This window comes from Thermobia domestica, chromosome 1 (assembly GCF_964235325.1).
Source record: "Thermobia domestica chromosome 1, izTheDome1.hap1.1, whole genome shotgun sequence".
Taxonomy (NCBI): domain Eukaryota; kingdom Metazoa; phylum Arthropoda; class Insecta; order Zygentoma; family Lepismatidae; genus Thermobia; species Thermobia domestica.
In genome coordinates this window covers 75,487,933-75,609,828 of record NC_137454.1, presented here as the reverse complement: position 1 = coordinate 75,609,828, position 121,896 = coordinate 75,487,933, and the positions used below count along the sequence as shown (strand labels likewise).

At 36.2% G+C, this 121,896-nt stretch overlaps 4 protein-coding genes across 14 annotated transcripts in view; 2 read left to right on the top strand and 2 right to left on the bottom strand.

Moving 5' to 3' along the window:
• Nucleotides 1-1,008: 1,008 nt before the first annotated feature.
• Nucleotides 1,009-30,481, bottom strand: LOC145686322 (2',3'-cyclic-nucleotide 3'-phosphodiesterase-like). Of its 4 annotated transcripts, none has more exons than XM_081759538.1 (4): nt 30,121-30,481; nt 17,603-18,036; nt 12,446-12,876; nt 1,009-7,839 (listed from the first exon to the last, which is right to left on the bottom strand). In XM_081759538.1, exons 1-4 carry the CDS (start codon nt 30,181-30,183, stop codon nt 7,184-7,186), a joined length of 1,584 nt encoding a protein of 527 aa, XP_081615664.1. In that variant the 5' UTR covers nt 30,184-30,481; the 3' UTR covers nt 1,009-7,183. The 4 variants fall into 4 exon arrangements, with proteins under 4 accessions (XP_081615664.1, XP_081615680.1, XP_081615656.1 ...); XM_081759554.1 differs by lacking the exon at nt 30,121-30,481 and adding an exon at nt 29,900-30,012; XM_081759530.1 differs by lacking the exon at nt 30,121-30,481 and adding an exon at nt 29,148-29,285.
• On the top strand, nt 28,715-45,755 carry JMJD4 (jumonji domain containing 4). Of its 5 annotated transcripts, none has more exons than XM_081759602.1 (6): nt 28,715-28,849; nt 32,029-32,295; nt 37,393-37,541; nt 39,376-39,524; nt 42,477-42,744; nt 44,590-45,755. In XM_081759602.1, the coding sequence occupies exons 2-6, from the start codon at nt 32,040-32,042 to the stop codon at nt 45,028-45,030; spliced, it is 1,263 nt and encodes a 420-aa protein (XP_081615728.1). In that variant the 5' UTR covers nt 28,715-28,849; nt 32,029-32,039; the 3' UTR covers nt 45,031-45,755. The 5 variants fall into 5 exon arrangements, with proteins under 5 accessions (XP_081615728.1, XP_081615693.1, XP_081615702.1 ...); XM_081759567.1 differs by lacking the exon at nt 28,715-28,849 and adding an exon at nt 29,076-29,209; XM_081759576.1 differs by lacking the exon at nt 28,715-28,849 and adding an exon at nt 29,434-29,598.
• A 7,652-nt stretch (nt 45,756-53,407) lies between these two features.
• Nucleotides 53,408-86,685, bottom strand: Amacr (Alpha-methylacyl-CoA racemase). Of its 2 annotated transcripts, none has more exons than XM_081759624.1 (6): nt 86,593-86,685; nt 82,817-82,967; nt 72,601-72,739; nt 65,534-65,677; nt 64,019-64,262; nt 53,408-59,699 (listed from the first exon to the last, which is right to left on the bottom strand). In XM_081759624.1, exons 2-6 carry the CDS (start codon nt 82,922-82,924, stop codon nt 59,189-59,191), a joined length of 1,146 nt encoding a protein of 381 aa, XP_081615750.1. In that variant the 5' UTR covers nt 82,925-82,967; nt 86,593-86,685; the 3' UTR covers nt 53,408-59,188. The 2 variants fall into 2 exon arrangements, with proteins under 2 accessions (XP_081615750.1, XP_081615742.1); XM_081759616.1 differs by lacking the exon at nt 86,593-86,685 and adding an exon at nt 85,894-86,258.
• Nucleotides 86,686-107,659: 20,974 nt separating this feature from the next.
• LOC145686314 (uncharacterized) overlaps nt 107,660-121,896 on the top strand; it is a 14,894-nt gene continuing 657 nt past the window's right edge. The window contains exons 1-3 of one of the 3 annotated variants that reach the window (XM_081759517.1): nt 107,660-107,684; nt 114,076-115,893; nt 119,871-121,896. The exon at nt 119,871-121,896 is cut by the window's right edge and continues 657 nt beyond it. In XM_081759517.1, the coding sequence (XP_081615643.1) occupies nt 114,128-115,893; nt 119,871-120,801 (2,697 nt within the window). In that variant the 5' untranslated portion in view covers nt 107,660-107,684; nt 114,076-114,127 and the 3' untranslated portion in view covers nt 120,802-121,896. Of the gene's footprint in view, nt 107,878-114,075; nt 115,894-119,870 lie in introns of all 3 variants that reach the window. The other 2 variants (XM_081759507.1, XM_081759496.1) reach the window with 2 other exon arrangements.

Here is a 121,896-nt window from a genome sequence, read left to right as displayed (position 1 = left end):
TAAAATAACATACCCCATTAAGAAAAAAAAACACTACAAAAAAAATTAATTTAAAATAAATGAACACAGAAGTCACGTCACAAACCTTTTTTTTAAAAAAAAATTGTCAATTATATAAACAGTACATACATATAATTTCACGAATATATTCGAATAGACCAGAGTAATAATAAAGAATAACTGTCCTTATTACTGCATCTAACTAACTGTTTATGTATTATTTCCTACATATCTATTAAAATTTTGTTTCAAGATGCCTATTTTGTACTTCCGAGTTGAAATACCTGAGGCGTTATTAATATACCGTAGAAAAATACTTTTTTTTTCTTTAACGAACAACTTCCGCATCTGAGAGACGAAATTAAATATACATACACCTTTTACATTCTTTAAAGTCTAAGGACTTCAAATATTCCCTTGCTAAAAAGGCTCACTATTTTCTTAAAGTATAATACAATTTCTTACATTCTATTATATTCATATCATATTAAGTCGTAACAATACAATAATGCATGATTTTTTTCTTTTTTTAAAATGAAATGGATAAAGAGGTTATATGCGAATACAATATAAAGAGCAGTATTGACCTCTGAAAAGAAAGCCTCACATAATGAATTTTAAAAAGTAAGACTTTTCACTGTACTAAAAATAAAATCCTGTGTTCACTTCTAAGTATGTGAAGCTACACATGAAGAGACTTGTAATGTTATTTTCCACGCAGCTCTGGCAATCTTTACATAAATATGACTAGTATAAGCAAGCGTCTCAATGCTTCCATTCCTTACTAAACATTTTAATGTGTTATTTAACTCCGAAGTTCTTGCATATAAATATATTGTGTACACACAATGAACTCTCTATACACACGTTGAGGGAATGTAAATCTTTCGCGGCAAGATCTCAATCCGGTATTATAGTATAACAAGGTTAATCTATAGTCTTATATATAACCAGTGTATATAATTGCATTAACAATGGCTGAGGTACTTCTATTTTTTTAAAAAAAAAGTACTTAGCAACTTTGAAAAATCAACTACATAACATTGGTTGACTGACTGCACTTTTAACGTCTCTTTCAGCACAGAGGCTACATGAGAGGAGATTTATTGCTTAAACAGGGATCTGAACCAGTATCATCTATTATAATAACCTCAAACATGTATAATCGCGGATATCAATTATCTTTTTTAGTTATTTACATATCATCATAGATATTCTGCCATTATTTGCATGTCACTTGCCGCATATCGCTCTTCGTCTTCACGTTCGATTTTTCTATTTTAATACCCTCCATTAACTGTCTTTCGCCCCTCCCTCTTTTTCCTGTCACGGGTCCTTCTAGCATGTCCTTCATAATACAGCGTCTTTTCAGTCCATGTCCCAAACAGTTTCTCTTCCTCTTTCTAATTACACTTAAAATTGTTATTTTCTCCCCTTCTATTTCTAACAACTCATTAGTTTTCCGGTCGACTCAGTTAATTCTCTCAATTCTTCTCCACACAGAAATTTCCAAAGACTATTTTTTGCGTAACAACCACGTTTCTGCCCTACAGAGTACAATACTTCACACGATACATTTTATGAGTACTTTTCTTATGCAAGGATCCACACAATAATGAATTTTTTCCCTCCTAAATGCTTCTTTCAGTAGCGTAACTAAAGGCTTGGGGGCCTCCGCGCAGACAGCGTGGAGTGGGGCCCCTTTATGGCTTGAGGCCCCCCGCAATGCGGGGTCAGCGGGGCCCTTATTTACGCCCCTGGCTTCTTTCGCCATTCCTACTCCTGCTATTATTTCACATTCGCACTTCATGTCCTCACTCACTTATAATACTCGCTAGGTATCAAAACTAGTCACTTTTTATATTTTCTCCCTTCTTTTTATACTTGACACCGACCAAACTGGCTTCGTTCCAAACTCGTAACATTAATTTGATAAGCTCTGATTTTTGCAAATGCACTACAATTTATTACATAGTGATGCAAGTGAAGAGCTAAAACGATAGACTGGTGTCCGAAATTATACGACAGATCTGGAGTAATCCTATTTGCCATCAGTAGGTTGATTGATTTGGAGTTTACTTTTCTTTTCAACACCAAAGCTATACGAAACGTGGACCTCCATGGAATCCGAATCACATACGGATCCACAGAAATCGAACTCAGATGTCCTGCATCTGTATCCTAAACGATAAACTTAATTTGACTGAGGTAAGTACCCACCCAGGGACCACGCCGTTAGCAGCTAGGCCAGATGATGGCTAAAAACGTTCGCAGTAGATAGTGCTACCAACAAGGGTGTTTAGAGAGTATCAAATGGGAACAGAATCTGGCTAACAATGGCTAAATATATATATCTAAAATTGTACCTAACAATAAGGCAAGCAGAACATTCCTTAATTTTAGCGCACTCACTTCATACACACTGTATTATTCTTTTTGATGCTTTCAAATGAAGCACTTTCACCACTCACACTTAATACAGTACTATTTTCTCCTCCGTTGACGAGAAGCACTAACAATTCCTTCAATTCTTTTATCCGTTTCCAATTCTTTTGGTAATATATTACTGGTGCAATTACTGACCATGTACAGTACTAAAATTACGCATTACGAGCCGAAAGTGCACTTGAAAACCCATTAATTATGAGCTCTCTCGTGACTATATGACTAGCATAGGCGCCTTTGGCACAGGAGACCTGGATTAGACTCACAGTGAGAGCTTAATGTGGTTTCAATTCCACGTTAAGTTGTAGGTTCCTGTCTCAAAGTCTTGGTGGTGAAAAGATAAAGTTCAAACCAAACCAATCGCAAATTAACTACGAGTTGAAGTTAACTAAAGTAAGTTTCCGGAACCCCTACTTGGCGTGAGACAGCACCACACAAGTGAAAATGATACAAGTAAATTGCCTATTGCGATGTGGCAATATAAATACTGTTGGAAGCAGGACTAGGAAAATAGGAAATCATATTTTGCTTCAATTCACAATTATGAATACAGATTTAGCCATGATTGTAGCTAATAGCTAAATAACATTTTTACTAGCTAATCAGTATGTGAAAATGACTAGATTTAGCCACAAAGCACTAGACTAAAATTCTTGTTCGATAAACTAGAAATAAACATGCTATAAAGAAAACATCTATGCGGTCCTGTTAATAATGTAAGCATCAAAGCACATCCTATTTTAAGAGATTAAAAGCAATGAGTCATACAGACTTTTACATACATACATATACAACAAATTGGCAGTCACGCAATTGATCGTCACTAAAACTTAAAAAGTTCTGCATGGATACAGTATCTGATCGTGACGGTCCTTTGATTCCAATATTTCTCTGCAAATTAACACTAGAAAAAGAAAAACTATTACTTTTCAATAAAAGAAATGATCTCTCTCGGGATGGTTGTTTCCTTTGAACTTCTCATTGACTGCGAGGATTTTGCCACAACAATAGCTTAGAAAGTTCTTCGTGGCTTTTTGTTACTTTATCTGTCTCATCTGTATATTTTACACGTTATGCCTCTATTTGTTTGAAGATTAACCTCCTTCTTCAGTACTGAGACTATATAGGACACGGACTTTCCAGTTTAACGTAGGATTTAAATCCATTGATCGACAAGGGACTTCCACACAACAGGTGATAATCATTTAGCCAGAAAGCAGTCCTGTTATTAGACTTTGGAACAAGTCGGGAAGTGGATTGGATTGTCCTCTTGTTTCTCGCTTGAACCTATCTCAGGTCATTCTTCAACAGGTGATCATAGTGTGCGGAGTTCAAATGTTATGATCATTTTAACTTATTCCTGCAATTAGACGTGGAATATTACGATTCCCTTAATAATTGAATGAGATAGTAATAAGCGTCATGTGCTACATGAACAGACCAGCAAGATTGTCTTTAGAGTGTGTAATTATTTTAGAATCTAGGCCGAGCAGAAAACCTCTGATCTCCAGCAGGCGCTGCTACACCCCAGGAGAAAACCGTAGCTCGTTGTGGGATAAGTTTACGAACGGTGTAGAAAATTGTGAACTAAGATAAAATTTGATGTCGAATCTCTGTCAACCCGCCTGGTTTCGATTCTGCTCAAGTGTATCTTTTAAACATGTGGTAGGAAATCAACATACTACTAACACACAAGATATAAATTTGGAGGAGATATCTTCATTTTTATTTAATTTCCAAATAATCGTAATAATTAAAAACAGCACTAAAACTAAATGTTTTTCTTTAGTTGACTAGGGGACTTAAACCTCCCTTACTTCCATGAATGTTTACTGCATATGACAATTCAAAATATACTGTAATGAAGCAAAAATCATTTAAGTTTATACACAAAAATACATTTCTATGATGCAAATGCATATTATGAAGAGACCAACATGCTACAATATGCTTCTACTAATCATTATAGATAGCATTCTTGTTATTTTTTACGTATTTTTTTTTTTAATTTAAAAGTTGATACCTAATAATCTATACATAACTTGTTATAGCTTTGATTATGTAATGTAAGTTCTATACTGTACTCGATAAATCTTGAAGAAAAAAAAAAAAACAAATTTAATACGCGGAATTGTGAAAAATATGAGAATTATTTTTCTTGGTTGCTTAGATGTATCTATTCGTAAATCTATTAGCTTCAACTTTCGTACTCCGCAGCCACACTGACGTGACAATGTTGGGTCAAGTTCTCACTGGCACTTTGCACAGTGCTAACAGACGATCCGTCATTCGAGGTGCTTTCAACTCTAGCATTAATTCGTGATAAATATCCAAATTCTTCTTCCAAATTAAATACAATAATTGAGAAATAAACAATGCAAACCGATATATTTTATAAACAAATCCTCTAGGTGTTCATAAATAAAATTTAAGGAGTGAAAATTTGCGATAGTCCGGTAGTCTTAGAATTTTATCATTAAAATTTAGTTGAAAACAATACAATCATGAAGATACTCACAAATCATTTATAATCAGTTGTGAAACTCACTTTAAATAGCTTGCCAGTTATTTAAAATTTTAAAATATGTTTTTCTTTTCTTTTGTCGATTTTGTTTACAAAATGGAATAAAAGCTTCTATACCTTTGACTAAGTGGATTAAAAAGTACTAGGTACTAGCTAACACTGTTCTTCCTATTAGGAGAGTTGAATACCTGCGACATCATACCCCCATTGATTTATATGGGGATTTTTTTTTTTTTTTTGATTTTCTCTGAAATTTCATTGGTCTGATTTTACTGATTTCGTCAATTCTATTTAAAGTCCCTTACATTGTAAAAATAAATTTTTTTAAATTAATATTTAATAATCAAATTTATTTAAATCAAGTTAAATTTATAAATAATATAAGTTTATTTTGAGTAACTAACTGGTTCATACTAGCTTTGCTATCTCAAATAACTTACACTATAAATATAAATCGCTGAGCAATGCAATGTTTAGTTAAAAATAATAAGTGTGTGACAATTTCGCCAACTAACTGAACATACTGACTTCATCAGACACTGTAAAAAGAAGAGAAGGTTGCATCTATATTGTAAAACTTTGTCCCATATAGGTATAGGTAGAGCGTTAATAAAAAGAGTGTCCGGAATCGATCTCCTACTACCAATTTTATTATAAAATTTCTCTATAAAAATTATTTTCACAAAATACTGTACAAATTAATCTCTCTAATACCAAAGGTTAATTATAGGTGGTCTTTGACCGTAAGGTCGCAGACAGGATCTCTACAGAGCCCCGTCCAGGCTAAGCGGAGTGGAATAAGGTGCCCAAAGCTCCGAAGCAAGCAGTGGGTAGGTTAATTGGCCAACAGAGCCCCGAAGCAAGCTAAGCGGCTGAGGTTGGGATCCCCAGACAGAGTCCCGAGCAGGTTAAGCCAGGAGAGAGGATAGGCGTAGTCCCGAAGCAGACTAGAGGAGAGTCACCAGAAAACTGGTACTGCATTGCCTTTGTCTATCCAATTTATAGGGTTCTTTGGGTGGCGGTGGCGCTGCTGCTCCGATGTCGTCTTCTGCTCCGTAGGAGGGGCTAGAAGCCGTCGTCTGCAAGTGACTGAAGATCCATCTGGTGGGAGACCTTCTTGCCGAACCACGTGATGGTGTTTGTAAACACTGATGCGTGGAATTGTTTGTTTACAACATCACATAGGATGTTACAATATACAACAACATCCCAGAGAATGGTTCTGAAACCTAACTGACTGATCAAAACAGATTCAGCCAATCATGACAAAAGTTGACAAAAAAGAAACTAAACACCGCACATCCATTTCCCTCCATGATCCAATGGGAAACTAAGCTACGAATTAAGCCTTTTCAATAACTTTCCCCACTGTTCGTCAATTTTGAGTCCTGTATTCCAATTCATAACACAGCTTTTGTCTTTTTCAATGAATCTGGCAGCCTTCCACTTCCTTATAAACATCCTTTGTTCCCGTCCTAAAGAAAGTGGAAGGAGGCCAGATTCATTGAAAAAGAGAAAAGCTGTGTTATGAATTGGAATACAGGACTCAAAACTGACGAACAGTGGGGAAAGTTTTGGAAAGACTTAATTTGTAGCTTAGTTTTCTACTGGATCAGGGAGGGAAATGGATGTGTGGTGTTTAGTTTCATTTTTGTCGACTTTTGTTATGATTGGCTGAATCTGTTTTGATCAGCTAATCAGCGTTCAGAACCATTTTCTGAGATCCTGTTATGTTTAGATGCAACTCTCTCTTGTTTTTACAGTGTCTGATGAAGCCAATATGCTCGGTTAGTTGGCGAAACTGTCACACAGTTATTATTTTTAAATAAACATTGCTTTGCTAGCAATTTGTATTTTTAGTGCAAGAAAATAAAAATATTAAACTAGTATCATTAAAAATTGCAGTTCATTTTAAAGAAAACACAAAAATAACTACATAAATCAATGGACTAGAAAACAAAAATGGCGTAGGTACTCAGAACTGTTTAATGTACACCATGTTCTTCCTATTGCCATTTTATTTTCAGAATAGTATAACTTCCAAATAAATGGAAATTATTACCTGGGTTTTTATTGTTCACATGCAAGAGAAGTAGTACAAATTATGTGAAGTATCTCTGTTAAAACATGAAATGAAATTAAATCAATTCCTTTAGCTCTCAGATGCTGGCTATAATTACCTTGGCATTAATCTCTGGCATTTTTCACATTGCTCTAATAATAACCACTGAAAACCGTATTAACGACTATTTTCTGGCGCATATACAAACACCATTTGCTGCCACCATAACTCCTAAGCCATCCTCGGGACATAGGATACGTCTGATGCGCCGCATCTGTGTCATCCTGCCTTTCTTCACAATCCACTATATCCAAAACATCCAATCCTGTCGCAACTGGTGCGATTCCATCTGCAGTACCCAATGTAATATGAGCCCTGCTTCCAAAGCCCGTAACGGGACGGAATGTGCGATTTTGCTCCATTAGTACTAAAGATGCCTGACAGTAGGGCGAATATTGCTGATGGACACCACGTTTTTTTTCACTATCATCGGGACTAGAATCGCGGCTGTCAAAGTTCCTCCTACTTTTCTGTGTGGTTTGGATGGAATCGGCTTCAGTACTGGTTAATTCATTGTCCCACAACTTTAACTGCTCTTCGTTTAATTTTACTCTTGCACCAAAACTTCGAGGGGTCATCACAATGGCCACAATGTTTATCATGAAACACTTTCCACACGCTTTCACTATACTGTCACTTGTGGCATATTCTCTTGACCCCATTATTTTACCACCCCGACAAAACTTTGAAGTGCAATGAAACATTCCGCCTTTAGCGAATTCTGGAGCAGAATAATAACGCAGCATTTCTGAAAAGGATGAAGTTAATAAGATCAAGTTACATGAAAATAATTGAACATTAAATTGGTCACGAAATTCGGAACTTTTTTTTTGTCATACTTTAAATCGGACCTATTTTAAATTCTACTTATTCGTGTTTGATACCATTCTTTCCTAGAATTTCAAATTCTTATGCCCTTTAAAACTAAATAACAATAATAATAATACGGAACTCGTAGTTCTACAAAATATTTTTAATGCAGTAAGTTTCTTTTATAGAAATGAACTATAGAAAAATCTTATTTACATCACTAATATATTTCATACATCGATACCAGGCAAGTATTCAGGAGGCTAATGCCATAAAGGTAAAGCCTTATTATCAGAAGATATATTTCGTTGGAACATTATAGCACTTGCAGAATTTCTGAAACTCTTCATTCAAATGATATTTATATTGTTAAAAATTAATTTAATTTCATTTAAAACACCATACACTTCTAAAACACGAAATAACAGAAGTCACTGTGTGTGAAAGTAGACATAAATGTATTCCTTAAACACGAAAATTAGGAAAACCAAAAATGGATCAACAGATTGCGATCTTGGCCAATAATTAGTTTTCGGATCAGGGGCCACAACATTTTTGAACGACTCCTAAATCGAGTTTTCATATTTTTTACGAAATAAGCACATCATAATGAGTTAAGTGTTAGCTTGGATTTGGCTACACTATATGTAGTTCTCCAGATATAAGGTAGAGACCTGCACGGGCCGAGCTGGGCTTGGGCGGGCCGACACTGATTTTTCTTCAGGTCGGGCCGGGCTGGGGCTGATTAATTGCAATTCTTTAATAATTATTGACTTTCGTTAAACGATAATTGAAATAAAGCCAAACGTTCAAGAAGTGTGCCCGTGAAAAATGTTACAAAGAATGCAATAGCTATTTACAGTTTGTGTTGCTTAGCGGCTCCACTTTCACTCTAGAGGATTGCAGGCATTCCGCGGTAAATTGAGCTCTGACCTTGACCTTCACTGAACCCGAAATATGACAAGAAGGGGTGGGAAAGTTTTGCCTGTCACTAAACAATATTGCCATCATCATTTTATGCTAAAAATCAATTAAGTTAGATTTTTGTTACAGGAAATGGAGTTTTTGTTCTTTCGATGACAGGCAAAGTTCTAGGAGGCAATGGTACCATTCGGGAGGCAAGCATCAGGTTGTGAACCAGAGTTTAGAAAATGTTTCTGAGGGTTAGGTCAAGTTTAATATTAAATTTTGAGAAAGATTGGGGCTCGAGCTAAATTTCTTAAAAATTTATCAGGCCGGGGTCGGGCCAAAAACTTTTAAAATTTATCGGGCCCGTGCCGGGCTTAGGCCAAGAATTTTAAAACTTCTCGGGCCGGGCCGGGCCTAGGTACATTCGGGTTGGATTGGGCTCAGGCCGAAAAATTCGGCCCGTGCAGGTCTCTAATATAAGGTCTACAAGAAAATTTTTGAATGAAATATATTGGATATTTCGATCCAAAAATTTTTACTTATTTATTTATTTGTTTTGTTTAACATTTCTTTTCAGCAGTGAGGCTAAAAGAGACGGGCTCTTACTGCTTAACAAGAGATATGAATCACAAATATCAAACAAGAAGTATATGAAAATTAAAAGTTGTTTAATTGAATCTATTATTTTCATTGATTTTTTTTTTTTCAAATTTCATTTTCCAAAATAAAATAAATATAATGTCCTTAATTAGTACAGCATAGATTACTAATTTGAAATAACTTTTTTTTTTTTAAATACCCTATCAAGAAAAATAAATTTAATAGAATGCTTTTATAGTAAACTCACTTTCCAATTTCAAATATATTTGTTATTTACGGGTCCATTTATCCTGTCAGAACTACATTTTGTTAAAAGATAAGTCTTCATGATGTGCTATATTCTTTGTAAAATCAATATTTGCATTCCTTCACAAAGAATATGAAAACTTGATTAGAACTCCATTAAGCAGTAGACGTGATTTCAAACCAAGACTGCCTAATACAAACGAACACGAACCGTTCGAAGTAACTAACATAAATACTTTTATCACTACGAAATCGTAGCTTTCAAGAGTCGTTTTGCTTGACTTTATCAGCTTAAGTTTCAGTAATTAAACTGAATTCTATCGTAAGCTTGGAAGAGTGTCAGCATCTTGAAAACTTAAATCAATAACGTCAACAACAAGAAGACCTGAAAGAAACAGTTTACTAGATTTGAAATTTTACCCCATGCATAATATAGACATAGACATACATCAATTTGAGAAAAATATATGAATCATTACAATAAAAGCACAAATGCTATCACTAACACCATCATCATCATCACTGGTATTCTGCCATTATTAGCAGGTCGCTTGCTGGAACACGGTCTTCCGCTAACCTCTTCGTCTTCGTTTTTATATCGTATAATAATAATAATAATAATAATAATAATAATAATAATAATAATAATAATAATAATAATAATAATAATAATAAACTCCTACCTTTAAATAACCACAAAGAATTGTTATAGATTGTAATTCTCATTCTACCAATTCTTTCATATTCGTTCACTTTTATTCATTATCCGTCTCCCTTAGTCTAAAGATCAAAAACGTGGGACATTAGACTAGAAATATCAGTCATTCCTTTTCTGAGTAGTGATTCGAAATGCAATTTAAACAGTACAGTCGTATCCTGTGTAATGCTACTGTACAAAAGAAACAGCACAAATCCAATAAACGAATCACTCAGTTCATCTTTAACATTAAAATGTATACATCCGAAGTGGGTTTTGCGTGAACCGTCAGATCTAGACATAATAATAATAAAAACGCTCCGAACTAAACAAATAAATTATACAATTTAGTTAAGTAAAATTAACCTGCGCCCTTATTGAGATACCTATCTCCATTCTACAGAGGTTGTTTCCGATCTATGGTGAATGATTTCAAACTGCACTTATCTAAGAGAAACCATATTACCACCATCGAGAGTGCTCTATTTGGTGGTGTATCTGGGTAATTGCCCGACAGCGAAGTTTCCAATGTAAGAGACTGGCTCGAAGTGTAGTCATGTCAAGCCGCAACCACTCCTCCTGACAGGCTTTCCATAGCCCTTCAACGGTGCGGGGTCTCCTGTGAGACAAGGCCGAAGGCTTAAATGTCCATTATGACGCATCAGGGGACTTCACTGGAATGTCTGTGAATGAAGTGGCACGAATTCCAGTTTCTGCTGCCATTTGTTGGAGGAAGAGGCGGGTTGAGCAAGATATGTGACTTGACGGTTTGTCTTCATGCATGGTTCTTGTTCCTCCCGTAGAGACGGGGAATGTCGCGGGTGTCAGGATGTTAGCTTGATAATATTCCGAATTCACCTTTGTATTTTTGGTTACACAATGTATGGTCAGCTTGCCCTGAAAATGAAAAATGAAATGAAATCTTTAAGTTTTACGTCCCACGGTTATGCCGGTTAGGCTAAAGGAGACGTTGATGATGAGAGATGAGCGAAATGGTGGAATGAAGAAAGTGGGAGGAAACGGGAGAACCCCGAGAAAACCCACGAGCACGGTGTTTGTCCACCACAAAGTCCACACGGCGCAAGCTGGGATCGAACCAGGGACCCCAAGCACCGCGGGTGAACGCTCTACCACTGAGCCACCGCGTCCCCCTCCAGCTTGTCCTGGTACGGGTATCCAACAATGATCATGAAACCAAAGCCAAAACTTTTCTTGTATTCAGTGAACCATCTTTGAAAGTCCTCGCACCTGTCGATCGACAAAAAACTGCAAGTAGCTTCTGACAGTTATCCAGATAAACATAGATAAACATATGCCTCGTCCAGTATTACAACAAATTCCCATTTATCATCGGCCAGGTACCGCTCATACAGCTTTCGACAGTTGGTGCGACTTTCCTGGATATCATTTGGCAACAAGTTATGAAAAGTCCCTTCCGTCACTTTACCAACCTCAAATCAAGGTGAATGATGGTGTGCACTGTCTTCAGTGATGTTTGTTGCTGGTTCACGGCACTCCTTTGTGTGGTGGATTCTCACTGGTGACCAGAACCCCGACTTACCGAATTCTAGCTCGTGTGTGGCTAGTAGCAGACCGGGGGTTGGCCTGTTTCTGCCCCATAGGAATCATTCTACACCTCGCCTTACCTGCCCCATTCAACACCCGTGATATGACATTTTTGGACACAATGAACCCACGCTCCTTGCACAGTTTGATAATGGCATTGTATAACTGCAGTTCACGACGGAAAGGGCAGTTATGTAGCCCTCCCAATAAGCACTTTTTTCCGGCGGCATTTGTATCGATATGCACTTGCCACACCTGTCACGCAGAGTCAATGGTCAAAGGTGCCCACACGACTGGCAGCTTCCTTCTCTTTCCGCTTGGTGGTGCTGCACAAGGTGTATAATTTCCTCACCATAGATTGGAAAAAGCCTCTGTATTCAGAACAGACGTATTTAAGTAAGATTTAATAAATATGTATAAAATTAAGGTGAAAAATTAAATACTAACTTTACCACAATTATAAAAAACACCCACATTGTAATATATTACGACAAAAATAGTGATAAAACGAGAGAAAAAAATATACCTTTCACGGTTTTCATATTGCTGAAATTTTTAAAGTCATTTAAAAATTGAGGAACTTGTAAACACTCTTCTAGCAGAGCTTGTCCAACAAGAGATAAAACTTTAGAATCTGCTTCGTTGAGAAACCAACCAAAGTACATGGGAATTATTGTTTCCCATTGGTTTGCTCGAGACACTAGCACCTGAATGTCCACCTGATGCTGATTCCTTTCAGCTAACTGATCCACATCGAATTTCCATGGCGTTTGAGGCTCTACAAGAACGACGATGTAATTTGTTTCGTTTGCTAAGCGAAAATAATAAGTCATCTCCCATTTTTTCACATTCGTATTGTCAATCACAACTATGTGTCTATTGTCTTTGCAGGCTTCTCTGGCTTTCGTCTGACAAAATTCGTGAGCGTCTTTTAGCTTGTTGCGATCAAACTCATACCTGCGAAGCAAAGAACACACACGTTAAAAAGTATAATATGAACAAACAGAAAATACAGTAAAGAGGATCACACGAAACTTACATTTATTAATTAATCTACGAGGTGTAAGCAAAAAGTATTGAACCTTACTGTCCCTCGCGTAAACCAATGAAGCGCGCAAGTCTTTCTTCAGTATAGACCTAGAGGAGAGACTCATGCGCAGTCGTGAATTTTCCCCGCCCGTAGAAAGGGTCAGTCGCCGGCAGTCGGACAACGAGTGAAGACGTGTAGTGGGCGGTCGTAGGATTTCAGTATTTTTGTAAACTGACAGGAAAACTTGAGCAATGATAGTGCATCAAATTTTGTTAAAAGCTTGGAGACACCCAAGCGGAAACCATTCAATCGTATCGGTACATTCAATTTTGAATGATAATTTGGGCATGTCCGCGAAATTTAATTCAGGCTTTCATCGCCAAACATAACATTCCTGTGCGTTGTCAAACTCTTCTCTCGGCCAACATGGCTCCGTGTGACTTTTGGTTATTTTCTGAGCTGAAAATGCCATTAACAGGGACCCGATTTGAGTGAAGAGAAGACATCATGAGGAATGTGACGGCATGGTTGCTCACCATTCCAAAAACTGCGTTCCAGAAGTGTTTTCAACAATGGTGGGGGCATTGGGGAAAGTGTGTGCATTACCAAGGAAACTACTTTGAATGGAATTAGTGTTTTGGATTTCCAAATCAGTAAATGTATTTTTGCCAAGTGAAGGTTCGATAGTTTTTGAACACATCTCTATATTGGTAGTTGAAGCGGTTAGTATTGTATACTCTCTCATACTCTTTAAGTACGTAAGAAGAGCACACTGACTCAGTGGTAGAACGCTTACGTCTGGGGCGTGGGTTAATGGTTCGATCCTTGCTCAAGTAAGTTTGTGGTGGACCACATCATGTCCGTGGAATTTCTCGGGTACTCCAATTTTCTAACACATTATCATTCCACCGATTCGAATCATTCGATTCCGTTAGCTTAAACAGCACAATAATAGGACGTTAAACTGAAAGATGTCATTTGATTTTCATTTCGAAGTATGAAAGGCTTCAACCTCATTAATACCTTTTTTAGGTTTAAAGAAAATAATCTCATATCTGAGGTTAAACTGATGCCAAACAATACTCTACCTTCTCATACCACAAACATGTTAAGTTTTAACTTCAGCAATATTTTTTTAGGGCTTAATTAAAAATCTCATATTTGAGATTAAACTGATACCAAATAACAATAATTCTCTATGCTTTATATGCACTCTCATAACCCAAGTATGTGTGGTTTTAACCTCACCAATTTTTTTCGTCCATTAGAAGACCTAAGCGCAGATGAAAGGACAATATCAAGATTGATCTCGCAGAAATAAAAATAATAAGTTTTAAGGCGAAAATTCATGAGCGAAGTTTTAAGGCATACGAGAACTGTACATAATTGAATAAGAAAATAATGATTCGTCTATCGACAAAAACACAGCAGGGAGAGAGAAGGGTTGTACAACTACCAATGTCAAGGTGGATCAACATTATAACATTCCAGTAGACTTTTTATTTTCTTGTAACCGTAAAATGAATTAAAACAGGGTACGAAATTTTAGCTCTCAATCCAGAATGAAGCCAGATCAGAAAGTTTTATCGCAATTTTTTTCGAAATATATCCCCAAGCTAAAATATTTGATACATGATAGAAAAATAATATATTATGATGTAATAATGGATTATTGTCTCAAAAGGAAATGAATAATTTTTATATAATATAATTTGGTGTATATTTACATGTTCCTTTATTTTGGTTGCAACTTTCCTAAGTGATTCCTCTTCGAGCAAGCTGAAACAAAGTCTAAAAAACAATATATGCACAATGAGTAAATAGTCTAAAAAACAATTTATGCGTAATTTTATTCAATATCGCCAACGCTTTCATTTTTATAAAAATCCGAGATCAGAGTTTGATTTTTGACGATATTTTTCAATTGATTAACACAGTTATTAAATAAACGATTTCTATTATTTAGTAGTTACGGAAAAATAACCGATATCGTAACTTCAACTTCATTTATAATAATTTATTTTAAAGTATTATACTAGGGTGCAGCGTTTTACCACTTTTTTTTCGGAACGAAATGTAATACCTGGCAAAAGTGGCCCACCCACATGGACATTACAGGTATATATTTTTTTCCAAATCGGATAATATCTTCTGTGAGAACTATTGCTTCAAAGTTTCAAAATATCACTGAAAATTACAAAAAATACCAAAGTTCTTCATGAATTTTAGTTATGTTAAAGTAAACATTTTTTGGTTAAATACATGTTAGTTGCTTAGAAAACTGACATTCAAGAATAAAAATGCCAGTTATATGCCCCTGCGGTGGGATAGGGGTGCCTACTTTGGGGCCAGAAAAGGGGGCAAATTCAGTACATTTAAGCGGTTGTGCAGGTCCTCGCTCACCTGTTTATATAGGCTGTCCAAGCGTAACAGAGTCTGCCACGTGGAGGTGGCTGCACCTAGGGCTCCTGCGCCAGTCCTACCCAACCAACTAACCATATATAGGGATGGATGAACTAATGCAATTCGTCACTGTCAGGAAAAATTGTCACAAAGTGGGACTTTGATTGCAATTTAGACACAACTTGCCTAGAAAGTAAGGTTGATCTGATTATCCCGTTCCTAGCATCACTGCCACATACTCGAGAGGCTGCTTCAGTGATTAACTTCACTATCCGTTATACTGCCATCGTGTGGCATGGATAGATGGTGGAGGATCATTCTGGCACAATGTTGTCAGAAAGTGAAAGTTTGTCCATGAGCTATTTGTTTGATACCGTTCTTAGAACTGGTGGTACAGTTATTGAAACATCAGTGCTTTCCCAAAAGATCATTTCAGTGTAATCTTTCGCCTCAAAATTCAGTCTGGGAATGATGTTATATCTAATAGTGTTATGAAGATTCTCTGCTTCGTGTTTTAGAGAACTAAGAATCTTATGTAATGCATTTTGTCGGACACCAAGTAGACCATCAGTCATCAAGGCGAAAAGAACATTCTCTGGGAATGCGAGAAATGCATTCGTCTGAATGGATGAACGGATTACAACCTGGTATTCATTTAGTAAGTATCTAGGCCTATGAATGGTCTCAAAGACGTGACGAGGACCATTAGCAATGGAAGACTTGAGATAAGTATTTCAGGTATTTACTGAGTTTTCTGAGCTCTTCTGACTATGATGAGGTAAGTCACATTTTATTGGTTTGAATGACACCACTGGAAGCTTTTCACAGTCAGATAGTTTTGAACCTATGGGGCCTGTGTAAGAAAAAGGGCTTGAATTAGCGCCAATATGCGTGAAGAGAGCTCGGAAAGGCAGTTCATTAAAATGCAAGAGACAAATAGCCTGTTAGTTCCTTTAATTTTCGACGAATACCTCCTTTCCAACCAGTGTTAGTGCTTGTTCCATCACACCCAAGAACCTCTACTTCATCAAGGCCACCTTCGATTTGGTTTATGATGTACTCGAAAATAGCCGTGGTCTTGTCATGGACAGAGCCAGAGGATGGTGTCACGTCACCAACGCATTGAGAGTTAGGTTCAGCCACAAGTGATAAGTGCTCTTCTCTAACGATGCCTGCGTGTGTTTTAGTGTCATCGTTTCGACCATCAAAGTATAGGCTTTTAATGGGATCATCATTTCTAGAACGTACTTTTAAATTCCGAGCAACTTTAAGTTTCGCACGTCTTATTTTGCTCCTGTTCACAATTAAAGCAGAGTTATGTTACTAGATTGTTGAGGGGTTATAATTCCAGCCTTTAAAGCTGCCTGAAGCACAGTTGATGTTATATGTGCCACAGCCCTTTAGCTTACATTGTATCTTTGAGCAATCATAGCAGTTTCAGTCAAATCTAGCTTCAGTTAGATGTTCTGTCTCTGGGTTTGGTCTCTTCCTCAGAAGAGCTTTCCTCTGCTTTCTCTTCAAGGTCTGCTTCATTGTCACTGAAGTCATTTTTGTGATATAATAAACAATATTGACTTAAAAAAAAAAGAAATACAGAATTTTCTGTGAAAATAGTGTTTAGCAAACTATTATCTGTAATGGCCAATTCATATAAGCTGAAGGCAACAGTAACCAAATATAGCGCTTGAGAAATGGCGCCCAATTTGAAGCATTCCGGCTCGTTCCTGATAGTGACGCTGAGTTACGCAGGTCGGGACAGGAGAAGGGCGTTGCAGTATTGTGAGGTGGAGGGTGGGAGTGTCATGGTGAAAAGTAACAATGCTCTGCTACCACTATGAACCACCAGTAGAAGGAAAAGGCAAGGACGAAAATAGCTGTAGAAACGCTTAATTGTACTGAATTTGCCCCCTTTGCCGGCCCCAAAGTAGGCACTCCTATCCCACCGCAGGGGCATATAACTGGCATTTTGAAACTTGAATGTCAGTTTTCATAGCATCTGGCATGTATAAATCCAAAAATATGTTTACTTTAACGTAACTAATCATAATGAACAATTTTGGTATTTTTTGTAATTTTCAGTGGAATGTTGAAACTTTGAGGCAATAGTTCTCACAGAAGATATTATCTGATTTGAAAAAAAATCTATACCTGCAATGTCCATGTGGATGGGCCACTTTTGCCAGGTATTACATTTCGTTCCGAAAAAAAAGTGGCAAAACGACCCACCCTAGTATTATACTAATTTCTTACCTTCCATTCCTCATAAAATAATCATCTGCTGTACACACAACAACATCCTCATAAATATACTTGATTGAGTTCACTATTGTGGACTTCCCACTACCAGGTAAACCTCTCATGATAAACATAATTTTTGATCCATTCAAGTGTTCCACTGTTGTTATCTCATTCAGAAAAGCAAAATCTAAATATTGAACGGAACCACTGTCCAGTAAAGTTGTTTTGCGTAATTGTGTTGTTATTTGTCGCACAACAGTAGCATTCTCTTGACCAGTTGAGTTAGATATTTGTGATCGAATCCCCGTCTCACCAGATGGACCTCCACTATCCGTTCTTCTTACTTGTCTACTAGTCTTCTGACCCATGGTAATAAATACGATTTTGTACAATCTATATCTTCTCACAGATTTCTTACGCTGGAATCCATCTGCTTTGCACTTGACCTAAAATGCAAATAAATAAGTCATATATGATAATTATACGATGCATTCTAAACGTTGCTCCGCAGTGGATTACGGGAAAGAGATACACAAAAACATTTCACTATAATGAACGTTGAAAATGGTTTATATTAACATAAAGGCACAAGTCAATCCTTCTACAAATGTTTGCAAACACCGAAGTAAAGATTGGTGATCGAATAAATTCTATCATATTATACATGATAGCGTCTCTCAGTACTTTAATAGTTCTAGGTCGGTCCTGATACTGTTGAACCATTTCTTAACAAGCATTTCATGTGTTCCCTATACTTGCCACCTGCACAAAACACGTCTTGTGGCGTGCAAGACCCGGGTTCGATTCCCGGCGGAAGCTCACATGGTTCGGATCTCACGTTAAACTGTAGATCCACGTCTCATCTAGCCTCGCTGCTGAACGTGACGCTAAACTCAACATCAAATCAAATCCAAACAAGACTTCAATAAAAATAAATAAAAACTCGTTGCTCTACTGATAACATTGTAACACGTATCTGCATCACTCATACTAAACAGAACTCGGCTCGACCTTTAAGCACAACTGTTACAACGTTCCAAATGTAATTTTGCTATCTTGAACAGTGAGGATCATCTATTTTTTTTTTTTTTTTTTTAAATAATTATCTGTACACCGCCAACTGAACCGAATTCAAGCGCACATGAACAGTAGGCTCCATCGTTCATAATGAGGAAAGTGCATTCGTACAGACGTAGAGCAAAATCACTCATTCAATTAGTGTTTTAAAGATGAAATTAGTTAATTATACGTAATATGAACATCATTTCCATTTAGCTCTACTTTTGTTATACCTACTCACTTCACCAAAGAGGGGCCGCGGTGGCTCAGTGGTAGAGCGTTCACCTCTGGTGCTTGGGGTCCCGGGTTCGATCCCAGCCCCCGCCAAGTGAACTTTGTGGTGGACAAACACCGTGTGCGTGGATTTTCTCGGGGTTCTCCCGTTTCCTCCCACTTCATTCCACCATTTCATTCATTTCTCATAATCACCGTCTCCTTTAGCCTAACCGGCCTAACCGTGGGACGTAAAACTCAATGATTTCATTTCATTTTTTTTCACTTCACCAAAACACGCTGAAGCATGACTAAAGTAAGACCTTCAGGATCTTTTCACATCCATGAGCACGAACTGAGAATATTTGAGGAGGAGTTTACTCAGTTCAATGTTCGATGAACACTTACAAAATAGAAAGTTCCTGAAATTTAAAATAGGGCAACCAGATGTACCTTTTTTGAGAAAGTTATTCGGTATCCCGAGAAAAATGCAAACGAGACCCAAAATGTTCCTTTTTTCAGAAAGCTGTTCGGTATCCCGAGAAAAATGCAAACGGGACCCCAAATGTAACATTTTTCACAAAGTTATTCGATATCCCGAGAAAAATCCAAACGGGACGCCAAATGTCCTATTTTTAGAAAGTTATTCGTTATCTCGAGAAAAATGCAAACGGGTCCCCAAATTTCTCTCTTTTAGAACGTTCTTCGGTATCCTGAGAAGAATGCAAACGAGACCCAAAATGTCCCTTTTTTCACAAAGTTATTCGGTATCCCGAGAAAAATGCAAACGAGACCCAAAATGTCCCTTTTTCAGAAAGTTATTCGGTGTTCTGAAGAAAACGCAAACAAGAAGTAAAATGTCCCTTTTTTTCAGAAAGTTATGGTGTCCCGAGGAAAATGCAAACGAGACACAAAATGTCCTTTTTTAAAGAAAGTTATTCGGTATCCAGAAGAAAATGTAAACAAGACCGAAAATGTCCTTTTTTGAGAAAGTTATTCGGTGTTCCGAGAAAAATGCAAACGACACCCAAAATGTCATTAAAAAAAAGTTATTCAGCATGAATAACGATATAACAATGGCTACACTTAGAGTGAACTATCAAATTAAGACAGTTTTCCGAATGTTTTTTTTTACTTTCCGAAATCTCGTCGCCCTAGCTGAAATCCAATTAATCGTATTTATGAGAAACGAAATTATAAATTACACAGGATTAAATCTTTTCAACTCAGATTTCAATCATATTGGTTCGAAAATTTATTGATTACTATTATGAGTAACATGACTGAAAATGTCGTACCATACAGAAATATACAAGTGAACCAGGGATTGATTTCTAATCCCCTGCATGTTTTCTTTCTTTGTATATATTGGGGGGGGAGGTGCCTCAGTGGTAGAACGTTAACCTCCGGTGCTTGGGGTCCCTGGTTCGATCCCAGCTCGCACCGTGTGGACTTTGTGGTGGACAAACACCATACTCATGGGTTTTGCCGGGGTTCTTGCGTTTCCTCCCACTTTTTTCATTCCACCATTTCATTCATCTCTCATCACCACTGTCTCCTTTAGCCTAACCGGCGTAACCGTGGGACGTAAAACTTAAAGATTTCATTTCATTTTTCTTTGTATATAACTGAATTAGTACACTATGTATTATATGCCTTTTAAGTTTGTCGGTCGACCTGGTATACAGATATTTTGAGGTGAAGTTTCCGACCTTGTGTGAGTAGCAGAATCTTGTAGTACAGACTGTAACATATATATATATATATATATATATATATATATATATATATATATATATATATATATATATATGCGCATTGTATGGTGATTATTTTGCACTGAAATCATATGGTTACAGGAAGTGGCGTAAGTAAGGGAGGGGGTTCGGGGTTTTAACCCTTCTCGTTAAGCAAGAACACGTGAAATTATACAAACATGGTGGCTTGAACCTCCTCCCTCCTTGACAAACTTCTGGTGGTGCCAATCCAGATTATGAGACCATATATTTGGAGAATTTAGAAAAGAAATACCTATTACTTCACAGAGAGGGTATACGTAATCAAAATACGAGAATCTTTGCAGCAATTTGTTTTACTTCAATATCTTGCACTTTTAAACGTGTTTTCTGTTTTGTTATTGCCGCAACTTAACGGATTTAGAAGCGGGCTACAGATTTTCTGATGTAGGTTGTATTGACATTTTGATCAGTTGCCCGTTTGCACATGGTTATCGTAGAGAATTGAGATTTGTTCTATCTTCTTTTATTTAACAATAACTTTCATACAGTATGCTACTTGAACCCAGGTTTCATTTGCAAATTTTGAGTTGGACCCTGCCTGGGACTCTGCGAATGCCCCGGGGACAAAAATTTTTCATTCAAAAGGTGCTGGGCTCCCCACACTAATTTGATATGTATTCACTAAGTTTCCTTACCTGATCGTTTCCGAAAAATCTGACCCGGAATCTGACTTTGTAATGTATAGTATGGAGCTCAATTTCTAACTTTTCACGCTTATATCTTCGCAACGGTTGCGATCAAGGATGTATCCCTTTTTGTGTTATGTTCTTTTGGGACAATGTATCCAACGACCATAGTCTCGACTCGAAGTCAGAATTACCCTTGGATAGGTTCCCTCGTTAGACTCGAGAAATGGTTATCCTTTCTTTTCCATTATTAATTGGCCATGAAACAAACGACTGAGACATATACAACCCCAATGTGCAAAAATGTGGTGTTGGAATGTATAACGCACAGGATATGATGCTTTAGTTTTTTTTTTTTTTTTTAATGTCAACGCTTCCAGTGTACCCTTAAAAATGTAATAAAGAAATAATGGCCATGTTTTTTTTAAAAAAAATATTCAATTAGAACTGGACAATCTACGCAAAATTTCCAATCGATCAGTGAAAACGTCATCTTTCTAGAGCTTGTAGTTTCCGAGATCTCATTGTCGAAAGGAGTGACCACAAACATATAAACGTCCTCAACATATAGTTTAAAAGAACTCGGAAGATGGAAGCACAATTCACATGCATTCATTTTAGAGAAGGCTTATTTAAATACAAAGGCTTTGAACAATAATTTTATATCATAAACTTTATGAAAAAGATATAGTTAACTAATTTAGACTATTTAAAGTACAAATACTTAAAATGTTTGTTTCTGTTACACGTGAAATCACGCATAACCGTAAATGAAAGATTTGACAGCCGCAGTTATAGGTTATAGCTCACGCGCTTTTAATTGCTGTTGTAGCATTTTAATAGATAGACAGTGTGACCATCGCTAGTATTTTCGTACTAGATTTAGTACCTTTTATAATATTTTAGTGTTCTAGTACGTTCACCAACAAATCTAGTACTTTTCTCCTCCTTTTCGTTTCTCATAAATACATTTGGGAGAGAAAAAGGAATCTCATAAAAATTTGGCAATATACGAAACTTTCTGTGTTCCTGGTAACATTTTTCTTCCTTTTTTCAACAGTGGTATTTACAAGAGCGGAAGTGAGACACAGGTGCCGTCCGATCGTTTCCTCCAACTAATAAATGACTACAGTAAACAATAGACCCTATTACAAATTTGGTGACCCATTTAAATAGTAGGCTATTAAGGAATTAAAACTCGATTTTTTCAAAAATATCATTTTATAATATTTCTTCTGTTTTCCCGACATCCTCTATATTCGTCATATCTGTGTTAGTTTACTGCTTTTACAGTGATTTGGAGGTGTAAGGTCCAAATTGGAAGATTGTAAGGTTTGCATGGTTTTTCTCGAATTTTGACTGAAAACAGAATAAAGAGGGAGCTGCCGGAAACCTTCTAATAAGATATTAATATCGTAAAATGTGATAAATAACGGGAGCTGATAAAATTTTAGTACTTTTTCTCCAGATCTAGTACTTTTCTTCTGCATAGGTTAGTACGAAATATTTTTGGTGGGTGGTCACACTGTAGATAGATAGTCCATAAGGAAGCCACGAATTCCTATATGAAAGCAATGTGTTGTCATGATCTGTACCGAAAGTGTCCGACGGTCCTGATTAAAATTTCCGGAAAATTTGGAAAATAACAAAAATCTTTGTATTAGGTTATTTAGCTAATAATAGAACCACTTTTTTTCGAACGCGTGAAAAATGTAAGTTGAGAAATTTCAATATTGTGAATATTTAAAAAAAGAAACATCGGAAAATAAAACTTGTAATTATTCTTGAAATTAATAGTGCTAATTCCTAATTTCCTTTATGTGCTTTTCAGTCGCTTATTAGTGCTTGTGCATTAATCACAGGACTTTTACAGTTGCATTTACATTTTCCACCATGAAGTGTTCCTGTTCTAACATATAGGGCTCTTGAATGAAACTGAGTTCTTAATGTGTACTTTGATCTGGGGAAATTTTGTTAATTTTAACCAAATTACTTCTTACAAAAGAGATCACTAATCAAATTTCACCAATACTCATGCATTAAAACATATAAGTACTATTATTTAATATTCTAATATAGACTTTTATATAAACTTCATGTACAAAATTTAGTATCTACACAAATATCTGTTTTTAGGTGTGACAAATTATCTATACATATATAATGAAAGTGCCTATATTTGTAACTTAACAACTCTTGAACCACTAGACCAATCTCAATAAAATTTCCAACATACATGAGGTTCGGGCCTGGGATGGTTTCTGTCACTATCATTTTGAAGGTGAAACTTGGAGGAAGAAAGGGAAAATATTGAAAATGACCGATATTAGTGTCGAATCCATAATTTTCGGGGACGCTGAGGCAAACTGTGACACCTTCGATGCCGTTTAAATCTAAATTCATCCCCGCAAATTGGGGGAGGGATGATATATATAGAGACGATGGAAAATGATCGATATAGTGTCGAATCCATAGTATTCGGAGATGCTCAGATGAACAGTGACATTTCCGATGCCATTTAAACCCAGATTCAGCTCCGCAACTTGGGGCGGGGAGATATATAAAAATGACCGATATTTATGTCAAATTCATAGTTTTCGGGGTCGCTGAGATGAAAAGTAACACTTCCGAAGCCGTTTAGATAAATCAAAATTCAGCGCCGTTGTGGGCCGGGGAAGGGGATATATATATATATATATATATATATATATATATATATATATATATAAAATGATCGAAAATGACTTGATACTAGTATCGAATTCATAGTTTTTGGGGTCGCTGGGATGAACAGTGGCACATCCGATGCCATAATCCAAATTCATCGCCTCATCTTGGAGAAGGGGTAGACATATAAAAATGACCGGAAATGAACGGTATTAATGTCGAATCCGTAGTTTTCGGGGTCGCTCAGATGAACAGTGACATTTCCGATGCCGTTTAAATCCAAATTCAGCCCCGGAACTTGGCGCGGGGAGATATATAAAAATGACCGATATTTATGTCAAATTCATAGTTTTCGGGGTCGCTGAGATGAAGAGTAACACTTCCGAAGCCGTTTAGATAAATCAAAATTCAGCGCTATTGTGGGCCGGGGAAGGGGAGATATATATATATAAACATCTATCCACCTGCGTATGCTACTAGTTACAGGGGAATTAAAGTTAGATTTGTGGATGAAAAGGCAAGGGAACATTCTTTTCGTTACCTGAGACATAGAGGAAAGAACTGACTATCCGAGAGTGCGTATACATAAATTTACAGAAAAAAATGTCTAATGTTATTTTAAAAGAGACATATATATAACCTGGGTAGCTGAAATTTTACGCAGCTCCAAAATCCCGTTCTTTTCTTTCTTTGGGGAGGGAGGGGAGTAAAAAACCACAGAAAAAACTCATCTCCAAATGTGTACTTCGAAACTTTGACTGAAATAATAATCTTAATGTCAAAGCCATTTCTATCATCCCCGGCTCCTGAATTTTTGACATCCTATCCTAATATTTACCTGGCGCATTGAGAGAAACTAAAGGAATCTTCAGTCAGGATGGCTGGCCCACGGATTCGTTTCTTGTATGTAACAGAGGATATTATTTATATTCTATACTATTTACAAATACCCACCTTTTTATTAGTCTATTAAATTGTCTACTTTCTTCTTTCTAGAAATCAAAATATATGGGAATGTCAATGCTGCAAATTGTCCCCCACGAAACGCGGATGGGGCTTCACAGATTCCTTTTTTGCGACTGCTTTTAAGATTAGTTCAATGTCTCATGATTATGCACCGAGGCTATGGGAATGGAGAAAAAGAGATGGTTCATAAAGGTGCCATGACGAAAATAGGAGGAAACAGGAGAATCCTCAGAAAACCTACAAAACACAATGTTTGTCCAACAGAAAGCTTATTTAACGGGAGCTGGGATTCAACCAGGGTCTCCACGTGCCAGAGGTGACTGCTTTAGCACTAAGCCACGCAGAACTCAAAAACAAATTTCGTAGCTTCATATGTACAATAGAATATGAATGTTTAAATGGCATTTTAACTAGAAATTCGGCTTTAAACATACGGGAGAAATTTAATGAAATCCAATAAAACCCACAACCTGTACTTACAATCAAAATGCAATATTTACATGGTATTTTAAGTAGAAATTCGGCTTTAAATGTACGGGAGAAATTTAATGAAATCCAATAAAACCCACAACCTGTACTTACAATCAAAATGCAATATTTACATGGTATTTTAAGTAGAAATTCGGCTTTAAATGTACGGGAGAAATTTAATGAAATCCAATAAAACATACTGGCTCTTTTTTTACCTTTTTTTTTTTTTCAATTGGGCTTTCCACAACCTGTACATATAATCAAAATATATGAGGATCTTACTTCTGACATCCTTAATCCAAAATGTACACTTCTTAGCACGTAACACTCTATAAGGAAGCCATGATGCACTGAATTTGTACGTAGATACAATGCGTTAAGTCATCATCCATAACGATAAAACTGTTTAACTCGTAAGGCATCTAGTAACATGAAGAATACAGTGTACTTCGACTATTCTCGCCTACGCGAATACCTATGATCGTTGACGCGCCTGTTCGATTTGGACGAACCCCTGTCTATCCCTATCAACTTTAACGTGTCCTGACTCCGTTAGATTGAAATCATGCTTTTTAGTAGCTAGCGCAACTTTTTTTTTTTTTTTTTTTTTTTTTTTTTTCAGTTTAGTTTAATTAGGATATTTCAAGACGGTGTAATTACAGCCCTAACGGTTAAGTCGTCCTAAATTGATTCGGCACCAAGGGTACAGAAGAATGGAACTTATTCCACACAAAATAATAAGATACTAGGAATGCATTTCCAGTTGAAAGAAGGGTGCTGATTTACTTTTGGCGCACCACCTTTTGGAACATCTACAGGTAAAATTAAATAGTCTGTATGAAAAGACATATTTATAAAGAACACATTTCTCCAAGCGACAGAATTAAATACAAAGTAATACACATGTACTTATGTTTAGAAGTGTAGGGTTACTAGTGTAAAAATTACTACAACTGCTTTACTACGGATAAAACTAGTGTGTACATATGAAAGACGACTGTAGGGCTATTAGAAACTGTTTCCACCGGCGATGTATTTCTGTACAGTGTACAGAAGTTGTACTACATGTTTACAAGTAGAACGCTTCTGGTATGAAACCACGATAAGTGCTACTGAAACTGGTATCATTGCCAAAACTCACTCGTTCTCACTTAGCACACATGCGTATACCCACCTTCGCTGACACGCCTATTCCCTTCAGACGTAACCCCTCGCTGACGCTCGGGCCCTTTAGCTTCTCCCAATTTTGACTGGAGTAGATAGCATTCATGCTTCTTAGTTGCCAGCCAGCACAGGTTGTTTTGTTTATTGCACTGTAGTTTTTATGTATATATCCAGACACAATATTTACACACAAATCGTAAAAGAATTGCAATTTATCAACAACTGCTTATGATGCCCCCTTTAATTTAACTATGCCATGTGAAATATTTTCATGTCGCCCAGCGCAAATTATTTAGGAAACAATAAGAAGGAAATTAGTGAAAGAATTTTTGAACAATTATTTCGAGTGATGCGCCAAAAGTAAACCTGCACGGAAACAAGTACATATTAGGTACATGAATTCATGCATGTATCCATAAACTGGGATACTTCGCAATTGATTTTTCTCACATGTAGATGTGAATCCAATGAAATTCGGAGAGCCTAAAAAAGGAGACTGTCCATAGCATCGAACTGTTCCAATATTCTATTTACCAGTTTACACAGAGCAGGGCTCAAAGATTCAGGCCACCATTGGCAATTAGAAATTTAGAGCTGGCGATCAGTGTTCAATGGTTTCTGCCTAAACTTATAGGGGTGCGTGGTTTTTACGCACGAAAATAATTGACATTGTGTGAGAGAAAATACGGGATGTGAAGTCTTCACAACGGACATGGAAAGTGACGTCTTCACAACGTTGTAATTCGCCCCTCCTTTCCCACCCTAAATCGAAAGATATATATATATATATATATATATATATATATAGTTACCTATGTTTAGCAGAAAGGGTCCAGCTCTTTTTTCTAAAAAAATTTTTACAATTTTGTTAATTTCTGTTTACATTCGATTAGTTTAGTTTATGTTCTATTAGTGTAGGGGTCCTGCTTGATTTTCCAAAAAATGATAGAATTTCGCTTATTTCTACTAATATTAGGTTAGTCCAGGTTATCTTAGATTTGGTTACGTTATGTTACATCTAAGTACTTGCATCATTCATTTCTCCTGTATTTTTTTTTTTTTTTTTTTACGTGCTTCTGGATCCCCTGTACTAAACATACTTCATTTTTTTAAACATGTATATGAACTGTCCAATTCAAAATTCATTATCCTGAATTTAATTGTCTGGTTTTGAAATTTTATGCCCCGATACAATCTCTTTGTCAAAGGCCATAAGGGAAGAGGGGGTATCTCTCATATTTTGTACGTTAAGAGATACTGGCGACCATAATTTTAGGATTGGCGAGTGTATCTGAGTTTGAAATTCTGCGCCCTGGCATAGAGTGATGTATTCACTGATCAGTGCTACACAGTATGGAACCTACCACACACCTTCATTCTTGAGGTCGGTGATTAGAAACTTTTAAACTTTTTTTCCCCAAAAGGTATAACATTATAAATTGACTGTAGTATTTTTGAAAACTACAATGCAAGTTTTACTATACGGATCCATAGTGTAAGTAGTAGTACCGGTAGTAGGAAAAGGAGTAGGAACGGGTTAGAAGCCCCGCAGAGATTGGTTGGGTTCTGTTCTCAACATGAAATGGACAAAAGAAAGACTTGCCCAAATTTTTCTGTACATTTTGCCATCTCTGGATCCGTATAGTAAAACTGCACAAAAACTACAATTCAATCGCATGACGAGATAATTCATTACATTATCAATTAGGATAGGAACATGTCAAATAATGAAGTGTAAGGTAGGTATCCATTACAGGAAATCCTGACTTATTCGCCTTGCACTACATACATCTGCCATTTTATACATATTAATGCTTGATAAGTAACTGCTATAGTATGACACCAATATAACATATTTTATCATACAACTTAAGCTATGATAGTTCTACCGGATATTATGTAACACCTATGACATTGTTTTTCCAGGTTTTGACATTGAAAATATACATTATTTTTAAACTTGTATTTGATATTAAACAAATACTTACACCATGGAAATACAACGTGTAAATAACACCAATCTGTATGTATATGTTTACATACTATGTATCCAATCGTCTTCAACCCTTTTTGTAAACACTCAACGCTAATCACGAAATGCCAATGAATATGGATATACTCTGGTGTTGTGTTGCCAACCGGCAACTTAAAATGTACTGCTACTTTCCACTATTCTTGTTAGGTTTTAGTGAATTGCCCGTGGTCTACAATAATTAAATTAAAATTTAGAGCTTAGCTTAACTCACAAATTTGGTGTACAAAGTGTCTTAGCTTTTCACATTTACCGTCATATGGTAAGACTGCGGAAATTGTTGGCATTATCTAACTGAGTACTATATCAATTATTTCCCGTGATCGATTTTAATGGGTGATTAAATGCCATGAAATTGCTATATAATAGAAATGCAAAGAACAAAAAATGTAAGAGTAAACGAAATCTGTATTTCATAAGTTAAATTATGGGTTCCAAAATAAGAAATATTTTGATTTTAAAAAATCCATTTTTTAATATATTACGAAAATATCTTGTAGTTGGATCTACTGTTGAGGGATGAAAAATAAATGAATCCTGTGCTGCGTTACTGTACTCACTGCTATCCTAGACGAGACAGATGATCTGATTTCTGATACTACATCATACAAATTATTTTCAGGTGCCTTCATTGTGCTGTGACATTTCGAATTTACATAAATAATAAAAACAGACAAAATAATCTAAATTTCATAAAGAGTGTGAAAGTATTGTCATGTTGATAAAGTGGTTGTTACGGAATTAAGATTCTCAACTATGAATCACTTCAAAGTACAATGTTATTGATTGTAGTTCGTAGTAGTTTTATAGTGCTTACTCACTTGGAGCGTCCAATCTAAGATTAACTGAGGGAAGATAAATAATCGTGCAGTTTTACTATATGGATCCATAGTATAAGTAGTAGGAACGGGTTAGAAGCCCCGAAGGGGTTGGTTGGGTTCTTGTTTTCGACATAAAATGGACAAATTAAAACCTCCAAAATTTTCTTTACATTTTACAATCTGTGGAACGGTATAGTAAAAGTGAACATTATTATTTTTTTTTTATTACAATTTATTTCTCTAGATTATTAAGCATTCAGTAATTCAGTGCATAGTCTACTTTCACTGGATTTCGTTATTCAGATCGCTTATTTGTATTTACGATCTTTGTCAGCAGCGAGATCGGCATAAGTGCACTTTGAGCAGAACATTCATAGGAATCGATTCACAATAAGCATTACGAGGAATTACTCTCCATTTTTACACAGAATGGGTCTAAACTTCCCTAACCTTAAGCTAACCCCACCCTACCCTACTTATCCCTACCTTACCTGAACGATACCACATTCTCTGACAAAATCACTTGTTCTGCTTGAAGTGGACTTCTACCGCGAGACCTATAGCTTAAGGTAAAGTAACGTTCTGTAGTAGTTTAGCATGGCCATATCAATGAACATTGCGGCATACATTCATTTAGTGGCCATCACTGTAGACGCTGACACCTACCGATGTTGGGTTGCGTAAAACATTTTTAAGTTACATGTTAAGATACCTTCGGTTCCGGATTCTGTCTTAATGTAATCGAAGTGTTTCTCCATATTATATATTTTGGCATTTATTCCGAAGTTGGCCGTCCGCTTGGTTTTCGACTAAAATCTTTAAGTTAGGTTAAGCTAGAGTTAAATTTCTGAAATTCGTCGTCCGCCAGATTTTTCACTTATCACCATATTGTTTCAAAAACTGTATCACTGTTAGCTCACATCCAGGACAACGTCTCTATACACATACAGCCATGTTCAGAATAGAAATGCTCGTTACTTTACCACAATCGAACCATGCAGTAACCTTGCGCCAGGTAGTTTTCTTCACTTGCCAAATAGTTCCATGTTTATAACCGCTTATATAAAAAAATATACAAAACTTCCTCTCTCCTTGCATATTATCAAGCAAACAAATGAGTAAATTATCCATTTCTTGCTGTAAATTTTCAAAATTTTGCTAGAAACGGACGACCAACTTTGGGACTTAATCCTGTATTTTCCTTACATGATTTCGCCACGCGCTGGCGTTCGCTTCTGCCACGCGTATTCATTGTAATAATCTTATACATTTTCACAGTTATTCCTTATGGCTGTCGTTAAGTAGAGGATTTAAGTTTTTTACCCTTATGCAATATCGAGGTTATGAAGGACAGTACCTACTTGTAACAGGGCTTCGAACCAGACCGGGGTTTGAATCCGGTGCATTGGCCCAGACCTTCATGAGCCATTCTATGTCAAATCAAGTCAAATTCCAGATATTAATTAAATTTGGTACTGTTCTTAGTGTTACTGGAAAGTTAAAAACTCAGATATATCAGGTTGGTATGTAAAATGGTTTCGAAATTACAGGCTCTCTTAAATTCTCAAAATTCACAAAAAAAAAAAAAAAAAAAAATGTGTGAGTGAGATTTATTCTATTAACATTTGCATCTGATCTGGCAAAGGACGTACACTGGTGAAAGTGTCATTTAAAAGCTTATGAAAAGAGCTTTAAGATTCTATATAACACTATGTAATTCTTTTTTTAAAACACTTTTTTCCGAAAGATTTGTTCTTTCTCGAAAAGTCGTATATTGAAAATGTTCAGAAAACGCATCATTATTAACAAAATATTCGGACTGTTATGAATATATCCCCCGAGTTTTATTTTGGGATCATTCGGTACAAGAATCGCTTTAATTTAGACTTCCGTTGTAATATGGATGGAAATAGTAATTTTGTATCATGGATAAAGCACAAAGCTATCACTGGACTAGTGAGCAAGCCACTGTCCAACCATTTATAATCAATGACGTCGCCAGTGGAAGACAAAGAATCACTCAATTGTTGTCTACCCTACAAATTTGTCTCTTTTTACCGTACTAAATATCAAAATACAAGCAAGTGCCAATTGTGCGAAACGCGGATGGAGCTTCGCGCATTCCCTTTGCTCAACAAGGGTATTCCGTAGTTTCGTGTATACAATAGAACATAAATACGTACATGTATTTTAAGTAGGAAGCTTTCTTAAATTTACATACAGTATTTAATAGAACCTAATTTTGCCCAATAAAACCCATTGGACTGTTTTTAATTTTTTTTTCACAACCTAGGTCTCACTCATGTCGCGTACGTTCGTTGGGGCTCTCTTATCTTTATTTTTTTCTAATTTAGTCCATTTTACCTTTTACACTTAACAGTATTTTCTTCTGTGCTTTTCATCATTAGGTGCTTTTCAGCACATAATCCAAATATGGGAAAACATGCTGCCGATTTTTAGGTTATTTACATTGATATTTCATTATAAGAAAACGAATAATTTCTACATTAAAATGTCTTTTAAAATGTACATTCAGTAAATTAGCATTCTTATATGTAGCTCTTTTTAACTTAAATTTAGAAAGTGCGTTTAATAATGTCTATTTTCGTTTTCCTTTCAGTTAGCTAATCAATGGCTGAAGAAAATAATGACACAAGTTTGTTAGATTTACCTGTTTTACCCAACAATGAACAATCGAAAGACGAAGAGCCTTTCGACACGATCCCTGTTATAGAAAGCAGTTTACCGTATGAAGAATTCTTCGAAAATTTTCTCTGCAAAAATAAACCATGTATTATCGAAAATAATATAACAAGCCTGTGGAAGTCCAGAAAAGAGTGGGTTAAAAACTTTGTTCCAAATACAGAATATCTAAAGGAAAAATATGGTAAGCATATTTATAAAATTTCTAGAGTTCTAATAACAAGTAATTTGGTTCATTTGAATTAATAACTACAAAAATTCACTTGTTGCAATGATAGCAATTGAAACCTTGATGTTTTACACGATTAAACATCTGATGATTGATAGTTTATTTCATCCTTGAGTGATACGTTCTTAATATTGTATATGTCAAGTTACTGCACAATAATGCATATTTAAATGTATTTTAATCTTACTATAGCTACAATGTATGTTGGTTGATTAGGTTTGTGTTAGCTTCCTTTTCAGTAGCGGGGCTAGTTCGTGTAGACATGGATCCGCAGCTTAACTTGGGATCCGAACCTCATAAGAGCTCCCACCAGCAACCTACAATGAATGTGTCTATAACACAACTACTGGTACATGTACCATACGTAACGAAAGTTTCCTGATATTTTCTTCAATGTTTAATAACAAAATAATGAATAGATAAATAAAAGCACTTCGATATTTCCTAATTTCTCCTAAATTTTTTCCCCATTTTTTACTATTAAGTAATAAATTATACAATTTATCTTCCATGTAAAAACACCTTTAAATACAAATCAAAATGGAAATTTTCTTTCTGACCAAAAGTTGTAATTTAAAGACACCATCTTGTAAAACTATTCTTCAGCATATCACCTTCCAAAAATCTGAGAAAAATATTTCTTAGTTATGAAGATACAACGCTTGAAACAACGCGAAAGTGTCCTGCTTACGTCACGGCAACAGAAGCAAGCATTTTAGTGTGAGTTCATACCGTATCCCTCTCTGAAACCATATTGTAAGCTTTAAGAAATGTTCTCATACTGCAGTTTCTTAACTATAAATTACAAGTAAATATAGTGAAATAGTAAAAAGAAAAGTGACAGACTAAGTATAAAAGTAACGTAATAGCATAAAAGACCTATTCTCCTAGTTTAATATATATTAAAAGTCATTTGTAATGTTCTATCATTACAAATGTTTTAAATACATATAAAAAGGATTACTTAATTATTGTTAAACCGAAAACGTTAGGAGTCTAAGTACTGTATCAATTCAAATTAGATTGAGAATATTTAAGCCACCATTTTGAAGATTTGTAGTGAATATCCATGCTATTACATTGCGGCTACAGATAAGCACTTTCACAACCAAAAAGCTGTTTTTTTTTTTTGTTTGTTTTTTAATCCATATCCTACTACATCCTTACACTGTTTATGCTATTTACTATACATATTAGCAGTTGGTCACCCCACACCATTGCTACAAGTGCTCTAAGAATCGCGTTATATAGCACTTTATTTTTGTATTTTTATTTATTTATTTTACATTTTTTCCTGTATTTCCACAAGGGAAATACTTCCGTGGTCATCGCGGTGGTTTGTAGCTGAAGAAAGTTGCAGCGAGTAGAGACAGATAGATGGTTAGGCTGCCGAAAGAGCATTGTGAACAAGAGAGGAGCTCAAAAATTTTTCTTCTGACCTAGGCGCCATTTCTCAAAACTAGGTACCACAATAATATTATTTAAGCGTGCCTACATAATTTTATTTTGGATTTAAATTATCTAGACGCCAGACTCGTATTTTCACTCGCCATGGGATTTTTCGAGCCTGAAATATTAGCAGAAATTCATTACATATGTGGTTACTTTGAAGCTTCAAATTTTTCTTTTCAATAACCTCACACGAAGTAGTGTTCTAAGTATACGAACATAAGTTTATTTATATTCTTTCTCTCGTCAGCTCTGAGTGTGAATAATGTTTGGTATATGCTGGTATACTTGAAAAAGATCATATCGTAAAAGTATTATGTTTTTTATGTTTTCAAAAGTCCACAAGTTTTTTAAGTTGAGTTCAACACTTTATTCAAGTTCCGTTGGTCTAGGTTGGTTTCCCCTTGTATTGCTTCACTCACTAAAACAGAATATTGTATTTATTACTCAGCATGACATATCACATATTACAAACGTTCATAATCAGGGAAGACGGTGCATCAGTTGTAGAGTGCTTACCTTTGGTGCGATGGGTTCCTGGTTCGATCTCAGGCTATTGAGTTTATGGTGGAAAACATCGTGGTCGTGTGTTTTCTAACGGTTATGACGTTTCTTCACACGACCATCCCGCCAATTCTTTTATAGTAATTTAATTTCCTTAATCTGCCGGTTCTCTTAGCCTACAGGGCTAGACGTGGGGCGTGAAACTAGAAATTTCATTCAGTAATCAGCTTACTTTGAACTAATTTATTGTCGTTACTTTGTTGTCATATTTATTGGTTATAGTTGAAATGTTAACTTATTTGTTCAAAACACTTCAGTTGATCTGTAAATGATCACCTGGACTAGTATAAACAACTTACGAGTATGTTTTGTTGGCTAAAGAAAACGACGGTAAGCGCGAAGGTATTATGGGGAAATAATATTGTTAATATTTAAAATGGTTCGATAATAGCACTGAAGAATTCTCAGAAAACTCATGGGCATTATTATCATCTTATGTTTATGCGTCCTAGTGTTGAATTCAGATTGAATTTAGATTATTTTTAATTGTGGAAATGATTTTTCATAAGTAAATTTCCTCTTGTTCTCCCTTGAATGCATAACTATCGAATTCACTACGAACTGCAATATGAGAAATTAGCACTCAACTGTCAAATTACTGTACTTTTATTTCTTTTTTTCTTTTTCTTTTCTTAAAATTGAATAAAGTTCGTATTGTAAAGTCAATTGGTGACCCAAACATGTGGTCATTAATTTGTGTATTAACTCAGGCTGCAGACAATACCTATTTACGTAAAGATACTAAATAAAAATACTATCACAACTGCCTTGGTGCGTTTACACTTGTAGCATACATTACATCTGTTAAAAGAACTGGAAAACTTGGATGAATAGCTGTATTCATAGACACTGATTGCGTTGTACTTTTAAGCAAGATAAAGCTTGTTAAATATTTAAGTGGTTTAGTAAATTCAATGTATTCACTTTATTACTGAATAATACTTGAGGAATATATGTAAAGATGAGTTGCCACGTTAGAAGAAATTGTAGCTGTCATAAAATAATAATAATAATAATAATCTTGAAACCCTACCATATTTCACCGTGTACACTTTTCCATCTTGCAAGGAGTCGAACAGTGTCCAACTTTCTGGGACGTCTTGCTTGCTGCCTGCTATCGCCCACCCGCTGACATAAAGGAAAAACCAGTTTCGCCGCTTCCGAAACAACGGATTCTTTTGTACAGGGAGGGGGAGTGCGCCAAAATACACGTTTTTAATTAGGAGGTTAATTGTTTGTCCACTAGACTGCAGTGCTGCATGGATGGTGATACCTTGCTTACAATAAGTTGTAAAATCTAAACAGTAGATAGAAAGATCGGGTAGCAAGGTCTTTTTTATGACAGCTACAAGATTCATGTAAAGTGGAAACGTGGCTTTAGATACTTTGTTCCATAATCTTGCAAATTAGTACAGTAACATTGTCCTTAGCTATTCGACCATATTGAAATAATAATTTAAAAAAATACAAAATAGTTTACTTTTCAAACAAATTGATTTGTTACTTTTTTATTCTTCGTTTTATTAGCAACGTTGTATACACTTGTAAAACATGCATCGTATCTTTTCCTAAGTCGTTTTCGTACTGAGCAGCACATACATTTTCCTCTGAACCGACAGATGACATATAAATCTGGCGGTCATTGTTTTAAGCTCACGAGTAACAGACCTAAGTTCAATCACAAAGTTCGACCAGTTAAAATCAACACATGAGCGAAAGAAAGTGCTTCCCGTAATCAGCTAGCTGTAAAGTATTTTGTAGCGCAATAATAATAATAATAATAATAATAATAATAATAAAAGTCGGTCCAAGTTTATAAGTAAAAATTGTTTTTTGTTTGTATGTTGTATCTACACATCTTACGATTTCAGACTGATGTTTCTTTTCTGCATTATCTTCAAAGAGTTGAGTAGAAAGAATAGACAGAATGCTTAAATTTTTAAACAGTGGCCCTGTATGGAGTTAAAGTTTGTACGTTGTTGAGCATTCTGATTACTCTTTTATGAAGTTGAAATATTACATGATTTAAAATATTACATGATACACACATGTGGTTGCAGTCGAGATTGGTTTGACTCATTTGATTGTACAGCGTACTTAATTGTTTTGCTGTTCCTCTTCATTCAGTGCAAAATTTACGAACCGAATCAACAAAAGAAATAGTTCTGCTTTCCATATCTAAACATCACGACTTAATACCAAACTTCTGTGTTAACAAAATGTACTGTAAGCCATAAAATTGAAAAGAAAACTTCGGAATTTCCCTAAATTTGACACATACGAATTTAAGTGAGATGGATAGACAACTTACATATAAACCGTAGGGAAAGAGTTGTAAAATGTATTAAAAGTATCATGGATATTAACTGTAAAAAATAAGTCATTTGTCTTCTTGAACTGTTTCATACGCATACAGCCATATGGCTGTATAATCAAAGTAATTCAATGCACAATTATATACTTCTTTATTCTTCATAGTAGCACCTTCTAAAATATTTAGTATTCCTCTTGTACACTCATGTCTAAAATTATTGTCGCATGTCTATAAATATGTTGTTGTAGGAATATAATTTGATATCGAATTCGGCCGCTATTTCTTATAATGTTAGTGTGTGTATAATCGGCAAAGACATGTATGTGGCTAATTTCATGTCAAAAGATTAGTAAATAAGAATAATAAAACGAAAATAAAACTTGTTTGTCCATTTAGCAACATTCTGTTTTACTCCCTCTAATTTTCGTATTTATATGAAATTTACCACAAATATACATGTCCCGATTATACACATAGTATCAGTATTAAAAGTACCCTGTAAAATCATTATCAAATTATATTCTTACAAGAAGACAGGTATAGATATTCGACAATCATTTTGGACATGAGTGTACATAGCTCAAGTATGTTGATCATTTGACTTTTTTCTTTTTTGATAGAATTCGTTTTTGTTTATTTATCCCTAAAGTAAGATTGAGAACTATTGTTACGCATACAATTCTGTGAAATAATGAATATTAATTTACACTTTCCTTCCTCTACAGGAAATGCCAAAGTTCCGGTTGCAGATTGTAAGGAAAGGTACTATAATTCTCAGAAGAAGTATGATAATACGTTTGCAGAATATATAGACTATTGGAAAGATTATATTCATCATACGTATTCAGCGGATTTCCCTTGTTTGTATTTGAAGGTATGTATTCACTTAAAGGTACAAAAGCGTTGTATTGTGAATTGGTATTTTGGTTGAGTTACGTAATGCTTATCTAGCCATCAAATTATATTTATCACAAGCATAGCAACATCCCCAGGTGGTACAAATTCTTTGAAGAGGGCCATGTGAACCTTGCGAATTTGCCACGGCCAGGCTTCCAGTAACACATCAAGCAAATGGAATGTCACGGCCATTGAATAAGTAATTCATAGTGACCGACGAATCCATCTTCGAACATTGTCGAATATGTTTACCATTTCACATAGCAGACCATCAAGTAATTCTTGGCTGATGTTTCAATTTCGATGAGTAAGTCAAGTCGGTTGTGCGCAGATGCCTATACTCCTAAAAGACGAACTTCTACAAACAAGATATTTTGAAACTTGTGCCCCGATAAAAAAAAAAAAAAAAAAAAAAAAAAAAAAAAAAAAAAAAAAAAAAAAAAAAATTGTATCAAGACTTGACGGCTATGTCGAAAAGTATCTTTTAAATGAACCCTTACTTTGTATATGTATTCTTGATGTCTTACCTATTACACTTTCTTCTGTAAACATTGTGTGTTACTTATCGATCCAACCTCGTATAAAAGATTAAAAAAAAAAGGCGGAAGAAGGGGTTAGAATTGGATATAAACTTCATTTTTCATACTGAGTCGTTTTGTTTCAATTGATTGTGCCCCCGTTGCATTTTTCGGATACCATTTGTAAGTTGCCACCTTAAAAAAAAAAAAAAAAAAAGGCTCATTACCTTGGAAGTTCTTTGAATTACGCAATCTGAAGACCCGGATATCATGACTACCAGTTTTTCTATTATCTTGAGGCTATAGATGCAAATATTATTTTGGCACAATTCTTCGTAGTTGTTCTTAATCTCTAAAAGTAAATACTCTATTAAATTATATATTTTACTACATCTCGATTAAAATAATTACTATGTTGAAAGAACTCTGAATGCTATTTTTCGAATTACTTGTTTTAATTTGTGTCTTTGTTGGCTTTTACGTGTTAAGTCGTTTCGATGAAAAAATAAAGTCCTCGTACTTTTTTCTTTCTTTTTTTTAATTGTGGAAGTCTATTATTTCAATATCTATGCAATCAGTCCTTTGATATCTTTATCAAGCCAAACGTCACTTTGGATTACAAGATCGAGTTGATAAATTCATGTTAGTCCATTGAAATCTTGACCCAAATATTTCGTGAGTCTAACATATAATCCATTAACTCAATCTTCTGATCAAACGAAGGTGACGTTTACTTTGATAAAAGTACCAGAGGATTGATTGCATAGATGTCAAAATAATCGACTTCCAAATACAAATACCAAATATGGAAGGTACACTCATGTCCAAAATTTTTGTCGCATGTCTATAAATATATTTTTGTAGGAATATAATTTGATAACGAATTCGCGCGGTATTTCTTATAATGTTAGTATGTGCAAATTTCATGTCAAAAGAGCAGTACATAAGAGCAATAAAACGAAAATAAAACTTTCTTGTCCATTTAGCAACATTTTATTTTACTCATTCGAATTTTCATATTTATAATTCTTTTCCTATGAAATTTACCACAAATCTGCATTTCCCGATTATACTCATAGTATCAGTATAAAAAGTACTCTGCAAAGTCATTATCAAATTATATTCTTACAAGAAGACAGTTATAGATATGCGACAATCATTTTAGACATGAGTGTACGTAAACTTTCATTTTATATGACATGATTTTAAAAAAATATCATATCTTATTGCGTATTAAACAAAAACGAAAACTTTAATTAGTTTTGGTTAATTGTTTCTTATATTCCTCTCCAGGATTGGCATTTTACTCGTGATTTCCCAGACGATATTGTTTATCGAGTGCCTCCTTTCTTCGCCTCGGATTGGCTAAATGAGTATTGGACTGAGAGAACTGATATGTGTGACGATTATCGATTTGTGTATATGGGACCAAAGGGATCCTGGTGAGTTTTATAAGAACATTTCTTTTCATTAAACGAGCATTAAAGCCATGAAGTTGTGTATAAAAACATTAAATATTTCATTAAACATTGAACAAGAAAAGCTATTAAATTGACCATTTGATCCTGTCTGATAGCAGTTAAACGTATACAGGGTGGCCCAACCAGCATCGATCAGGTATGACATTTTAATTTATTAAGATAATGTATTTATTGCTTTCTCTTCCGAGCTTAAGACATAAGTAAAAAGAAACTGAGAACAAATAATGAAGAAACTAAGTCAATAGTTTATGGATCACGATAAGTAAATGATATAAAATGCCGTAAGCCGATCAGTACGAGACTCTATACCTACTTTTGGGCCACCGGGAGATTAAGAAAGGAAAAAAATAAAATAAAGTGAAATGAAAGCTTTCAGTTTTGCATTCCAAGCTTATGCTATATGGGCTAAAGAAGACTGGTGATTGATGAAAGTGAATGATTACTAGGTATGCAATATTGCAAATTTAGAGCGAAACGATTTATTTTTGTTGACTATTCATTGAATGTTTTAGTGCATCAATTGTTTTCTTGAAAACGAACACAACATGCAAATAGTTGTTAAATTTGGCATATCAGCGAAAAGCATAATGGCTTTGAAAAATTGTGTTCGTAGAACAAAACGAAAAGGGCTTTGTCGTATTTCTAATATTGAAATTTTGTTTTCCATTGTTTACAATGAGAATTAGCGCGTCAAATGCTTTTCCAATGTTAAGTCTATTGACTTCCCATTGTTCAGTGATTATTCCTCAATGTTATGTCTGATCGAGACGTGCGACCCCTTACGACACTTAGTGCGCTCTCTCTAATCATCATGTAAAATTTGATTAAGAAGGGTTGAGGTATCTCGGATAGCCAGTTTTCGGTGATTATTCCTCAATGGTATGTCCAGTTGGAGCCTGCTACGCCTCGCGACACTCAGCGCGCGCTCTCGAATTACCATTTCAAATTTGGTGAAAAACGGTTCAGGCATCTCGAAGAGACAGTTTTTCGGTGATTATTCCTCAATGGTATGTCCAGTTGGAACCTGCTACCCCTCACGACACTCAGCGCACGCTCTCGAATTACCATGTCAGCTTTGGTGTAAAACGGTTCAGGCATCTCGGAGATCCAGTTTTTCAGTGATTATTCCTCAAAAGTATGTCCGATCAGAACGTGCCACCTCTTACGTCACTCAGATCGAACCACCATTTCAAATTTAGTGAAGAACGGTTCAGGCATCTCGGAGATCCAGTTTTTCAGTGATTATTCCTCAAAAGTATGTCCGATCAGGACGTGCCACCTCGTACGTCACTCAGATCGAACCATCATTTCAAATTGGGTGAAGAACGGTTCAGGCATCTCGGAGATCCAGTTTTTCAGTGATTATTCCTCAAAAGTATGTCCGATCAGGACGTGCCACCTCTTACGTCACTCAGATCGAACCACCATTTCAAATTTGGTGAAGAACGGTTCAGGCATCTCGGAGATCCAGTTTTTCAGTGATTATTCCTCAGTGGTATGTTCGATCAGGACATGCGAGCCCTTATGACATTCAGCGCGCGTTTTCGAATCACCATGTCAAGAACGGTTCAGGCATCTCGCAACAGTATCTGAAGAAAACGAATGCCTAATTCGAGTAAAGAGGAGCTTCAGTTCAATGAAATAATTGCTGTTAGAATGTGGAAGAAAACGGGATAATCCAAGAAGACTCATGTACACAAATGTTGTCCACCACAGACTTACCAGGAAGTGCTCGCACTAGAGGGAATTTCTTTATCACTGAGCCGACTACATTGATTGAAATATGAAGTATCACAGTATCTAAAAGTTCCTTTCAAGTGTAACGGTATGACGGTAACGGTAACGGTATCACGTTGTCTTTGTCTTTCATACAAATTTTATGCTTATTCTTAGTATCTTTAAAAGCTTCGAAATTTTTACAAGAATACTACTGATATTTATTATATCAAGTTAAAAGCTGTAGCTTCATATCATAATATTGATTAATTAGATCTGATTTTTGTTTTATATTTCTAATATCTTAACCTTTAATTTTCAAAGTTATGTCATCAAAAGTCAGGTAGTGAGAGGCAACTTAATGTCACAAGGTCTTCAAACTTTAAGTCTCACATTTTAGTTGCCAGTATTTTAATCTTCATTGAAGTTTCCAGGGTAAAATGATCATATTCAAAATAATAATAATAATAATAATAATAATAATAATAATAATAATAATAATAATAATAATAATAATAATAATAATAATAATAATAATAAAATAAAGTAAAATAAAATAAAACTAAACATAAAACAGAAAACTAAAAAATGACTTTTGGAAACTTTTTTGTTTATACGCGATATAACATTTAACAGGATTGTCGATGAAATTGTGTTCGTTTCTTTCTTTTCAAAGTTAAAAGATAGCACATCGCACGAAGAAATATGAATGCTAATGCGAGTTTCGCTCTCATTATTATTATTATTATTATTATTATTATTATTATTATTATTATTATTATTATTATTATTAAAATAAATCCATTTCTTTTTCAATACAAACGAAGAAGTTTCTAGACGAAAGCTTGACAATATAAATCATATTGTAATATATAACTGACTAATATGTTAAAATTTTCATATTTTGTGTAATATGCAATTTATGTATAATAAATATAAAATAATTCCATGTATCTTTGCATATTTTTGTTTTCAGAATTTTTATAATTTCAGTATCTCATGCGGCGCTGGTATCACTCTGATGAAGCATTGAAATTTGATGATTCCAAAAATAAAAATACGCAAAGGTACATGGCATTTATTGACTATTAGTAGCTAGTTATGCAGTTACTGTGGATATTACAGCATGGATCGTAATTAAAAACATATTTCCGTTCAAACTATAGATTCATTGAATTAAAATACGTTTAATTCCAGGACTCCGCTTCATGCAGATGTCTTTACGTCATTCAGCTGGTCATGTAATATTTGCGGTCGGAAACGTTGGCTAATCTTCCCTCCCGGAGAAGAGAAATGCTTTGAAGACAAATACGGACAAATAGCGTATGATGCTACATCGACTGAACTTAAAAACGAAGATATGTTTCCCCATTACAACAAGTTGAAAACCGTTTATGATATAATACAAGAACCTGGGCAAGCTGTATTCGTACCATCTGGGTGGTTTCATCAAGTGTGGAATCTGGTAGGTTTTGTTGGAAAAGTAGTCGCTACCTTGAAAGAGAAATGTATATTTTGAAGATGAAGTTCTGTCGCGGGAAGGAAATTATAGAGTGTTTTATCTTGATTAATTCAATAAATTAAGATATTTTTTATAAAATATAAAAATCCGGTTGACACATTTTTCTTAACTAAATGACATGACCAACCCTACTGTCAATGTGTTTATCCCAGCGAAATCATTTCAAGAGCTGATGCTGTCATCAGTTAATAAGCAACAAGTTTTGTGCTTCGTTTATTTAGTTTTTGTGATATTTTTCGGAACAGTTTGGATATCCAGTGTCAGGATGCATAATCGTTTTTCGTACTTGGAGCAACCAGGAGTAAGACTAGTTCTTGATATGATTCCACTGTGATACACACATTGATATTGTAAGGGTAGTCATATAATTTAATTAAGATTTGTCATATTGTATGATAAGAGCTAATGCTTTTTATTTGTTGAGATGCATAATTTTGAAGTTAAGGCAATGAATAACTTGCACCCAGCAAATAAAAAAAGGGCTTTTAGAGCGACATCTCAAAAAATTATGTTTCTGCACTTACAATTTCCACAGATTAATTTTTCATATTCATTTGATTCCATTTGTAAAATTTGAAAGCATTCAAATTTAGATTTAACTGTCGTGGCATACTTACCCGGTATATTTAAGTTTAATATTGTGCATTATGAACGTTGTCAAGTTAGTGCCTTCAGCCTACAGCGTTAAGCATCAAACATATATTTCAGTGGTTTTCATTCTATGATAATAGTAATGCGTCATCGATAGTAATCAAGATGTCTCAACACAGTTGATTGTACTAACAGGCCCGGATCATTTCTTTTCTTTTTCTTTCTTTCTTTCTTTTTCTTTTTCTTTTTTTTTTTTGTGTGTGTGTGTGTGTGTAACGTATCTACCAATACACAAACGAAGGACCAGCAAATATTTAAAATCTTTTAACAGTAATATTTCCTAACGTTGAACACTCCATTTTGTCGGACGTGCCCAATTTTGCACGTACTTTTCTGAAATTAGAAAAAGAAACCGAAAGAAAGAAAGAAAAACATTTATACATTCTTATATTAACTCAAGCTCTTTATCTTGGACGCTTCTGTCAGTTGAACCGTTGTCGAAGTAACCTCAGGTGTCCAGTATAGAGAAGTTGTACGTGCCTTCTCTAAGTACTTTATCTGAAAATACATTTTTTTTTTCATTTATCTAGATCAGTGATAGCCAAACCGTCGATCAGGAGCTACTAGTAGTTCACGGGGACATTTTTGGTTGGCCAACTTTGATTCCTCCACTGAGCTGACGCTAATGACAGGGGACGCTGACAACTGCTTCTCTCTCCCGCGCAACTGCTATTGTCAGCCTCTTCTCGCAGTTGATTGTACGTACAGTATATGCGTGGGGTTGTGCATGTTATGTTTATCGTATGTATATTAGACATTTGCTAACTTTGGATAGTTAGCTCTCCAAACGTCAATTCATTTCTTATTTTGTTGCGAATATAATTAGTTAATTTAGAGTTCAGTATCCCTTTTCAGCACCGAGACTATACGACAGCTAACGTGGTATTCGAATCCTTAAGCTCCCACCGGGCTCCTGCACTGTCATAACCACAAGGGAGCTCTGAATTAGGATTAGAGTTACCACGTGTGATAATTATGACATCATTACACAGGTATTCACTTCCACACGTCAATTAACATTTTTGACATGAAAGACACTCCATTCTTACAGTTTTACAAATCCAGACCCTTGACAACGTAGAATTTTCATTCCGAATCTCCTTGCATACCTTATCGATCATTTTCTTTCTTTTTTAGGAGGATACAATATCTATCAATCACAATTGGGTGAATGGCTGTAACATTGATAAGGTATGGCGAGCGTTGCAGAGCAATTTAATAGATGTACAGAAAGAAATCGATGACTGCAAGGATATGGATGAATGGGAGGCACAGTGTCAGCTTATTCTCAGAGCTACTTTCGGAATGAATTATGAAGAATTTTATAGATTTCTTGCCTGCATTGCGAAGAAAAGGTTACAGTGTATCAGAGAACAAAAGGATCTTATAGTGTATGGTGACTGGCGTTTCGGCACAAATCATTTACTGTTCGATCTTAGCCAACTTAAGAATGTACTGAGTGATTTACTCTCAAATATCGACACTAATAAGCTTGCTTTCTGTCATAGTTTAGAAGATAGTCCACAGGATTTACTAGCTGAGATTGAAAGTATTCTTTCTGATTCCTGTGTGAGATAGCAAATGTTGTATTTAGGTGTTCCTTTCTAGCTTCTCGTTTTAAGAATTCTTTCAAATGAAATAAGTAGGACGTGGATTCTTAAATGGTTTGTGTAGTCTTTCAAATAACAACAAACTCCAATACAAACCTGAATTCACCGCAGAAATAAAATAACTCGTGTTTACCTGCTCTGGATTGAGCTCTGCTTTTGTGTTGCTATAACATACAATGTACGACGGGGTGAAAAGGGAAGCGAGATCTGGGAAGTAGGAAAGTTGTACAAGTAGTTGGAATCTACTTAACCTTAATTGCTACATTGTGTGGTGACTTTTGTGGAGAGCATTATCTTCATGCAACAAGACTTGTCTGGGTAACATGCTTCTCCTTCCTATTTGATGGTTCTCCGTAATTTGGGAATTAATTGTATGTAATAATATCCCATGATAGTTTGTCCGTGTTTAAGATAATCAGTGAAGAGAACTCCTTGGCATCCTAAGACACAAATTGGGATGGTTGGGCTTTGAATTTGCGTGGAGGGGCAAATTCACAAAACGTAAAGATCATTTATTTAAGTTACTAACCTTCATGTTCCCATTAACAGCTGTCAAACTATGAACGTTTGTAGAACAAAACAATGACGATAGACAATGAATAGTGGACTGTATTTTCTGTATTCTACTAAAATACATAAATGTACACACGGAGCAGCAATTTCCACCACACAAACAAAAGTACTGTCTTAAAACACACACGCATTTTCGTAGATCAAATGTCTCTGTGTGAGATACAAACAATTGTGAAAACTGCTGGCCATTTTATTGTACTCCACCAAACAGGATATACTGCGCTACATACTGTCAAAACAACTGAATTGCCTTAGGCAACTCGAACACTGTTGCGAGCTTGAAAAATACACACTGTTAAATATGCAAATTATCGCAAACAAGACTGATGAAATAAAATAGATGATACGAGGGTCATTTAACTCGAAGTGGCAACATAATTGTGAAATGGAATGTAGTGAATCACTCATCTCAAGAAGATTACAGTCCTTTGATGTAGTCTCCGCCACCTGTTGAACCCTTCGCCAGATGTATGATAACCGTTGAATACCTGTCAAAGCCCCACTTTGTAAGAGGGTATTGACATTGCGCCCTAAGGCACGAACAATGCTGGGAATATCTCTGAAACCTTTGTCCCTGAGAGGTTCTTTCATTTTTGGGAAAAGATCAAAATCGCAGGGACTCATATCCGGGGAGTATGGCAGGTGCTCCAGTACCTCCCAATCCCATCATCGTAACAGTATGTACTGGGTTGGCTGTATGGCATCTGGCATTGTCGTGTATGTGATTTGGTTCACACTCCAGGAGGTGTGGACGTTTGCGCCGCAATGCTGGTCTCAAATAGTGACTGAAACATGAAACATAGTATGCAGCATTGATGGTAACGCCCGGTGGAACTTGATGTGCCTTCGTGGTCGTATGGCATTATCATCATTACCTTCACGTTTGCTGGCTCTTGCCTAAGCTCTTTCAGTCGTTGAGATTCTGGGTGGCGCCCCTCACTCGACTGACGTTTCATTTCAGGCTCATAGGATCTTTCTCACGTTTCGTCACTTGCAATAATGCGGTGCAAGAAGTCATCACCTTCCTTATTGCAACGTTAAAGGTGTAGGCGCGCACATTCCCACCTATGCCACTTTTGAACCTCAGTTAGAGCATGGGGTACCGATCTGGCTGCAATTTTCCGTATACCAAGGTCTTGTGTTAGCGTGCGGAACACTATCCGGAAGAAATGTTCAGCTCCTGTGCCAATTCACTACAAGTCCAGCGCCGATCACCATCAAGCAGTGTCCGTAGTCTTGCAAGATAAATTTCGTCCGTAGCATATCCCTCCATTGTGCATTTTGTCTGTTGACTATCGTCCTGCCTGAAATGCTGCAACCCATCTCGCCACTGTCCGATGCGGTAGAGCAGCTTCAACACAGGCCTCTACTAATCCTCTATGAATTGTCCTAGCAATTCGTCCTCGTGCCACCTGGAATTTCATGAACACACGCTGTTCTGCACGCGTGAACATTGCGTTAAAGCGGTACTTCACACAACAATCACTTTAACAATGTCTACTCGCCACATACTCCGTAATATGGGACCACAGCAGCGCAACGTTGAACTGACTCGTACACATCCACGGAACACACAATGTTCGTCATTTGTCTCCTGCCCACACGACACTCCAATCGTAGCAGTGTTGCCCGTTCGAGTTAAATGACCCTCTTATATATGGCAAACAAGAATAAACAAACTTGAAACACTTATAAGACTGTCATGATATTATTACAGATTTTTATTGTTTAATTGTTTCTTAACTATATTATGTTGCAATGCAATCAGATTCATGAATCTTATAAGTTCCGTTGTTATACGAACAGTTGCCACACGGACTAAGACATCCACTCCTGGGAACACTGTTTCAACGATACGCAGTTTCCACAGCAATGCAGGAACGTTGTCTTCGATAAGCAAAGCCAATTTCAGACCTTGAGGTTGTGTTGAGGTGACGTTAACTTGGAACACTGCTGAAGTCCATGCAAATAGTCGAGGTGAAATTGACATGGAACGCTGCTGTAGTCCATGTAAATAATCTTGGGACCATCATTCCAAATATGTTGTTTTGAGTGTTGTATATTTTGCCACTGAGATAAGAGGCTTTCTGGTAGATCAGTACGATCAGTTTCTGGTAAGTGCTTCGCCAATTAAATTTAAAAAGCGCACTTGACTGAGTTCGCATGTGCTTACTCAATGCCGTTATATGTATTTAGTAAAGTTCCCTTGCTTCCGAGTCTCAGTTTGCTGTCCTTCAGCAAACAGCACACTACCGCCATATACTGTCAAAATAACTGAACTGCCTTAGGAAACTCGAACATTGTTGCCAGCTAGAAAAATACACACTGTTCAATAAGCGAATAGTACCAAACAATAGCCAAAACGATTAACTGCTTCTAAATATTTCAGTTAACGGTCCGGGTATCCTTCATCAGTAGAAACAGTTATAATCATTTGGCTGGTAATAAGAATAAGAAGGTTAGTAACTTTGAGGTATAAATGAACATAAAAACAAGTACAACAGCCAAAATATAATTTCGCAGAACCATATATATTTTACGTAGACCTGTATTTACGCACGGGTCAGAACCGAGGGTGGCATATTAAAACAGTCGAGATTGAAGTATTGTATATGGAAAAAAAAGAGACTATCCACCAAACGGAAATGAAAGGAAGATCTATACTAAAAACAATGTTGGTACCAAAGTGCGACCGAGTTTTCTGTTTTATTCTCTATAGACTGTATTCAGTAGTTTTATTGCTTTTTGCATTTATTTTGTATTCTAGACACACATAATGTTATGTTTTGTCAGTCCCCCCCCCCCTATACGTAACTCAATACGAACAAATAAAGAGGCTGCAAAATATTCTTTGGCCTAGTGGTATAAAATACTTAAATAGGGCCTTCGCCAATTAAACTTATATAAGCGTACTTGACCGAGTTCGGACCTTGTGAACAATTCTTCCACTATATAACCCTTTGACCAAATTACTCCACGAACATGAAAAATTAAGAATACATTCAAAATTTATGGAAATTCAGTTTGTGAAATAAACTCTTTGCGAAACAGAATATGTGAACTTGATCATAAACACAAGAAACATATTAGATGCAATTGTATAACCTAACCATGAGCGCGCGTAGTCGCATGTTCGATACTTCGTGATGAAGAGATTCTTCGGTGTTGACTGGGTAATTTGGTTATGCGAACTGGTATTATCAGGAAATACACCTCGTTCTGGAAAATCAGAAATAATAACGCTGCGCTGAACATGCGTTATTCAATTGAACGTGCACAATCTGGCCGGCCATAGCACTTTGTAGAGCACAGAGTGTGGCAGTTTTAGTTTTGTATTATATATCAGGCTGATTTATCTGTTGCAGACTGGAAGTACAGAAATTCTGATAATGTCCTTTGGCAAAACAGTAACATTTTTGTCTATTTATATGAATGATTAATTATCTTTAACACTGCAGCCTGCAGATTTTTCGAAAGTAAATACAGTGGAACTTCCCTTAACGGATACCACCTTAACATAAATAGATATTTTGTCCCGCTAAAACATGTATTATTACGAGACACAATCCTTCGCTTTACTGACGAATAGTCCTCCCGTCCCCCAATTAGCAGTCTCTTCATAACGGACAGCAATTATTTTGTTCGTATATATTTAGCACAGCAGATCAGCAGATACTCTCCTCAATTAGCAAATAAACCTGCGATATATAACAATAGAGAAAAAAAAAAAAACCTTCCTAACCATTATGATTGTGACTTTAGACTACATTTTTAGTATTTAATAATAACAATTATGCACATTCTTAGTACATTACGGAACCAGTCCATATAAACATACCTCAGTAGTTAACGTGTCGGACTTACGTTCGCGTCGGCCGTGTACCTCTTTTCCGGCGTCCACTCAGCGTCATAAGGCAAACGAGGGAGTCATTCTGAACTATTGGTCTACTAGTTCCACATTTATCGCAGACATGGAGGGCGTGCCCGCGGCCTCTTTAACAAACTGATTTCGCGAAACAAGGCAGACAGTTCGTTCTTACTCCCTTGGACATAAGTCTATGTGCACGTTGTGCACTGTTAAGATTTGTTCCTCAATCTTAAATCGCCTTGGCGATATAACCTCTATATCCTACACCTACTGCGTGGCGGAATGGAAGTCCTCCTACCGGTTACCTACTGGTGGAAGTGGCCCTCCTAGCGAGTCAGGACTTTCCATGCTGTGCAGGCATGGTGCCCGAGAGTTTCAAAGCATGCTCACCGTTACTCAGGTTCCTGCGATTAGCTCCCATATGCTAATTCCACAGTATTATCACAACCCGGCAGAGACCAACTCAGTTCCGGGAGACCCAGGCATACCTGAAGGGCTTGATCATTCCTGGTACTGCCTACGTCTATCGTTCTAATAGCCACCGCCATCGCGTAGAGATACCGCACACACATCGAAATATTCTTATATCTCATCCCGGATCCAATGGTACTTGTTATGTCAGTTTCCTCCCTTTCACTGGGATTGGCACTTTTCCCCAGTCGCTGTTCAATCCCCCTGCAGACAGGAATCTGGCATTCCCCTAGGATCATCCAAGCAATGTGGAACATCCTCTAATTACGGTAGAGGTACACTGTACATTACTAGAGCCAATGACTGATGTAGACCATCTGCCGGAACATACGTGTACATTTAGAAGTAAGACTTACTCCCCTGGTAGGCTCGCCCAAGCAATACGGGGCTCTCTCTTTTGCGTGTTGAGGTACTTGATACGTGTAAGTCACCATTTGGGAGAAGACCCATAGCCGCTGTTCTCCTCCGGTTGGGCCGACCCATGTAAATAGAGACGTGACGCGACACACTGACCACGTGTTTATCGCTAGACTGGACGCACCTCCACTGGTCGCTAATAGATGCGTTGAAGCACCTCAGGCCCACGAAAGGCTGGCACGTCAGTGGTTATTTATTGTCTACTATTATAATTATCGAATGAGCTGCAAGTAACCTAAATTTTAACCTCTCAGTAACGAATAACTTATATGCTGTCCGTTATTCAGAAGTTTCAATATATTATTTAGTTGATCTGACAACCTGCAAGTATGCAAAATGAATTTTTATATCAACATAATTAACAAGGAAAATAGTGTTTAAAAACGGTTTTATTCTCTTTGGTTTCAACACAACATACATAACATGTTACAAACACCACCTATGAAAATAAAGCTATTTATCATTAACAAGTATATTGAAATACATGATTTCCATTTTATTTATTACAAATATGTATATTTCAATAAGAAAGTGAATTCATTATTATTGGTGTTAAGTACGACATACACCATACGAACATAATGGTACATAGTCGTCATATTTAAAATGAATGTGATCTAAAAAACAATCTTAATGTGAACACACAATGTAAAGTAGTTCCTATACGACTAAACTGGTCTGTGAATACTTACGAAGTGTACTTTCTTAACTGTAATGTGACGTATAAATAAAAAACGAGGCATAATGAAATATATTTTTGATTTATATTCCTAATTTACTTCTGATACACAAAATTTGCATTGTATTGGTTTATGATGATGTTATCTAAGTAATCAAGTTTCTACTTCGGTGTGTGTATATAATATCCTATAAATACGTTAATACATGGAAGTCAATATTTGGTAGGTTACTGATTTGAAAATATTTATTTATTAAACAAAATAATTACTTATTATCAGTAAACCAAGTATGAGCAGACAAGACGATCTTTCCTATAAGCAACGAGCATCAGACAAAAAGACATGCTTCATTCTCTTTCGATTTCTTCTTGAAAGATTTAACAGTTAACACATATTGACGCGTATCGCGTTTTTTTTTTTTTTTTTTTTTTAATTAATTAATTATCTAAGGGAAAGAAACTAAGAAATAAAGATCAGCCAGATATAGGTCAGTTATGCTTTACGTCACTATCATAAAGTTCAAAGCACGTAATGAATCTTGAACTTGAAAATACTAAACGAAGTCTCATGTTTGTGTGCCCTTTAGGCTAAAAAGTCAGATAATTGCAGAAGAATTGATAGAATGAGAATGTGAAAGGCAACAGGAAACACACGGACATGATGTTGTCCGCCACAAACTTACTTGGACTGAGATCTAACCACGGGACCCTCGCACCACAAGTAAGCGCTCTACTACTGAACCACCGTACTCACTACATTTTCTATACAGGGTGAGGCAAAAAGATATTAACATTAAATGGATGTTCTTTTTGTCTTCGTTTTTGCAGATAGCTGCCTGAATGGAGGTTTTTCAATCCCCAAGCATCGTACACGAAAAATTCACGGCCTGGACCGGCTATCGGCTCAGGTGAGACATCGGTTCTTCGGATCAGCTCAGGTGAGCCATCGGCTCGGCCCAATTGAGCCGAGGGCTCGAGCTGGCTCGGTTGGATGAGCTGTTATCTCGGCTCGGCTCGGTGGTAACTGAGCTGTGTGAGTCGAGGCGCTCGAGCCGTTGACAGCACTATTTGTTTAATTGAATATGATCTAATCTCGGCCAGTAAAGAGTTAGATCTTTCTTTACCGGAGTTACAATAAGAATTCCTAGATGTTACTAATACCTTTATAAACAGACGAAAAATACAGAGGTTTTATGTCTTAAATTCATAATCTTTTAAACTATATTGTCTGTTTAAACTATGAGGATAGACGGGGGTTAGAAGAATGCAAGTTCTTCTTCTTAAACAAGAAGTGCTAATCGCAATCTTTTGAAATAACCCAACTGAGGAAAGAATGATGGCTTTCGTATTGCATTCCCTATTATTGTTAAGATCGTGTAACAGGAACAGCATCTACGTACATTTCTAAAGGCATCCTTTGTGTTTATCTAGAGACTTGTTTTATTTTATTACTTCTATCTATTTATCAATAACTGAAAAATTATTTCTAGGCGAACTTGTATTTTTTTTTCTTTGTTGTTAATCCGGACAATATTGCGCGCAACCAGCTCGGCTCGGTTCACCCGAGGCATCGGCTCGGCTCAGCTCAGGTAACCCATCGGCTCGAGCCGGCTTGGTTGGGGTGAGCCATCGGTTCGGCTCAATTGAGCCGAGGGCTCGAGCCGGCTCGGTTGGGTGAGCTGTTGGCTTGGCTCAGTGGTGACTGAGCCGTGAGCCGAGCCGCTGATTTTTGGTTGTGGGGCACGGTCAAGGATCGTGTGTATGCCAGCAAACCTAGCAACTTGGACGATCTGAAGCACCGCATCACTCAGGTCGCTGCTATCCCTGCCCAAGTGACCCAGACGGCCATACAATGAACAACGCACGAACTCCATAAGTGCATTGAGCGGGATGGGTGCCAAATTATTACCCTGTAACCAAATCCTTGCCTTATAATTTCACGTGAGGAAATCCCCATTTAATGTTAACGTCTTTTTGCCTCACTCTGTATATACATACTTGGATAAGCCGTGATTACTGTCAAGTGATTTAAACCATCAGATGATGATGATAATCGTAAGACTTTTCTGTCGCAGATTCAAATTGATGCTATGCATTGTACTTTCATAATTTATTTCTCATAGCCACCTTTAGGTTAAACGATACAATCGTGAGACGTAAAACAACAAAATCTGGGGAAACATACATGAAGAAACGAAGAAAGAAATATATTGGGCGGCTTCGTTCGCGATTCGTCGATAGAAAACATTGTTTTGGCAAGAGACATATAGATTCTCACAACCGTATTGGGTTACTCTCAGTAAGCGTATTGTTTTCGCATAAAAATAAAAGAGACTGTTTTCATTTTCACAAGTAACTTTATTACATAATGTATTCACTGTTTCGTTGCACTAGCACTTGGATTCAGCAAAGAACTGTTCTAGATACAGTTGGAATTTTCCACGGAATGACTTTTTTTCACTAACGTAATTTTATAAACATTGAAATAAAAGGAAATCCGACGGTGCAATCTGTGAATACAGACAATGGAAACAAAAGTTCTTAGCGAAGCTGTAACCGTTTTTGCGTGGTAGTCAAATTAACATTTAGTATGAAGTTTTCTGATGGAAGATTATGCGTTTCCTCTTTATTCAATGCAATTTTCGTTTCAATTTCCGAAAGAACGAACTTTGAAGAGCAAATAGATCGTAGATAAAAAAAAAAAAAAAAAAAAAAAAAAAAAAAAAAAAAAAAAAGACAAGGAAATGTATTTACATCAAAATAAAGTAAACACACACACGCGCTGTCTCCTTTACCTAGCTCACTTATTGTATAGAAACGAACATGTTACTTTTGCAGCCTTCAACTTCGAATGCCAGCGGAAGTTACGAGATTACTTGATTAATCATTAAAATTAACTGTTTGGTTTTCCAAAAGGACTTCGTAAAAGAGGACACCTTTTAAACCCACTATGGGCAAAGACTAGAAATAAAATCTAAGTTACACGTCCCACGGTTATGTGGGCTAGGCTAAAGGAGACCGTGATGATGAGAAATGAATGAAATGGTGGAAGAAGTGGGACAAGCCTGAGAAAACCCACGCACACGGTGTTTGTCCAGCACAAAGTTCACTTGGCGCGAGCTGGGATCGAACCAAGGATCCCATGCACCAGAGGTGAACGCTCTACCACTGAGCCACCGCTGCCCAGGGTGCAAAGACAAGTGGCTTAGTGTGCTTCACTTCACTTGTACTACGATCTTTTATATTGCTTGTCTTCCTCGCTGGTCTAATGGCTAGCACGCGAACATTTGGTGTGCGGGATAGCTGGTTCGTCGCTATCTTACTACGTCGCTATCTTCCGCGTCGTAAAACGTGAATTGTTCTCAATAACTTGATTTAAACGCTATCAACTTCAACTGGTCTTCCCGATTTTGAAGCATTGTTCGTGAGGGAAGTCCAGCACAAAACTTCAAAATTACAAACCAATTTTAGCACGTTAGATCAGTCACAGTACCTTTTCCGTATACTTTTTTTTTCTAACATTTTAATTGCGTTTCTATTTTTCTTGAAGTAGTAACGGATTTTTTCCCCTTACAGAAACAACCATTTTAACAAGAGGTCTCTTTCCGACTATGAATTTTTGCATTCAAAGCCCTAAGTGTGTTTATAAAGTGATTCGATTTTCATGGATGTAACTTAAATTGTTGAAAAAGGTCACAGCTTAAGTGGCCGATACCATCCGGTAAAAATCATACAGACACAACTAACGGAATTAATGTTTCCATTCATAATTTTTAATAATTTGTTTCGAATGAAATTAACAAGTAAATTACGCATAGCCGTTAACAACAACAAACAAAAAAAAAAAAAAAAAAAAAAAAAATCTACCTTCATTTGACATTTATTTTATGTAATCATAAACTAAGTGACGTGCCTGTACATAGTTTTCACTGGTGTGAAAGTCAACCATTTACCTGCAATAGAATTGTGCAGAGTGACAATCACAAGAAACTGGAAATTTACTTCTATACAAGCCTGGCCCTCACTGAGATCTTCACTTAATTTTCGAGACAGCTTGAAACCAAATTGGTTCCTTGAGTAGCTATCGACCACACTTTGATAGTGCATAATTTACGGACCAAAGGTTTATATTTAACTACCATTTTTACGATAGATTATCATTTGTGTTTGCCCTCTACTAGATATTTTAGATACTTTGAAGTTAGATGCAATTCGTCAACAGATTGTATGATATCTAGCTTTTGAACGAGACTTACCTACGTTTATTAAGACTTCTGTTGTTGTTATATTTGATTGAGGAATGATCTAAGTTTTTCCCCTACTTTTTCGTCACATTTTGTATTAAAAAATAAGTCTTCGATATATCCCCAGAGTTTGACATTATTCTTGGTCAAAAGATTTTCTGATCGTAAAAGAATTATTCGAGACAATTTTGCTCAAATCGAGCGAAATTAATGTTTTTATTTTCTTGTTTAAAAACTCTAATCATCCCAAAGAAGGAACAAAGTGTGTTCAAGTTATTGAGAAAGAGTGGCAAAAATTTATCTTCTGGGTAGAATCTTTTGGTCATTTCTGCAATAAATAAAATTCTATCGCATCTATACAATGTTTACCCAACCTTTTTCCTCCCATAAAGTAATTTCTTTCCGTTGTTTAAAAAAATAATAAATTTTTTCTTCCTCTGCATATACTTTTACCTTCATATTGAGGCGGGAGTAAATATATTTTGGATCCTACATTAAACTGTACGTCTACATTTCATAGAATTACTGTACTTAAATAGGAGGTTAAAGTATAAGCACAAACCATTTAAGCGAGCGCAGCATATGCTTCCCAGCATTGCAAGAAACTGCCAACAAATCACTGGCAAATAGAAGAATATGGTACAAAGTCGTCATCCCCTCCCCCCTTAACTATAAAATAATGAAACTATGTAAACTGTAATTATATATGCTGTAAATATAAATGATGGAGTTACAATGTATTTCTTCCTTATTTCAAGTATAAACAATGCCTGATGCAAGTTGATTATACCACTGTAGATAGCATCGTCACAAGCACTTGGGGTTTACGAGAGGCTCAGAACAGAGAAGACGTTGGAACAGGTGCGTATGGATTTCCCGGTACAATTTCGACAAGAGCCCGCTTCGAAGAAAACACTTTTGCGTTTGGAGCAGAAACTGTTTTCTACCGGTAGGTTAAGGATAAACCACGAAGTGGCAGACCATCAATAAGAGGGAAACAATGCAGAGAAGTCGTGGCGTCAGTGGAAAGATCACCAATGAAGTCAATTCGCAAATGGTCCGCAGAACTTGGTGTACCCGGTCAACTCCGTAAAACACATGAAACGTGTTATACTTATACCGACCGAAATTTGCTCAAGAATTACCTCACACTGATTTAAACCGAAAGAAGGAGGCATGTCACACATTTCTTCAGGTGCCTGACACTATCTCGAAACGTGGAAAAGTAATTTTCAGTGATGAATGTGCCATATATCGAAGCTCCCGAGCAAGAAATATTGTCTTCTGGTCAACGGAAAACCCTTACTTTCATGAAAAAATTCAGAAAACTCTCCCATATCATGATATAGGCTGGCGTGAACAGCAAATAGATTTACGCTTTTATATATATATAATGGACCTGTTAATCAACATCGATGTCTTGATATGCTAAGAAACTAGTTCATTTCCCTTTTGGAAACCCGAGGGAGCAAGAGAACATGTTGATTTCAGCAAGAGGAATGCCTCTTCATTTTGCCACTTTGGTTCGAGAATATTTCAATGAGGTGTTTCCAGGACGCTGGATAGACCGTGGATCGCCTTCATTGAACGCTTCACTTGACGGGCAACCTCACATAAAGCCCGGAGTTAACGACCTGTGACAAATCGCTCTGCTGGTTCATCAATTGCAGCACAACGTTTTGTTACGATTGATGAACTGAAAGAAGCTGTGAGATTTGCTTTCAGACGGGTTACTCCAGCTGTGCTGAAGAGAATGTTCTACAGAATCTAATGACGCATTATTTTGTATTCGGAGCACGATAGAGCCCATACTGTTGTGTTAAACATTTAGATATTAAAGCGACAGGTGTCCATTACACATAAAACTCAAACAATAGTGTGTACATTTATAGTTATGAGGGATATACTGAAAATCGTGAGAAACGTTTTCACAACCGTAATCTTGTAAGTGAAACCAAGTATATCATCTCAATCTACAGACCTTTCTTTCTTTCCAGATGTTGACGCTGTTTGTTGCTAACACGTGATCACAGGTAGGATTTCATAAATGGTGGGCAGCGATGTTTCGTTTCGACATCGTGCTGTGACTGAATTCCGTGTTAAAGAGTGAATCGGCTCCGGGTGAATCTGCTCTGAAATTAACCGCAGACTGCAGCGTGCCTATGGAGATGTGTGCATGGGTGCCAGCAGTGTTAGGAGGTGGGTGGAACATTTTAAGGATAGAAACACAAGTATAAAAGATGAGCCTCGCAGCAGGCGCCCTCGAACTACCTCCTCGGAACGCAACAAGGTAAGGGTTGAGGAGCTGATCAGGGAAAATAGGTGTATCACTGTGAATGGCGCAAGAAATGATTCACAGCTTAGGTTATCGGAAGGTTTGTGTCCGCTGGGTCTCAGGTTGATTAACCAAGGACCACAAACATCAGAGACAAACCATTGCCCAAACCCCTCTTCAAAGATTTCGACATGAAGTTGATGACTTTTTGACGAGTATTGTGTTTGGAGATGAAAGCTGGTTCCATCATTATGAACCTAACACAAAACGACAGAGTATGGAATGGCACGCCTTGAATTCACCACCGAAGAAGAAAGCAAAGACAGTGCAATCGGTAAGGAAACTTATGGAGAGTGTCTTCTGGGATGCACAGGGTTGCTTTCTGGTGGTTGACTTTCTGGTTGACTTTCTTGAGCCTGGACAAACCACAAATTCTGCCCGCTAGATCCAGACACTTTTGAAGCTCCGTCGTGCCTTGCGTAATAAACGTCCTGGAAAGATCATTCTTCAACAGAATAATGCGCGTTCGCCACTATGGAGCATTGGGTAGGAAACACTTCCACATCCTCCCTACAGCCCCGACATGGCACCCTCCGACTACCATCTTTTCGGTTTTGTGAAGGAACAGATGCGAGGCCATCGGAGGATATTCGGCAAGCAGTGCGTCAGTGTCTATGGGCAGCTGGAACGGAATTCTATAGCAATTTTATTTTCAAACTTGCAGAACGATGGGAAAAATGTGTGCAGAAAGACGGAGACTATGTGGAAAAGTGAAAGAAAGGTCTGTAGATTGAGATGGTATATTTGGTTTCACTTACAAATAAAGATTACGGTTGTGAAGAAAATGTTGCTCACGACTTTCAGTATGCCCCTCGTATAATTAAAATTTGCATAATTTGAATATTCAGTATTTCAAGGGGGAAGGGGTAACGGGACTTTGTGCCCACCCTGTAGAAAAATCTCCCCTGAGACTGGTTTCATATTTGTTTCCAACAGTCCACAGACATGTTCAAGAGTTCCTACTTTGGTGAGTACGAATTCCCTTACTTTTCCAGGTCACGGTTTACAAATTTCCAGATCTATATAGTATAATGTAAAAAATCAGCTATGTTTTTCCCGACCAGGAGATCCTATCTGCTATGCATGTACTTGCATATAGTGTGTGTGTGTAAGTAAAGAAATTCTGCAACACAAACTAATTTTTTATAAAGCATTCCCTACAAAATAGTCTGGTAAAGCAAAAGCGGCAACGGGTATTGAGAAGTAAAAATCTGTATTTAAAATTACCTGGCTTTTCTAGGTTTTATCAGCTTTACACGAAATTCCCTGACTTTTCAGGACTTCTTACAAATACGCTGAATTCTCTGGCTTCTCCAGTTTTTCAGATCGGTGGGAACCCTATGTTCGTTTATTGACTTCAGTTTACAGTAGAAAACACATTATCGGGAAGAAACGACCCTCAAGCGCCTGCAGCATCTAACTACTCTGGTACAAGTCACTCAAGTTCCCAAATCCCTTTGTACTGAATATTCTACGGAATTCACCATCACCTTATACGAGGAATTAATAAGGCAAAGAATACTTAGAATGTAGTTTGAATCACAGCTTAGATTGACGTTTTCCTGTAGAAACTACTCCATCGTTTTCTAGAGTTTCAATGTCTTTTTCGCTGTATTTTAAACCTAGAAGAATCTCTCTTGTGTGCTCTCCTTGTACTGGGTCTGGACTTTGTACCCTTGATATAGCTGGCGTTCTGCTTAGTTTTGGTGCTGGACACGGAGCTGAGATTCCAGTTAATGACTCAGTAAAAGAATCACTTCCTTTATTGTGAGGATGTTTAGCAGCCTCTTCTAATGTAAGAACTGGGGTTACACAAGCATCTGTTCCATCGAAAATCTGACACCATTCTTCTTGGGTTTTCTTGGAGAAAATACTTTGGAAAAGTTGCTTTGTCTGGTGAGTTTCATCTGGCATTTGAGGTGCTTGTTCTTCTGAAAGACCTAGCTTTTCAATGAGTTGTGCATAGAATTGTGGCTCCAAAGCACCCACTGCCATGAATTTTCCATCCTTTGTTTTGTAAGTCTCATAGAAATGGGTACCAGTGTCGAGTCTAAAAATGGAATAGAAGAAGTGATAAGATGCAACATATAACAACATAAACAATAAATGATATAACAAAGAACAATATCGATGAATGAACAATTAAGAAAAAAATTTTGAAAATAGAATAAAAGATTTTTAAAACAATGTAATAACAAGGTTACAGTACTGGCTTTCTCACTGACAAGCCAAAAATCGCTGTTTAGAAGTTAATTCGTTTATGCAACACAGTTGTGTGCAATTTCAGGTGATATTAAATTCATTTCAAATACAAATTCTCAATACGTAAAGTGAATTACACATAGATCAGCCTACTTGACTCTGGGTATAAATATATTGGATGAAATAGTGCTTGTTAGTACTTAATAAATAAAATTCCAGAGCCGTTTTACACTAGAACTTAACAAGGCAGAAAATAAGCACAGAAGTAAACTTTAAAAGAAAAAGACCGATTTTAACATATTTTGGAAAAGAATTATGTTGAAATCTGATTAGACTATATCCCTACATGGGTTCTACGCGATGACCAACAGGCAAACAGCAAACAAATTAACTATCATAAAATAGCGGAAACAATCACCTACCCAATATTTACATTTGTTCCTGAAGACTAACGGAGAATCTTGAAAACTTTCTAACTCCATCAAAAGAACAAGTCGTATAAGCAAGTAGTTGAAACAGGTTTCAGTATATTGAAAGACTAAAGCATAGGCTAAATAGAAAGGGTAGTCATAAAGTTTTAATTATTATCTCGAAAAAAATAAAGTTACTTTTTTTCTTTCTTTTCTTTAAAGGTATATGTCTGTTAGTACGGGGAAGAACGCTGCAACAATCCAGCCTGAGTTGGTGGAAGTATATGAAAACAATACACTATCATATGACACAGTGATTTAGTGGCGCAAACGCTACCAATGTGGTCAGATAAGCCTGAATGACGGAAGAACGAAGTGGCAGACCACCTCTATAAAGAACTGGGAATCGCAAGGGAAGTGGAGGCCCTGATGTTTACAGACCGGCGTATCACAATCAAGACGATAGTCAAAAAAGTGAAAATCAGTTATAGATCTGTTTTCAATATCTTGCACAACATTTTGTATATGACAAAGGTCGCCGCCCGATGTGTTTCGTGATTGCTTACATCCACTCGAAAAGTCCAATGAACGAAGGTAGCAGCGGAAGTGTTGCAGCTCCATCACGCCAATCCAGATGACTTCTTTAACGCTTAATCACCATGGAGGAGTGCTGGATATACCACTATGACTCCGAGACAAAGGAGCAAACAAGCAGTGAAAACATATGCATTCACCACTGCCGAAAAAGACGAAGACCCAACTAACGTCGAGCAAGGTGATGCTGAGTGTTTTCTGGGATTACCATGGTATGGTGCTAACAGATTATGCTCGTAAGAGGCAAACCATCACAGGAGTATACTACCGAAATCTCCTGATGAGGTTACGGGAGGCTATCAAGACCTCCCCGACAATGCTCAACTCATTCTGCACAGGACTCAGTTACACATGCTGCTTCTTTGGACTATGAAATTTTGCCCCACTCCCGTATTCTCCAGACATGACATTCAGTGACTTTATCCACGGAATAGAAACCATTGTGCGGCAGGCATTTTCGGTATGACAACAAGATGATTTTCAAGGTGGAACGTTTCCTGAGCAGCCACAATGAAGACTTCTACAACCAAGGTCTCCGATAAGTCATCTTATCGTTGTAGAAAATGTGTCGCACTGAAGGGCGAATATGTAGAAAAGGATTAACACCATCACTAAATTTCACGGTCGTGGCTTGATTTTTTTCGAGATGATAATTAAAATTTTATGACTACCCCTCGTATCTTGTGTCTGCTGAGAGTTTTGACTGACCTTCTCCCACGCTGCACAGTGGGGAAAAATTGTAATTCTAGCGGCGAAAAAATTCGTTGCGCTGTAGTAAAGCATGCTTTTGCACTTTTTGTATTGTAAGATGTTGTTAGCGAATTAAATAATAAAACATCCATATTGTTACCAGTATGTACATTTATTTGAGAGAAATAGGCTAGTAGCAAAGTTTGCAGTAATACGTATTTACGTCTTTGGAGCAGTATGAACCTTGTGGCGAAGAAAACCAATGCTATTACGTGTATATCTACTGATTCTACAGCAAAAACTAACATTAGATGGTGGTATACATATAAAGTAGTAATATGAACATATATGAAATTAACGAAGAGAACACAAGTTATTACATGTATATCTATTTCTTTTAACGAAAGAGTTAAAGACATGGTTGTGTATATGGATGTACCCGTTTATAGTAGCATGAACATTTGTTATGAAATTACTAAATAAAACATATATATTATTGCACGTGTACCCACGTTTACTAGAGACAAAAATAAGCAAATATATTTGTAGAAGTATGAACCTTTAATGAATTTTACGAAGAAAACACCGAAGATGATGTTGGTACATGCATATCCACGTTGTTTTAGAGAAGGACGTAACAGTAATTTGGTATACGTATGTTCTCTTGTAGTAATATGAACCTTTGTATGAATTTAACGAGAATTTTTCTACACATATAACCACTACTTCAGAAAAAAACAGAAAACAGAATGTTTGGTTTTTGTAGTATAATGAACCTTGCATAAAGGTAACGAGAAGAGCATAAGTCTTGCAATCGATGCATAGCCACTTTGTTCAGAGAAGGAAGTAACGTAATAGTGTGGAATGCGTAAGTACTTTTTCTAGTAGTATATAAATCCTTTTATGAAATTAACGAATTAACATGTAGTGTGGCGTGAAGATAGATAGTCACTCAACAAGAACTACACCCATATATATTCACACAATAATTCTATCCAATATGTTATAGCCATGTCATATGTATCTATGTACATTACATACACATAGATAGTACATGTTACAACTCGTACTTATTCGCTCTCGGAGCTTGAATCCTGAGTTACTGCATCAGCCTCAGATAGCAAGGGATCTAACAATAATTTTCTAATATCTAGTGAAAGAGGATCTGTATGACTGCGATAGATAACAATAGGTTGTGAGATTAAAGAAATTACTGGATCTGTAGAATACAGCAATGTGTGCAGCAGGTCCCTTAAAGTCTGTTCGCGAGACATTTTGCGGTATTTCCTTCCGAAACTTCGTCTGCACTACGCCACACTTGAAATACCTTCCCACGTTTCATCGCTGTATTTGCTTCTAAAAATCATATAAAATTAATAGGCAGATCTTGGCAGCTAGTTTTCTCACTATTAACTCTTTATAGTATGTAAATAAAAATAAAATAAAAATGAAGACGCCATCTCCCTACATCAGTTACTAAATGTTTTCATACATTATGCACAATAAATAAATAAATAAATAACATTTTTGAGCTTTATTTAGTTAAAGACGTATTTCAAACGGTAATAATTATCAAATAATACGACTACCAATATGCAAAGAACTACTTAAGTACCAAGTGCTAGATACATCCCAGAAATATTCAAAATATCAATCAAACTGGCGAAGAGATATTTTCGCAAGCAAGGAAATTTATAGCTTCATTTAGACACAAACGGAAAATGTATATATGGTCAACATTTAATGACTCGTACACTTCTCACTAGCTCACTTATCACATTGTTTTCAATGATATTGCGTGGACTCACTATCTCCGATTCATTAGGTATTGCCATTTTAGGCATAGGTGTTGATTGGTTTTCCGAATTTTCAGCTACTAACACGGCACTTTTTCCCACTGTGCGCTGCCTCGAAAAGAGACTAACTTGCCAATATCTGTTTCCTTCAATGAAAGAACAAGGTAACAAAAGAGCAAATCGCGAAAAATGATTCAGTTTTGGTTACTGTCCAGAAGATATCTTTATTTAAATTTACAAAAAGACGAAAAATCTACATAATTGAGATTAAACATATGTAACAATGATACTCTTGTTTGGTGATTTTTTAAAATATGTATCTTAAAGAAAGAAAACAGTGTGTGAACTTAGCTTGCAAGAAGAAATATAAAATAGTTGAAAATTTTCAAGCTATTCCCTTTACATTAGAAAGAAGCTATGATATGTATAAATGCATAATAATAACATAATTGATGCACTGCAAAGCAAAATGCAATACTGGCTGTATTTTCATTTGAAGTCAACACAAATGTGCAATATTTATATACCGGTAATGAAATCTACTATAGATACCTTTTGTATAATCCATTTCTTGATTTTAGAAAAGACCAAAAAGTGGTAAAAAGCGGAAATATCTTGAGATAAAACCTCATACTTTTTTTTAATCATAACGAGACCAAAAGCAAAATTTTACTTACAAATTCTCTCCTCTCTTTTGGCCCCAAATTGGAAGATATTGTGAACGAAATATCCAGCTTCCAACGTAAGCTGCACCTTCAACCATGCTAGAATCCACTATTTGCCCCTTTCCTGATCTTTCTCTTTCCAATAGCGCCATGGTAATTCCAAATGCGCAGATAAGGCCACCTCCAGCAAAATCAGCCAACAAATTGAGTGGCGGGGATGGTATTTCATCTTTACGGCCCAGCATTGACAACAAACCTTGAAGTAACAGTACAATTAATAACACAACACAACTTAATATTAATATTTTAAAAGTTCAATAATATTCAGTTATATTAACCCGTCAACGCCCAATGTCACCTACAGGTGACACGTGACACTACTTTAAAGGCGTCTTCTTGTTCACCAATCGTCCACCAGAGTCCTAGTAAACCACAGTAGCACCAGCTACTTATCTATATATGTTGCATCACCACACAAAAAAAGTTTCGAAGTCGACGTACTGTACAAGGAAGAAGACGCCATTAAAGTAGTTTCACCTTCAGGGGACTCTGGGCGTTGACGGGTTAACATATTTACATAATACACCTATTTTATACAGCAAACGGGGCATCGGTCAGTGTTATTTTATCTGCTATATTTAATATTTTGGTAATCCACAGTCTTTCAATATGGTCAACTTAAATAAAAATTAAGTTCTTATTACACTGAAATAATTTTACGTTTATCAAACTTGTATAGTGGAATAGCTATAGCGTGCTTTCCCAGGTACGACTCACGGTGAAAGTACAAAATTTTTGGCGTTGAACTAGCATAGTAACGTTGTGATTGTAGTTTCTTGAATCAAGCTATAACGAACTGCAGTTTGGAAAGCCTAAAATAATGGTTATAGGGAGCCGATAAGCCGCTCACCCCAATTTATGTTTTCAATTTATATTATAGCTGTGTGTCTGACATAGCCCTTCATAGGCTGTAAAGTCAGGGCATTAGTTTTAGTTTGGATAAATAACCCACAGGTACACGCACATGCGATTTCTTTTTATGGGGGGAGGGGTGGGGGTAAGGAGGAAGTGTATCGCAGCAAACCACAAACTCTTCTCGAACTTGAGGATAAGATCCGTGAGGTGACAAGTAGTGTTCCTGCTGAGATCTTGAGGAAGGTCGTAGCAAACGTACCTATTCGTTTGTAACTGTCTAGAACATACTGGTGCACACATTGAGTTGGAACTTTTGGAAATACAAAGGTATATAAAAAAACTACATGTGTACAAAAATTGAGTTTATACCTACAATAGTTTAGGATGGAAAATATTAAAAGTAGGAAGTTCGCCCATCCTGTAGGCATACATCAAAATTGATAATACTTCCACAATCTACTAATTCATAATACATAATCTAAATACTTCCATAATCATAGACTAAAACTATTAAATTTATGAAAGAAAGCGAAATCATTTAAATTTTCTGGTTGGTTCTTTTCACATTTTTCCTTAATGCTATAAATCAAATAGTTAAAATTTCCTCACTACCTGACATTGAGAGGTAGTTTATGTCATGTCCTGCCATTTTTGAAAATATTCCTCTCTGACCAAATCCTGTTAGTCTGGCATAGATGAGTCTCGGGTTATCAGCAAGGAGAGTAGTAGGTCCAAGTCCCAATTTTTCCATCACACCTATGAAAAGTTTATTTATTTATTTAAGACGAAATCAACTCGAGATAGCAGTGTAAGACGCAATACAAACTATTAGAAATGGGTACTCAATATCAAATTAAATAATTATTTTTATACACACTTAACTCAAATAACAATGTAAACTACAACAATTTTAGAATTTAATGTAATGCCAAATTAAAGAAAAGAAAATTTGATGTGTTTAATAGAATGCTAAGGTAGATACAATGCAGAAATATACTTGTGTTAAATTTGCAGTGAATGGTAAGTTTAGCTTATCAACAGCGATGCATCCGAAATAAATTCTGCGTGAGAATTATGAAACATGTTTCCATTGTGGGCATTGCATTTTTAGACAAATCAACATTTTGTGGCTCTGTATATCAGATCTCGAATAACTACATGACTTTCAAAAGAATGAAAGGAAGATCAAAGTCTACACAATTTTTATGCATCATTATCAGACAGTTCTTTTTCGAGAATACATTACTGTTGAACAACTCTATTTGAATATGCTTCAAATAATCATAAAACTACTAAATTAGGACACTTAGGGATTTTTAACACTATTTATTATCAACACGATGGTGTGCTTCTACATTCGCCATTACGAACTTTTTAGATAACCAAATTGGCAGATATGACCTTATTTCTTGACCACCAAGATCGCTTGGTCTTACAATTAGTGATTACTGACTGGGGAGTGACCTGTATACTAACACACTTACCCATTTGGACAATCTGAACGCAAAAGATCCGACAAGTCATTGCTGCTCAGATGACGTTTGCCATAATGCAACTGAAAGTTTAATAATGCACAGACGTTAATAAAACTCACCTAGTAGCGTCCAAATGAACGTCAGTTCATCGTTATCAATCGTCAGACACTTTAGGGCAAATTTCAAAAGTTCTTTCAAGTGAATAAATCACACAATTAGGAACGACTCTACCTACACATACAATATATATATATATATATATATATATATCATGGATCAAAAAGTTACGAACGTCCAAATTCAATTCTCTATAATTAGTGCTATAATTGAAAGGGTCGATCGGCAACCGAACAATGGCACTATAGGTATTAACAACAATACACCTAGACGCCATTGAGATGCGTATTGAGCACACGACGCTTGTATTAATGCTTTATGTATTCCTTGATGAACATGTAGCTTTCTCAAGCGCAAAGAGTTTTCATTGGTGAACATTATTTTGCCTGTGGATAGCCTTATGCACGTGTTGCATACGAATTTCGTAGGAAATATCCTTATGTGGCAGTGCCTAACAATTCAGTCATCAAGAGGTTAACCGCCTGCTTTAGAGAATGGGGATCTGTTGCAGACAAGAGAACCGGGAGACCGCCCATTTTGACTGATACTAAACTGACTCACAAAAGAAGAGAGGGAGATTATATATCGAAGTGGAAGATGATTTATATACCACTCGAAAGCACTAATGACACCTATTACGAAGCTGTAATAAAATTTTTCCGAATGCATATACTTTGCGAGTTATATGAATATACAGAGTGTCGAGAAAATCCGTTTCCACCCCCTAGAAATCGCAAACGATGAGACAAGCATCAAAATAGGGAAACACGTGTTTGATTATTTTAAAAGTACAACGTATCTAAGCAAAAAAAAAAAAAAAATATGTCCCAGAACCACCCGCAGGGTCCCAGGCGGGACCCAAATCAAAAATTGCAAAAGATAAGGGGGTCAAGTAGCATATCGTTGGAAATCTGTTGGGAAATGAAAGACGGAACAAGTCTCAACTCCCTAAGATTACCCTGTGTAAAATGGTATCCGTTCAAAATGTCAGCAAAAACATTGTAAAGTCTATGGCCACCCCCCCCCCCCAAAAAAAAAAAAAAAAAAAAAACTGAAACGGTGAGATAGATGTCAAAACAGGAAAACACATGTGTCATCATTTCAAAATCACAATGATTGAAAGTAAAAATATTTTGTCCCAGGGTCCTCCACAGGGTCTCGGACGGGGTCCTACTCAAAATTTTCAAAATGCAAGAGGGGTTAAGTAGCATATCGTTTGAAGGCTGTCGTTAAATGAAAGCAGATGAAGCAAGTCTGGACGCTCTACGATAACACTGTGCAAACATCTTGCGTTTTAGTTCTTCTTTCTGTAGCCGGGTTTTAGTTTATTTTCACTTTACTGCTTGTACTCAACGGAAAGAAAGGAAATGCTCCTACTGTGAGATTCTGCTCTTTGGGCCCAGTAATGTCTAAATAAATAAAAAATAGAAGCAAATTAAGAAATAAAGAAAAGACATAACATTTGACATCTTTGAGTATAGAACTGACTAGTGAATATATAAAGTACAACCACGAACATAAATAAGTAGAGGTTGGAGCCATAAGAAATAGACTCTTACCTCTACTTATTTATGTTTATGACTATACAATAGTGATACTTATGCTCATTGTCTGGATTGTCAACTATAAAATGATTTTAAAAAAATCTTGCACCAGGAACAGCGAATACGTGAAAATGTTTCGCAATGACAAGTGTCGATTGCTAAATGGAAAGTGAATGCGCTCGGAGAATCAAAATGAAGATGTACATTTTGACCGGCCGCCATTTTACACAGGGTAAGTTTTGAGAGTTGAGACTTGTTCCGTCTTCTTCCATTTTCCAACAGATTTCAACGATATACTTCTTGACCCCCTCTTTTTAAATTTTTAAGTTGGACCTTGCGGGTGGCCCTGGGACAACATTTTTTGCTTTGATACGTTGTACTTTTAAAATGATCAAACACGTGTTTTCCTGTTTTGGGATCTGTCTCATCGTTTGCGATTTCTAGGGGTGGAAACGGATTTTCTGGACACCCTGTATATTCATATAACTGGCACAGTAAATGCATTCGGAAATTTTTTATTACAGTTTCGTAATAGGCGTCATTAGTGCTTTCGATTGGTATATAAACCATTTCTCACTTCAATATATAATCTCCCTCTCTTCCCTTGTCAGATTAAAACTGTAATGCAGCGTTTACCCTGAAAAAGATTAAGGAACTATCAGCGCACTCTCAGATTTTATATGGAAGTGCTCAGAGAGTGATGAAGAGGTTACACTTTTAGTGCATATCATGTTCGCAGTGTTCAGGTATTGAAGAAGTAGGATGAACATAAGTGCGTAGTGTATTGTACATGGTTTCGCTCATATGTTGATAACCATGGAATTGCAAGTTTGACCGTGTTTTCTTCACTAATGAGGATTGGAGATTTCACCTTAGTGGCTACGTGAACAGTGAAAACAGTTGAATTTGGTGAATTGAAAATCCACATGTGTTACACGAAACTTCTTTACTCTCTCAGAAAATTAGAGTTTGGTTGCCATATCTCGGAAATCCTACGGTCAGTCGTATGGCCAAGAATTCAATGCGAAAGATCTTTCCTTCCCAAACAAATTTAGTCCTTTTTCCTCTGAGTCTTGCATCTTTCCCGACAATTTCATAGATAACTAAACATTGTTTTACAGTAACATTTTCAAGGAACAATGTTTCCTCTTACTTTTTTGGAAAAGCAACGTTTTTCTTTTCTTTAATAATGGAACAAGTCTGGGTTGGAGTTTTCCCAGCTTTCTTTTTCACTTTCTCTAAGAGGATATTCTCTGTGATTGGGGCTGAGTCAACAAACATACGTATGTACTCCCAATAACTTGCCGTTTGATCCATTCCGCCAATGAAGATACCGTGCCAGTATACAAACAAACAAACAAACAAACAAACAAACACAAACACACACACACACACACACACACACACACACATATATATATATATATATATATATATATATATATATATATATATATATATATATATATATATATATATACAGGGTGGGCCATTTTAATTAATCCACGGAAATATCTAAAAAATGATAAAACATAGAAGAAATGTTTGAAGTACACGTTATATATTGCTAAGGGGAAAACCATTCCGCCAAAAGCACCCCTCCCCACCCCACGGAAATGGGGGTAACTTTGAAATGTCAAATGGGAACATGGGTCGAGTAATACCTCGTTCGAAAGGTCTTGGAAAACTAAGTAACGCTGTACCAAAATTCGTTTCATATGGAGCACCAGTTTCAAAATGGCCGCCATGATATAGTTCGGAAACTCCAGTAACCGTAGTATGAAAACCATGGGAGGTAGATGAATGGAACAAAATTGAAATACGTAAATATCATAGGGCATATCGAATGATGTGACCCCTGCGATCCCAGCGTCTTTCCTGAAGGGATCTTGTGAGCTAACTTCAAAATTTCAATGTCCGACCGGACAACGGTTCGGGCGTACGCTTGACCTACCCAATGCTGTTTGGAAGGCAGACTTCAGGGATAGAGAATTAGTGCACTCAGTTAATGCGGATTGCCACAGTCAAGGGCGCCCATAACGGGGGCAAGGGGGGCTCTCGCCCCCCTAGAGGAAATTGTGCTTCGGAATATCGAAAACTCAATAGAATTTTTAGAATAGCTACAGCAAAATTTGAAACTATATTTGAAATGTCGCTTTTTCTTGCCTCCCTTGGAAACCACAACATGGGCGCCCTTGGCCACAGTTACATTTTGATTAACTATTAGCACTCATGTCATATTGTGAGCTTGAGGGACGAAACAGTCTGTACGTATATCCCCGAAATGCTTTCCGAATAACCAGCACGCATTGCATAAAAGTTTCTGTGGCGACGGAGATTAGCAAATTCACACGTTTGTAAGTTCCAGCAACAGCATTATTCGACAACTTCTTTCGTATAACGTTCTTTCTGTTTGCGCATCAAATCATACTTAGCCATACAGATATGCGTTACCATTCAAATAAAATTTCACCTTTTTATAGTCACTACAGCGTCATCCTTACAAACAAATGTTTCAACCATACCATACCTATTTGTAAGGTAGCCTTAATTTGCGAATTAAAGAAGAGTTCTCATTTGAACTTTCACTGTTACTTTCCACCCCGCTCACATACAGAGCACAGGAAAAGATTATTTTGCAGACATATACATTATGGCAATTTTGTATGGCAATTTTACTCTAACATTTTTATCTGTTGTATCATTCTTGAGCCTTGAAACGCCTCCGTGGTTTTCCTATTTAATTTTCGTTATTTTCATTTATCTCTACCCGTATTCATACTATGGGCACTAGACGTTTTCTTAGACACATTCACCATGTCTTGGCGATCATTTTGAAAACGGTGTCTCATGTCGAAAATATTCTTACAGAAGCTGTTTAATATACATTTGTCTATGTAACATGATGTTACTCGCTTCAAGTTGCTATTTGAAATTTTCAAGTTGGCCCCGGAGTCAGTTGGACCTTTCAGTGGAGTCCCGACAACACCTCTCGATGTGCCTTACGTCAGTTACCTACTCCAGTTTTTCTTCTGTTGATTTATCTCCAATCGCTTTCATACTACGGATACTAAACCTTTTCTCTGACACTGATACTATGTTTCGGCGGCCTTTTGAGAGCACTGCCATTTCACCTCGATCGTTTTCTCCTGCAAGATGTTTGATTTTGCAAGATTTATCGAACGAGGTACCACTCGACTCATGTTACTATTTGAAATCTTGAAGTTAGCCCCCAAGACCCCTTCAGGGAGGCCACTGGGATCACAGGGACCACACTATTCGATATGCCCTATGATATTTACGTATTTCAATTTTGTTCCATTCATTTACCTCCCATGGCTTTCATACTACGGCTACTGGAGTTTCCGAACTATATCATGGCTGCCATTTTGAAACTGGTCTTCCATATGAAACAAATTTTGGTACAGCGTTACTTAGTTTTCCAAGACCTTTCGAACGAGGTATTACTCGACCCATGTTCCCATTTGACATTTCAAAGTTACCCCCCGTTACCCTCATTTCCGGGGGGTGGGGAGGGGTACTTTTGGCGGAAATGGTTTTCCCCCTTAGCAATATATAACGTTTACTTCAAACATTTCTTCTATGTTTTATCATTTTTTAGATATTTCCGTGGATTAATTAAAATGGCCCACCCTGTATATATATATATATATATATATATATATATATATATATATATATATATATATATATATATATATATATATATATATATATATATATATATATTTCTTCCGCAACCGTATTGAGGATTCTCAGAGGACACTTGCTATTGTGTTTTATTACCCTTGTAGAGGAAAAAGCACGCCTTTTTCGCTAAACAAAAAGATTAATTGGTTCCTAACGCATCTCTCGAGAAGGTTCTGAAAATTTGAAATCCCCCAGCAATAATATTATTTAACAGAAATGAATTGCTCCTTCATTCCTCCCCGTAATTCAAATACTGTACGTACTAAATATAGTATTTTCATATTGAATTTTACGTACGTACGCTCATCCATAATGTATTTACTGCATATTATTGCATATATATGTATAAATTCTCTTGCATACTTATATATCGATTAAATACATCTCGACAGCATTAAATCAGTTTAATTTTTTATTTATATATTTATTAGATACTATAAAATTATAGTATTATAGTATTATAGTAAAATTATAGTATAGAAATTGTATTACTGTTTCTTATGTCTACACAGTTTGATGAATATGAAAAATAAGGGTCAGAACTAAAGAATCCTGCTTACAATGTGAGTCATGAGGAAAATTAAAATGTACATATTATTCTTACTTTGATAGTAACTAGTCAACTGCTACAGCCCTGCTCGCTGGTTTAGCGGCTAGCTCGTGCGCTTTTGGTGCGCGTGGTCCCGAGTTCGATACTCGGTGGAGAAGCCTTGAAATCTGAGCACATTACGATGGTTCGGATTCCACATTAAACTTACGACTTATATAGCCTTGATGCTGAAAGGGACGCTAAACTTCAATTCAACAAAACAAAATTTCAAAAGCTACAAACCTTTCCGAAATGGTTCAATAAGTACATCAGATTCTCGACATAATTTCCTTAGTATCTCTTGACCTTTGGGATTCTTCAAATCTAATGCTAACGACTTCTTTCCATTTGCTAGGCAATCCATTCCAAGTGACCCTATTGTCTACAGAAAATGAGAAAAGGAAGCTAAATTTCATATTTGATTCTATACATACCAAAATAAATATGTAAAATATAAAAATAACCGTAAGTACATTAGTATAAAGATTGGATAAGTTGGAGAAGGATGCGTAGGTGTCATGTAACAAGAAAGTAAGTTGCAGGTTAAAAGGCCGCACATATAAAACAGTAATAAGACAGACAATGATGTAAAGTAGTGAAACCTGGACAATCACAAGAATCCAAGAAGAAAGAAAGAAAAAAATGAAGATGGAAAATAATCAGAAAATTTCGTTAGTGTTTCAAAACAACACCGATAACGTTTGGAAGGTGATTCCTGACACCAAGATAAGACAAAAAGTATAGACCAACCTGGGTGCACAAATGCTTCCTTTCGGAGTTATAGGCTGCCGAAAACATTAAAAAATTAACTTTAAAAGCCGATAGCTTCTAAACTGTGTGACCTACCGTAGTCGGGTCGAGACTTCACTTAGCGACTAGTATGTGCCCTATCCAAATATTCATGTTTCAGAATCCTGCTGTACTTCCGCAACAATTTTTAGGATTTAGGATTTAGATTTCTGGGCTTTCGGCATCTAAGGCTATTTAGCCCGTCACGTTTTGAGGGATGACGTCCCCTGGCGAGCACACTATCTAGGGAATGGGAAGAAAGGAAGCGACCTGGGACCTATAAGTAGGTACTACCCCGGCATTTGCCTGGTGTGAATGAGGAAAACCCAGGAAAACCTCATTCAGGGTGGTTAGCCTTAAAAAGCGTTTTACATTTTTTCGACCGAGTGGCCCCACCGGGAATCGAACCTGGGACCGCAACAATTTTCATAGAGGTAGTTGGTGAGTATTTCAAATTATCTGCCCGTAGCCAAACTCCCTCTATAAAAATTGTTGCATGACTTAGGATTCTGGAACATGGATTTTTGGATAGGGCACATATTAGTTACTACGTGAAGTCTTGATCCGACTACAGGAGGTCCCATAGTTTTGGAGCTATGGACCTTTGAAGTTCATTTTTTCATGTTTTCGGCAGCCTATAACTCCGAAAGAAAGCATTTGCGCACTCAGGTTGGTCTATACTTTTTGTCTTATCTTGTGTCAAGAATCACCTCCCAAACGTTGTCGGTGTTGTTTTGAAACACCCTGCGTAGCATAGCAATCAAATATAAGACTGTGGAATCGCTATTGTAGAGTCAATTTAGCAAATGAATGTTTTCTTCTTCATTATTAAGAATTACTTTATACTGAAATTTATTAAGTATGCAGACTCTGGTGTTGATGCTGAAATTTACTTCCATCATCATCATCGTCGTCGTGTTGCACCTAATGTCTGGATGACAATGTTGAGTCGCAAGCTCATCACAGTCCTTTTATTCAAAAGAGTTTATAGCAGTGTTAGATATGCCAGGGTGTCTATCGGTCACGAAATCAGGAAACGGCCATGTAAGTAAAAAAAAAAAAAAAAAAAAAAAAAAAGTCACGAAATTTATATTTTTGGTCACGATTTTTTTTAATCTATACAAATATAAGTAGAAACTGGAAAATTTTGTTTTATAAAACGTCAAAATTCACTGCCAAAAATGTCTATGATCGGCTTTAGAACGCTACCAAATCGCATGCAAAGCACTCTTTTATCTCATGCATAAACATTCGGTCTAATTTGCACTCAAATTCAGTCTTGAGACTGTCCTTCAGCTAGCATCATTGAGTAGTGGCAATGCAAATCGCATCACATTGCCAAAATCCTTACGCATCTAACCAATTTATTCAACTGTGAGACGACACGAAATTTTTATCGCTCCAGGAAACAGCATTTGAAAATAGAGACAAGTGCTAAAGAATATAGATACTGTTCTTAGTTTTTGAATGTTACGAAATTTTCTGGTTTGGTAAAGAAAAGGTCACGAAAAAGTCACGAAAGTTCGTTTTGGAATTTTAGTATATACCCTGTATGCTACTTATCCAAGAAAAATCTGAAGTGCATAGAAATAGTCAAACATCTTTCCTCAATTTTCAGTATACTTATGAAGAGAGAAAATATTAGTATTAGCCGTGTTGAAGGAGCAGTTTCTTTATACCCAACAGCTTTAAAGTATGATATTCTTCCAGTACTATCAAAGTTGGAAATACGCAGTGGTCAGTACGTAAGAAGTATCATTATCAGGTGTAATGAATAAAGCTCAAGATGTACTACCACTGTCAAGCAGCATTTAGTACCTTGCTCTTACACCCCAAGCGTCAGTTGCATCTAATGAGAAAGCGTTCTGCAAAGTAAAAAATTACATACGTACGACAATGATGGACAATTGACTAGATTCCCTTATGACACTATATATTGAGAAGGATATTATAGGATATTCAGCATTAATTTTTCTTGATTTTTGGATTTAAAGCATAAGATATAAAATTTCGTACAGTATATAAATCCTTGTTTGGATCAAGAATTTGAATGATAAAATCTGACCAAAGCAAATCACTTTTAATAAATAATAGCGTTATAGAAAAACATATAACTCAAAAGCTAGTACTCATCGTAAATCAGAGGATTCCCCTAAGTAGCGCTTTCGGAAATCCCTGTTTTCATCGTCAGCTTAAAACAGTTCGACTTCTTACAAGATAAACACATGTTACACTGTGATAAACATGTTTTACAGTGTTTATCTTCATGTGCTTCATATATTTTAAATCCACTTCGAACAGTTTTAAGCTGAAGATGGAAACAGGGATTTCCGAAAATGCTACTTAGAGGAATACTCTGGTTTGCGGTGAGTACTAGCTTTTGACTTTCTACATATAATCATCGCTCGCAATACAGTGATAATAGTGTATGATACACTCCCGAAACTGTAACACTATTATTTATTTGCTTGCTTTGGTCAAATTTTATTTTTTAATTAAGGCAAAGAAGTTTCAAAGCTAGAATGAACGGAATTCATATTTGAATGAATGCGTATTCAACTAAGAACATTTCTTTTCCTGTAATTGTTCAATGCGAAATTCATATTTATAATTTAAAGTATGTTATTGTTACTAGTAACGTACAGAATATATGAGTTACGAGTTAAAACAAACGCAATTTCACACACAAAAGATACCTTGTTATTGTGGTAATTTTATAACTACCTAAATAACTCTATGACTAATGGAATTCGGACGTTCAATGCCGTGTTCAAACGCTCTTCATTGACTTTTATCCTTAGCCAACTGGTTCCAGTTTCTACCTTGTACTCCTATTTCTGCAAGATCCATCTTAATATTGTCCTCCTCCCATCTCCGCTTAGTTCTTCCTAATGGTCATTTGGTTGTTTTTATAGTAACATTAATACGAGAGAAAACAGAGGAACAATTTTTCCTCTCACTCGCGGTATTCAAATATACGAGGCATGGGATGTTCATTTTTGTAGATGTTTCAAAAATTGGCAGTAAATGAATAGTCTTCTGCAAGAAGACGGTATTCTATAAATCAAAAGTTCATAGTAGATTGAAAATTGAGTTGTTTCTCTTGAATGTTTACCATTCTTGATGTATACTAGGTGTTACAAAAGTGTGTCACAATATTTTGGGAACAAATTCCTCACATCAAAATAAGAAAAAATGTCCATAAGGACCTATGCTTAAAAATGGATAGTTTCGGAGTTATAAGGTGCCGAAAACGTGAAACAAGTGAATTTTAAAAATTCATCGCTCCAGTACTATGGGATCTACCTTAGTCGGGTCAAGACATTACTGAGGAACTGGTATGTGAACTATCCAAATATCCATGTTTAAGAATGCTCCAGTACTTGCACACCAATTTTTTAGAGAAGGAAGTGGAGAGTGATCAAGTACTCCCAAACAGCCTTTCAAAAAAAATGATTGTGCAAGTACCAGAAGTTCTGAAAGATGGATGTTTGAATAGTTCACATACTAGTTCCTCATTGATGTCTTGACCCGACTACGATCGGTTCTATACTAATGGAGTGATATTGCATCTCGTTATTCGGTATATCATACTCATTCATTCAGCACATTAACACACTATCTTGTAAGCCTTGTAGCAGTAATGCGCCATAACGGGTACACTGCTCTTCTCGAAAGGGTTTAATGTAATCTCCTTTGATGCAGAAGTAAAGGCAAATGATTTAGTGAGCAAGAAGTATTCAGTAAATTTCAATATGATTAACAATTTATTTCCAATATATGTAACAACTAGAATAATAGCAACAACTATATATATATTTAACACTTAACAAACAACACTTAAATTGAAGTCTTCCCCTTTCAATTCTTTTGATAGCGGTGTGAACAATTCCACAATTTAACGCCCATAAATTAATTCTATCCAAATTATATTTTAAACCTTTCAATATTAAATCCAAAAATGTTTCAAGTAATTTATATGTTAATTTCAATATAACTAAAGAAATAGTTACATGTGATCCGATGAACATATCCCTCGGAAACGAAGTATTAATCGGTCCAAAATGGCGCAAAAATAAAAAGGTTAGAATTTAGAACATACTTACGGTCCCGTTGAATATGCCACATCAAACACACACTTACAATACGATTATATAATTATTCACATTTCAGGCTTTACTTTCACACCACTTCACAAGCGGATCTTAAATTATTTTCCAACACTATTCACAAAATTTACTTCTATTCCATTTAACGAAAACCATTACAATTTCTAACTTGTATTCTTATATCCAAAGAGTAATTTTAGATCCGTCGACGATTACCTTTTCTTCTGTTCTGACGCTAATCGCGGGTTGACATTTCTACCACAGTTCATAGGTGGCGCTGTTAACTCTCGATGAACAAACGAAGCACAATGTTCATTGAACCTGACCTACTAACATATATCATAGTTGCTAACTGTATGCGGAAATAACTAATCAGCTGTTTTAGTGTCCAGACTAAAGTTCTTTTTTTTTCTTGGAGAAATGTTACAGCCTTCACAACGCATCTGCTCGTGGCAGACTGTGATCGTCGGTATACAGTAGGAGGTGCTGCCTGAGTTCCTCTGTCACCGCAGCCGTACGGCGGTTCTGAGTGACAATCTGCTTTAACGATTGGCGAGACCTATCACTGGAAGTTTTCTCCGACCGTTGTTCTTCTTCGTCTATGTCATTTTGCCGCGAGTCTTCTAAACGGTCATTACCTTGGACACTATCTCTCGTGACACACTTGCCACTTTCGTCTCGCTCGTACCATCAACAATTTGTCCTCTGCTCAACTGACTGCACAGTGTCGTTCTACTGCTCCTTACGTAGTACGAAGTTTGCCCTAACACCACCAACAGGTACCTGGTGCTGTGGTCGCTGCCTGACTGTTGTCAACTCTAGGATATCTTACCTGTTTCCAACTTTAGGTGCTTCCATTAAATTGATAAGTATCTGTTTACTATCCAGAGCATGAAGAGGGAACTATGAATTAAAAAGACACGGAGAGAAAGCGAAGAAATACAAAACCATAAGAAAAGACAGGTGCTTCATAACTGACCGAAATCCACCTTAGCTATAGATTTAGAAGATAACAGCCGCATGGTATCAAAAGTTAAATACAAAAAAGAACAGACCATAAAAGTCAAAATAAAATTATTTTATAACAAACTCAAAAGATGAATACCCTACTCTTCTATCGTAGTATATATTGTTCAAAAAATCGTGGGAAACGTCAATTTTTTGCTTATATCGATGTCAAGGCATAGATAAGAAAACGTTTTAGTGGAAATGGGATGTATGGGAATTAGTTACATATGACATGGTATTTTCCTATCCTTCTCAAGCTTTTTCTAAGGAGTTTAGTTTACCAAATACACCTTTATATATTTATCATGTCTGTCCGTTCACCAGAGAGACAAAAAATCTTGAGATCTGTCTGATGGTCGTTGATGGAAGTGATATTCAAACCGCATGGATAGAAGTCAACAATTTCCGGTTTCGACGTTGATCACTTCCAATCATTAAAATGGTAATAGACACCAAGAAGTGGTTTTCTACAATCGATTAAGCGTCCCAAGAATACATTTTATGTCCAATATTTAACTCTCTACCAAAACCGGAAGTGACAGAAATCCACTAGAACTTCCGGTTTCAATATGTAACAAAACCGATACATGATAGCGAGAAGCGGTTTTTTTGTAATCGATTTAACGTTCTAAGAATAGGTATCATCACTCTCTTTTAACGTTGATCGTTCTAAAGTGAAATAGGTAAGAAATAGCGAGGAGTTGTTTTCTGTGATCAATTAACTGTCTTAGCTCTAATTTCGCTACTAAAACTGACAGTGTCAAAAACCAACCCACTTCCAGTTTTAACGCTGATCGCTATAGAGTAAAAACGATAATAGATAGCAAGAAACACTTTTCTGCAATCAATTAAACGTCCCAAGAATATATTCCATGTCCATTCTAATATCTCTAGTAAAACCGGGATTGATGGAACTCTACTACCACTTCCGATTTCAATATTCATTGAGAAAGTATCACGCCATACAAACCAAACTCTTTCACGTTGAGTACAGGTGACACTAATACTTATTTAAACAATATAAAATACGGTACTGAAGAACAAAGTAAGTATCTTTTCATTTTATTGATATGATTGCTCTTCAAGTGGCTTACATCATAATATTTTATAATAGCTACTACAGTCTAGAAGCTTTTCCAGTTAAAAGATAATAGAAAAATATACTAGTACACAGACTCTCTCCACCATACATATCAAAGCCAGAAGACCTTTCGTACCGTCCTTGAAAGAACAGATTCCGCTTAACTAACTAACTAACTAACTAACTCTATGGCCTATGGAACCCGGAGGTTCAGTGCCGCGTTCACAAAAGCTCTCCACTGACTTCTATCCTTAGCTAATTGCATCCAGTTTCTACTTTGTATTCCTATCTCTGCGAGATCCATCTTAATATTGTCCTCCCATCTGCGCCTAGGTCTTCCTAATGGTCGTTTTCCTATGGGTCTACCAGTCAAGACTTTGAAAGCGTTTCTACTTTCTTCCATTCTAGCTACATGACCTGCCCACCTAAGCCTCCTAGACTTGACGACCCTAACAATGTTGGGTAAACCGTATAAACTATGTAGTTCCTCGTTATGAAGCTTCCGCCATTCCCCATTCTCGTTCCTCTTGGGTCCGAATATTTTTCTCAGGATCCTGTTCTCAAATACTTTCAGTCTATGTTCTTCCCTCAAAGTAAGCGACCATGTTTCGCAACCATACAGAACAACAGGCATGATTATCGTTTTATATATTTTAAGCTTCAAATTCCTCGACAGAATTCGCGACGACAAGAGATTTTGAACCGAATAGTAACACGAATTCCCTGCTTTTAGTCGACATTTAATTTCTTCGTGAATATGATTTTCGTCTGTTAATATTGATCCTAAATATTTGAAAGTATCCACTTTATCAAAAGCATTATTTAATATTTTAACGCCTCCACAATTTGCCGTATTACGGTCCCGACGCACTTCCATGTATTTAGTTTTCTCTGCATTTACTTCTAAACCCATGTCCCTGCAAGCGTTTAATAAGATCTCTGCATTTATTTCTACTGTTCTCCTATCATCCCCTATTAAATTTACATCATCAGCATATGCCATAACCTGGTGAATGCCGTTCAACTCTAGGCCCTGGTTGCTATCTTTGATTTTCCTTATGGCGTATTCCAGCACAAAGTTAAATAATAATGGCGACAACGCATCTCCTTGTTTCAGGCCATTTTCGACGTGGAAGCTCGTGGACAAAAATTTTCCTACCCGGACTTTACTTTGGGATTCACTTAAACATATCTTAATTAATCTAATTAGCTTTCTCGGTATTCCAAGTTCTGTAAGAACGTTGTATAATGTTTCTCTCCTAACCGAGTCGTAAGCCTTTCTAAAATCAATAAATATTTGATGTACCGGGGTATTGTATTCCCACTTCTTTTCGAGTATTTGGCGAATGGTAAATATTTGGTCGATAGTTGATCGATTTCGTCTAAATCCGCACTGATAATCTCCAATAATTTCATCTGCGTATGGGGTCAATCTTGCTAACAGAATATTTGAAAGGATTTTATAAGATGTTGACAGAAGAGAAATGCCTCGATAATTATTACAGTCAGTTTTGTCGCCTTTCTTGTGAATTGGAACAATGATTGATTCTTTCCACTCTTGTGGCAATTCTTCCTTGTTCCAGATAAGGAGAATGAGTTTGTGTATCTTGTTCCACAATTTTTCGCCTCCAGCTAAAATTAACTCAGCCGGAATTTCATCTACACCCGGAGATTTGTGTTTCTTCAATTTCTTTATAGCGGCTTCCACTTCTATTCGATTGGGTTCTGGAATATACGGTTCTGCGGTGTGTATCTCCTTTTCTCCACGCACATTAGTTTTTGGCTGCGTGTTCAGCAAATCGTCAAAGAAATCTTTCCATCTATTTAAGAGGCTATCCGTATCGGTGAGAACTGTTCCGTCAGATTTCTTTAATATATAAGCACGAGGTTGATAGCCTTTCTTAAATTCGCTGATCCCCTTATACATGTCCCGAATATTGTTATTTTTACTATTATCTTCAAGTTCCTTAATTTTAGCTTTCAAAAAATTCCGTTTCTTTGTTCTAAAAGTTTTGGAAGTTTCCCGCCTGATATCTGCGAACTTTTGTGTAGTTGTTTCATTCGGATTTTGTAGCCACCGTAATTTTGCCTGTTTTCTCTTCTCTGCTAGTTTAATGCATTCTTGGTCGAACCATGGTTTGTTCCTATGTATTTCCGCGTGTCCCAATTTTTCTATTGCTGAACTTTTAATGCTATCTCTAATTTCAATCCAAGTATCCTCAACACTAGTGCACTCCGAGTCTTCTAAAACCGCGAATCTATTCGAAACTTCAATCTGGTATTCCTCTCTTACCTGGCTCTCTTCTAATTTCTTTAAATTAAATCTCTCCGTTTTCGGACATTGAATATTACCTTTATTCAACGATAATCTCTTCCGTATTATAGCTACTACCAGGTAGTGATCAGTGTCACAATCAGCCCCTCTAAACGACCGGACGTCAATTATGCTAGATTGTCTTCTTCTATCTACTAAAACGTGATCAATTTGATTATGTGTTTTTCCGTCTGGTGATGTCCAAGTGTATTTATGAACGTCGCGATGTGGGAATTTTGTACTCTTCACGATTAGGTTTTTGGATGTTGCAAAGTTCACGAGTCTAACACCGTTGTCATTACTTTCCTTATGCAAACTTTCGTTCCCTATAATCGGTTTGAAAATATCCTCTCGTCCTACCTTCGCATTGAAATCCCCTAATAGAATCTTCATATGGTATCGCGGGAGTTGGTCAAATATCCGTTCCACTTCTTCGTAAAAACTATCTTTTATATCGTCACCCTTATCTTCAGTTGGAGCATGTACATTTAAAACAATAATATCACACCACCGTCCCTTAAGAGTAATAAAAGAAAGTCTGTCAGTAACAAATTCAACCCGTTTAATTGCTGGTAATATTCGTTTGTGAACGAAAAACCCTGTTCCTAACTGGTGATTTTTATTTCCTTCCCCGTAAAAGAACGTAAAATTTCCGGAATTCTCAGATCCATTTCCTTCCCACCTAACTTCCTGAACTCCTACTAAGTCCATCCTGTATTTCTCTAACTCACTCGTTACAGATTTTAACGCGCCTGCCCTATAAAGACTTCTAATATTCCATGTTCCAAATCTCATGTCCATTTTCTTTTGCTGATGTCGTGCCAAGTTATCAGTCCTTGTCCGAGGCTTTTGTGAATGTTTCTGAACAAGTACCTTTTTTTACAGGATGAGGGTGTTAGCCTTACCCAAACCCCCAAGCTGGAGGACCACTCCTAGTCGTCTGTCCGCGACTGCTTATTCAGTATATTCGCAGATTCCGCTTAACATAAGTTTAATATGTTACTGTTGGGTCTATAAAAAAATAATAAAATAAAAAAGTAGAAAAAATAATTAAAAAAACAAAAACAGACGCAACAATTTTAAATTATTAAGTACAGGTTTCCGATAGTGACAGGTTTCACAGTATTTAGAAATGATTAAATCAAGTAGCACTATTACCTTATCTACTCGAACAACTGATGCTCCAAAATCGGCCAGAATCATTCCACAAAATGGAGCCGGTGCCAAACCAGCTAATTCGATAACACGCACTCCATGCAGCGCCATCTTAGATTGACAAAATTCGAAAGCTGGTTGTAGTCTCAAGAACCTACAATATAAACAGACAGTTATTTTTTTAAGCAAAAATATACTCATTTGTAAATAGAAGAACGTAGTTTGATATTCAAAATATAGTTACATTTCACACATGAGTTTAGTTTTAGTCATAAATATATTACAGAAAAAAAATGTCTAATCAATGGTCTAGTTAAGGCTGCTGAGACTCAATAAATTGACCATGCTCCAGAAAAGTACACTGGACATACATCAGCAATTTGGAACTTTGGCTTAAACAGATAAAACAAGAGTTTTAAGGAAAAAAATAATCACAAGTTTGTGATCTTGGCCAATAATTTACATTACGCAGACAAGAATTTTAGAAATGACCTACAAAAAATGGATTAAAAGATTGTGATCTTGGCCAATAATTAGTTTTTGGATCAGGAGCCACAAAATTTTCGAATAGCCCTAAATTGAGTTTTAATATTTGCTACGAAATTACGAGGGGCGTTCAGTATCCTCTAATACTGACCCCCTTCCCCCTCATGTAGGATCATGATTTTAACATGTGTAGAAAGTAGACATCTTATGATGACTTTATGCCGCAGTGCAAGTTATTTCACCATGTACTTTCTTCTTTGCAGGTGTTTGCAGTAGAGCATCTGTAAGAACTCTGTGAAAATGGAAAATAGTGAGGTTCGTGCGGTCATCAAGTACCTGCAATTGAAAAGCTTACAGCCAAGGGAAATTCATGACGACTTGGTACAAACATTAGGACAGTCGGCTCCATTATATCCTACAGCTGCGAGATGGTGCCGTGAGTTCAGATGTAGCAGACAATAATGCGAAGATGCCCATGCAGGTGTGCCACCATTAACAGTGACCACCGAAGAAAACATTGCGAAGATCCTGGACATGGTTATGGCAGACAGACGAGTTACCATCAGGTATTTAGCAGAGAGTATAGGGTTGTCAACCGGCACAGTTCATAACATCTTGACCAATCATTTGTGTATGAAGAAAGTCTCGGCACGATGGGTCCCGCGAAACCTGAATGCTGATCAGAAGAGGAGCAGAGTAACATTTTCAAGGCAACTTTTGAACAGGTATCGTGCAGATCCAGAGGACTTTCTGACACGATTTGTGACAGTGGACGGTGACAGTGGGTCCATCACTTTGACCCCAAATCCAAACAAAGCTCAATGCAATGGAAGCACACCAGCTCCCCAACCCCGAAGAAATTTCGTGTTCAACAGTCAGCCAAAAATGTTATGGCAACTGTTTCTGGGATGCCAAGGGAATACTGCTGGTGGATTATCTGGAACATGGAACCACAATGACGGGACAGTATTATGCTGACCTTATACCAAAATTGCGAGCTGCAATAAAGAGCAAGAGACGAGGAATGTTGGCGCGTGGAGTGTTGCTGCATCAGGACAATGCTCTCGTTCCCGGTGTTGCCATGGTTGCAATTCATACAGCTGGATTTGAATTGGTGCCTCACCCCCTTATTCACCCGACCTAGCCCCAAGTGACTTCCACTTGTTTTCACATTTGAAGCAGCATCTCCGTGGACACGTTTTTCGGGATGACAATGCCGTCATGGATGCTGTCAACACGTTGTTGCAGGAGCAAAAGGACATCTTCTTTCAACAGGGTAGAAGCTTTGGAGCGGCGATGAACTAAGTGCATCGAAAGGGCAGGGGATTATGTTGAAAAATAAACATATTATCATTTCTATTATATTTTGCTTTCTTGGTGAGTATTAGAGCATACTGAATTAAAATTAGAGCATACTCTCTTAAAATTCTAGCCCTGTTTCAAATACATCACGTGACCCCCTTCCCATTTAAAGTTTCTGAGCGAGATTCAAAATGTAGACAGCAAGATGACGACTGTTCACCTGGCACGCACCATAAAGATTTTCCCTTGTACTAATATAATCCTGCAATTACCAATCCTGGCTATCTACACTTGCTTTCATTTTATAAGGGATAGTAAGAGACTTTTGACTCACCCTGTTCATTTCTCTAACATTACTAAATAAGCATGTTTTATGAGTTGTTTACATAGTACAATATCATGGTAATACAGGTAAATTTAGAGTGCTGTATCATTGTGAAAATCCACTTCTTTTCACTACCCTCGTTTAGTGCATCATTGCTGACGCGCCTGCTCCCTTGAAACGCACTCTTGCGTTACCGCGCGGGCTCACTAGCTTCGTCCTGCTCTGGCTTGGTTAGATACCATTTGTGTTTTTTACTGGCCACATAGTAGTTTTTTGCACTGTGGATTTTATGGCACATATCCGGAAACTATATTTATACGCAAATTGTAGAAGAATCGTAAATTTTCAACAATTATTTCTGGTGGCCCCATAGAATTTTATCTATGCGAAGTGACATATTTTCGTGCCGCCCTGCGGAAACCTTTTAGGGTCAATAAGAAGGAAATTAGTAAAAGAATTACAATTTTTCAACAATTCTTTTAGTATTGCACCAAAATAATGCAGTACATATTTTGTGACATTACGTGTTAGGTTGGTAGGAACCAATAAAGTGAATCTAAGTGTATATGGAGATTATTTTGATCAAGATAAGTGAATGTAATTCTTGTTAACTGATGGTACTCGTATTCTTAACCTGTACGGAATTATTTCGATTTATTAAAGACTACTGTAATTCATGACAAATGTTTTGTTTACTTTATTGACTTTTAGATTCAAACAATGATGCAGCCTACGTTAAAAATGTTATAATTATTATTTTTAATGTCATCCTAAGAAATAACCTGCACACGGACAATTTGTGTTTAATGTTCTTTCTTTACATAAACCATGAATTTACACAATATACAGTGACTAAGTTACAAAAAAAGAAACATCAATTCTTCTGTTTTAATCTTTCTTTTATCAATCTTAAGAAACAGTTATTATTTCTTTTTTAATGCTACATAAATAACAATTTTATACTCACACATTAACTTTATTGTTCCTTGCACTGCCTGAGGAATGACATGCATAAAATTTAGCGTTTAACAGCGAAGAGCCAGTGTAAATTGTTTTCACTTCCAATGTCAAACAAAAACTTGCTTTATAATAATACAATAACGGTCAGTAATATATTCAACGGATCTCTAATGTGCATGTCATTCTTACTCCCGATCAGCTGTTTTTAACTATATAACATACTGGCAGGAATATCGTATAATGTTTGTAAACAAGTTTCATATCAGTGATGATCATGAAATTTTGGTGTAAAATTCCGATTTAACAAATTTGAAAATAAGGGTATAAATAATGTCACAAAATAAATGAAATATAAAAGAATCTGCGAAACCAATCAATAAATATCAGAAAATAAATGTAATATGAAAGACTCTGAGAAACCAATCAATAAAGATTGTTAATAATCAGTGGCGTATTTAGGGGAGACTTCCGGGCTTAAGCCCCCCCGAAATCTTACTATAGTAAAGTATATGAAATATCTTGCAGAATTTTCAAATTTTCAAGCAAAGCCCCCCCGAAAGCTAGCAAAGCCCCTCCCGAAACAAAATCGTAAATACGCCACTGTTAATAATAGGGTGAATGTGCCACTAGTCAGCCCCTCACCAGTAGTCGGCCACTTACGCATTTTCGAAACAAAAATAAGAAAACGTTACGTTTTGACCCTTACCAATATGAAGCTTAGCTTTTAAACATTCATCCTCTACACAGCCGATCACATGTCACACCGAAATGTCACCTAGTGTCGCAGCAATAGGTGGACAAAGAAGACACTATGTTGTAATGCGTGAATCTGCTACGTAAAAAATAACAGACGAGACTTTTTGTTACAAGTGTGTATTTGTTATCTAATGTAAAAATAATAAATATTCTTTTTATTCTTTAATTTGTATATATTAAGGAAATGAAAACAGAATTTTTTTTTTGTAGATTTTGAGCATTTCGTTTGTATAGGGGGGGCCGAGTACTGGAATTGAAAAATGAGTGATTTTCTAATAGTCAGCCCCCTGGGCTGAGTACTGGAATTATCGCATATGTGTGCAATTTCGTCCATCACATGCCCAGACCAAGTATTCACTTCCCTTCTGTTAATAACATACAGCATGACTCACAAATCTTTGTTTTTCCAGTAGTCAGCCCCGGTAAAAATACAAAGGCCGAGTACTAGTGCCTCGAAAGCCAAAAGTCAGCCCTGTTGGTAATTTTACTGCAATTTTAAATATCAATATCCAAATTTGCAAAAAACCAGGTTCCCACTTACTCATTTCATGGAAGTAAATATAAATGAATGAAAAAGGAAGAAAAATGGAAGTTAAGAAATTAAAACGGTGATCAATTCACCAGTACTTAGAAGAGTCTCTCTACAATGCACTGAGGGCTGTAGAAAATGGAATGACTATACGTGAAGCTAGTGGAACATTCAATGTTTCTCGAAACACACTAAAATAGCCAAAGTTGGATTTGGGCAAAATAAAATGGATATATTGAATACAATATAGCCTACAATATTGTAAAAAGTGACAATAGGAAGAAACTTTTCAAAGAGAGCTATCTGGGAGAGAAATGGTATAAATTGTTCTTACGAGGAAACCCAGAATTAGTTTGCAGAGTTCCCGAAGGCAAGAGCAACAGTCACCGAAGAATTTATTCGGAAGTGGTTTAAAGAACTCGAGGTTCCTCCAAAGCATTAACGCATCCGATATTCTGCAAGATCCCACCCGAATCTTTAATGGTGATGAAACTAGTTTTAGCCTTTGTCTCGAAACTGGTAAAGTTATCGTATCGAAAGGTTTGAAAAATGTTTATGAAGTCCGACGTGCAATTGACAAACAATCACTGTTCTTCTAGTTTTCTCTGGCAAAAGGCGAAACTGTATTTCCAATGGTTATTTTCCCGCATGTTAAACCATCGCCTGACATCATAGAAAGTATGCCAAAGGTCTGGTTTTGGGGAAGATCAGAAACAGGCCTGAATGAGGATTGATACTTTTTATGAGTATATTGTAAATGGTATAAACAAATGGCTGGAAGAAATAACGTTAAAAGACCAATAATTTTATTTGCTGAAGGGCATCGCACACTTCCAACTATGGAACTTAATGAGTTTTGCATCGAAAACTGAATAATTCTATATGCCCTACCACCTAATACAATACACATTCTTCAGCGAGCACATGTTAGTGTCTTCAAACCCCTCAAGATAGACTGGAAGAAGACAGTTCATGACTGGCAAAGCCAACCCCAAAACATAAATATGTAGCAAAATCTCATTTCTCTTCACTCTTGTCAACAGCAGTAAACCGTTCTTTTCTCTCCGATTCAATTAGAAATGGTTTCAGGAAATGTGGCTTGTGTCCCTTCAATGCAAATACTGTAGACTCCTCTAAATACATTAAAAATAGCTTAGTGAAAAGACGTTTGGAAAAAGATTGCAGTGTATCGGCTGACTGATTTCCTCGCATATTCCTTCTCTATTTCCTTGTCAAGCAGATCGTACTGAAATATTGGTCCATAATGTAATGGAAGATGGTACGGTGTTTTGAAAGATGGTACATTACTTCGAGTTCAAAGCGGCAACGATAATATTGAGAAGTCATACAAGTCTCACCAAATTTTGAAAATAATTTATTTTGACCAGAACCAATTGCGAAGACTTCAAAGAGGCAACGAAGCAAAATAAATTATCAAGTGCCATATCGTCAGATGAATGGAGAAATATAATGATAGCCAAGATCTTAGAACGGAAGAAAGAAATTAAAGCCAAACAAAAAAAGAAAAGAAAGAAAAAAGAAAGAAAGAGCAAAAGAAAATTCCAACTTCCTGGAATTTTTGTGAAACGACAACTACTACAATTTTATTATTATTATTATTATTATTTGTGAGAAGCAAATGCTTTATTTGCGTTTTCTAACAATAAAGGTGTTCAAACATGGTGATAAACTGATGGCTGTGACATATTTCTACTCTAGTTCTATGAGAAATATTCCTAACTTCGTAGAATTTTTATGAAGACATAATTCGATTTTATTTTCATACTTTTATGAGTTTTTTTTTCTTTTGGCGTTTTCTAACTTTTAACTGGAGTGATCAAATGATATTGCGATATACTGGTCATGAAATTTAGCTATGATCTAACAACTTTAGTTCTATTTGAAATGTTTTAGCTTCATGATTGCCTATATTTTTACGAAGGGTCCACTCAATACAATTTTGTTCCTGTTTTTCCGAGAAATAAATAATGTGTTTTTTTGTTAGACAATTATAATGTAATCTGTTATATTTGTAGTGTCATGTAGCAAAATAAAAAACGCTCCATGATATTGCATCTGTTTTTATCATTAGTTTCAAATTTTGTTGGCTGACTTTAGGTTCGTTAATGGCTGAGTTCTAGAATGTAGTGGCTGAGTACTGGTATTTTTCGGCATTTTTAGGAAATTTATAAATATTGTTAAAATCCTAATAATGACATTAAAAACACTCCTTTCATTGTAAACTAGACTAAATAATGAATACATATATCATGAAGAAGTCTCATTCTGTTCAAAATTAAAATCAAAAATGACATTCAAACTTAAAATTTGAGTTAGGAGGCTGAGTACTGGCACATTCACCCTATATATACTAATTCTATTCCTCTTCTAATATTAGAACCATCTCCAAAAACACCACCATCATATGGTATGTCATTTCTCTGGGAAAACTCAAGAAGGGGTAGTTTATTCTTGGGATGAGTTTTCTTTCGGATTTTCACCAAAAATAAATAAATAAATAAAAATAAAAAATAAGGTGCTGTTCTTCATATTTCGTAAATAAATAATTAATAACCTAGTAATTAATGAATGCCATAACTCATTTATCCTTTAAAAATGTGGAGTAGCTTTTTTTGACAATTTTCTCGAAACGACTCAGGTGAATTTATACATCTATGATACTACATAGGAGCATATATTTTATTAATAACACAACAATATGGCCAGTGGTGTATTTACGATTTTGTTTCGGGGGGTGGGTTTGCTAACTTTATTCCTAAAAATATGAAAATTCTGCAAGACATTTAATTTACTTTAAAATAAATAAAATTTCAGGGGGCATAAGCCCGGAAGTCATCCTTAAATACGCCACTGAATATAGCAGAGCTCGTTTGTCCTTAAAAAATGTACGAGGAGTAATTTATTTTAGGAATGAGTTTTTTCCAACGATTTTCTCGAAAACGACTCATGCGATTTCTCTTATAGATTTCATAAATAAATATTTAATTATTAGCTTGATGGTAGGCCTAAAGTATAATTCATTTGTGCTGAAAATCATTGAAGGTAGTTTATTCTTTGTGAAGTTGCGATTTTTTCAGAAACGACTGGCCATTTTTGTTTATATTTCATAATAAATATTTAATGATTAACCTGATAATATGGCATAACTCATTTGTGCTGTAAATAATGAGTTATATTTTTCCTAATAATGAGTCATGCCATATTTCATAAATAAATATTTCATGATAAACTCTATAGTAGTTTAAATTGTTCCGTACAAAAAAAGAAAAAGAAATTGCATATGTTGCACAAATCACTTTACATGAGACTATTCACAAGTTTTTTTTTCACAATTTTGTAAATTACCACTCATGCGATTTTGTTATCATTTTATAAACAAATATTTCATTAATAAGCCTAATATAGAATAAGTAATTTCTTACGGAAAATCTTACGGGTAATTTACTTTTGGTGATGAATTTTCTTTCGGTGTAGTTTTCCGAAAATGCAGGGCCGTAACTTGTGTGGGGGGCAGGGGCAACTACCCCCAGAGAAGCTCCCCGTCGTTTGAGGGGGCCAATTTTAAGACAAAATTTTCTTACTCCGTACACGATACAAAGATAAAATTATAAATGAAGCATCAAACAGGTTTATGACATTCAGGACCGGATCTAAGAAATATTGCGCCCGGGGCAAAGACGTATATTTGCCCTAATTTCTCACAATTTTGAATCGAAATGGTGCCTCCTACATACTCTCAACAAGCTGCGCCCCGCGGCAAATGCCCTGAATTGACCCCCCTAGATCCGGCCCTGATTACATTACATAAATAAAATAGCACACAAAAGGTAAATAAAACAAAAATAAGTCGTGAGCCCATTTCAGTAAAAAAAAAAATCTACTATTATCGGCTCTAGAAATAATATTTATTCGTATGGCTTTGAGATTGGTTAATATTGTGCCCTTAATTAATTTGTCATGTATGGAACGAGCCCAGGGGTGTAACTAACGGCCCCGGCAGACTTTGCCGTGCGGGAGTGCCCACAGGCTCCGGGAGCCCATAAAGAGAAAGATGGAAAGAGGGGCCTAAGAATTAGAAAAACAACTTTTTCAAGGGATCCCAAATATCATATTAATGCTTCCTCCCAGAAAAAATCTACGTTACGGCAATGCGAAAATGCCTTAGAATTTTGTTCGTGAATTATACTGATATTTGTTCTTTAAAATAGAATTCCCTGAGCTCGAGAACTCTCATATTTAAAATTAACTTACACTTCTAACGTTTTAGAAAATTAATTATTAACATAAGATAGAGAATAATATTCTTTTATATTATTCTAGTTTTTCTATGTAATATATAAATATTTTTATTGCTATTATTTAGTCCGGGCCGAATCGTTAAGTAGGCCGATTCTACAGGAGGACTTCTAGTACAAACTCCCAGATAAGGAAGTACTACTCGAAGAATAATATCATTTAAGGATAGAGAAAATTAAATTGAAAATAAATATTATAAAATGTATTTAAAATACAAAATACAAAATAGTTTTCAGAAAGTAACTTATTCCTTCCATTTAATATTTTCAGTAATTAAATTTCATTGATATATTTAAGTATCTATATTAACATTTTATAACAATAATAACAATGAAATTTAAACATGATTTCTTAGGAGCAAATGCAATTTGAATAAATATTATGTTACAGGATTATATATATTTTATATCACAGTTACATATTCAATAATTTAAATAGATAAAATTAAACTGAATGAAGAAATATCCACAAATTTAATAGTTCACTTAGTAAAATAGCGCGTACTTCCTCATTTATCCGAATTCATATAGTTCCTTTAAAGCCAGTCCCCATTCAAATGCAGCATTAGAGCAATATATTTTCTGCAGTCAGTTTGCTGAAAACTAGAACAAGAAACAAGCTGTCAATATATATATATATATATATATATATATATTGTGTAGAAAACCACGCATCAACTGTTTTCAAATTTTATTTGTTACTAGTTTGGACTCACAAGTTCAATGGGGATTTCCCTATTTCTTTCTTTCTTTGTTTTAATTTAAAACAGGAATAAATAAATATTTCTTTTATATATATATATATATTAAAATGCTAGGTTTATTTTATGATGTTTTACATCGTTACGTTTGAAACGAAAGAAGCGCAAAACAGTACAAAATTGTCTATCATAAAAATTTTCCAGAATCAATACAATATTAGCACATTAATAGCTGTAACAATTGCTAGGGTGTGTGAAGGTAATGCTTGTAGCCAAGCACCTGAAATTGGTGATGGGGAGGCGAGAAGTCTAGCCTTATCCTCTTGCCTGTCTGCTTCTTGTAGGAAGAAATACGACAACCTGATTCAAGTTCCTCTTCAGCCATACCAGGAATAGAAGTAGAGATACCAAACATTGAAGAGGATGACGTTGATGACATTCCTTTAGCAACAAGATTGAGATCGGAAGGCAACACTAGTTCGTCAGAAATATCTCATATTGACGTTCACACTCCAGACATACCAAATGATACCAGAAGATATGTTCGGTGGCGAGTGAAAGGTATTGATAAGGTCGACTCACATTGTGATGTGACTTTTTTCGAATCCTGAAAATTTAACGCCGTTCGAATATTTCAAGATGATCTTAAGCGACGATATCGTAGAAAATTTTGTAGAACAGTCAAATTTATACTCTACTCAAAAAACTGGTAGCTCATTGAACACAAACACTGCCGAAATGGAACAGTATTTAGGTATTCACATAATGGCAGGTATTGTGAAGATGCCAAGTTACCGTATGTATTGGGCAGGGGACACAAGATTTTCTCCTATTGCTAATGTTATGTCGCGAAATAGGTTTGACAAACTTCGAAATTATTTCCATATTAACGACAATAGCAAAATGAAAGCTCGTGATGATCCTAATTATGACACTCTTCAAGGTCAGACCCTTCATTGATAAAATAAGAGAGAATTTTGCTAAAAGTGAAAGTGAGGAATACAGTTCAGTTGATGAATTGCTTATACCATTCAAAGGGCATAGTTCACTAAAACAGTACATAAAAATTTAACCACACAAATGGGGAATCAAAGTGTTTGCTAGAGCGGCAGCAAGTGGCATTATCAACGATTTTGAAATTTATTGTGACAAAGGTACGTTACAAAATACTGACGGAAAACTTGGTATCAGTAAAGACATAGTGTTAAAGTCATGTGAAAGAGTGCCAAAGCACCGAAACTATGAAATATTTACTGACAATTGGTTTACGTCATATGAGTTGATTTTCACTCTAAAGGGTATGGGAATATTAGCTGTGGGAACTGTAAGAGTTTCCAGGCTTCCAGGATGCGTGCTGAAAACAGATGCGGAGTTGAAAAGAATGGGAAGTGGGTCAGATGACTATAGAACTGAAATTGAAAGAAATATAAATACTCAAATGGTACGATAACAAATCTGTTCATCTAGCATCTTCTTACATGGGAAGAAATCCATCAGATACTGTGAAACGATGGTCAGTATCACTAAACCAACACATTCAAGTCTCCAGGCCAGCCATTGTACGAGAGGAGTAGACTTACATGATATGTTGGTTGCGCTTTATCGAAGTAATATAGGTGTGAAGCGATTCTATTTGCGAATCGTGTTTCATCTCATTGATCTCAAAAAATTACAAAGTATATGTCACTCCTAAAATTTCGTTCAGAAATTGCACATGGTCTCCAAGCGGGCAAGTCAGTGCTGCGTAAAAGAGGTCGACCATCAGAGGACAGCCCAGAGTCAGTTCCAAGAAGGGGAGGGATCACATCGCCAACACCCACGGATTGTGTTAGATATGATCAGGGCCGGCGCTAGCAATTTTGCCGCTCTGGGCGGTGCTTTTACACGCCGCCCCTTTAATCTGGAAACCTTGTTTCGACAGATGACGTTCAAGTGTCATTTAAAAACATGTATAAAGTGGAAAAGTAAACAAAAAAATGAACTACCTTTCTGGAATGCTTACCTAATATTTAAACGACTCTATACTGACACAATATTCAGTATGCTCGATTTCGCTGTATAACCTATCTGTAATATACAGCAGCGCATACAGAAAATAAAATTTAAAAAATATACTTTAGTCATGACTAAGAATTTTAATTTTTAGGCTTATTTTATATCAAAAGGCGTTTTCGATAGAGTAAGGAGCAAGAAGATAATTAGTAAATCAGATATTACGGTAAATCTAAGTGGTTAGCCTAAGCCTTATGATGCACTAAAACACAATAGAGATACATAAATTTAACATACCTTAATTGAAAGAAACTTTTCTTGCTTTGAATAAGCAAATTCCTTTATCGCATTCGCGTAGTCCAATGTTTTAGCCAATTTGTGTTCTATTGATATCATCGCTAGACCACTCAAGCGTGTTTCAGATGTGGAAGAACGTAGACAGTTTTTAATAAGCTTAAGTTTCGAAAAACGTCTTTCTCCACTTGTCACTGTTACCGGTAAGGGTAACAAAATTCTAAATGCAACACTGACATTGGGAGCAAAGTTATGTTCATTAATTAATTTTAAAGTCTCTTTTGGTGAACTTTTAGGTTTAATTATAGCGGATAACACTTTCAGTCCGTCTTTCAAATCACTAGGGTTAATATCTTTCTATTCTTCGTTTGTTAAAATGCTGGCAAGTTTAGTACACTTTTCAGACAAAAGTTCAGGTGACATATCTTTAAAATTACTTGTATCGTAAAGTAAATCAAATACTCGTCGTCATGTTTAAGTTGTTCAAACCTTTCTCTTATAGCTAAGCGTTAGAACTTTGTAATAAAAATCGATCTTGTATCTTGTTTGTGGATCTTCAATAGCTTCATTCTCTGCCTCGCACTGTATTACATATCCGTGGATCATCCATATCTAATGCTGATGCCAACTCTGTCGCATCAACTGAGTAAGATCGAAACTGCATCATTTCTTCTCTCAAAGTACCCAGATATATTTTCAAGAAATCATACTGCATCCAGCTCATGAGAATCAATGCTTTGAAGATTTTTGCTTACTATGTTTATGTGGAGTAAAAAGTCATATCAGACAACAAGTGAGTAAAGGAAAGGAAAGTAACGCAGCTGGTTTGCTATACACAGAGCATCGTGAGCGACCATTCTATCTATTCTATTGACATTACTTATTTGAAGTAAAGCGCCATAAACTTCCCCTATTTGATAGCTGAGTCAGAGCATCAATTCGGCTCTCCCACCTTGTGATGGTTATTGATTTTAAAGTGAGACTGCTAATATGTTCCTCTAATATGGCCCAACGTTGAACTGATGCAGAAAAAAGTAATAAACTTTTTTTTAGCTATACAAAAATGAAACATTTCTCAAGAAAAAATATGCTGTACGATTTACTATATTCGGAATGAACAATTTGTAAATTGGTCAAAAACTCACTGTTAGAACCTAAATGTTTCTATATGCTACAGGCTAGAACGGCCTGTCTCAAGTGGGAGTATCCCTTTTGCATATTTGGAGCGGAGCGTTAGAGCATTACTGAATAGAAAAACATACAAAAAGACTGTGACCGTCTGCCCGGCCACAAAACTATGTTTTTGGACGACCAGTGCATTTTTTTTTAACTTTTATCCATACAACGAAATTATTATTTTACTCAACTAAAAGCTATTTCTCTTTTGGTGAGAATTTCAACTCGTTCTGTGTATGCAGGTGTTCTTCAGTCGTTCTTATCGCTTCTCACGATAGAACAAAGAAGTTGTTGTTTTTCAATGCAACGCTCATCGTCTCAACAGAGTATTTCGTCGTAGCAAACTTATTTTTTCTTTCTGTAAAATAGTTTCCAACTTATAGTCTTCGTCACCATGACTGTTTTGCATATACGTTTCTCTTAACTACATTTATTAACATTGGGAATATTTTTGGATACGAAGTTGATATCGTGTATGAATGATATTGTATTTATCGTGTTCTCATGCTTTCGTATTACGTCATCCTTCCTACCGTGAGAACAAGCGTTCCTATCCTGCAGGAATCGTAGGTGGAATGACTCATACCCAAAATTACCATTGTTCGCTTCTTTCCACTGAACAATCTTACCTATAACAGCAGTGCATAACAATCTATAACCATGGGAAGAATTTATTAGTTAAGACTGCTACACTTTTTCAACTATTATTTCAAAGCTTCTTTCCCACGGGATCAAATTAAATGTTGCCAGTATTCTTTATTATAAATCGACACATTGGCAATGTCTATGAATGCGGCAAACATTAACATTCTCTTTATTATTTTACATAGTGCATTGTCAACCCTGAGTATCGAAACGGGTTATTCCCAAGTGTGAGTAGAAGCGAGGAGTTAGCAAAAGGAATTCGTTGTAGCAAGAGTGTGAAAAAGTTTGCTGGAGGAATAGGCAGTGCAAGACATCGTAAAGAAGGATAGTATGAAGAATTTTTTTTTTTAGTGCTACATTAATATATACAGGATGTGAAGCAAAATAACAAATACCTTCTGGAGATGTAACGTCTTTTAGGAATCAAGATACCTCAATCAGCAGTATTCCCCCCTTTTCCCCTCGTCATTATCACATAGTGAAAATCTTAGCATAATACGAAGAGTGAATATATAGTGCTAGTGATATTCAAATAAGGGCTATGTTTCTAGTGTTCATATAGAGTGTGTGCATATTTACATCTACCATGCAGTGTTAAAAGTTTATTCTTTATTTTGCTTATTTGATTGCCGTAGAGCAATTTCTTCTGTTTGAGCATATAGCTCTGCCAAGTGAGAATTTTGTGTGTTGTTAATATATATATATATTTTTTTTCTCGTACCCACATATATCTATACTCAATAAATGGGAATTTACCTAAATAAATATCACCATCTTCATTCATGTGTGTGTGAATTCCTGCGAGCAGACGGCTTGCCAGTTACGTGTATGTATGCGTGTGCATACGCAAAAGTAAGTATAACACAACCTGAGTCTCAAAAGCATCAACGTGGCTCATGTCAAATCACTGTTCACACTTCAACATTATCAATCTGCGCCCAACAGAGTATGAGCCTGGACCAGGATTGTTATCAGCTGTTTTCTTAGGGAGTTCCTCGTGAGCCAGTACCCCAAGGGAAACGGTAGGTAGCAAGACACCTTGATAACATTATGCACTCTAGCTCAAAATCTTGCCTACGCCACTGCAAGGGAAATATTGAACGAGATACCTGTGGCTAGAAGTTTGATAATTGAAAACGAGGAGCAATGCTCTGAATTTCCTGAGGGAGTATTTTCTTGAATGTGAGTGAAGTAAGTTCAATTGCATTCTCAGATGAACACAATTTTATTTTTCCATGTGAGCCTATTACGAAACATTTTATATTGATAGTATTCTTTTCTTTTTCAAATTTTGGCGCCCATTAGACTTTCCGCCCTGGGCGGTGGCACGGCTCGACCCCCCTCGCACCGGCCCTGGATATGATGAAGTGAGTTACTGGCCAGTTCACATAGAGAAGCAGCGATGTAAGCTTTGTATAAAAGCATATTCCAGGATAAACTGCATGAAGTGTGACAAAGCATTCTGTCTCACAAAAGACAAAAACTGCTTTTATAACTACCATGTAAAATAATCTAGGATATAAAAACAGTAACACACTTACAACGGTCATACTTTGGGATAGCTTTGTCAGTTAAATGTTCAAACATGTTATGGCTTCTAAAATGATTTGGTAAACCATGTTACATGCAATAATGTGGTCTCCTAAATTTTCTTATTATACATACAATAATATAGTCTGCTGAATTTTCTGTAGTTCATTTATGATTTTTTATTTTGTTTTTGTAAAGTCAATACTTTCAACTTCGTGTTATTGTTCATGATGTCTAATTTTAATAATTGTATGATTGTTTACTAATATGATATGTAGTAGATTAATTAACATCTTTCACATTTCAAATCTAAAAATAAAAAAAAAATCACCCTTCAAGAATAGATATAGATGAACCCAATGATGCCATATGTTATCATCACGTAGATTGTAAGCGTAACATGAGTTGTGCCCAATGATGCCATATGTTCTCACAACGTATTTTGATAGTAACGTGTGAAAAAAATTTGAAATGGGTATTTTTGTAACCAACAGAATTTTGAACAGAATTAAGACAAAAATATTTTTTCTTGGTCATAGATTTAACGTGGGCTGGAAAAGGTTAAGAAGTTTCCAAAGAAAAAATATAAAATACGAGGCAGAAAATAAATATAGAAAAAATATACCCTAACCGTGTGTAATAATTTACTTTCAACCACTTGCGTTAAAACAAAGTCATTCTTGCCGTAAAAGTTTTAATTATAGTACTTATCATTGAGTTGAGTGAGTTTGATGGATCCGTAATTTTATGGTTACAGGGACATATTTAAAATTTTTTACTATAGTAGTTATTCAACCTCTTCACTGTATGCAATATTTAATTATTTCAGGTACAAACTGAAAAGATGTAGAATCAAATTCATTACGGACGGCTCGTCTACAAATCACCTTCGCACAACCGCAGTAAGGAGCTGTTTCAAAAGTACCCAATTTTCCCGTTTGAGTTGCTCGCATACAATTCGATGTGGAAAGAGGCCGTGGCATAAGACCTACACATATAAGAAATGGTGGCCATAGCTCAGCGAGAACATGGCCAAAAATGGGTCAACAATGCAATGGAAACGCTCATAAGGTGCGCATGTTTTTGGCATTTTTTATATATCACCCAAAAAGGGGACGCGCTCCGTTGAGGTTTTTCTGGAAGTGAGACTACACATTGAGTTCTACAAGCACTATGAGTTTCATAGCACTCGAGCCTGCGGAACAGGGAGTTAAATCGGATCAAAGTCATGGACGTATCGCTCCGATGCTCAGACTAGCTTGATATGAGGCAAACCTCTCGGAAGAAAATGCCGTAACCGTGTGTCATATTTCCGCTGAGTAGCATTGCTATAGATGAAATAAGTGGAATTGAATAGTAATTACGATTTCGCACATTGTGCACCATATCTTAAAAAAAAAAAAAAGGTATGTTCGCAGAAAAAACTGATCATGGCACTAGCATAACACTTGTTATTGAAATGTACAAAATGATCGAAGTGTTACCTGAGCTCAGTAGCGTAGTCAGGATTGTTGTTTGGGGGAACCTTAGTGTTGGGAGGCATATATATATATATATATATATATATATATATATATATATATATATATACAGTGAAACCTCTACTAACGGACACCTCTATAAAGCGGACACCTCCCGTAACGGACATATTTTATAATCCCCAAACACTGTAATAGGATAAAACATATTGGCAAACCTCTCTAAAGCGGACACTCTCTAATACGGACACGGACAGTCTTTTCTGTCCTTTATAGGTATTATTTACCTCCGTATTACAGACACTTTCTCTATAAATAAGTTGAAAAGTATTGTAAAAATACATTTTTAGTAATTCATACATGTGTCACCAAGAAAGCATTAAGACATTTTGTCTCCTCAACTGTCTACTCAGCAATCCAGACGAAGAGTCTCTGTTTAACAACACTCGCATGTCCTTTGCTTGCATTTCACTCCCACCGAAGCTGTTTTAAACACAAAGGTGATTGACAGTTGCCCGCCGTTTGGAATAACACGTTATTCTACTGTCCTGCTGGAATCTCTAACCAAGCAGAAGACAAGTTCAGTAGTTTTTGCCCACGGGTACGCATATTGTCACAAAAAAGACACTACTGGACTGCAATTAACCCACAAATTAAAGCGACATACTGAAAACGTAAGTGTAAAGTGCAGATAACTATAACATTTCCATCTTGTGCCTCGAACATAGAGGCGGATTGGACAGCAGAGGACAACATAGGTACAGTAACATTTTGGTAATATTCGTGAATACATGATTCATCCAAAAAATATTGTTACTAATTGCATATTACCTTCTTTACTAATTTACGTAAGAAAATATCGAAACCTCTCTAAGGCGGACACCTCTCTATAGCGGACAATTATTGATTCCCCACGGCTGTCCGCTTTAGAGAGGTTTCACTGTATATATATATATATATATATATATATATATATATATATATATATAAGGTCCGTCGACCCTACTGTTCCTTCCCTCTTTTAAGGTCGCGTCATAACTACCCTTCTTTGAAAACCGAAGATGTAGTAAAATCGTGACGTCACCGCGGGAGTAGGAACAGCTTTCGCCCAAGGTCCTTCTCATTCACCCATGCTTGTTAGTTTGATTTTTGCAGGAAAGCGAATGTTTCTGGTTTTCTTGTATTGAGAAAAATTAATTACTGTAGTGTTCGTGTTAGCTTATAAGTAGAGACCGGATGTTTAGGCACTAAAAACCTGGAAAATAGGCAGGCAAATAGGCACTAAAAATTTAAAAAATAGGCAGTAAAATAGGCACTAAAATGTATCTAGAAATAATGAAGATAAATACTCAATACCATTTTAAAAAATCCAAGTCATAGATAATGTTCAAAAAATATACAAACATACTTCTTCGTTAACATCTTTTATTGTATACATGAAAACGAAGCTTGTTATGCATTCCATATATACTGGGCGAACCTGAAAGATGTACACATACTTCGGGAGGTGATTCGTGACATCAAAAGAAGACAGAAAGTTCTGTTGCATTTTGTGGAATTCTGCGTCGTGTACGAGTGACAGGGGGGCCATTTTGGAATCGAAAATCGGACCCTGACCATTGGAACGAGACATAACAGTGTGCACATACTTCGGGAGGTTATTCGTGACATTCAAGAGCACTTTTTGTGTTCTTTTCATTTCACGAGTCACCTCTAGAAGTATGTGCACATCTTTCCGTTCCGTTCCAATTGTAAGGATTCGATTTTCGATTCCAAGTTGGCACTACTGTCGGAATTCGACAATATCATTAACCACCTCCGGAAGTATGTGCACATCTTTGAAGTTCACCCTATATATATATATATATATATATATATATATATATATATATATATATATATATATATATATATATATATATATATATTGTAAGGTACCACGTGCTTGTGTTTACAAACACCTAATATACGTATATATTGTGTATATTATTTATGTTATATAAATTATATATTTCCCAATGAAGGTTTATTTTGAAGAAAATGCATAAAATAGGCAACATTAGGCACTAAAGCAATTATTTAGGCAGCAAAGGTCGAAATAGGCAAAATAGGCAAAATAAAGTTGGCTTAAATCGAAACACCCTTATATAACCTTTAAAATGTTACTTTTGATCATATCTTTAATATTAAAGAATAGGCATTTTGCCTAACATCCGGTCTCTACTTATAAGCATGTCGAATTATACGATAAGTACTTGTCGCAATCATAGTAGAAATATTAAGGGTTCCGAAGTTATTTATTAGGCATTTCCCTCGGATTCTCTGTGGAAAGTTTGGCAAGAGAAATACTGTCGGAAAGACACCTTTATAGTTAAAAACGCCAGCGTCTATTCCGATCATTTTATTCTCGAAGCTTATAAATGTGATTTAAAACGTGAGTTTCTAAATATTCCACTCAAGAATAAGTTTAAACCGATGTTGCGCCTTCACTGAACTTATCAGTGTCATACGGAACCGTGTTCCTGTAAATAATGAAAGAAATAAATGTACGAAAGCTAGGTGTTTAGAGTAAAAACAAATCAAGCATTTGAGTACAGTCAGATGAAATAACTATTATGACCGGAACACAAAATAACTCCTTATGTTCCATTTGTTCTGTGGAGAGTGAGGGGCATGAACTAAAAGGAACAGCTTTCCTTTTTGCGTGAAGAGAACGAGAAACTAAAATTAAATCTTTAAGTTTTACGTCGCATGGTTATGCCGGCTAGTCTAAAGGATACGGTGATGATGAGAAATAATGAAATAGTGGAATAAAGAAAGTGGGAGGAAACAGGAGAACCCCGAGAAAACCCACGCACACGGTGTTTGTCCACCACAAAGTTCACTTGGCGCGCAGGGATCGAACCAAGGACGCATGCACCAGAGGTGAACGCTCTACCATTGAGCCACCGCGGCCCAACGAAAAACTAAACTCTGTCAGTATGTACAAAGCCAAAATAATAGTCTATATTTACAAGCGAAGTTAAAAGAATTGGAAAGCAAATATAATAAATAATTAATTTCAAAGACCGGTTCTAAAATATAATATTGTGATCGTTTCATTCGAGTGGTTAGTAACCGGTGGTGGATATATTACGAAAAAGTTTCATACAGGACCAAGTAAATATGCTAATAAATGGCAAGAAAAAACTAAGATGGACTAAGATATTGTTCGTGCATTAACACAACGCGCCACCGTAATAGATTATACAATCATCTGCGGTTACATGTTCTAATCCGCGTGCAAAAATAATAATTTTCTTGTGGTATTCTTACACCAGTTTTGAAAATTTTGACGGAGCAAGGGCACTACTTAAAGAGTGTGAAGAAATTTTCAGTGCTTATACTTGATGAAATGAATGCGCGCGTCCTATGACGAACAGGTTTACTTAATTTTGGAATGACACAGAACTGTCCATGTGGCAATGATTCAAGGCTTGATAGATGTGTGGAAACAGTCAATGTATGAAGATTCCGATAAGACTATGAGAAATCATATCGAAAGTTGAAGTCTTAGGATTAAACATAGTTGTAATTCTTTCCAAGTTGAATGGTGGCAATGTGAGGCTATGTTGTGGTCTCATTTTACCTTCTTCACGGTGGATGGAAGCAACAAAAAAATAAGATGTATTTTGAAAATTTTACCAAAAAAAAGTCGATAACAAAAGAATGTGATTGGCCGACCATTTGATGTCCTAAGAAAGACACTTTTATGTTGAAACTATTTGACAAGGCATTCTTCAGAATTCGGTTTTTGAATAGAAAAACACGGGAACTTCGGAAGAAGGATGCTTTTAAGATAGTGGATGCAAAGCTACCTGTATTCTTCAAGTGCTGCACAATCCTAAAGTAAGTACGTATTGTATCTGTATGCAGTCTATTTTTATCGCATTTTAAAATTTGTTTTCCTTTGCAAATCGCTATGGCGGAACGTTGGCTTAGCCTACGATATTTGTCCCTGCTTCACCGCGGTGACGTCACACTACAGCTGGAGAAAGTGTCTACGCAGAAACAGCTAGTTATGAAGGGACCTGTAAAAGCGCGGAACAGTAGGGTCGACGGACCTTGATATATATATATAGTGTGTGTATGTGTGTGTCCGTAAAGTCGCGCAGCCCAAAGTTTGATTGCGTATATCTTTTGATCTAAGAAACTTAAAGACCTGAGACTTGGAACAAATGTAAGCGTGTTCCTTGTAGATATTTTCGAGATCATGACCAATGCTAGAACTTGTAACGTTTTTGTGTAGTAACGAAAGAAATTACCGTAAGTTGTAAATAAAAAATGTAAAAAATGACGAAAATCAATATTCAGTTGCAGAAAACTGATTTTCTGCGGATGAATTCCTGTGTATATGTACAGTATGGGTCAACATTTATTGTTTTTTTCAGCATTGCCTGGCTCAGTCTGTAAAGTGTTTGGATCAAAGAAGACACGTGAAAACTGTGGTCATTGTTGTTAAACAGTAGAACAATAACTTCAAGGTCACCACATGCATATAGGTACTTACTCTCTTTCATTCCTTTCCTTTGAATAGCAGAGATTTCTGGAAAACTCGATTTCCATACACCCAAAATGCAAACATTTTTAAAGAACAACGACGATATTGGCAAACACAGCTTGTCTAGGAACTGTTTAGTGACATATTTTATTTTCAAATAGAGTACATGAAAGACAATTCCTGTTTCTTTCGAGAAAAAATTAGGAACATCAAAGTACCAAAGTGCATTGTCGGAACCCTTTTTGGGGGGCGCCCCCCCTGGGCTCACCCCTTCCATACGCCACTGCCTGAGCTGAACTATAAGGTTTTCCCTTCTCCCAGTACCACTCAAGCAGTTGAGGTGATTACTATGAACGATGTACTGTGTTATACATAAGTATATAAAAGGGTTCAAATGTCAATTTCATCATCCTATGACAGAAATAGTTCATCGTCATCGCTCAAGAGTCTAGATACGTCTTCTTGTGAATAAAGTAAATTATCCAAGAATGCAGATGACTTTGGACGTGGTGCTGGTGACTTCGGCTTCGCCTATTCCTAAGTATCAAATAATGCATTTGCACAACATCCAACTGTCCGTGCTCCTTTTGCACATTGACATAATATCCTATAAGGCAATCCATCCCTTACCGAGCAAGATTGTATAAAACGAAACTGATAACTGTGCTTTGAGTGGATATACGCACGACTAGGAAAGGTGTCTCATATCAAGCCAGTCAGAGCATCGGAGATGGTACGTCCCCTGACTTTGGCCAGATTTATTTAATTGTTCCGCAGGCTCGAGTGCGATGAAACTCACAGTGCTTATAGAGCTCAATTTGTAGTTTCACTTCCATAAAACCTCAACGGAGCGAGCCCCGTCTTTTGGGTGATATATACATATACATACACACACACACACACACACACACACATATATATATATATATATATATATATATATATATATATATATATATATATATATATATATAACATGCGCGCCTTATGAGCGTTTGCATTGTATTGTTGACCCATTTTTGGCCATGTTCCCGCTGAGCTATGGCCACCATTTCTTATATATGAAGGTCTTAGGCCACGACCTGTTCCCACACTGAATTGTATGCGCGCAACACAAACGGGAAAATTGGACAGTTTTGGAACAGCTTCTTTATGTTCACTACCACTTTAACCTTCTATTTCAAAAAAATATAATTTAAATCATAAATAATACAATTAATATTTTGTATATATTAATTGTACTGTGCGTAAATAGATTATTTCACTTTTACACCACGCACACGTTTTAAGTTTGAAATATAGATCTAATCTATTTAAATTTTATATTGTGAATTTTTGTGTAATCATCCTAATTCACGAATTAAATAAAAATAGATTTCTTCTTAAATTCATATAAACACAGAGATTCGAAATAATAAGATGAAATCTTTAAGTTTTACGTCCCACAATTATGCCGCGCAAGCTAAAGGAGACGGTGATAATAAATAAAATGAGATAATGAAGAAAGTAGGAGAAAATGGGAGCACCCCCTGCGCCACCAAGCTCACTTGGCACGAGCTGATTAAACCAGGGACTCACTCCACGCACCAGTGAAGTTGAAAGCTCCACCACTGAGTGACCGAGACTACAAACATACTAAATTCCATCATTGTAGTCCTACCGGAAATTGTTAATAATTATGGAGTGTAGGCGATGTCCCATTTAAATAATATTGAGTAGATTCTTCGGTTTCCAATAAAAAACTCACTAATTTTGGAAATTTTAGTTTTTAGTAATTTACTTAGGGCTGTATTCATAGACGCATCTTAATGAAAATTTTTCTCAAGATCTGTATTGAGAAGTGATTGGCTGTTTCAGGCACGTAGCCAGGATTTTGTAATAGAGGGGTCATTGACATGAAATACTGTGGTTATCGCACCAGGGGCTCGATCATTCTAAACTATTTTACTGACAACATATATTGGTTCGTTTAGCCAGGATTTCGTAATGAAGGGGGGGGGGGCGTGATATGAAATACTGGTACTCACACCAGGAGTTCGATCAATCTCAACTATTTTACTAGCAACATACCCATATTGGTTTAATGTGCATGGCTTATCTTCGTTTAATGTCTTCAAGGATACAACGAGATCTGTTTTGGCAATAAAGACATCCTATAAAATGGATTAGTGTTGCCGCGAAATTGACACTTGTAGGCCTAACTGGAATCTATGTTGTCAGGCTCATGTTATTGGTGATTGTGAGCCTTTCTTAAGTTCTACCTGAGAGTTTATCTGATCGAACCGGTTTATCTATCGTCATTTGTAATCCATAGGTTTAGCATGGAGCTAGATGGAATTCGGAATGCTCAGTTACAATAATATCCATTTTTAACTTGACACCCCGTGTCCTTCACACAAAGTTCCTCATAAGAAAGAGTAACCAAACGCTTGCTGTAGCTTTTTATTTTTACCGCTGATTCTTATTTTTCTTGTTTCTTTTTGTTTAATCCTTTCTTAATTTTTCATTTCTGGTTCCGAAGGAAGGGGGGTCCGGACCCACCACTTCGGTACGTGCCTGGTTGTTTCATAATCTGACTCAGGCAAGATTTTGAAATACAGGTTTTTAATAAGAAGGTTTTGATGAAAATGAAATGTTGACCTTATTCATATACATTTCACAGGAGAACCTTTAGATCTCGTTAACGCATACAAGACAAGAATAGCAGTCTTGACCAAGATGTGTTTTCGCTAATAAATCCTCAAAACACGTGTATGAATAAGAGTTGTGTCAAAAAAAGAAATGAAATCTTTCGGTTTAACTTCCAGAGAGTATGCTTGTTAGGAGAGATGATTAGATGATTAGATTAAAAGGGAGACGATGATTAAGGCAAGTGAATGATGATGAAAAAAATGTTGTAATAATAACGTGGAAGGAAACGATTGTACCCCGAGAAAACCCAGCGACACAATGTTGTCTACCACAAACTTACTTAGCCGGGCATGAAGCAGGGATCCACGCTCCAGAGGTAGGCACTACCACAGAGCCACTGTGTTCGTAATTTAAGGAAAATGTCCCTATTCTAGGGAAATTTCGTAGGTAAATTTAGCAAAAAGGGAATCTTTCGATAAAACATTGAAAATCCAGGGAAATTCTCGCACTGACTGATTGACCAATATAAATGCGCTTTTTAGAATTAAAGCAATTCAATAGCAACAGTTTCTGTGTGTATTCAAAGTAGCATTGCTGGCTGGGTGTATTTGTATTTCTTATAAAACAATATGAAGAAAAAAGTAAATAAATTGGAACAAAAAGCAAATTAACAAAACAAACGTGATTGGAACTTCTTTTAATATAGCTAAATTGATCTTATGTCATAACTTCTGTCATAGGAATTGGAAACTCAACAAACTAGGGAAGATTTGATATGAAAAGGGAAAATTTTGAGTAATTTGAGGGAAATATTCTTACCTAAATCTACGAACACTGCCTAACAATTGTCTCAAGACTGAAATTTTATCAAACATCATGGTTACTTTGATCAAACATTAAGTTTTTCTCCAGGCACGATCTTGAGTAGGCATCATCTATGAATATGGCTCGTAGATAACAATATCAAAAACCTACAAGCGTACCAAGTTTTAAGTTTTCATTCTAATTTCAATTATCTAAAACATGAAATTTTATGTAAAAAATATAATAAAGCCTATTTAAATAACATGGATAATTTTTCATTACCCATTTTACCTCCTGAAAATATATCCCTCTACCGGCCATTGTGTATTTGGAGTCACAAACTATGTCATAACACTTGACGTAACGTTAATGGTGGATTTGCTGCGTTTCTTCGTGAATTCTGAAGGTATATTTTAGAAAGGTATCCACTGAAATTTTCGATCACTTGTTACTGACATTTTGGATCCCTATGTTGGCAACGTTTTGTATAGAACAAAAGAACGCTCTGATGCGTCGTGGCGACGAGGGAAGCAAAGGCAAGAAAATTAGGTGTAGAGGACTAAATTGTAAATTTTAAGATTAAAACTAGTTCTAAGCAGGTATGTTATATTCTTAAACTGAATGTAATTAAATCAAAATAGTAATGTTAGAAATTAAAAGGAACATTTATGGTTCCTGTCAGCCTTTGTATTTTTGTTATTGGTTCACATACACTCAAATTCGTGGGTGTACTTATGAGAAAGTGTTGTTTAGGTTTTGAAGCAGCAATAATGCTCAAAGGATTTCCGAATTCTCTCAATACTGCATTAATATTAAGTAATCTATAATGTTAAAGTTAAGAAATACCCATGCGTTCTGTTTACTTGTCATTATGTATTTTTTGCTTCCTTTCTAAATCAAAATGTGAAAACAGTTAAATAGTGAGACAGTGATACGTACAGGTTTACTTTCTGCGCAACACAAGAAAGAATTGTTGAAAAATTATAATTCACTAATTTCCTTCTTATTGCCCATTGAAAGGTTTGAACTGGGGGACATGAAAATATTTCACTTGGCATTGATAAAATCCAAGTGGACCAGCAGAAGTAATTGTTGAAAAATTTTTCAATTCTTTTATGACTTACGTACAAATACATAAAAAAAAAAAAAAAAAAATCTGTTGGACTCGTGGCGTAAAAACGTGCATAAAACAGACCAATCTGTGCTAGGTGACCACAAAAGCACGAATACTACTAACGAAATCAGAAGATAGAGCAAAGATGGTGAACCCGCTGGCTTGCGTCCGAAGGGAGCATGCGCGTCAGCGATGGTAGCTATGCGCGCAAGCAAGGGTAGTGGAAGGATGTGAGTTTTGGCTTTGGTATTTTGATAACACTTGTCATGGTTCTATACTAGTAACACTACCTGTAAACCAGGGATGCAATTAAGCAACAAAATTTTACTAGCCCACGTCCCACAATAGATCATTTACTTACCTGCGATATGATATTAAATACTCGCCCCGGTATTTACATCCTTGTTGTAAACATAAAATGCATTTTCTGTACACTGCAGAAATATGTCGCCTGTAGAAGATAGGGTAAGAGTGCACTTTGTGCAGAACATTCATAGGAACCGATTTCTCGGAACAGTTAAAAGATCATTTCCTATAAACGATTCTATCAATCGAAGAATAAATTCTGGAAAAGTAGACCATCTAATAAGTAATCGGAATCCAAATTCCCACCAGTAATGCACCTACATAATGTAAAATTAATACACTGAGGTACATCACAAGAGCGACAATTAGTTTACGATTGCTAACCAAATGATCTACTACACTCACCAAGAAATTACTCTTCAGTTGCTACGAATGATGGAAATATCCTTGGGAACTGATACTTAACTATTCTGAGAAATTAATTCAGGTGAAACAGTGAACTATCAATTTTGAGATCTAAATGGGGGGCTACCGCCTGCCAAACGCCCAGCTCAAGAACCAGTAAAGGAAACATCCAAATCAACAGTAAATATTAAAACCACTACTTTAAATCTAGCGTAAGTAGCATAATAATAATAATAAATAACACTCACCACTAATTATAAATCAATGCAATATGACGAAGAAACATGATATACATCTCACCAATAGAAAAAGCAGCAAACCTTCTATTTCTAAATAATAAGAGGCAGGGGCGGATCCAGGACGGATTTCGAGGTGGGGAGGCTTGTAATGCTGCTACTTAGAGCTACTTTTAAGAGCTCCAAACTCTGGGATGGGTTTTATTTATATATAAAATAAAATAAAAAGACTTTCCTCTTCTGGGAGGGGGGCGATCGCTCCCCTCTGGATCCGCTACTGATAAGAGGGATCGCATTTAGTATCTCCCCCAATTCGTTTCATGGTTCCAGAATCGAGTACCTTGTTTTTGTCTAAATTGTGATAAAGGTAGAAGTACAAGGGCCCTGGGGGCTTATAACTCCCTTCGCTAGCTGTCCCTAGCTCAACTAAATTTTGTAAAGTAACACACTGTAAATCTTATATGTGCAAGATTGGGGGAGAAACCAAATATCAGCCAATAAGAGAAATGACTTTGGCGCATTAGACTAACATCGAATTTGCTTCTGCTGAACAGACTTTCGTCCACTTCAACTGTTAGTCCAGGATTTCCGATATGGTCACTAGAATTTTTAACGATTATTTCAAGACACACGCCTCTGTAGAAACAACGAATAACCGTCCACTATTAACAAATTTCGCAAACACATTCAACACTCGACCACATTCAACACTCGACCACATTCAACACTCGACCACATTCAACACATGTCAATCAGTCCACACAATATCGCGAAACGATAACAATTAAATTAACGTAAGTATCACAAACATGTTTGGACAAAAAAAAAAAAAAAAAAAAAACGCAAAATGGTTTGTTTAAGTCCTGGGCAATATCAAAAGAACGAAGCGACATCGAAACTGACTTGACTTGATACCCTTGACCAGTGTAAGACATATGTTCAACTTATAACATCCAAACATAGAGTATGATCAGTCAAGAATACAAAACACCCAGTTAGCGACATCAACACAACTAACCAACCACAGCACAGAAGACAATATCAGAGCCACTGGCCGCTAAAACTCCAAGAGGAACAATAACACCGATTCCGCACCTGTTACAAATAACAGTGATTCTATTCCTTTAATGTCACATCCAGTGACAAAATCACTTGTTCGGCGTAAAGTGAACTCTTCCCGAAAAGAGCATCTAATTCTAATAGAATCATCTTTCATATACATTCACTTATTTTATCTGTTGTAAAGCTCTTGTAATGATTTTACACTAGTAACCGTACACTTGTAAACCCAAAATACAACTGTATCACTTTGTATTTAATTCTGTCGCCTACAGAAATTGGTTACTTACAAACATGTCTTTTCATGCAAAATATTGAATGGTACCCTGTAAATCTTCCAAAATGTCGTCCGTCAAAGCTACACCTGCACCCGAACTAATTCCAAGTCGCGCAGTGCACCAATCATTCCTACTTACATTTTCCTCGATCTTCTAAAAATACAATTAAAATCCTAGTATTTCAGTATTCAAATTTCAACTTGTGCACGTTAAAAATAAGGCGTTGTCCTATTTTACGGATTCATAGATTTTAAAAATTTACAGTAGAAATATTTAATATTACCCCAAAAGAGGACTGGATAAGTAATCAAAGTACACTGGGTTGTTACTTCTGACATCCCTAACAATACCCCTTCAAGACGGGATTTTCCCTAATCATTCTCTGCATGACACTGGTTTTCATCTGTGGTGTACATACATTTGAGTCTCATTGTATTATGATTATTATTTTCCATAATCGAAATAACAGAACAGAAACGGGGATTTTTACTTATTTTCACTTTAAATTAATTTATTTGGAAATTTGATTTAATTCAACGATTTTTATTTAAAAGTCAAGTGATTTAAATCAATCCACCCTGGTTAAAGATAGTTCTTGCTGCCGTTAGTTACTATTTGTAATTTTTCACGTTGTTTTTTCACTTAATGTTGTCACTTTCTCATTTTTGTTTTTTTTTTAAATTTAAGTAATGGAAGGAGTAGTTGTAAATGTCAACTGGTGCACAAACAGGATTTTAAAATTGCCTATAGGATGTAAAATTATTTTAGAAACTAGGCCGAGCAGATTGCTACCGATTTCCTGTATAGCGATCGTGTGTTGCACGTTTGAGAAGAGAACCATAGCTGCCTGTGGTGTGAGTGTACGAACGGTGTAGAGTATATGCTCCCAACCTGGGGGACGTGAACACCGAGCAAGGGGAATGCAAACTAGTAACAGAAGTAAATTGAAATTCATAATTACCAATATTATGAATGTTGTAACAGAAGGCGTTAAATACCGTACAAGCACAAAACTAGTAAAATAATAATACAATAATATTACACCACAATGGTATGCAGAAGTCTTGGTGGTGATAACTATATTCTTAACAATTTGTATTATTATTATTATTATTATTGAAGTTTGAGAATTTAATAATCCATCTGAAATCGCAGAAAGAGTAAGAGAAAAAGCACGTATGACCAATGGGCGGTAAGGAGGGAGCGTGAAGCATTCAGGGTTTACGAAGAAGGCGCCAGGAAACAAGGTTGGGAACCAGTGGAAGAGAGTATAGTGATTATGAACGAGGAGAAAATTTGGGGACGGGTCTCCGTCAAACTCTTGGTATCGACTCTGCTTACTCGTATCATTCAAAGATACAGTAGAAATACAAGAAATTACGGACATACAAAATATGAATTTGAAGCCCTTTCCGTTGGTCTAGCGGCGCATCTTCGGTGCATAGAGTCCCTGGTTTGATTCCCGGTGGGAGAGCCTTGAAGAAATTTGAACGCATGCCGGTGGTTCGGATCCCATCTTAAACTGTAGGTTCACGCCTTACGTATCCTTGGTGCTACAAATTTGTAGGAAGTATCGTCACTTTTATTTAAGAGCTCCTCCGTGGCTAAGCGGTTAGCGTACGCGCCTTTGGCGCAGGAGACCCGGGTTCGATTCCCGGCGGGAGCTCATGTGGTTCGGATTCCACGTTAATCAGTAGGTCCACGTCTCATATAGCCTCGCTGCTGAACGGGACGATAAATTCTAAATCAACTCAACTCAACTTTTATTTAATTTCCAAGTTTTTGTAATAATTAAAAATAGCATTGAAACTAACCCGTTTAGTAGCTAGGGGACCTAAACTCCCGTAGCCGCCATGAATGTTCCAGTGCTTACGGCGTTTCAAAACATACCTGTAGTGAAGCGAGAATCATTTCAGCTTGTACATATGAAAGAAACAGCAGTTAGGTGATGCAAATGTATAAGCAATACGTAATGACGAGGCCGACATGCAACAATGTATTTGAAGTCGCCATTTATTTTCCCGTTTTCTTTTTTTATATTATTATTATTATTATTATTATTATTATTATTATTATTATTATTATTATTATTATTATTATTATTATTATTGTGCAATTGAAGCCTAAGAATAATTACATTACATATAACTACGACATAGACATGATTCTGCTTCTGTTGTGTACTCAATAACAACTTGAAAAGTACACAACATTAGAGACGTGGAATGGACGTAAATATTATCTTCGAATTAATCTTTGTTACTTTGGTATTTCTGTTCGTAAATCCACGAGCTCGAGTTTTTCATCGTGCAGCCACTTAATGAGGCAACGTTATGTGAAGTTTTCTCATTCACGCTGTGGAGTGCTAGCAGACGATCCGGCTTGCGCCCAACTCTAGCTCATACTTGCTCTATAAGAAGTATAAGTAATCTAGTTACTACCAATAACCATTAAACTCTGCTGCACATTTAACATCGTGTTTGAGAGCTCGTACAGGGAATTTTGAAATAATATTTACTATAATAAAATGTTTTATCGTTAACTCACATAAACAATCTTGTTTTTAACTTGTCCTTATAAATGTCAACAACTGTTTGTCATCATTTTCAGTACATACACATGAAGAAATTTCTCCGTTACTTCAGTGGATTCACGTTCCTGATGACATTTCTGTAGGACCAAGAAAAATTATTATACTTCGTTAAAACCAAACACAGTTCTAAATTTACTCTAAAAGATGCACTTTGAGGGGTAATGTACTTTATTGTCATCACAATGTATGGCTTCTTGTTATCTCGTTGGTTCGGACTAGGCGATGAAGAAACAACTTTTGGAATCTGTCGCCAACAGAAAGCCACACGTTGTCATGATAGTGAAGTACTAACCTTCCAAATAGGTTCTTTCGCAAGTTAATTCAGGATAGTGTGATATCAATAATGTTCCTGTCAGTAATAATTTTTGTACGGTAGAAGAGTGTTACCAGTAATGTAAGGCAACAAAGCTACGTAAAAGTTCCTTAATTTATTCTGAAGATGTTGACAAGCGGTCGTTGAAACGAATACTGCCAAGTTAAAGATACGGATGCTTAAAAATTAGTTTAAAATCAGTGTTTCGTTATTCAGTATGCAACATAACAGTTCATTAAGTATATTTAAGATTTACCATAATTCAGTATATCGCTGTTTGTTTAATGCAGACTTTGCAGACTTCAACAGTCTTCAGCGTAAAGTGTATGCTGTCGAATCTTTTCACAGTAAATTTTAAGTTGGCTAGAGGTTATTAGTTAAACTAGTGGACTAAAAGTAAGTTTTTTTTTTTTTTTTTTTTTTTTTTTTTTTTTTTTAAGTGTATGAAGATGTAGTAGATCTAATGTTCATTTATATATTTGTTTCATTACAGGGTACAGATGAAACCATCAATTACGAAGAATTCGTCGTGAGATCTATTTTTCATGTATTTAGAAAACATGGCGATAATTAAAGTAGAGAACGAAGAATTATTAAATTGTAACAATGTATATATGCTAGACGATTATTTGCAAGAAAGTTATGCAGATGCTCCAACTTTAATAGGCTCACCTAATGTACCGGGAACTAGAAGTAATCCAAATAATGGTCAGAAAAATGTAAACATATCGTCTCTACGGAAAGATAATGATAAAAAATGTACAGATAAGTCATTTGTAGGGAAAGTAGTGAGAAATGCTCTTACATCATCAGACCCAACTTGCTTTTTGTCTCCTTCAAAAGGAGGAAGTTTTGTTTCTATTAACCAAGATTATAGCGAGGCCGACTTAAATGAATATGAGTTGCTTAGTGTAAGTGATAATACTGATGTTCCTGTCAAATGTGAATATGTTGTTCCGGATATTAATTTAACTTCTTTAACAGATCCTGACATAAATAAAAACAGTGAAATCAGTCCTCAGATTCACATTCCGATTTCTAAAGTATACAAAAGTGACGACGACTCCGAAGTTATAGGTGAACCAGAAGATGGAAATATGGAGGAAGATGTTAGTAATCCGTCTTGTTCCCACGAAGTCACTCCTGAGAACACAATTATAATACCTGGGGGCTCTGAATCATCTCTTAATATATCTAGCAATAATGAGCATGCTGCTGTGTCGTGTGGATTGGGAGTCAAACCAGGTATTAATCGTGTAACAGAGACAGAAGATGGTCTTTTGGATCTTTCATCTAAGAGACGTGCCAGTGTAAGCTTACGTCCAAGCATTTCTGAAGTTGAAAATCAGAACCCTTTAGATCTGTGTGTTCATACTGGATCTGATAGGCACATAACCTCAAATAAAGTAAAAATTTCCACACTGCTTCGCAGGAATAATTTTGGAAATTTTAATAGTGAAACTCCATTGGATTTGTCGTCGGAAGGATCAAGACCTCCCACAGGTACATCTTTCTCATTTGATGATAGAAATACTCGAAAACAAAGGACCGTAAGTAGTTATCGTTGTATGAGAAGTTGTTGCGATATAAATATTGTTAATTTAAGTATGGGAAATCCCTCTGTACTATTAGATTCAAGAAGGGTACACATCAACCCAGCTATGTGCAATGTCACGCAAGTTACAAATCACAGTAATGTTAACAGATTAGATACAGAGAGTCAGGTAAATAATAACAGTGCGGAACCATGTTGTTCGAAGTCATTTAAAAATGTGAGGAACGTACAAATGTGTGTGCTAAATTCTCGTCCCGAAAATACAAGTGGCTGTGGGTGTTCGAGGAAGCAATGTGATTGTGGGTCTTCGCACGAAAAAGTAGATGAAGGAAGAAATACTAATATACAGGAAACAAGTGACGATAACACGAATAATGTTACACGATCTGAAAGACTTCCGTGCACATCTACAGAGTCTGAATGTATCAATGCGGATACAATTCGCAGCTGTTCTGATAATTTAATAAGTGCTAATTGTGACGATCTGATCACTGGTATGAGTGGAAACAGTTTACAGAGCGATAGTAATGCACAGACTGATTCTAACGAAGATGGTTGTGAAGAAGTGGCTTGCGATAGAGTGAACAAGAATCAATGTTCATCTGTGAATAATAAGCCTAACAACCAGGCTTGTGTTTCAGAAGGCAGTCAAAAAGTTGGAGATCAGGATGAAGAGAACTCCGGTGGGATTATATCCAAAGAAGCATTGACAAAAGGGACTGATGAAGCTTCTAATACAGAAGAAACTACGTGCAGGTAAATATGAAATACCTTTCAAATATTATTTCTATAAAGAATTATAATGGACACATTTTTATACTTAAAATGAGTTTAACCAAACAAGGTTCCGAATACAGAGTTACGCTGCTATGTCAACCACTTGATAACTGTTGTTTTCAAAAATGCTTATCTAGGACGTGAAAAGGAGCTAGAATGGAATAAGTAATAACAAAATAGATTATTCAGAGGAGTCCTGCCATTAATTAACTGTGGTATCACTTAATTTTTCTCCATTCCGGACAACTCCAAAGAAAATAATAGTATCAAGTTCTTGAAATGTCAGCGTACACTTGTAAGCACGTGTTTGAGATTCGCATAATGAAAGTGAAAGAATTGCTATTAAGTTGTTATTTTTTCTGAAGAGCATAAATATATGCCTCCGAAAAAGATAAAGTGAGAATTTCAGAATTTTTCAACATGACTATTTCGTTCTAATCCAGAGTGGGAAAGGACTGGAAACTTTTTTGCTCGAAATGACTGGAAGTAATGAGATCATGTGTTGCGTAGGAATTATTGATGATTATACTTTTAACAAGGTATAAAGATCATAATGGCAACTGTTTTAAATCTTGTTCGACAACTTTAATGGGAATTGAGTCATTTTTTGTTTTGATTGAGGCTAGAATTTAATAAGAAACCAGTGTTGAAGTTAGTTTTGATGTAAGTTTATTCGTTATGGAAATTATGTCTGTGTAATTTCATACCTCTACGTTTACTCTTTCTGGGCAAAGCTAGGAACTTTTCAGCACCTCCTCGTGTGCGTCTCCACCTCTTTCTTTGAAGGTCATGGGAAGGATTTTGGATATTTACTTGAAAGCTGAGTTCGAGTGTACTGTTATGATGGAATTTTTCTGGGAAAAGAAGGGAATTCGAGTGCTTTAGAAATATTAGTGATGATTGAAGCATTTCAGAGGTTTTCCGAACTTCAAAGGTTGGACAGCGAATATATTTAAGGATAAGACTTTTGTCTTGAAAAGCTCTGCACACAATGTCTAATCCAATTTTCAGTCGGTCGTAAGCATGAAAAACTTCACATTTGAAATTAACCATTAACGTCATATGAAGGATACTTGCATGGCCTCCTCATACGACAATCTCTTCATGGGGCGTCTGAATAAGAAATTCGCAGCTCATCACCACTCAAACGGTTTCTTTAATTTCTATACATAGAAAATCTAATATGGACCCACAGCTACACTAAAAGGGAATTGTTTTAACAGTATAGTAGCTAAAATAAGGGCACAGATTCATCTGGTCCTCTCGTAATTATATCGTCTTCTATCAACAGTATGTTTAATACACCCCACTTTAAGAAGTCCCATTGTCCGCTTCCTACCCAATGTATTTTCTGTTCGGGGAAACCGTATCAGTTCCACTGCATCGTTCTTTAACAAGTACTTTAAGATCTTCTTCAGAACTCTTCAACCATATTCGCAAATAATCCAGTTGAAAAATCAGAAAAGAAGGAAACTACTATAGAATCTTCTATTCTGAATTTCCTCACTTAATACTCAGTTTCATTTTGACCTCCGTTCCATACCAGAAATTCATGAAGGAATCTTCCTTATCCATATTTACCACAATGTGTGAAACCGAAGAGACTTTGCCACCTTACCCCAAAATCGTGTACTGAAGATTACTCATTACGGGAATTCATAGCCACCCTTCTCCTCAGCGCCAAAGAATCTTTGAAATTCAGGTTTAAAACTTGTCCTATATTTAATACCAGCCTAATTCTCAAACGTCTCGCCACAAACACATGGATCGTCACTATTGAGCTTCATTTTTATCCTTAAATGCACCCATTACCCATTCTTTATGTCGGAAAAACCCTAACTTCTCTTTCGATCTCCACCAACTATCACGAATACTGACACAGCGCTCGATTTCCCATCTCGTTGACTCAGAACATACAAACTATCACAATAGTACATCAACGACACTTTCCGCGTATGTATGATTAGACTCTCTACTACTCTCAAGTAGAAATGGGAACACACGTACATTATCTTCCTGTCTTAACTCATTAAGTGTGGATGGCGTAGATATACGCACTTTTCTATTTGTATTTTTGTTTTCAAACGAATTAAAAAAAAAAAAAAGTTTTCCGAAGTGACTTGTCCCGAAAATATTCACACTTGGGGGGTCAATCGTTTATAATACTCCAAACCACACGCAGTTCTTGTCTCATACTTCTGCTTTTGTCATTACCATTTTCATGTTTTATTTTTACTAAATGTCCCTAGTTTCATTTGGTATTGTCTCTCATTAATGTTATTTCAATATTTATCATTTTTTGTTCTTTCCTTTATAATTTTACATAATCATAAATACATAAATGTTCACTTTTTATTTACTGTTCCTTTCATTCTCGTGTACTTTTATCGAACAATGTGTCCTATTAGTTTTATCTTTCCTAACTACCTCGGGATTCTGTATTGTGCTAATATGTCCCAACTGGACGCTCTAAAGTTTTTTCTCTTTGTTTTCCATTTCTCTCTATATCTGAAGAAACGTGTCTTCTCAAGTGTTGTGTATTATGTTTTCAATATTTTATTGTAATGTCATTGTTTCTAATCATATATCAGTATAATATACATACAAGGGTTGACAATATAGTTCCAGGACTGATGTACCTGGAAAATTAAGAAATTGAAGCAAACATCAGTGAGAATTATTAAAAGTAGTCTTCCTTTTTCTCAATTCACTGACTTTTCTGTTTCACGAGGTCTCTAAAACTAGTTTTGGAGTAATTCTCAGGAATGCGGTTGAGTTTTGCCGCCACAAAGTTTGAATATCCTGAACATTCGTGAAATGATGTTCTTTCAGTGCAGTTTGAGTTCAGGGGATGGGAAGAAGTATGCGGGAGCCTGACCGGGGAATAAGAAGAGTGGTTGAGCGTGGAGATCTTATACTTCTGTAATAATAGCTCGCAGGTTCTCTCAGGTTTGCTCTTACGCCATGAGATCACTTCGTTGCACTCTTCAGATTATCCTCTGAACGACTGGTTGATGGACTCTACTTCTAGAGTCATCGGGTATACTATAACTAACTTTATGGTCTATGGAACCCGGAGGTTCAATGCCGCGTTCACAAAAGCTCTCCATTGACTTCCATCTTAGCCAACTGGACCCAGTTTCTACTTTGTTTTCCTATTTCTGCGAGATCCCTCTTAATATTGTCCTCCTATCTGCGACTAGGTCTTCCTAATGGAGGTTTTCGTAATCGGTCATTCAAATGCATGACTAGTTCGGATCATCTTATAAACTCTTGCTTATTTTCCGAACTTACAGCAAAACTTAAGTCCGCTTTTTGTTCCACGTAAGTATCCTTAACAGTGGGAACCAAGAGTGTTCGATCACCAATGTTTAGAAGGACACAAATGCTCTCTTTATCAAATCCTTACATGTCCTGGAAAAGAAGATCATTACCAGGATGTCTATCGGTCACGAAAAAGTCACGAAATCAGAAAACGGTCATGAAAGTCACGAAATTTAGCTTTTGGGTCACGATTTTTTTAAACTGGAAAATTGAACAAATACAGATTGGAAAATTTTGTTCTATAAAACGTCAAAATTCACCACCAAAAATGTCTATGGTCGGCTTTAGACGCTACCAAATCGCAAGCAAATTACGTTTCTATCGCATGGATGAACATTCGGCGTAATTCGCACCCAAATTCACTCTTGAAGATGTTAGGAAATTTTACGATTTGGTAAAGAAAAGGTCACAAAATTACATTTTGGAATTTTAGTAGACACCCTGATAACATTAATCTCACATGATAAACAATTTTGTGTATTTAGCAGTTGGAGAGTACTAGCATCAGTTCTGAATCTTTATTGTCCGGCCTTGTATACAATGGTTTAAATCATTGTACCTAGGTAATTTCGTGTAATTCAAACCTATATCTGTTACGTCTATTCAGCTTTTGTTTTCTTTCTTTCTTCAAGGTCTAATGATGAAACCAATGTTAAGACCACTAAGCATATGACATCAGAAATTCCAAGTTCCAATCCTGTTGACCAACCAACACCAAGAATTATCGCAGAATTGAGAAAGGTTAGGAGTGTAAGAGTTGAGAAAGTAAAAAGTACTCTGGCTGCTGATAATGACAAAACAATAAAAAGTCTTGCTAGCAGAAAACGGAGTCACGTGAATGTGAAAATACCTGGGAAGAAAGTTATCAAATCGCGAACAAAAAGGATATTACCGAAAAAATCGTTTTCAGAATTGCGCTCAAATTACCTCAGTTCTATTGAATCAGAAGCTGAGGATGTCTGCAATGCTCCTTGTGAAGAAAAACTGAATTGCGCATTGTGTGGTGCGCAAGTGGAGAATATGGAGAGTCTTTCGGAACATTTTTTGGTACATTTACGAAGTGGGCTATCGTGTGATAAAGTTCGTAGTGAAGGTACTGATAATGTTACAAAGACTACTGTCAATATAAATACTGCAGATAGATCTAGTGCCTTAAGCAGTGTTGTTTCACAGAAATCTGAAAAAGCGAGTAATATGATACGATCACCGACTAAACAAAACACTACCGGTACTATTCAATCAGAAGTATTAGAATCTATTCATGATAAATTGGAACAAAACAGTGAGCGTAACAACAGTGCAGTAGAGGTGAAGGTGTACAATGGTTTCACTTTCCCCAACAGAAGAAAACTTTTACATCATCAGAAAAGGAACTTCACATGTGAAATATGTGGGAAGGAATTCGTGCACCGTCAAGTATTTGTGTGTCATAACGTTATTCATTGGGGCCATAAACAGTATTCTTGTGCAGAGTGCGATAAGAAATTTGCATTGAAGAAAAGTCTTGCGTCACATTTGTTAATGGAACATTTGTACAAAAAAGATGTACATAGTTTAAGCTGAGAATTTTCGAGAATGTGTTTATATTCATATTGTAATTTTGAAAAGTGTCGATGTTTCAGAAAATAGTTTTATGTCAAAAGCAGTTCAGTGGCGTACCTTGAGGTTGAATATCAAAAACTTAATACACAAGAATAAAAATATAGACTATATATATATGTATATAATTGGAAGTTACAATTCCAGTCGATACTTCACCAACACAAACAGAAACTTAATAAATGTTTCAAACGTGTGAAGAGTGGAAAAGAAATACCTGCTAGATGCTACCGAAACAGGAAGTATCGTGCTAATTAGCTGGTACAAGAATGAAAATGATAATAAACACATTGAGGGCATCGCTTTGCTCTTTAACTCGTCTTTCTTTCTTCACAGAATGAAGTATCCTTCAAAGACAGAAATTGAACCATGAATAGTCACAGTACGAACTATTTGAACTCGTTGTTCATGTGGATTATTTTTATAAAATAGCCCACCTGGTATTTCTGGTCTCCTTGATCCTTTTCATCGTAGGATACAGAAAATTGACAAAAGAGATGATAAATAACAACAATAATAAAAGAAAACAGGAATTACCATTACCACTTAATAAGCAGGAAATTTGACAAACGTATTTAGAAAAGTTTTTAGCATTTTTGACAATTTTTCTGTTTGAGTTATGCTGTACTTTTCCTACAGCAGTTTTATTCTTTTATTTCCCATTACTTTCTTATATCCTCCGGTGAAGATCGTATCAAGTCTTTGAAGTACTAAGTATTCTATTTTATAAAATATGAAAAATAGAAATACTCAGTAATTGAATACTCATCTCAGGCGCGTAGGATTCGTGGTTCGATCCAAGCCTCCCCGCCAAGTGGGCTTTGTGATGGACAAGTACCGGATATACGTAGATTTTCACTTGATTTTCCCGTTTCCTTCCACTTCCGTGATAGTAGTGAATACAAATATTTTATACTTTACAACATAATATGCCAGCGTAATCGGTTGGAAACGTTTAGTGATGTTCATAGAATAAACTAAGACCTTTGTTTTAAAATCTTTGATACATGAGTTGCAGGAAAAGGACGAAGAACGTTATTTTACTTAGAAATACGGACA

Bases quoted from the DNA above. Each gene is read 5' to 3' on its own strand.
- LOC145686322 (XM_081759530.1), bottom strand. From the start codon at position 29,219: ATGAAGGCACCTGAAAATAATTTGTATGATGTAGTATCAGAAATCAGA. The intron at 18,037-29,147 runs GTGAGTACAGTA...TTTGCATTTTAG, and splicing joins CTGTCTCGTCTAGGATAGCA to GTCAAGTGCAAAGCAGATGG. The intron at 12,877-17,602 runs GTAAGAAATTAG...TTTGCTTCGCAG, and splicing joins TATTTTATGAGGAATGGAAG to GTATGAGTTTGATCGCAACA.
- JMJD4 (XM_081759602.1), top strand. From the start codon at position 32,040: ATGGCTGAAGAAAATAATGACACAAGTTTGTTAGATTTACCTGTTTTA. The intron at 37,542-39,375 runs GTATGTATTCAC...ATTCCTCTCCAG, and splicing joins TCCCTTGTTTGTATTTGAAG to GATTGGCATTTTACTCGTGA. The intron at 42,745-44,589 runs GTAGGTTTTGTT...TTTCTTTTTTAG, and splicing joins TTCATCAAGTGTGGAATCTG to GAGGATACAATATCTATCAA.
- Amacr (XM_081759624.1), bottom strand. From the start codon at position 82,924: ATGGCGCTGCATGGAGTGCGTGTTATCGAATTAGCTGGTTTGGCACCG. The intron at 72,740-82,816 runs GTAATAGTGCTA...CATTTTCTGTAG, and splicing joins CAGTTGTTCGAGTAGATAAG to ACAATAGGGTCACTTGGAAT. The intron at 65,678-72,600 runs GTTTGTAGCTTT...AACTTTTCATAG, and splicing joins TATTGAACCATTTCGGAAAG to GTGTGATGGAAAAATTGGGA.